General features: G+C 42.6%; 2 protein-coding genes across 2 annotated transcripts; both read right to left on the bottom strand.

Moving 5' to 3' along the window:
- Positions 1–39483: 39483 nt before the first annotated feature.
- On the bottom strand, positions 39484–49183 carry prdm13 (PR domain containing 13). The gene is made up of 4 exons (XM_068028580.1): positions 49043–49183; positions 46857–46988; positions 46621–46741; positions 39484–40964 (listed from the first exon to the last, which is right to left on the bottom strand). Exons 1-4 carry the CDS (start codon positions 49181–49183, stop codon positions 39484–39486), a joined length of 1875 nt encoding a protein of 624 aa, XP_067884681.1.
- Positions 49184–68178: 18995 nt separating this feature from the next.
- Positions 68179–116598, bottom strand: zgc:172323 (uncharacterized protein LOC564165 homolog). Its single transcript, XM_068018726.1, has 11 exons — positions 116313–116598; positions 109672–109822; positions 103561–103710; positions 95138–95257; positions 94630–94725; positions 94198–94332; positions 87623–87733; positions 83570–83680; positions 79912–80036; positions 70949–71092; positions 68179–68421 (listed from the first exon to the last, which is right to left on the bottom strand). The coding sequence occupies exons 1-11, from the start codon at positions 116537–116539 to the stop codon at positions 68328–68330; spliced, it is 1464 nt and encodes a 487-aa protein (XP_067874827.1). The 5' UTR covers positions 116540–116598; the 3' UTR covers positions 68179–68327.
- Between the last annotated feature and the right edge of the window lie 27581 nt (positions 116599–144179).

Genomic DNA, 144179 nt, shown 5'->3' with positions numbered 1-144179 from the left:
GAAGTAGAGACGATAGTTCCACTATGGGAAACCAAAACTAACGGCCATAAATATAAATTAATCAACAATAAATCCAATTGGGAATTCAAGAGAAATTTCTTTACCCAAAGAGTTATAAGAATATAGAACTCGCTAGCACAAGGAGTAGTTGAGATGAATAGCACAGATGCATCTAAGGGATAGCTGGACAAGCTCATAATGGATAAAAGAATAGAAGGATATGGTCATGGGCTTACAGGAAGAGGGATGAGAGAAGGCTCAAGCAAAGCATGAACACTGGCATAGACTGGTTGGACCAAATGGCCAGTTTCTGTGCTATAGACTCTATATAATTGTATGTAAATACAGTTGCATTGTAGCAAAAGAATAATAAACAAAAGAAAGGCTTCCATTTATATAAAAGCAAAATACTGCAGATGCTGGAAATCTGAAATAAAAACAAGAAATGCTGGAACCACTCAGCAGGTCTGGCAGCATCTGTGGAAAGAGAAACAGAGTTAATGTTTCGGGTCAGTGACCCTTCTTCGGAACTTGCAAATATTAGAAATGTCAAAGGTTATAAGCAAGTGAGGCGGGGGTGGGGCAAGAGATAACAAAGGAGAAGGTGTAGATTGAACAAGGCCACATAGCTGACCAAAAGGTCATGGAGCAAAGGCAAACAATATGTTAATGGTGTGTTGAAAGACAAAGCATTAGTACAGATAGGGTGTTAATGGACTGAAGATTGAAAAGCAGCAAGTACAAACATGAAAAAAAAACAGTGGGCAAGCAAACTGAACAAACTAAGATTAAATGAAATAAACCAAAAAAAATGTAAAAAAGAAAAAAATAACCAAAAATAAAAGTAAAATGGGGGGCCCGTCATGCTCTGAAATTATTGAACTCAATGTTCAGTCCGGCAGGCTGTAGTGTGCCTAATTGGTAAATGAGACTGAACGTTGAGTTCAATCATTTCAGAGCATGACGGGCCCCCCATTTTACTTTTATTTTTAGTTATTTTTTCTTTTTTTCTTTTTTACATTTTTTTTGGTTTATTTCATTTCATCTTATTTTGTTCAGTTTGCTTACCCACTATTTTTTTTTCATGTTTCTACTTGCTGCTGTTCAATCTTCAGTCCGTTAACACCCTATCTGTACTCATGCTTTGTCTTTCAACACACCATTAACATATTGTTTGCCTTTGCTCCATGACCTTTTGGTCAGCTATGTGGCCTTGTTCAATGAAAAAAGACAGAGGCGCAAGGGGAGAGCCAACTGTGTAACAGCCCCGACAAACAAATTTCTCTGCAGCACCTGTGGAAGAGCCTGTCACTCTGGAATTGGCCACTCCAGGCGCTGCTTCACAGACCACTGACCACCCCCAGGCGCTTATCCATTGTCTCTCGAGATAAGGAGGCCAAAGAGATGTGGCCTTGTTCAATCTGCACCTTCCCCTTTGTTATCTCTTGCCCCACCCCCACCTCACTTGCTTATAACCTTTGACATTTCTAATATTTGCTAGTTCCGAAGAAGGGTCACTGACCTGAAACGTTACCTCTGCTTCTCTTTCCACAAATGCTGCCAGACCTGCTGAGTGGTTCCAGCATTTCTTGTTTTTACTTCCATTTATATAGTTGCTTTCACAATCACTGGACGTTCTAAAGTACTTCACAGCCAATGAAGTACTTTTGAACTGTCGTAACTGTTGCAATGTAGGAAATAACACAGCCCATTTGCACACAGCAAACTCCCACAAAAAGCAATGTGATAATGACCAGATAATTTATTTTTGTTTTGTTGATTGAGGCATAATTATTGGCCAGAACACTAGGCACCACTCCTCTGCTGCTCTTCAAAAGAATGCCATGGGATCTGTTTAATATCTCACCTGAAAGACTGCACCTCCAACAGTGCAACACTCCCTCACTGGAGTGTCAGTGTTGATTTTAGTCTCAAGTCCTGTAGTAGGACCTATACCTACAATCTTAGGGCTCCGAGAAAAGAGTGTTAGCAACTGTGCCACAGCTAACACTGTAATTAATATATTGTACTTTACCCAGTATGTCACAGGAGATTCAGGAGTACCATTACACAAAAAGTAATTAAATCTGATAGTCACTTCGATACTAAAGTTAAATGTGCTAAGCAATCATAATCCCTATTTTTTCCAGAATTAATCTGCATTATAGCATTCTACTTACATTTTTCCTTTAAAAATATTTAAATTGCATAATAATAATCCTTTATCTTCTTAATATTCTGCTCATCTGTACCTTTATATAGTGATAATTCTGTTCTGTACATGGTACCTTTGCTGTGCATTGTTTAGAATGCAGGCTAATAGCACATTGTGCATAATAAATGTATTCATCTTTCAACATACAGACATTAGCAGTTGGTTAAACACATAGAATGAAACACTTTGATAGGATTAAGCACAGGTCTGATGGCGTCAACATTGTATGGAGAGAAAAAGGAAAGGACTGACATTTCTATAATGTATTTCACAATCTCGGGACATCCAAAGCACTTGACAGCTAATGAAGCACTTTTGAACTATTCTAATTTAGAGAAATGCAGCAACCAAACTGTGCACAGCAAAATTCCACAAAATGCAATCAGATAAAAGAGCAGCTAATTTAGTGAGAGATAAATATTGGCCAGAGCAACTCCTCTGCTCTTCAAATAGCACCAAGGGATCTACATTCAGATGGGAGACAAGGCCCTAGTTTAGTGTCTCATCCGAAAGACAGCACCTCCAACAGAGTGGTACTCCCTCAGCCCACATCATGTGCTTAAGTCCCAAAGTGGGCATGACGTTCTGATTCAAAAATGAGGGAGCTGCAACTGAGCTAAGGCTGACCCCTAAAGATTAGCTAATCATTCAGCTGTAAGTCCCTATATAAATATATCCATTGATCTTTAATACAGTGAAAATATGGCATCTAATCCAGATTTCCTGCCCAACATATCTCAGATGTCACACTTCCTGCATCGCACTTTAGAGCCACTTCCAAATTTCTGTGTGAAAATTTTATCTGATTGATTGGAATCTCATACCATTAAAACAGCAATACATCAGAGCTCATTAAGTAGAAATGTCCCAATGAAATCTAGCAATTAAGAAGCAGTTCTTTTGGGCCTCCTTATCTCGAGAGACAATGGATACGCGCCTGGAGGTGGTCAGTGGTTTGTGAAGCAGCGCCTGGAGTGGCTATAAAGGCCAATTCTGGAGTGACAGGCTTTTCCACAGGTGCTGCAGAGAAATTTGTTTGTTGGGGCTGTTGCACAGTTGGCTCTCCCCTTGCGCCTCTGTCTTTTTTCCTGCCAACTACTAAGTCTCTTCGACTCGCCACAATTTAGCCCTGTCTTTATGGCTGCCCGCCAGCTCTGGCGAATGCTGGCAACTGACTCCCACGACTTGTGATCAATGTCACACGATTTCATGTCGCGTTTGCAGACGTCTTTATAGCGGAGACATGGACGGCCGGTGGGTCTGATACCAGTGGCGAGCTCGCTGTACAATGTGTCTTTGGGGATCCTGCCATCTTCCATGCGACTCACATGGCCAATCCATCTCAAGCGCCGCTGACTCAGTAGTGTGTATAAGCTGGGGGTGTTGGCCGCTTCAAGGACTTCTGTGTTGGAGATATAGTCCTGCCACCTGATGCCAAGTATTCTCCGAAGGCAGCGAAGATGGAATGAATTGAGACGTCGCTCCTGGCTGGCATACGTTGTCCAGGCCTCGCTGCCGTAGAGCAAGGTACTGAGGACACAGGCCTGATACACTCGGACTTTTGTGTTCCGTGTCAGTGCGTCAATGAAGAAGCAGTATGCACATATAAAGCAATGAATCAAGAATGAGCAGCAAAGAAAAACTCCCAATAAAGCAAACAGGAAGCTGAACCACTCAAACTAGAAAAGAATCTGCATAAAATGCTTATCCTTACTCATAGAACTACTAGTGCAGTTTAATTCATTTATGGACAAGGTTTTCTTGGAGAACTCTACTCCTAATGTTGTCATCCTGATACTTTGCCTTTGCTCCATGACCTCCTGGTCACTTATTCTCTGTGACCTTGTCCTATCAACACCTCCTCTTTTGTTATCTCATGCCCCACCCCCACTTTACTTGCTTAAAATCTATTACATTTCTAATATTTGTCAGTTCTGATGAAGGGTCACTGACCTGAAACGTTAACTCTGCTTCTCTCTCCACAGATGCTGCCAGACCTGCTGAGTATTTCCAGCATTTCTTGTTTTTATTCTGATGCTTATTTGGACTAGAACTTGAACGATTGTGTTGGGCTTTGCTGCCCATTTTTTCTGCAAATGCATTGATTATTCCTTATTGGCTTCTGTTGATGTTAATCACAACAAATCTTGCTTCCTTTTGTCCCAAGAAAGCAGTTAGGAGCATCAGAATTTGCTGTTTGTCACCTCAATTCCCTGGAAAAAGCCTGAAACCCCATGAGACAACTGAATTGTTTGTATTCAAAATTGGAAAAATAATAAAATTCTGGACTTTTCCTGAGGCAAATAACATTGCACAAGAGACTCTTTGGTTATAGAATTTATGTTTACGAAAGCAGCCATTTTTGGTATTTTCTATTGACCATTCAAATACCGTTGCCTTCGCTGACACTTGCCTGATTTCTTACAAGCTCCATTCCAAATTCTTTCACTGCAGATGTGCGCATCTCCCCACTTCGAAATCACATCAGCCCTCCCCTGAGAAATGAGTAGCCCTAACTCACTTTATACAATATATATATCATTGGAGATCTTCTTTGGCCTCCTTATCTCGAGAGACAATGGGGAAGTGCCTGGAGGTGGTCAGTGGTGTGTGGAGCAGCGCCTGGAGTGGCTATAAAGGCCAATTCTAGAGTGACAGGCTCTTCCACAGGTGCTGCAGAAAAATTTGTTTGTCGGGGCTCTTACACAGTTGGCTCTCCCCTTGCGCCTCTGTCTTTTTTCCTGCCAACTGCTAAGTCCCTTCGACTCTCCACACTTTAGCCCCGCCTTTATGGCTGTCCACCAGCTCTGGCGAGCGCTGGCAACTGACTCCCACGACTTGTGATCAATGTCACAGGATTTCATGTCGCGTTTGCAGACGTCTTTAAAGCGGATACATGGATGGGTCTGATACTAGTGGCGAGCTCGCTGTACAATGTGTCTTTGGGGATCCTGCCATCTTCCATGCGGCTCACATGGCCAAGCCATCTCAAGCGCCGCTGACTCAGTACTGTGTATAAGCTGGGGATGTTGGCCGTCTCGAGGACTTCTGTGTTGGAAATGTGGTCCTGCCACCTGATGCCAAGGATTCTCCGGAGGCAGCGAAGATGGAATAAATTGAGACGTCGCTCTTGGCTGACATACGTTATCCAGGCCTCGTTGCCATAGAGCAAGGCACTGAGGACACAGGCTTGATACACTCGGACTTTTGTGTTCCGTGTCAGTGCGCCATTTTCCCACACTCTCTTGGCCAGTCTGGACATAGCAGTGGAAGCCTTTCCCATGCGCTTGTTGATTTCTGCATCGAGAGACAGGTTACTGGTGATAGTTGAGCCTAGGTAGGTGAACTCTTGAACCACTTCCAGAGCGTAGTCGCCAATATTGATGGATGGAGCATTTCTGACGTCCTGTCCCATGATGTTCGTTTTCTTGAGGCTGATGGTTAGGCCAAATTCATTGCAGGCAGCCGCAAACCTGTCGATGAGACTCTGCAGGCATCCTTCAGTGTGAGATGTTAAAGCAGCATCGTCAGCAAAGAGGAGTTCCCTGATGAGGATTTTCTGTACTTTGGACTTCACTCTTAGACGGGCAAGGTTGAACAACCTGCCCCCTGATCTTGTGTGGAGGAAAATTCCTTCTTCCGAGGACTTGAACGCATGTGAAAGCAGTAGGGAGAAGAAAATCCCAAAAAGTGTGGGTGCAAGAACACAACCCTGTTTCATGCCACTCAGGATAGGAAAGGGGTCTGATGAGGAGCCACCATGTTGAATTGTGCCTTTCATATTGTCATGGAATGAGGTGATGATACTTAGTATCTTTGGTGGGCATCCAATCTTTTCTAGTAGTCTGAAGAGACCACGTCTGCTGACGAGGTCAAAGGCTTTGGTGAGATCAATGAAAGCAATGTAGAGGGGCATCTGTTGTTCGTGGCATTTCTCCTGTAGCTGACGAAGGGAGAACAGCATGTCAACGGTCGATCTCTCTGCACGAAAGCCACACTGTGCCTCAGGGTAGCTCGGCCAGCTTCTGGAGCCTGTTAGAGCGACTCGAGCAAAGACTTTCCCCACTATGCTGAGCAGGGACATTCCATGGTAGTTGTTGCAGTCACCTCGGTCACCTTTGTTTTTATAGAGGGTGCTGATATTGGCATCGCGCATGTCCTGAGGTACTGCTCCCTCATCCCAGCACAGGCATAGCAGTTCATGTAGTGCTGAGAGTATAGCAGGCTTGACACTCTTGATTATTTCAGGGGTAATGCTGTCCTTCCCAGGGGCTTTTCCGCTGGCTAGAGAATCAATGGCATCACTGAGTTCCGATTTTGTTGGCTGTATTTCCAGCTCATCCATGACTGGCAGAGGCTGGGCTGCATTGAGGGCAGTCTCAGTGACAACATTCTCCCTGGAGTACAGTTCTAGGTAGTGCTCAAACCAGCGGTCCATTTGTTTGCGTTGGTCAGTGATTATGTCCCCTGATTTAGATTTGAGGGGGGCGATCTTCTTGATGGTTGGCCCAAGAGCTCTCTTAATGCCATCATCCATTCCTCTGATGTTTCCGGTGTCTGAGGCCAGCTGAATATGACTGCATAGGTGTTGCCAGTAGTCGTTTGCGCAGCGCCTGGCTGTTCTTTGTGCAGTGCTTCTGGCTGCTTTAAGTGTTGCGGATGTTAACTCGCTGGGGGCTTTCTTGTAGTTCAACAGTGCAATGCGTTTAGCGGCTATGACAGGTTCCAGCTCTTCAATATGAGATTGAAACCAGACTGCATTTCTCCTCGCACTTTTGCCGTAGGTGGTCATGGCTGACTCATAGATGGCGTCTCTGATGTGGGCCCACTTGGTCTCAGCATCCCCTGTGGGAGTGTTTTGAAGGGCTGACACAAGGGAATTTAGAAATTTTTGTAACAGCTGTGGGTGAGAAATTCTGCTCGTGTTGATGCGCGGGTGGCCCTTCTGCTTGGAATGATGCAACTTCTTTGTTCTGAGTCTAACCTTGCTGCACACCAGGGAGTGGTCGGTGTCGCAGTCTGCACTGTGGAAGCTGCGTGTGATTTGAACACTGTTTATGGCAGCTCGCCTTGTGACAATTAGGTCTAGCTGGTGCCAACGACGCGATCTTGGATGGCTCCATGAAACCTGGTGACAGGGTTTAGTGTGAAAGAACGAGTTGGTGATGCAGAGGTTATGATAGGTCCACAACTCAAGCAGCCTCTGCCCGTTCTCATTCATCCTTCCAACTCCATAGCGCCCAAGGCAGGAGGGCCATGAGTCATGGTCGGCCCCAACCCTGGCATTAAAGTCCCCCAGCAGGAACAGGTGTTCGGTGTTGGGGATGCTGCTAATGATGTTATGGAGTTCCTCGTAGAACTGATCTTTAGCTTCAGGTGGGGAGCAGAGTGTTGGAGCATAGATGCTGAGTAGGTGTACTGGACCAGAGGTGGTGAGCAGTCGGATGGACAGTATGCATTCCGAGCCATTTGAGGGAGGCTCTATCATGCTGAGCAAGGAGTCTCTGATGGTAAAGCCCACTCCATGCTGTCTTGGTTCTTCAGGATCCCTGCCCTGCCAGAAGAAGGTGTAGTCTTGCTCTGCTGGAGATCCACTCACGGGAGGCGTGTCTCCTGAGGTGCTGCAATGTCTACATTGAGTCTGCTGAGCTCGTTGTTAATGATGGCGGTCTTCCGAGAATCGTTGATTTGTGTAAGGTCTTCCGACAGGCCAGGACACATAGTTCTGACGTTCCAGCTTGCAAAGCGAAGGGCTGGTACCTTCTTTCCTTTTTTCGTGTTGTTTGGTGCGGTGTTTCAGTCCACCTTTCGGGCAATGACCCTGAGCTCCAAGCACCCATTGAAGCAGGTAGACTGTGGCGGGACAGAACCTTATTGACCGGGGGCTGCCCGGTTTGAGGCGGGCGGTAGCTGTCCAGTGAGGTGTGATGACCTCTCCCACTGACAAAGGCAACCCGTGGCACCAGTTTCTACGCCAATTTATCTGGACTAAAACCCGTAACTGCTGCCTTCCGTGTTGTTTCAGTCGCTGTGAGGCAACTATGGAGTGACCTCTCCATGGCGCATGCCATGCCGTCAGAACTATGTGTCCTGGCCTGTCGGAAGACCTTACACAAATCAACGATTCTCGGAAGACCGCCATAATTAACAACGAGCTCAGTAGACTCAATGTAGACATTGCAGCACTTCAGGAGACTCGCCTCCCTGCAAGTGGATCTCTAGCAGAGCAAGACTACACCTTCTTCTGGCAGGGCAGGGATCCTGAAGAACCAAGACAGTGTGGAGTGGGCTTCGCCATCAGAAACTCCTTGCTCAGCATGATAGATATATATATCATTGGAGAGCTGTGAGTGTATATATCTAAAAATTTTAAACATTGCAGAGGGGCAATTTTCAAGTTTTCTTCCCTGAAAAATGGGCAACAAGCAAGTGAACATTGCAGGGGCTGGTGTAAGGAGAGAGACAGAGAGAGTGAGACTCACACCTCGGCCACCCCATTTGTGCCCAAGTCACACCAAATGCAATTTTCAGGCAGGCCTGTAAGTTGGCAAGCAGCACGCCACCTGAAACAGGCACAAGGTTGTTTAACCTCAAAATCAGAGTCCGACACCAGTTCGAAGAGCCCAATTACAATGATCAGGTACAAATGGGTGGAACCGCGCACATTAACAACTGTTAAAAGTCCCAAGCAGTTGTACTCAAATGGGCTTCTAGCGACTGCACAAAAAAAAAACTTTTTTTGGTGTGCCCAGATGGAACACGCCTTCTCCTCCTGGGCCTCCAAAAAAATACTTTGCCAGCCCATTTGAATATCCCCCTAGTCCTAGTATCATCTTACCCGCTGTAACCCCTGCCACACACCCCCAACACCAGGCCCAACCTGTGGGCTGGCTCAGCATGGGAACTAGCTGATTCCCAGCACCCCTACAACTAGCAAGTTGCAGTATAGTGCACACTTGGTGCCCGAAGCATGCTAATGAGGTACGGATCTCAAAGTAACTTCGGCCTCATGCCAACACCTATGGACAGGTGGCACTTCCACTCTGTTGACTTTGCGTCATTTCTCACGGAAGATGGACCCCACCACCATCACCCCCACCCCCAACCCTCATCCTACCACCAGATATCACACTTTGGCCAGAGTTTAACAAGGAGGCAGTGGCCCTGCCCACCTACCGGAAAGCTGGGGGCAAGCCTGCCTCCATGGCCCAGAAAGCCAATCTGCTATTTTGCATGGCTCAGGCAATTAATTGTCTGAGGCCCTGGCTTCCATCTCTCTGAGGCAGGATGTCCCACCTCCAAGAGCTGCCGGCCAATCAGAGGGCTGGCAGCTCTTCAGTCCAACAGCATCACTGGGAGTGGTGGCCACTGCTGTGACTGCAGCAGTCCCCAGAGCAGCAGCCATCGTGGAGGCTTGGGAGTGCAAGTAAGTGGGGTTGGGGATAGTCGAGGCCAATCAGCTAGGTTGATCCCGAAGGTGGTGGTCTTCCAGAAGGGGCAGCCTGTGCCATTGGGGAGACATTCTGTGGAGTACAGGGTGTCCAATCAGGAGAAACCTCCCAGGCCCGCAGGGAAGCCACTCGGTTTTACTGGATGGCCTCCCACAGGATGGCGAAGTGCCCATCCACCGCTGGTAAAACGCCTGTGGTGGCAGGAAGAGACCCTTAAGTGGCTACCCACCACCTCTCCCTCTGCTGGTAAAATACTAGCAGAGGCAGGTAGGCAACAGGCCAGTACCCACCCACCTCGCAACCAATTTTATGCCCCAGACCCCCTCATCTTCCATCCCGCTTCTGGATGGGGAGTAAAATTCTGGCCTTTGTAGCACTAACTATAAAAAATTCATTATATAACAGAAATCAGTCATTTCCTCTGGTTCCTTTTGGCCTCTAATTGACCTTAGAAAAGCAGAACAATAACTTGTGGTTTTTCAAAGAAAGACTTGGATTTATGTAATGTCTTATCAGATATGTCACACCATCCCAAGATCCTTCACAAGCAATTATTTATCTTAAAGAGTAGTTATAGTGCGTTCTAGGTGAATGCAGTATCCCTTTTATGCACAGCAAGGTCCTACCGGCAGCAATAAGATGAATGATCAGTTAAATCTGTTTTTGGTGGAAATCATTGAAAGGAAACAGGTGGACAAGCCGTGCTGGGTTACACACAGCTGTACCTCAGCAACTAACTAGTACATTGTGTTTACATGATAGAATGCACCCGTCAGGGATCCTCTGGTTTTCTGTGAACAGCGATACTGAAGATGCATTCGTTTTTACAGTATGATTAGCAGAATTGATATGCTACGTGCTTCTTATGTTCTATGCTTTCTATTATGGAGCTTTTGTTTCTCAACTTTACAAATTCCTGATTAAAGCAAAATCTCTTTTTTAAGTTTTTCAAATTGTGACCAGCTTCATTAGAAAACTAGTAGCTAAGTAGCCAGCAACTAAACATATAATGATGCAAACATATCTTGCACCTTCCATCTAGAATAGGACTGTTCTTCCAATTCAATATTAATTTTCTTCACTGTAGGTTTAGGAATCAAGATTTTGATAAATCCAAGGAAAACCAATGCAGAAAAACATTTCTTCTTGTCCCGGCTTTTAATGTTTTCTGTAATGTTACCATATGGCAAAAACTGCTGATTAATTACTAAGGCAACTATTATTACTATCTTTCTTGTAATCTTTTATGAAATTGATAATTCATAAAACAGTTAAGATGTACTGCTAATTACCAAAATTCTCAAGAGTATATTCTCAAGTATGAATTGCTTTATAAACCTTATATTTATTCAGGCAAATAACTTCAGTAACTTCTTTACTGAAGTTGGAGTGAAGAGCTAAACAGTTTATTTTAGAATCAGTAATTTTAATATTTACTTGATGAAAATATTTGTTCTTATTTCTTCATATTGATGGAATAATTTTTTAATTCATTTTTAGAATATTACTCTGTAATTTCACTCTTTTCAGTCGATTTTTAACTATTGTTTTCTTCAATCCAAATGTTCATCAAATCAACCAATGTTTTACTGTCTTCAGAATAAAGAAATCTGAGGGTCAGATATTTACTGAAATAAATAAGATGCAAAAATCTGTAGCTTTGAAAAGAAGAATAAGAATAATGTTATGGAGACAGATTGATTTAATAGATTGTCCTCCAGAGTATTTGTTTTACGCAACGTTTTAATTTTGGTGGAATTTTGACCTTAGATAAGCTTGAACCTGACCATGAAATGTTGTTGTTTACTTAAAGACAATGATCCAGGAAGCAACTCCTCAGTCAAGTTTAAGACAATAATGTCTGTCACTTTGACAAAGCAAGAAGTTAAAATGATCCTTGACCCTCACCCAACCCTCACCTCTCTCTGACACCCCTGCTAGCTGCTGCTTTGCAAAGACAGAAAAAAAACAACATAGAAATAAGCCATTCAACCCAATCAGTCATCGTAGCACTTAAAACAGCCAGAAGCGCTGCACAAAGAACAGCCAGGCGCTGCGCAAATGACTACTGGCAACACCTATACAGTCATATTCAGCTGGCCTCAGACACCAGAAACATCAGAGGAATGTATGATGGCATTAAGAGAGCTTTTGGGCCAACCATCAAGAAGATCGCCCCCCTCAAATCTAAGTCAGGGGACACAATCACTGACCAACGCAAGCAAATGGACCGCTGGGTTGAGCACTACCTAGAACTGTACTCCAGGGAGAATGTTGTCACTGAGACCACCCTCAATGCAGCCCAGTCTCTGCCAGCCATGGATGAGCTGGACGTACAGCCAACAAAATCGGAACTCAGTAATGCCATTGATTCTCTAGCCAGCGGAAAAGCCCCTGGGAAGGACGGCATTACCCCTGAAATAATCAAGAGTGCTAAGCTTGTCATACTCTCAGCACTCTACGAACTGCTTTGCCTGTGCTGGGACGAGGGAGCAGTACCACAGGACATGCGCGATGCCAATATCATCACCCTCTATAAAAACAAAGGTGACCACGGTGAATGCAACAACTACCGTGGCATCTCCTTTCTCAGCATAGGGGTGAAAGTCTTCGCTCGAGTCGCTTTAAACAGGCTCCAGAAGCTGGCCGAGCGTGTCTACCCTGAAAGTGTGCCTTTCGAGCCGAGAGATCGACCATTGACATGCTGTTCTCCCTTTGTCAGTTACAGGAGAAATGCCACGAACAACAGATGCCCCTCTACGTTGCTTTCATTGATCTCACCAAAGCCTTTGACCTCGTCAGCAAACGTGGTCTCTTCAGACTACTAGAAAAGATTGGATGTCCACCAAAGCTACTAAGTATCATCACACATTCCATGACAATATGAAAGGCACAATTCAGCATAGCGGTGCATCATCAGACCCCTTTCCTATCCTGAGTAGCGTGAAACAGGGCTGTGTTCTCGCACCTACACTGTTTAGGATTTTCTTCTCCCTGCTGCTCTCACACACGTTCGAGTCTTCAGAAGAAGGAATTTTCTTCCACACAAGATCAGGTGGCAGGTTGTTCAACCTTGCCCATCTTAGAGCAAAGACCAAAGTACGGAAAGTCCTCATCAGGGAACTCCTCTTTGCTGACGATGCTGCATTAACATCTCACACTGAAGAGTGTCTGCAGAGTCTCATCGACAGGATTGCAGCTGCCTGCAACGAATTTGGCCTAACCATCAGCCTCAAGAAAATGAACATCATGGGACAGGACGTCAGAAATGCTCCATCCATCAATATCGGCGACCACGCTCTGGAAGTGGTTCAAGAGTTCACCTACCTAGGCTCAACTATCACCAGTAACCTGTCTCTCGATGCAGAAATCAACAAGCACATGGGAAAGGCTTCCACTGCTATGTCCAGACTGGCCAAGAGAGTGTGGGAAAATGGCGCACTGACACGGAACACAAAAGTCCGAGTGTATCAAGCCTGTGTCCTCAGTACCTTGCTCTATGGCAGCGAGGCCTGGACAACGTATGTCAGCCAAGAGCGACGTCTCAATTCATTCCATCTTCGCTGCCTCTGGAGAATCCTTGGCATCAGGTGGCAGGACCACATTTCCAACACAGAAGTCCTCGGGACGGCCAACATCCCCAGCTTATACACAGTACTGACTCAGCGGCGCTTGAGATGGCTTGGCCATGTGAGCCGCATGGAAGATGGCAGGATCCCCAAAGACACATTGTACAGCGAGCTCGCCACTGGTATCAGACCCATCGGCCGTCCATGTCTCCGCTTTAAAGACGTCTGCAAACGCGACATGAAGTCCTGTAACATTGATCACAAGTCGTGGGAATCAGTTGCCAACGATCGTCAGAGCTGGCGGGCAACCATAAAGGCGGGGCTAAAGTGTGGTGAGTCGAAGAGATTTAGCAATTGGCAGGAAAAAAGACAGAAGCGCAAGGGGAGAGCCAACTGTGTAACAGCCCCGACAGCCAATTTTTTCTGCAGCACCTGTGGAAGAGTCTGTCACTCTAGTATTGGCCTTTATAGCCACTCCAAGCACTGCTCCACAAACCACTGACCACCTCCAGGAGCTTACCCATTGTCTCCCCAGACAAGGAGGCCAAAGAAGAAGACGTTCATGGTCAGTTGGTGTTTCTCCTCTATACTAGAAAGACTTAATTCCATTATTTTCATTTTCGCAACTGGCACTAGGCAAAACACCTTTATATGCATACTACAATAATGTTAGATAAGAAGCATGCAAATAGACAGTTACAGAAACAATGACAGCTCGCCTGTGAAGCTGAGCATCAGTCATTCCTTAGAGCAGACTTTATACATGAACTGTGTTTAAAGGGTCAACCTTGGGAGGAAAAGAAAAACATATTTTACTGTGATCACTAACAAAATATCATAGATAAATGATGTAAATAAGGACACTACATGGGCTGAGTTGTGTGCAGCTCCCGACATCGGGCTCCATGGCGGGAGTGGCCAGAAGATTGCAGCGGCAGCGGCCCACCATGAAGCCCAACGCAGCGATTGTTGAACCCGATCTTCCCGGCGGCGGCGAGGCTCTGTGGGGAACCTGCTGCCACTCGGCCATGGGATCCAACTTTATATTGATATAAAGGACAAGAATAAATTAACATACCTTTCACTGTGATCTTAACAGCTGTCTGCAACCTTCTGTGCAACTGGCAGCACTCACGTGCCTTCACTTTCCTGTCCAAGGAAAGCTGGCGCCACCGAGGTGGGGAAGGGGGGGTTAGGACTTTTAGTGTAGTCTGGTGGGGTAACGGGGTCAACTCTGCATTTCTAGTGTGGGAGGGGAGAAAGGGGTGACCTCTGCACTTTGTGCAGTTGTGGGGGGAGCGGTCAACTATTCAATTTAAGTGTTTTGGGGGGGGTGGAACGGGACTACGAATTATTTTCTGTGCATGGTGGGGGTGGAACGGGTCACACCTTTATGTACAGTGTAGTGGGGGGGAAGGTTCCGGGGTTGAACTTTGTACTCTCTGTGCAGGTCTGGCAGTCCTTTAAAAATGGCACCAGCGCCTGCACAGAGGTAGCTAATGCAGTTACCGGCGTCGCAGAGCCCGCCCCCGCCATGTGATTGATGGGGGCAGGCCGACCTGCATATGGAAGTGAGCCATCGCGTGCTAGATCGCAACGGCATGGTGGGCTGCCATATTTTTCACCCCCTGCCTCTCCCGGCGGTGAGAGAATAAAATTCAACCCATGTGTAACTAGAGTTGTTATTACTATAGTTTGACTGAATAGATTCTATATAGAAATCGCTTAAATATATCTGTGCAGTTATTACTCGTCTACTGTTGCAATGCATTCCTCACTGCTATTAATGCATACCTGCTGATACTTTCAATTTTTCAGTGGTGCTACTGCTAGACTTCTGATCCACTCTATTTCTCAGTGCTACTGTTGCCAGCCTAATGTCACATTGTGTTTCTTTGCAGGTAGTCTGTAAATGATAAAGGACTAAATATGGGTCTACACACAGTTTTGGGTACAGAGGTTGTGATTCACAATTGGCCCGCGCCCGTTCGCCTTGAGGCAGGTAGCATGCAAATGTCGTGCTGCCTTATCATTTAAGTGATTTCAGAGCCAGCCCAGCGTGACCCATGCTGCTGGCTGGCTCCAAATACAACAGGAGGCCTAATAACATGTTAGGCCAGTACGCTTTTTAGCTGGCTTCCATCTCTTAAAGACATTCTGTCCCTTAAAGGGAAGCAGCAGTTATTTCACAGAAGGCTGCTGTTGAATAGCACTGATATAACTGCAACCAAAGGAGATGAACCATCGGGGCAGAGAGAGAGCTGCACAGTTCACAGATGCAGCGCTGGAGGCCCTAGTCATGGAGGGGGACAGTCGGAAGGAGGCTATATTTCTATGGGGTCAGGAGGCCCTTAAAGTCCACCCTCTGAAGGGAATCGGAGCAGGTGGCCAAGGAGGTCAATTCCCAGAGTCTGGCTTTACGGACTTGACAGCAGTGCGCAAGACGTTTACTGACCTCACACAAGTAGTAAAGATCAGTGAATGCATCTTCAAAAGACATATCATACCCACCACACTAAAATTGGAGGTGGTGACATAGTGGTAATGTCACTGGACTAGTAACCCAGAGACCCAGGCTACTGCTCCGGGGACATGAATTCGAATCCCACCATGGCAGATGGTGAAATTTGAATTCAATTAATCTGGGAATTAAAAAAGGTAATCTAATGGTGATCAGGAGGTCAATTCCCTGAGAGGATGTTGTAAAAATCCATCTGGTTCACTAATGTCCTTTAGGGAAGGAAATCTACTGTCCTACATGTGACTCCAGACCCACAACAATGTGGTTGACTCTTAAAGTGCCCTCTGAAATGGCCTAGCAAGTCACTCAGTTCGAGGGCAATAAATGCTGGCCTAGCCAGCGACACCCACATCCCACAAATTAATTTTTAAAAACACCATCAACCCCTCACACTGCTCAATGCAAAGCAGTCCCATCACTCACCCAGCATCAGTTCCTAACTGAAACTTAACACCTGCGTATCCGGCTCGCAATCAAAAGCACGAATGGTTTGCCTGCGCATAGATATCTGTCCAATCAGAGCAGAGGAGGCAGGACTTGCTGGGAAGACTGGAGCCGCCAATCAGCTGCTCCCTGCCCGTGTCTGAACAGACAGGATAGCACACAGGAACAAATGATAGAACTGGAAAGGCAAGGCTTCTTTGGTTTCTCTCAGAGTGCGTGACTGACGCTGAGCAGCAATGAGTTTCTGCTCCTGGTGCATGGAGAGTGGTTAAGAGAGGGGGGAAAGCAGGGGGTGAGGGAGGGGCCAGAGGTGGGGGGGGAAGGAGGAGGGACACGGGGAGAGTAGGAGAGAGAGGGGAGGGAGAGAGAGGGATGGAGAGAGAGAGAGAGATCACTCCTGACAGATAGACATCTGTACGGATTCTCCGCATTTCTACATGTGGACAGACATTGACTACTTGTGCAAACAAGAACAATACCAGGTATCTCACTAAATGGGGAGAAATGTGTTTTAAATTGGATTGTGTTTTGATGGCATTAGGTTGACTATACACTTTATATACAGATCAATTGCACCCATGTCCGTGGCTGTCAATAATTTTGTCAATAATTTTGTGCAACATGTTGGTGCCTATCCCTGGGTGGCAGTAGGAGGTAGGAGAAGTGCTTCCAAAAATCCTGTGGTGTGTAGGACCTTCAGTGGAGAACCCGTCTCCTCCTCTCTCTTTGCAGAGCTTCCCCTCTCTGCAGCCTTCACTCCATGTCATGGTCATGTTGCAGAGCAAGAGGCACTGCACTCACAGCCTCCATTCCTTGGTCACCAAATCTTGTGCCCACCCTGATTTTAACCACCAGCCCTCCAAAACACCTCCAACAGTATTTCCACAAACTCTGCCTAAGCAACTATAAATCAAAAGCACCTCACCTGCAAGTTAATGTCTGCCCTTTTAAAATAACGTTGTTTAGGGTGGGCCCTCATGCTGCTGAATGTCTGATCAGCTGGGAGTGATCAGCACAGCTGTCATTGTGCATGCACAAAAAGTAATGTCAAATTAGCCAGAATGGCCAGTCGACGTCATGATAGCTCCACTCCTGACTCTTCTGACACAAGCACGGCACACCCGTGCTAGTGCCTTTCTCTGCATGGGGTGCAGAGTGGGCCACGCCAGAAGTGGACTGGATGGGTAGGTGACGCAATTTTCTTACTTCAGAATTTCCTCAGCACTGGCACCAGTGGAGCTACAAAACCCAAATTTTTGCCGAAAGAATGCCAGGATGCATTTGAAAAAAAATAGCTAATTGATGGTTTCATTTTTACAGTTAAGAAATGCTGGTTGATGAGCTATGGGACTAGATCCCTCAAATGATACTTCACAGTTACTATGGGGATACTCACTTTAATCACAGGTGAAGTAGTTAGTGGCCCCAAGTTTCAAACAAAAAAACATTCCAATGGCTCTGCAGTGTTGTGAATGTCTACATCCTGGATCAACATGGTTAATGGTTTTACAGAAATTTCTGGACTGATTGACTGTTTCAATAACAACATTCAACCCATTCTGGATTCTTACCATGTTTATGTCCAGCGCACCTGGTTGCTGCCAGATTGCATGTAGGCATGAACATTGTCCATGGCATGTTTCAGCAGGTGCATAATGCATTTAGCAAGGCTCTGGGCTGTTGAGAAATAGGGTGTAACGCGGTTACATTCTGACGCTGGTGGCGGGATCAATGGTGACTGTCCATTGATTGTCAGTACAGACCCTCCTGAAAATATGCCCTATGGGCAAGATCAATGAATCAATAGATGACTGTTGGCTTCTCTACTTGATTGAATATTGTTTGGTGTCTGCAGAGAACAACTTTTCCTCATCAGAAACATACTGTCTCCTCTCATATAGTAAGAGCCTACACATTGGATGCAGGTGAACAGGCAGAAACTCAACTGCAACCATGTATGAAGACAAAAAGGACAATATGCCAACTATCAATTCGACTTAGTAGTTGGCAGGAAAAAAGACAGAGGCGCAAGGGGAGAGCCAACTGTGCAACAGCCCCAACAAACAAATTTCTCTGCAGCACCTGTGGAAGAGCCTGTCACTCCAGAATTGGCCTTTATAGCCACTCCAGGCGCTGCTTCACAAACCACTGACCACCTCCAGGCGCGTATCCATTGTCTCTCGAGATAAGGACGCCCAAAAGAAGAAAGAAATTAAATGCATTGTATAATTGGAGACAGCGTTGGACAAGAGATTTATATGTGCAAGTGAGATGCAACTGTGAACTTATATAAAGGATTTTCTGTGTATATATTCAAGATTTTGTTACTGGTTTGCTGTTTAAGCTATATTTATGCACAGTGTTTTTTTCAATTGATTTTTACAATTCTGTGAGATTGCATGGAAGGAGAAACTGCACGTTAAAGCTCTGGAGCATTTGGGTAGATGTTTTGGCCTGAGGAATAATTTTGGAGATCTTTGCAATCTTTCCCTCCAGCCAAGTTCAACATTTGTTGAGTGGATTACTACCTTGATGGTGTCCTTTGAGAATTAATTACCTTTCAGCAATACACTCCTGATTGTTTTTTTACAAATCCTTTCAGCTCACTGATTCTTATCTGACAATCTTGCACTGTTCAAAGAAGCTTGAGGACTTTGTTAATTTTTTTAGCTGTCATTGTGCAATTGTATATGCTTCCTTTGGGTGTTGATAGTTTTATGTTTATCTAAAGAACACATTTTGATGTTTGGCAAACTGATGAGAATAAATAGCACAAATTGGAGAGATCTGGTTGCCTTTCCCCTTCTGATTTTTGTTTTGCGCATTAGCAACTTCATTGAATAATATCACATTCATTTATATCCCTTACTGTATACTACTGTATATAAAGGGGCTCACAGGGTAGATTTGAATACCAACAACAACTTATATTTGTATAGCACCTTTAACATAATAAAATGTCCCGAGGTGCTTCACAGGAGCCTTATAAAACAAAATATGACACCAAACCACATAAGGTGATATTAGATCAGATGGCCAAATGTTTGGTCAAAGTGGTAAGTTTTCTCCTTAAAGGAGAAAAGCAAGGTAGAGAGGTGTAGGGAGGATATTCCAGAGCCTAGGGACTAGGCTAATGAAGGCACATCCACCAATGCTGGAGCAATTAAAATTGGGGATGCTGAAGAGGAGCGCAGATATCTCGACTGGGTTTCAATTTACCAGTAATAATTATTTATATTGCAGTTTATGAGAATATTTGCTTTATTGTTAAATGAGAATGAAGTCTGTTCTGTTACTGCCGGATGTTAGCTGAAGCCTTTTAGCAACTGTACAGTCTGATACCAGGACTTATCTGCATAACCTAGGTTGGCACTCCAGTGCAACACTAAGGGAGAGTGCATTGTCAGTGGTGCTTGTGTCTTTATTTCATGCAGTTTTGAAATAGCTACAAGTTAAAATAAAACCTGTCTTATTTTATCAAATTTCAAAATTAAGGATGGAAAATGAGTTGTCTTTCAGAAAAAAGTCAGGATACAGGGACTTTGCTAAAGATGTAAATTGAATTATATGTGTTCTAAACTTTAAAGGTACTTGAACTTAGACCATGGGCTGAATTTTATGAATGAGTCGCAGTTTGTGGCACTCTGATGATGGTGTGCATCCCGTGCGGATGCGCCATCCCTGAGCCCCCGCGATATTACACGTGGGAGCTCATTTAAATAGAGGGTACGGAATGAGGGATGACATAGAGGGGGCGGTCGCCATGTCCCTGGCAATGGCGTCCGGCGCCGCTACGCAGGCGTCGGCACCATTTTTAAAGGGCTTTAAGCCCTTAGCAAAGATTTAAAGTTATAAAGGAACATTAGTATAGATCTTTATTAAATAAACACTTATGTTATGGAGGCCCTTCCCCAACCTCCCCCTCCCCCACCCCCCCCCCCCTGCTGCCCAATGGTCTTTTAATTGGCCCTCATTGACAAAATACACTTTATTCCCTACCCGCACTTCCCCCCAGCAACCTTCAATCATTTGCCCTTCAACCCCTTCCCACCATACACACAACCAATAAAAATTGATTTCTACGTTCGCCCACCCCTCCCACCCTGAAAATGTTATTCCTCCCCCCTCCCCACCAGGTTCTCACCCGAAACTCTGCATGGAGTTCCAAAGGCACGCAAAACACCAGCGGTGGCTGTAAAATCGGTGTGGGATAGCCGCTGCCTGCAGGTAATGTTCCGAAGAAGGGTCACTGACCAGAAACGTTAACTCTGCTTCTCTTTTCACAGATGCTGCCAGACCTGCTGAGTGGTTCCAGCATTTCTTGTTTTTATTTCAGATTTCCAGCATCCGCAGTATTTTGCTTTTATTTAAGTTTATTTACATGTTATCAATGGTAATTCAAATATGCAGATGAAGGGCCCGCCGCCAGGCGGAGGGGGCCGCACCGAGGTCGCCCTGCCACCGGTAATATTCATCGGGCCCTTCTTGACGTCACAAGTCGAGGCGGGCCTCTCCCCGCAGAATTTTACCGGCCCCCACGCCACAACCCACGGCATTGATGGGCCAGTAAAATTCAGGACCATGTGTGAGAATCTGCTAATTGCCATTCTATGCATAATTACTACTATTGTGTCTTTGATCATGGATAATTGACAGCTCTTACTTCAAAGGTCTAAAAAGTACTTGTGGATGCTTGCTTGGTTGAACTAAGATTGCATCATTCATGTATAACAATGCACCTGGAAGATCTACCAAGATCTACTTGACTAATTTAGCCAAAGTCCTGTTGCTTATCATATATAATATACATGTTTTAAAAAAGGTATTTTAATCCCTTATGAACTCATCCTAATTTAATTGCTTTTAAATATTATGTTGATTCAGCATCTTGTATCATTTGGCTACTGTAATTAATGTATAAATAAATCTGAATGAATAGTTTTAGCTTGTGTACATTAAACCACTGACGTAGTATTTTCTGACTTTTGGTACAGACAGGAGAACGTAGAAGACATCCCATGTGATTTCCAGTGAACAATATACCCAAATTAGGGGTTAATTAGCAAACCCATGCATTGCAAGGACAAGAGCACTAGTTTTAGTTCAGAGGGAGCTCAATCTGCTTACGTGAACTGTCTTTGACTGTAAACACAAGACAACCATAATAGTGCTGTCCTTCAAATCGAATGTTAAATAGAAGTACCATCTGTCTGTCCATGTGGAAATAAAGATTCCATTGAACTATTCAAAGGGCAGGAAATTATCAAAGTATGAGAAACTTCAGCACAGAATTAGGCTATTTGGCTCATTGTGCCTGATCCAGTGCTAGCATTAGAAATAAAGACTTGCATTTATATAGTGCCTTTCACAACCTCAGGGTGTCTCAAAAGCACTTTATAGTCAATTAAGTACTTTTTTTTGAAATGCAGTCACTGACAATGCCTTCTCCCTAGTGTTACACTGGAGTGCCAACCTAGGCTTTGCAGCCAAGTCCTGGTATTGGTCTGAATAGGTGTTAGCGTGCTTTAGATAACATCCCACAGAAACAGAACACACTTCATGCTCAAGTAACAATGTCGAAACTGCAGCTAAATTGCACACAGCAAGATCCCACAAATTGAAATATTCCACATCAATGTGATAGTAACCAGATAATCTGTTTTAGTGATGTTGGTTGAGGGATAAATATTGGATAGGGCACCGGGGAGAATGCCCTCGCTCTTCTTTGAGTAGTGTCATGGGTTCCTTTACATCCACCTGAGGGAGCATACAGGGCCTTGATTTATCATCTCATCAGAAAGACAGCATCTCAAACACTGAAGTGCTCACTCAGTACTGTAGAGCAATCATTGAGCCAAGGCTAACTCTACAGAGCTATCAGTCCTTTGCCTGTATCCTTCACTATTTTTCATTCAGTAGTTATATAATTTCTTCTAAAATATAATTATAAAACACTGGTTTAACATCAACCAAGTATTGAGTCCAATTCTGGACATCGGTCTTTAAGAAAGATGTGAAGGCTTCACAGAGAGTGCAGAACAGCTTTATGAGAATGGTTCCAGGGGTGACGGACTTCAGATACATGGATAGATTGGAAAAGCTGGGGTTGTTCTCCTTAGAGAAGGCAAGGTTAAGAGGAGATTTGATAGAGATGTTCAAAATCATGAGGACTCTAGACAAAGTAGCTGAAGACAAACTTTTCCCAATGGTGGAAGGGTCCAGAACTAGAAGATACCGATTTAAGGTGATTGGCAAAAGAACCAAAGTCGACATGGAGAAAATCTCTTTTACACAGTGAGTGGTTACAATCTGAGATGCACTCCCTGTAAGAGTGGTGGAGGCAGATTCAATCGTGGCTTTCAAAAGGGAATTGGATAAGCAACTAAAGGCAAAGAATTGGCAGGGTTACAGGGAGTGGAACTAGCTAAATTGTTCTTCCAGAGAGCCTGCATTGGCCTTCTGTGCTGTAACCATTCTATGATTTCATGATTTACTCAGTTTCAATAGCACCCACTTAACAGCAGTTTTTTTTTAATTTGTTCATAGGATGTGGACATCACTGGCTAGGTCAGCATTTTTTGCCCATCTCTAACTGCCTTGAGAAGGTGGTGATGAGCTGCCTTCATGAACTGCTGCAGTCCATGTGCTGTAGGTACACCCACAGTGCTGCTAGGAAGGGAGTCTCAGGATTTTGACCCAGTAGTGCATCTACATTCGAATAATGCATTCCAGAAAAAATATTTCTTCTTACCTCTCACACTTACGCTTCTAATACTAACCTTAAATGTATTCTCTGTTTTGGCTAACTTGTCACTTTTTCAAAAATTTGACTAATTCCATTAGATCTCCCTTTTTATCAAGTCTCTCATCATAACCATGTTTTCTTATTTCTGGTATGATTCTAGTGAACCTACGTTGCACCTACACCATAGTTCCAATAGCTTTTTTACAATGAAGTCCTCGGAACATTGTTTACTGATCAGAGAGAGTACTCGCCCTCATTTAATGCTGTAGACCCACTGAAAACTACTGCAAGGGACATCAGAGCACAAATGATCACTGCAGTGTTCTCTTCTGTTTAACACAGTCTACCTTTGTCACCATTGCCTTGAATATTTGTTAGCCCACCTTCAAATGAAGGACCAAACCTTCAATTTGGTGCCATCCTGGAACATATATGACTATCCCAAAAATAATGACCTGATTGAATAAATCAGCATAAAACGAGTGCATCCTTTCCTGTAAGGCCCTAATCTCCATGAATATCAAAGCATGACATAATACTCATTCTCCTTTAGCACAATAAACACCCAAATGAACAGAACTGTTTCCTATTCTTTCCTAACATAGTGCATCTCCTGGATGTCTTAGCAGGCCTTTTATTTTCCTACTTTAATTCAAACCTTAGGTGCAACCCAAGAGCCAATATCATGAAAGATGATTGGCTATTCCTTTGTTACAAAATGTTAATGGAACAGAGGCTCCTCTCATAGAGTCATAGAGTTATACAGCATAGAAACAGGCCCTTCAGTCCATCATGTCTGTGCTGCCCATCAAGTACTATTCTAATCCGATTTTCCAGCACTTGGCCCATAGCCTTGTATGCTACAAAATGCACTGCAGCAATTCACCGAGGTGCATCTAAATACTTCTTAAATGTTGTGAGGGTTCCTGCCTCTACCACCTCTTCAGGCAGTGCGTTCCAGATTCCTGGGGGAAAACATTTTTCCTCAAATCCCCTCTAAACCTACTGCCCCTTACTTGAAATCTATGCCCCCTAGTTATTGATCCCTCCGCTAAGGGAAAAAGTTTCTTCCTATCTAACCTATCAATGCCCCTCATAATTTTGCTTACTGTCTCTAATTCTCTCTTCTAATGACAGCTGTAGTTGCTGCTGGCTGCATCTTTTAATCTTGTGCCTGGGTTGCCTGGTGTTGCCTCCCGAATGCCACTGGTTAAGTGCTCTGAAGAGGTAGGACAGATGCCTGGCATGTACTGCGGTCCTGAGGTCCAGCTGGATCAGGTCTAATTCAGCCATCGCCATGCCAATGGGTTCACTGATCAATGGGATGGCTGGTCTAATTGTAGCTATCAGATCCTGATATTTCAGATATAGAAGCCTTTATCCTAGCCCCAAGGTCTGGAAGCTAGTATGCACGGTACTATCTATTCTCTACCCTCCTGCCACAAGAGCTGCAGTCTATGCTTCCCTGGAGGAGGAAGAGACAGCACTGGGTCCTGGCCGAATCTGACATGGGGCGGGGTGAACACTGCTGCAAGTTCCAATGCCTTATGCTCCATTGATATCTACAATGCAGCAAAAGCTTCCCTCTTGTTGTTGTAAGTGAGAGCTGTAGATTGCAGTCACTCCTGTTAGTGGCTGCACAACCTCAGACACTGACCTCAGAACCTCCAAAAAAGTATATTTTTTATTCATTTGGGGGATGTGAGTGTCACTGGCTAGGCCAGCATTTATTGCCCATCCCTAATTGCCCTTGGGAAAGTGGTGGTGAGCTGCCTTCTTGAAATGCTGCAGTCCTTGGGGTATAGGTAAACCCACAGTGCTGTTAGGAAGGGAGTTCCAGGATTTTGACCCAGTGACAGAGAAGGAACGGCAATATAGTTTCAAGTCAGGATTGTGTGTGGCGTGGAGGGGAACTTGTAGGTGATGCTGTTCCCATGCACCTGCTGCCCTTGCCTTTCTAGCTAGGAGAGGTCGCGGGTTTGGAAGATGCTGTCGAAGGAGGCTCGGTGAGTTGCTGCAGTGCATTTTGTAGATGGTACACACTGCTGCCACAGTGCATTGGTGGTGGAGAGAGTGAATGTATAAGATGCTGGATGGAGTGCCAATCAAGCAGGCTGCATTGTCCTGGATTGTGTTGAGCTTTTTGAGTGTTGATGGAGCTGCAGCCATCCAGGCAAGTGGAGAGTATTCCATCACAATCCTCATGTGTGCCTTGTAGATGGTAGATAGGCAGTGGGGAAACAGGAGGTGAGTTGCTCGCCGCAGAATTCCCAGCCTCAGACCTGCTCTTGTAGCCACAGCATTCAGGTGGCTGCTCCTATTTCTGGTCAATGGTCACCCCCAGGATGTTAACTGTAGGGGATTCAGTGAAGGTAATGCCATTGAACGTTAAGGGGAGATGGTTAGATTCCCTCTTGTTTGAGCTGGTCATTGCCTGGCACTTGTGTGGCACTAATGTTACTTGCAACTTATCAGCCCATGCCTGGTTGTTGTCCAGGTCTTGCTGCATATGGACATGGACTGCTTCAGTATCTGAGGAGTCACAAATGGAACTGAACATTGTGCAATCATCAGCAAACATCCCCACTTCTGATCTTATGATGGAGGGAAGGTCATTGATGAAGCAGCTGAAGATGGTTGGGTCTAGACACTATCCTAAGGAACTCCTGCAGTGATGTCCTGGAACTGAGAAGATTGACCTCCAACAACCACAACCATCTTCCTTTGCGCTGGGTATGACTCCAGCAGGAGAGTTTCCCCCTGATTCCTATTGACTCCAGTTTTGCTAGATGCCATGCTCGGTCAAATGCTGCCTTGATGTCAAGGGCAGTCACTCTCGCCTCACCTCTGGAGTTCAGCTCTTTTGTCCATGTTTGAACCAAGGCTGTAATGAGGTCAGGAGCTGAGTGACCCTGGTGGAACCCAAACTCAGCGTCACTGAGCAGGTTATTGCTGAGCAAGTGCCATTTGATGGCACCGTTGATGACACCTTCCATCACTTTGCTGATAATCGGGAGTAGACCGATAGGGAGGTAATTGACTGGGTTGGATTTGTCCTGTTTTTTGAGCACAGGAGATACCTAGGCAATTTTCCACATTGCCGGGTAGATGCCAGTGTTGTAGCTGTACTTGGACAGCTTGGCTAGGGGCACAAGTCTTCAGTACTATTGCCAGAATGTTGTCAGGGTCTTGTCTTTTGCACTGATATGTTGGGTTCCCCCATCATTGAGGAGGGGAATATTTGTGGAGCCTCCTCCTCCTGTCAGTTGTCAAATTGTCCACCACCATTCACAACTGGATGTGGCAGGAGGCGTGACATGGTGGTAATGTCACTGGAGTAGTAATCCAGATGCCTAGTCTACACAAAATATTTTTAATCAAATTTTCTGAGGGTAATTATATTTCATAAATAATATCTGCTTTGTAATGAGCTCTGTGGTAGACAAATGTAGGAAGACAAAGGTCTAAATTTCCTATTATTTTTGCATGCTCTCTCCTTAGCTTTCCCCTCTCCCCTTCCTCCCAGCCCCTCAAAATGTGTGTTTTGCAATTTTGATCATTGGGCTTGAATTCCACCATGGCAGATGGTAAAATTTGAATTCAATTAATAAAAAGAAATCTGGAATTAAAAGCTAGTCTAATGGTGACCATGAAACCATTGTCCATTGTTGCAAAAACTCATCTGGTTCATTAATGCGCTATTCAGGAAGGCAATCTGCTGTCCTTACCTGGTCTGGCCTACATGTAATTCCAGACCCACAAAAATGTGTTAGCAAGTCATTCAGATGTATTAAACTGCTACAAAGCCTAAGAAAGGGAATGAAACCGGACATCGAATTAGGCACTGGAAGCAACAATGGCAAAAGCAGCCCTGTCAACCCTACAAAGTCCTCCTTATTAACATCTGGGGACTTGTGCCAAAATTGGGAGAGCTGTCCCACAGACTAGTCAAGCAACAGCCTGACATAGTCATGCTCGGAACCACACCTTGCAGACAATGTCCCAAACACCACCATCACATTTCTTGGGTATGTCCTGTCCCATCAGAGGTGGTGGCACAGTGGTATACAGTTGGGAGGGAGTTGTCCTGGGACTCCTCAACATTGACTCTGGACCCCATGACGTCTCATGCCATCAGGTCAAACATGGACAAGGAAATCTCCTGCTGATTACCTTACTGCCCTCCCCCTCCCCCTCCACCTCAGCTGATGAATCAGTGCTTTTCCATGTCCAACACCAATTGGAAGAAACACTGAGGGTAGCAAGGGCTACTCTGGGTGGGGAACCTCAATGTCCATCACCAAGATTGGCTCAGTAGCAGTACTACTGACCAAACTGGCCAAATCTTAAAGGATATAGCTGTTAGATTGGGTCTACGGCAGGTAGGGAACCAACAAGAGGGAAAAACCTACTTCACCTCGTCCTCAACAATCTAACTGTTGCAGATGCATCTGTCCATGACAGTATTGGTAAGTGTGACCACCGCACAATCCTTGTGGAGACAAAGTCCTGTCTTCACATGGAGGGTGCCCACCATCATGTTGTTTGGCACTACCACCATCCTAAATGGGATAGATTTCGAACATATCTATCAACTCAAACCTGGACATCCATGAGGCACTGTGGGCCATCAGCAGCAGCAGAATTGTATTCAACCACAATCTGTAACTGCACGGCCCGGCATATCCCCCACTCTACCATTACCATCAAGCCGGGGGACCAACCCTGGTTCAATGAACAGTACAGGAGACCATGCCAGGAGCAGCACCAGGCATACCTAAAAATGAGGTATCAGCCTGGTGAAGTTACAACCCAGGACTACTTGCATGCCAAACAACGGAAGCAGCATGCGATAGATAGGGCTAAGCAATCCCACAACTAACGGATCAGTTAAAAGCTCTGCAGTCCTGCCACATCCAGCCGTGGTATGATGGTCCATGAATATCCTTCTGGTTTGGCCCAACCAGTCTGCCAATAGTCACCCAACCCTACATGTAGAAAAGTTTTTCTCAGCTTTCTGTCCTAAATTTCTTACATTTACTCTTGTACCTATGTCTCACCATTTTAAATCTCTTGCTCACTGGAAACAAGGTATTGTATTGAAGAATTTGATGAGAAATGTTGATTTCAAAGGTAATATGTTTGGAGAGTAGTAATACAGTTAATGCAATTTACAGCAGCTACCATTGAACCTATAGCCACTTGTTCCACTCCCATCATTTAAATTCATATTTTGATTATCATTTTCCATATCATTTACTTTCTTAGTTACCTGTATAAGATCATCTCTCAGATACCTCATAGCTGAGCTGAAAAGCCCAACTCATTTCTGTTTTTCATCATAACACAGATCCCTAACATTCGGGATCCCTGTGGTTTTTCTCTGCAATGTTTACAGGGCTTGACTGTCTCCCTTGTTTCTCAGTACCCAGCAATGGCTGCAATACTCAAGCTGCAATCTGATCAGAGCACTGTACAGTTAGATCGCGACTTCCTCTGATTTATATTTTACTGTTCTGGCTATGTAGCTGGATGTTTTATTGGCTTTGTAGATTCCTTATCTTCATTGGTTGGGCACAGAGGGGGGAAAAGTTCATTCACATAGTGCCAAAGTTGCACTACGCAGACTTACGTTGATTCCCCCGTGGTTTACCAATGCTGCAAAATGCCACCTGTGCGCTCATGCGGTGTTCCTCAATTATAGTAATGAGGAAACCCACATTGATCACACAGGTAGCATCCTGCAGCTCTGTCTGCCCTCAGGGAATCTGAATAGCCTGCGTAGCACCGCTTGAAGTGGTGCTAGTGGTGATTTTTTCCCCTGGTGTCTTTCAACTTCATCTTTAGCTATTTTAGCATCATTCTTGAAGTTTCCCAACCTTCCTTCTTATGTGCAATACTTTACACTTGTCTGCATTAAATTTAACCTACCATTAATCAGCCCACTCACATAGTTTGCTTAACCATTCTGTGATTTCTGGGCAGCATCCTTCAGTTTCCATTTCCATTGTCCTTACGTATTTGGTACCATCTGCAAACTTGACCAATTTGCGCTGCGTTTTTTAATCCAATCCAATTATGTAAATTAGAAGCAGTGCTGGTCCCAACATTAAGCTATGGAGCACTCCCCTCAGCCCTTCACCTTCCATCAACATTAACATAACATATATAACCAGAGCCCTTTATATTCTGGAAATGCTCAGAAGATCTGGCAGCATCTGTGGAGAGAGAAACAGGATTAACATTTCAGGTCAAGGATCTTACATCAGAAAGATCTGCTGAGCATTTCCAGCATTTTTTGTTTTTATTTCAGATTTCCAGCATCTGCAGTATTTTGCTCTCGCACCCTTTATTTTCTACTTTTCTACTTTCTTATTTATTCGCAACTTTTGCACTGAATCCCCACAGCATTGAGCTTAATTAGTGTGGAAATTGATCAAATGTCTTTTGGAACTTTCATAAACAATATTATAGAGTTTATCAGTCAACTTTGATTTTCATTTCATTAACTAATCAAGAAACTTAGTCAGATAGCATATTCTCCCATCTAAAACTACGACTGCTGTTTACTTGGTTTTTGTTGTACAGATAATCCTCAAGTTTATTCCTGATAATTGAATCCATTATTTTACACAGAAGTGAAGACTATTAGGTCTTTTTTTTTAGAATATTACAGCGCAGTACAGGCCCTTCGGCCCTCGATGTTGCGCCGACCTGTGAAACCATCTGACCTACACTATTCCATTTTCATCCATATGTCTATCCAATGACCACTTAAATACCCTTAAAGTTGGTGAGTCTACTACTGTTGCAGGCAGGGCGTTCCATGCCCCTACTACTCTCTGAGTAAAGAAACTACCTCTGACATCTGTCCTATATCTATCACCTCTCAACTTAAAGCTATGTCCCCTCGTGTTTGCCATCACCATCCGAGGAAAAAGACTCTCACTATCCACCCTATCTAACCCTCTGATTATCTTATATGTCTCTATTAAGTCACCTCTCCTCCTCCTTCTCTCCAACGAAAACAACCTCAAGTCCCTCAGCCTTTCCTCGTAAGACCTTCCCTCCATACCAGGCAACATCCTAGTAAATCTCCTCTGCACCCTTTCCAAAGCTTCCACATCCTTCCCATAATGCGGTGACCAGAACTGCACGCAATACTCCAGGTGCGGCCTCACCAGAGTTTTGTACAGCTGCAGCATGACCTCGTTGTGTCTATTTTGTTATCATTTTTGAAGATGGCACTATTAACCTATTTCCAATCTAGTGGTAGCTCTTCAGAGTTCATTTATTCCCTCATATTGATTGTCAATGCCTTGCTAGTCTCTCTCAACACTTTGGATAATTAGCACTGTAACAGAGTGAGAGACAAACAATATGTAAGCCATAGGATTTTGGAAGCTCTGTATCCAAGATAGGGATGCAACTTTAAGAATTTATATAAAAAGTGGTATAGTTTTCAAAAATCATAATACATACCACAATCTTGTTCATCGCTGCAAGTAAAGACACCACATAGGTGAATAAACCTCACTTATTTTAAGAACTAGTCTGTGTGTCTATTTGAACACTGGGTCCTGAGCCTTCATCAGCTTGGTCCAACCATCTAACTTTAAGAATTTAATTGTTTTCAATGCTTTCAGCTTGTCTAGGTCTTTCATCTCATTTATATAGCTGATCTAAATTTTACCTTGACTTCCCTTGAAAATACTTCAAGTAAGTAGTGAATTAGAATTTTATTATCTAGCGCTTATCCTTAATTTCAAGGCTATTTGCATCTTTTAATGTTTTTGCATCTCAGTTGACAGGCCTTTAGCTGAAAGGCCTCATACTATTGTGCTACTGAAATAATTGTTACGATTATGTTTTGCCTCAGGATCTATGTTTTATTCTAGATCCCTCTTTTCCCCTCTGATCAATCTTTCAATGTATTTGTGCATTATCCTATATTCATCCCAATGAATCTCCTCCCTTTTTTCCTTGTAAGATTTAGAGAGGTCATTTTTCTTTAATTTCACTCTTAAAATTTTTCTTAATCCATTTAAGATCATGTTTGTTGAGTCTGGCTTTCATGATCTTCGATACGTAATTGTCCCGCCCCACCCCTGAAAGAAATTCTTTGATATTCTCGCAAAAGAATGTACTTTAAATCATTTGATTTTTAAATTCTTAAAGTGCAAGAAAGAAAATGTTCTTTCTTGCACTTCTAAATGTTCACCAGAATATTGCAGTGAATAGTAGCTCAGTTATTGTTAGACTAGTGATGCATAATTGGTGCTTCGACTTCATGCTTTAGAGTTTTGGTCTGACAAAGCTGCTTATATTTTACATTTGTTTTAATTGTTAGATTAATTGAAGTAATAATGTTTCTATTTGAACCTTATTGTGAAATTCTTTTTGAAAGAATGAACTTTTGGAATAATTTTGTTTGGTCTGGAAATTCATATACAGATGCCACTTTCACCCACCCCTTCCTCAAAAACTCTGTCTCCATCACTGATATTCAGTATTATTCTTCTAAATGTATTCTATTTCTGTTCTACAAAGAAGGACAAATATTCCCCTTTAATCAATTTGTCTTAACTATTCTCTCATTTCTTTGAGTTAAGTCCTATCAAAGTTCCTACTCTCCCAGCTTCCAGTCTCTGGTATAATTGAATCCCAATCCTCTCCTTTCCCAAATAGTGGGAGTACACCAAAGCATGTTACATCCTCTAACATTAGGTTTTAAATCCTCATGCAGAACTCCTATTTTATTTCTCCCTATTTAATTCATCCCTAGATGAACTACATGCATTGTCCCTATATAATACACTTGTGCTTCATTACTTGTGAATTATCAAGTCAGCCCACTTGTAAAATGTAGCTATATGTTAGGTCTCTTCATCAGACATCTATATAAACCTTTCTAACAACAAAAGGAATCATTGTAATGATAAAAAATATTTTCTTTTTGAAGAAAAGCTTGACATTTTTCGACCTGTTAGTTAAAATTTCCAACCCACCCAACCAATGTGTATTGAAAGGATTTTTGTTAGGCATAGCTTTCCAGTCCTTTAAACTTGAAAAGTTTATAAGAGCTACCTTGAAATGTCTTTGTGTGCATGTGTTACATAAATCTCAGTTAAAAAATCTCCAGAAAGTGATTAAGAGAATACTAAACTGTATAGAAGTGAAAGGCTTTGCTTTCCATTAAACTCTATTTGTAAGATAGATATAGATATTGTCAGGCAAACCGCACCTGCCAAGACTGAGGCACACATTATTTTGCCACATGAACATTAAAACTTTAAAAATTGCAATCTCTGACTGGAAGGACATTTGCATAGTACCAGACAATGTGGAAACAAAGGGAGCCAATCCCTGTTCCTCCAATACACAGAAGTTGTCAGACCAGTTTTAGCCACATGACTGACGGGTTGTTGCAGAGTTTTTGAACACCCAAAAAAAGGGTTTTGAGGACAGAGAATGCCATGTGTTCATGGACTGAGAAGATCCTCTCTGCCTGCTTGTCTCCTGTCTGCCTGCCTTCATCTCTTCCCATTCAATCTTGTGACCCCCGTGAAACTCAAAGGGAGAAAGGTTTGCCATGTGAACAAAGTTTTAAGAAGATTACTGGGCCCCAATGAAATGCAAGACTATATCTTCAATCAAGGACTACAGCGAGCTCAAGAAACAGTAACAAGATATTGCCTCAAAATGTACTACTTGTCTTTTCTTCTGCTCTGTTCTGTCCCTATTTTGCATGTTTATATCACGTGTGCATGCTAATGTGAGTGCACTGTATATCCGTAGGTGTCAACCGTATTAGAGTTTAGGTTTAATAAATTAATCTTTCTGCTTTAAACCAAAGAAAACCTGTTTGTGCTCAGTTCTTTGCCTTATGATTGGAAACTGTGAACAAGGATTCACACAAAGGGGAGCTCAAAACACAGTGTGTTTAAAAAATTAACCCCTGTTACAATAAGACCAGGTAAAGACAGCAAAAGACCCCAAGACATTGCTCACCTGGTCATAACAATATATATTCTTCAACCTGTTCTCTGAAAATAATACACATGCAAACAACTTTGTTGCAGATTACATGTAGATATATATTTTATTTCATCTGGGATCAGGCACCTGTTTTCTGTTGTCTTCCACCTCGCAGACATAATGCTTCTCACTAGGGAGTTCTTCCCTCCCCAAAAGATTAATAGGCATTTTTTGCAAGTGTCATGCAGGCCCCCACCTGCCAAGAATGAGGCACATGTTATTTCACCACATGGACATTAAAAATTTTAAAATGTTGATGGGAAGAAAAGAGGGCCTATCACAATGAATTGCCAGGCCCCTCACCGGAAAGATCTTTTTTGCATGCTAGCAGACAGTGTTGGAACAAAGGATCCAGTCCCTGCTTCTCCAATACACAGAAGACCTGGTCAGACCAGTTTAGTCACATGACTAACTGGCTGTTTGAATTTGAACTTGCCACACAGAAAGCTCTTTTCTCTTTTGTTGAAACACTGAGAACACCTCTCTCCTGTCTGCTACCGCCTCTTTCTCATGGAACTGAAGACCCATAGAAGACACTTGCACCCCAAGAGAGAAAAGTCTCCTACAGTGAACAAGGTTTAAGAAGAATACTGGACCCCAATGAAAAGTAAGACTAACTACAAATGGACTACAGTGAGCTCGAAGCACAGTAAACTCGAAACTCTTCTGATATTGCCTCAATCCTCTCTACTTTATTTTTCTTCTGCTCTCTTCTGTCCCTATTTGCATGTGCGTATCACGTATGCATGTTAGCATGGGGCTCAGCGTGTATCCGTAGGCATTTACCAAATTAGAGTTTAAGTTTAATTTTGAATAAACTTTTCTTCTTTAAACCTATGAAAGCCTGTTTATGCTCATTTCTTTGCCTTTAAATTGGAATGTGGTGAACAAGCATTCACCAAGGGGGAGATGAAAGCACAGTGAGTTTAAAAAATCAAACCCTGTTACAATAAGACTAGGTGAAGATAGTAAAAGACCCCTAGACACCTTTCTCACCTGGTTATAACAGAAATTTGGGTGCTAGCATCTGGAATTGTACCCACAGACAAACGAGAGAAATTGGAAGCGGGACGCCAAATTGTTCCCAAGCAAAAAAGAGCAAGATTAATAGAGGTTTTCTTGCAGTTATGTGTGATTGAATACTAACATGTCTGCAACTGAAGTGAGTAGCTCTCCAAGCCAGGGAAAATAAACTTGGGATAAGTTAAAAGCACTGTCTATGGAGGGGTTGAGAAACATGGCTGAACAGTGTGGGATCACTGTATGTGGCAAGGCTAGGAAGTCTGAACTGCTAAGGCGAGTGGCCAATCATTTTACCCTTGAATCTGAAGATACAGAAGCAGTGTTAGAAGTAGACCCAGACAGGGTACTGCTAGCAAAGTTACAATTGGAATAAAGAAAACTTGAATGAGAGGAAAAGAGAGAGGCAGGAGAGGGAGAAAGAGAGAGCCTTCCAGAAGGAATGGGATGAGAAAGAGAAAGCTTTCCAAAAGGAACGTGAAGAGAGTAAAAAGCAGGCGAGACGGAGAGAGAAAATGAATATTCCAGAAAGAATCTGAAGAGAGAGAGCTGAAGCAGCTTGAGTTAGCTAGGGGGTGACAGAGTAACCCCAATGAAAGCATGGCCAATATGAAGGAGCAGAATTCAGAGTTGGATACAAAATTGCTAAAACTCATTCAATTAATTCCAAAATTCAATGAGGACGATGTGGAAGTGTTTTTGTGTCTTTTGAGAAACTGGCAAGGCAGCTAAAATGGCCAGCTGAGACCTGCTCTCTCTTATGGCAAAGCAAACTAACCGAAAAAGCCCATGAGGTTTATTCCTTGTTGCCAGATGAGAGTTCATCAAATTGTGAGCTGACCAAAAATGCAATCCTCGGGGCAGATGATTTAGTACCTGAAGTCTACCACCAAAAGTTTAGAACCCTCAAAAAACAAGCAAATCAAACTTATCTGGAGTTTGAAAGGTGTAAGCAACTGGCTTTTTACCAGTGGCTGAGGGCTCTTAAAATGCAGCTCAGCTATGAGACTCTCAGAGCAGTAATTCTGTTCCAGGAATTTAAAAAGTCTCTCCCACTCTCAATAACGACCCATGTAGAAGAGCAACAGGTTCAGGGAGCCTGGCAAGTCCCTGTTCTGGCGAATATATTTGCTTTAATTTATAAGTCAGTTTCCCAGGGGAAAACCTTTCCTAAACACTCCCAAAAATCCAAAAAGGACAAAGGGTGGGAAGGTGATATCCACCTAGGCAGTCCTGGAAAGCAAGAGACACAGGGGGTCCTCCTCCAGCCAAAAAGGAAGGTGCCATGAGCAAGTGTGAGACCCAGAAACCTGTGTGCTTCCATTGTAATAAGGCAGGGCATTCAACAGCTGACTGCTGGAAACTAAAAGGAAAACCGGTAGGATTAATTAGGGCACACCCATTCAGTGAAACAGACTCTGATGGAAAACGCAGAGCAAGCTGTGGCTTTAACTGCAGTAAGACTGCAACTAAGGAAACTTACTAAGGCTAGCGCAGGAAAAGTTAATAGGATTCCTCAAGGTTATCAGGGTTTTGTGTCTGAAGGGAAAATAACCCCATACCCCCCAAGTGGGGCAAGCAAGCCCATAGTGATTCTCAGGGACACAGGGGCGACTAGATCCCTTTTACTGGGAAAAGGCCTGACCTTTCCTCCAGAGAGTGCAGTGAACAACAAAATGGTGGTGAATGGTATTGGAGGACAGTGCATGCCTGTACCTGTACACCGGGCACACCTGGAGTGTGACCTAGTTTTGGGACCGGTGACCGTAGAGATTGTCCCTATTTTGCCTGCGGACTGGCTTGACCTGCTCCTAGGTAATGATCTGACGGCAGTGAAGGTGGTAACCCCCCCCCCCCACCCCAAGAAAGACTGCAGGAGGTCAGAGAGACAGGGCAGTGGCAGGAGACAGTCCTCTGCAGAGTCCCTGAATGTGTAGTAGGTCAGGCCATGATAAAGCCAGTTCCCCCAGCGGAGACTGAATTGGCACTGCAGGCAGATGACCATGAGGTCTGCCTGTCCGAGACTTTCTGCGGAAAGTTAGGAGATCCAGGGAATGAATTGAATGGATTTTCCCTAGCTGAGGCTCAGCGAGCTGACCCAGTATTGCAAGAGTTAGCACAGGCTGGCCAGTCTGAAAGTGAAGCAGATTGAAGCAGAAAGTGAAGAGATCCTGATTGCTACTATTTGAAAAATGAGGAACTGATGAGGAAATGGAGTTCTCCTCACAGACCTGAGGGCATAGAGTGGACAGTAGTTCACCAGTTAGGGATGCCCCAGAGGTACCGGGGAGAAATATTAAGAAGGGCCCACAAGACGACAGTGGCTGTACAGGCCAGTATACGAAAGACCAAAGCCAGCATAAGACAGCAGTTTGACTGGGCAACATTCCACATGGATGTGGTAGAGTACTACAGGAGTGGCCACATGTGCCAGATTGAGGTGAAACCCCAACCTACAGTGAAACCTGCACCCCTAAGTCCTGTCCCGGTGTTAAGAGGACCCTCCAGCCGAGGGCTGGTGAACTGTAAGGGACCCCCACTGAGAACAAAAGGGGACAGGCAGGCACATGGCTGGCAGAAGTTTGGAAAGACAAGGGGAAAAAGTGACCAAGAGGTCAGGTTAAAGGAGGTCCGGGAGGACCTAAGAAAACCTGTTTATGCTCATTTATTTGTCTTATAATTGGAAAGTGGTGAACAGAGATTCATCAAAGGTGAGCTCAAAACACTGTGTGTTTCAAAAATCAAATTTCTGTTACGACCGGGTGAGAAAGTTGTCTAGCGGTCTTTTATTGTCTTCACCTAGTCTTATTGTAACAAGGTTTGATTTTTTTTAAACAGACTGTGTTTTGAGCTCACCTTTGATGAATCTTTGTTCACCGCTTGTTTTTAGTTCCGTGAGAAAGAGACGGGAGCAGACAGGACAGAGGTGTTCTCAGTCCAGGAGAAAAGAGATTTCTCCCTTTCAGACACTCTGTGGCAAGTTCATATTCAAACAGCCAGTTAGTCATGCGACTAAACTGTTCTGACCTGGTCTTCTGTGTATTGGAGAAGTAGGGACTGGGTCCTTTGTTCCAACACTATCTACTAGCATACAAAAAAAGGTCTTTCTGGCGAGGGGCCTGGCAATTCCTTGTGATAGGCTCTCTTTTCTGCCCAGCAACATTTTTAAGTTTTTAATGTCCATGTGGCAAAATAATGTGTGCCTCATTCTTAGCAGGTGGGGGCCTGCATGACACAAGCAAGAAACAAATGGCTAAAAACGCACTTTTATCTATGGTATACAAAGGCAAAAACTATGGGTGAAGAGAGTCCCTGCTAGTATGGGGATAATTGGACTTCATCACTCATGAACCATACTGTCCGAAAAAAACTTCAGGCTGTTTACACCCCTATAATAATTCACCCGTTCTTCAAGGAACAATGGCTCACCAAACATACACTGGCCTTCACAAGCATTCAATCTGTGATTAATCACGCCCTATTTCAGCGCCTTTCCCCTGGATTTATCTCACTTCACTAAATTATAATAAAAGGCCGGGTTATATTGAAAAGGATGTAAGTTTTTCCAATCTACTTGACTGCATACCGGGGCTGATCGGGGGTGGCATTCGGAAGCTGCGCTTTATTCCCATGGAGGCGTTCTGACCAGCCATCCAAACTATTCTCGCTCCCTCTTGTAACACATAGAATCCAACCCGCGAAAACCCGCCGAGTGACGGAGCACATGACATCTGACAAATTCTAGTATTGAATATTAATGAGGACCAGAAGCTGTAGATAAAACTGCAACTCTTGAACGCTTAAAATAAAACAACTGCAGACGCTGGTAATCTAAACAAGAACAAAAAATTGCTGGAAACGCACAGCATATCAGCCAGTATCTGTGGGCCGTTAATTAGTTAACATTTATGGTGTAGTGGGACCAATTGGTCAGACTATTTAACACATTCTCTGGTGAAATTGTTATCCCATCATATGATTGTAAATATACACATAGTGTTCCATACTCCAAATGTTAAAACACTTGCTTGTTGTACAAATTCAGTAACATTTTATGTTTTTCAAAAAGTTTGTTTTTATTATTATGAAGGGTTTTTTAAAAAAAGAAAGAAATTCGAAACTAAACGGAAACGCAATGGTTGGTCCACGGTATCAGTAATCCAATGTTGAAGTCTGTCCCCTTTGAATTTTTTTTTTTGATCAACCGGCAAAATAATTCGTTTAATGGTTATACTTGCAATGTAAAATTATTATCTAACCAAAACAAATTTCAATGGCGACATTCTTAATTGCAGCATTAATTTATACACGAATCTGTCACTGTTGTCACACTTCCGACACCCCGGTCCTGTTTGGCAGGAGAGTTACTTATGGTGTGTGTTATAGCTTTAACATGAGCTTAGAAAACTGAAACACATGAAAGGGGAAACGATTTTGTTTAATTATGCCCAGAAAATTGATAATATCCGAAAATATTTCCAAATGCTATTTCGAACTCATTGAGCTTATTTTAGGTTTTAAAACCATACAACAGAAAATTTGAACAAACCCACCCATAAGCAAGATTGACCCAAACAAATCTTCAAAATTTTAAGTAAGTTTATTCGAAAATTCTCGCACAATGCATTGCAACGAAAAGGCGAATATCAAGTGCACTGTACATCATTCAATATAAAAACCAAAATACACAACATATTGTTCTACTTCACAAAAAATTATATTTTCTTTGAAATTATATATAGCATTATCACGTACTTTCAGATTCATGCTCCTAATATGTTTCCAGAAAACATAGGTACATAAAGATGATCAAAACAATCAAGGATGCCCTATTTTAAATAGTTTAACTACTGATCTATCAACAAAGGTCCCTCTGTCATGTTTTGCGCGCGTCTTATAGTGCTTTAAATGCTTGTCCCTTTAAAGACGCGAGTTCACACAAAATTGAATAATTGCTCCCAGCTCTACATCATAGGTCACTTTTAGCTTTGTCTGATAATAAAGTAAGTTGACCTTCACACATTTGCTTAAATGATTGATATTCACTCTGGACCTGTCGACTTATTAATCATCATGATTTCCAGATGAGGGTCATTCCATTTATTGAAATGTGTCGGTGATATTAATGTTTACGTTATGACAATATTACATCGACGGCTAAAAACTGAAAGGAAGTGCATTGATGATTTGTTTTAATCACGTTCGTGTTATTCAATTTGTTCAGTTTTTTTTACAGACGCTTTGAGCTCATTTGTAATTTCATACTAATTTATTAAACGGCCATCACTTGGCATTCATAAATTGCATTAGCCGGAACTATGAATATTGCTCAGCCCTAATAAATACCCTTTACGAAAACAGTCACCGAAAGGCACAATTCCTATCATCTTATGTACAAAATAAGCAGGCATTTTTAGATGCTTCAAGCATTTTCGTTTTTGGCAATTCGGTGTTTATTCGCGTCAGTTCTTCAAAGCTATTCATTGATCGTTGTTCTTTCCTGAATCTTGATCGCTCTGATCATCTGTAAAACAGACGTCCACGTCGCTCTCGTTACTATGGTCACTTTTCTGCTCAGTCTTGTCGAAGGAAGTTTCCGTTTTGCTCTCTGTTTTGTGCACACTTTGCCCTGGGTGTCTCGATTTAACGTGCCTCTCCAGGTCTCTGCGACGCACAAGTACCTTGCCACAGAATTCACACCTGTAAGGCGTGTTACCCTCCGCGTGCAAACGGATATGTTTGTTTAGGTTGCTGGGATCTCCAAAGGGTCGAAGGCAGACTTTGCATTTTAAAGGTTTGTACCCTGTATGTGTCCGCATGTGTATTTTCAGTCCGTATTTCCGGGAGTAGAGTTTCCCGCAGTACAAGCAGAGGTGGCCTTTTTTGGGCTTGCCGCTGGATGTGGTGGCGCTCGACATGCACTCCAATCTGGATCGACTCTTTTCTGCAGCAATAGTCGATAGTTGTTGGGTGTGCATGGCAATCTCTCTGTCAATATTGGTGATGGAACCAAGTTCTGGGTTGAGAGATGGAGCTCCAAAGTAGGTGACAGATTCTGGGTATTTGATTAAGTTACTGAAGTGGAATTTTAAGGGGTAATAGGGAGGGCTGTAGAGAAGTTCACCATTATAAACTGTTAAGGGCATTATGGGAATGTTGCATTCCCCGGAGAAAGGTTTAACTCCTTCAAATGGCGGAATGGAGAACCGCTCAAAATGAACGCCCGTTGGAAGCGGAGTGTAACGGTTAGGAGACAAACTGGCGTGAAGGCCCCTTTCGACATGTTTGAATGCAGACGTCTCTTCAAAATTCGGAAATAAAGGAAAGCCTCTGGTGGTATTGCTGCATGGCAGTGCAGGGAGTGAGGGCTCTATGGAATGGACACATTTGGCAGAGTGATTTCCCCCTGTGCTCTCACTGGTAGAACGTGGTGATTTCATACTGCTTAAAAGTTTATTGAAACCCAATCCGTTTGTTTTCGTACTGCTGTCTCCGCTTGGATCAGACGATATTAACTTTGATAATCCCGTAGGTTTAAAAGCGGATCTAATCCCGGGATGAAAGCCCATCGCATTGACAATTGAAGAGGTCCCACTGATCGTCGTCAGAGGTCCATGGCTTCTGGCTGAATTAACGCTCATGTCCAAGGCCCTGTCCTGCTCATCCTCATGTCCCACCATTTTCTTGTTGATAACCATTTTGGCCAAAACTGGCGACGCTGATCGTTTAACCCCCTCTGTGGAGCCAGAGGAGATTTGATGGCCATTCCTCAGAGGTGTTGATGAACTAGATATGTCGGCTACCTTCGGAGATTTGGTGAAAGTCTCCGAAATTCTGCATTGATCGCTGTTGATGAAACCCCTGCCGTTGCTCAGAGCACAGTGGAAGTGGATATGAGCGATTAAAGTGTTCGGATATTTGAATGTTCTCCAGCAGTACCAACAAATATACCGCTCCTCCCCTAAAGCAAAGAGCGAGAAGATGATTAAGTTTTGGGGTAAAGTTATCAAAATTTCCACATAAATAACTAGAATTATGCCCAAAGGCTACTGAATAATATAAATAGGTGACAGCGTTTCAAATTATTACCCACATTTCAGCAGTTATGGATGCAGCAGCGCCCACATCCCATGAACGAAGAAAAAAGCTATAGATTGCTAACAAGTCATGTACTGATTAAAATGATCCTTTTATGATGGGACAATGATGATACACTGTCACCGTTTTAGAATACTCTCCCACTTCGCCAGCCCAGTTTCTGCGACCCAAACCGACAACTTTACAAATTAAATGATAATAATTGTCAAAGGAAGTCAATGAGGCAAATCATTTGGTCAAATAATTTATATGTAATTCTTAGTCCTGTTACTTAATTATTCTGTTCTCCAAGGAGGAAACGCAAGCCTGGCCAGACATATACAATCTAGACAGTTAATGTTTGGCCTTTACAGGCCTTGGAGGTGATAACAGCTGTTCCTTGAAATCATGGGGCGCTTGAAACAATGCAGTTGGCCCATCTGTTGATGCTGAAGAAAGGAGGCGTATGGCAAGGACTTGAACAAACTGGCCAAAGAACAATCTATATATCATAAGCTTCGCATTAAAATCAGAACAATGCCTAGGATATTAACGTTGCTATTTTAAGAGTAACAGTTCCTTGAGGTGCCCTCATTTGTAGATGCTGCAACGAAAGGATGGCATCAAACTGTTCATTTTACAATTGCATCTTTGGCAATCATTTTTTAACCTTTATCTTTCCTTTTTATCTGATTTTTTTGGTCTCCTTTTATAAACGTGTAAATGCATTTCTTCAATGTTTCAATTTATTTACGTTAATTTTTCTTTCTTCCTTTCTTTCAGTCTTTTTGTTTAGCTTTGCCTCCTCTTCGTTTATTTCCCCCTCCAGTTTCTTTGCTTTCTCTTCCTTTCCTTTTCGAAAACATATTTTCCCTGACTAATGTTGTTCCGTACGATTAACCATTATATTTTGCTCCTCGTCTATTCCTACATTCATGCTAATATCAATTTTATTTTATAGCCCGCAAAACAATATTGCATGTATAATTAAAATTAAATTGACCGTTTTCCGCATTGGCCTTAACAATGTAGATTATCGTGAAGAGTTGGAATAATTAAATCAAACTTGTTCCGGGGCCTTTCAATTGCAAAAATCTCTAAAGGATCAGAATATATTAGTCCTCCGGTTATTTGCTGAAAATTAATGGGGATTAAATGCATTTAATCTGCTTAATTTACTGATAATTTTGTTCTGATTCAACCTCATGGAGCACAATTAGCAAAAGTGCACATTAGACACCTTTCATTCTTCTGGATAAATTGTTCTTGCTGTTTGTAGTTAAGATTCCTGATATTATTTCATTCGGTATCTTGAAATTGATTATATTGCTTGTTATATCGAAATCACACCAGAAGGCCAAGTATTTATTTACAAGTATAAAGCGCCTAATCAATTAAAAATATAATGGGAACTTTAGGTTGTTTCCATTTCTAATACCTAATTCCAAACTCCTACCAGTATGGCAATTAACATATGATCCTCAGTGTTTCAAGTAAACTGCATTTAAAAAACGATTACGAACTGTTAGGTTTACACAGATGATGTATTACTTAAACATATGTGAAGCTTTAGAGAACATGATCTGCAGCTTATCTGACCGTTGTGTAAAGTGTTTTGTATCCTAAACAAATATATAGTGCGAATAGGAAATCCCGTGAGATCGGCGCTAAAACACTGAGGGTTTATATTATAAAACAACTTTTAACAATGATTTACTTGTTTAAACACATTATTGGGTCTAACATCATTTTTTACACGTTGACTATTGTGAAAGAATGCAAATCAGTCAGGTAGGATAGTGCCAAACATATTTTAAATTGTAAGGAAGCCAATCGATTCAGAAATGTTCACTGTATTGTTCACACAATTTGAACTGCAAAACAACTAATGTTAAGGAACATAAATTCCAGGTGCAGGCATATGATTCAGGATGTACAGTGCCTGATCCAGTAATCTATTTGATATTTCAATTCAATCACCTGAATTCAAAATCAGCAAGGATCTGAGTGTTGTAGCACCACGCTGAAAGTGAAATGATTTAGGAGGAAGTGATGGAACCAAGTCATTAAAGAAAACAGCTGATTGTATATATCTATATATTTATGACTTCAATATCACCACAGGCCTATAAATATTATCCAAAATATCTACGAACATTTCACTGGCATGGGTCATGCTGGATTGTTTTAACTACACCTGCTTGGTTAACGCTTATTGAAATGTATAACTGTACATAATATAGCTAAACACTTATCCCCTTTACAACACGTTGAACTATTTGTCGTCAAGTGATTGCATGATACCACAAAACGAAGGGAAAATAGCAGTTGTTCGGCTATGTTCTGTATTTTGTGTACTATTATTCAGGGTCTCTCATGCACAATCTATCCATGCTGCATTATAGTAGGTGGTCTTTGCAGGGACAGACTGGAAGCCTCAAGCAGAGGGTCTGCATACTGTTTGTTGATTTTTGGGAGTGTCTGCAAACCTTACTTTAAATTGCTAAGGAGCTGTGAGCTACTGTGGCTGAAGAAACGACTTACTTTGCACTTTAGCTACAACTTAGAGAAAACAGAAGACTACAGAAGAGACAATATAAAATAAAGGGTGCAATTCTAAAGGAGATGCAGGAGCAGAGGAACCCGGGTATATATGTGTATACATTATTGACGGTGGCAGGACAGATTGAGAGAGCGGTTAATAAAGCATACAGTATCCTAGGCTTCATTATTAGGGGCATTGAATGCAAAGAGTAATACAAAGAGTAAGTTCTTATGTTAAACCTGTATAGAACACACGAGTTCAGCCTCAACTGGAATATTGTGTCTGGGCACCACACTGTAGGAAAGATGTGAAGGCATTGAGGAGAGTGCAGAAAAGGTTCACAAAAATGGTTCCAGGGATGAGGACCTTCGGCGAGGTGGATAGATTGAAGAATTTGGGACTGTTTGCCTTGGAGAAGAGAAGGCTGAGAGGTGATTTGACAGAGGTGTTCAAAATCATGAGGGGTCTGCACAGAGTCTGGACAGGGAAAAAACTGTTCCCATTGGTGGAGGGATTGAGAACGAGAGGGCACAGATTTAAGGTAATTGCCAAATGAAGCAATAGCGACATGAGGAAAATCTTTTTCAGGCAGCCAGTGGTTAAGGTCTGGAATGCACTGCCTGAGAGTGTGGTGGAGGTAGGTTCAATTGAGGCTTTCAAGAAGGAATTGGATTGTTATCTGAAAAAGAGGACTAGGGGGAGAAGGCAGGGAGCGGCACGAGGTCAACTACTTTTCGGAGAGCCAGCACAGTCACGATGGGCCGAATGACCTGCTTCTGTGCAGTAACAATTCTGTGATTCTGTGAAGCATGATACCACAAAACGAAGGGAAAATAGCAGTCCCCTCCACCATCTGAGACCACCAGTACTCCACTCCTTTGAAAAATGAGATTCAATAGCTGAATTCACTACTGGATCTCTCGTTATTAATCCTTTTAGGAATACAATATTGTATCCGTGCACAGTTTGGAGCCAATTTTCCTCTCCGTTTTCCCCCTGGAATCTGGTGTAAATAGTTGCCTCCTAATTCTCTTGCAGTAGTCGATTGCATTACAATCTACCTTAAACGCAAAATAATAGAATGTCAACAAATCCACTTTTGAACGGTTCAATCACAAAAACACTACAAGTTTTGAACAATTATTCCTCTACCAAGCATGGCTAAAATTTAAACAGATTAATAAACATGAATCAAAATAGCCAACAACAAAAATTCCAAAGTTCATCAAAACGGACATACTGTATATTCCATTTTATTGTCACTTTAATCTTACCTTATTACTAAAATATGGCTTACATATGTACGGAAGTAAACTGCAATCATGCAAACATGGATGATGGTGTTAAATTTATAAAAACGTGGATATTTGTTATTGCTATATGGATGCATGCATTTCAATATTTTCGATACAAAAATCAGTGATTTATGCATGCGATCAGTAAACACAAACTTATCTTAAAAGAAATGTGCGTGATAGAATGGTGAGCTGGTAGCAATTTCAGGGATGCTTTTCTCTAATGAGCCTTTGTCAAGTTTTGTTAAGTCCATCAAACATTGAACTCCTGAGTACTCGTTTCCCCATACCTCTACAGATTATTAGAATTCCATCCGATTGAAGTAATACGTCAAACATGATACATTATCTTGATTTTTAATGTCAAAATTTTCAATCGTATTCCTAAATTCAGTCCTGAGCAGCTAACTAGGAGGCGATTCCAATATATTTCCTCCTTGTACTTTAAGGTCAATAGAACCAAGGATTATCTCCTCAGTGTAGGTCCTCGGATGACTGATATCAAGACTATGCCAGCATGCCTACGAATTGTTTCTGAAGATGGCAGAGAAACTTCCATGATTCGCAACACCGCTACGCAGTGATACAGATTAAAATCTCGGATCTAAGGGGTGAGGCTGAAAGAATTGGAACCTACAAAGAAGCAAAGTACTATCGAAAATCCAATTATTGCAGATGCAAGTTAACTGTGCTGTTTAATGAAGGAACGTTGGATTATCCCAAGTATTTACCGAATTCAAATTATTTCCTTGAACACATTGTGCCACCATATTGATTCCCGTATAGCAACAGAAGCATAAAATAAGTAAATATCTGTAATTTACTGCTGCTTGCAGTCCGGCAAAAAAATTAATTTGCCTCCTAATTCTATTGACAACCTATTGCAATCAATATAAAATATTCAATTTCATCACACATTCCTTCGCCTATCAAAATTGCAGGAGTTAAATTCGGCCAGGCAGAGACTGCGAGCCATTTTACCAAACAGTTTCTGCTATGTGCACATGGAATGTGGCTTTGGGGGCACGTTCACTTCGTACAGCCAAAAGGATGGATGCTATGATTGCATCTAAACTGAAAACAGGTGACGAATTCCCCACCCCCCCCCCCCCAAAAAATTGGGTTTTTTTTGGAATTTTGTTTCCTGTTTAGGTAGAACGTGGCTATTCCGTTGAAACATATCTTGCGTACCCACTGAAAACATTAAGGTCACACATTGTATATTTGCATTAGTCCCTGGTTGATTACAATTATCCCAACAATTTTAGGATTGGGGATACAAAGAAAATTGTCCATCTGAGGTAACTTTATGCAAATAATATATTTTGTTATGAGTTAAGGTAAAATTCAATATTTCTTAATCATATGCGTTTCGGTACATCCCCGCACACAGCTGAAGTGCTGTAACAAACCTGGGTGTAAATAAATGCTGATGGGACGCCCATGTACGTTTACACATAAATTATATCCAGGTTCACAGGCACATTGTAGTTACATGCATTCGGTGTATATACTTTCTATGCATGCAGTAATTTGTATATCCGCAATTACTCTTATATGCGCATAAACATCTCCACGAAAAACCTTTTTACTGAGCTACCTAGAAATGTTGTTTAATTAAATGCATACTTTTCAAACGAAAGATATTTTAAGCCACCCCCATTACTCTTATCCAGTGAGACTGAGTTGATTGCCCCTACCTTTCTCATCGTGTGTCGGTGTGGCTGTGATTGGTATATTGAACCACTGAGCCAGAGCGCTGGAGTACCAGGCTGCTAACTCCTCCCCGGGCTGGATATCCCTCAGTGTTCTGTAAAAGATCTGTGGAAGGGAACAGATGCACAAATCTAAGGATTATATGTGATTTAATCTTTTGAGGTATTCTTTGTTGGATTGATAAAATCCATAACTATGCCAGAAATGTAATATGATGTACCTGTCCCCCTGGAAGGTCAGTGATCGCTTCCAGATTCTGCTCTTGTATGTGTCTGGCAGCTCGGATTAACTCTATCCACTCCGGGCCGGAGTCGCCAGCTTCATCAACCAGATCTCCTCTGACAAAGCGTACCTGTAATACATCCCCAGCACCACAGTTTAGGAAAGGAAATTCTAAGATTCCTGCATTATCCCTACAAAGATCTTTTAATTCGCATGCACTTCTTTCACTTTGTTCGTCTATTCGCAACATACGCAAACCGCCTCACGTCATTTAAAGTCATATTCAAAAGCTCCACATAAACACATGATTAAAACTCAAATTAAAGTGTATTATACACATCATTTTCCAAAACGTCTGATTTATAATTATATTTTTGGTTTAGCAATCATTTATATGCAAGGTTCTTTAGATAGCTGAAAATTATATTTAAAATCGTCGAGTGAAGACTCCAGGCAGGAATGGTATGTTAAAGGAAATGTGATTTGAAGATACCTATGGTCACCTGACCCTAAACTAGTTAAAAATTATAAAGACTGGGGGAAAGCTAGGGATATATAGCCTTGCTTAAGCCAAAACAATATTAGAAAAGTTGCATCTAACACACAAATAGTTACAGTTTGTTTAACGTCGCAGGAAATAAGAAGAATTCGCACTGTTTATTTGTTATAGTCAGATGCTTCTCCAGCATCTTCGGTTCTATTAAAATTCAGCATATGTAGGTATTTAGAATTCAGTATAAATGATTATGAATTAAAATTATCCACGGAAGAACACAAATGGAAAAAGCTGCCTTGTTCATCGCTAAGTAGTCAATTACAAATTCGAGCTTCAATAGTTGAGTTTTACAAAAGCAAGTTCATGCTAACTTGATTGAAACCTTCAAATGTATTTATATCACGCTGTAGTGCAGAAATAACTTCCATCACCGCATGTTTTAGTGACACCTGTTCACTGTTGGCAGTTGACCGATGTTTATAATTGAATTGCGAGGTGCATCCGTGCTTATCTCCTCACTTATATTACACCTTTCATGTATTTAAATTATTTTCGCTAATATCCTGACGTACAAACAGAGAAGTCCAACTAGCAGATGTTTAATTATTCGCTATAAAATATTGGGATTAGGTGGAGTATGTGGGGCCATTTAGAGTGGGAAAAGTTGGCTATAATTAGGCAAAACGGTTCTTCGGAGGAAACAAAATCGAAAGAAACGAGAAATAAATAACATAGTTTGTCAGACCGTTTAAAAGGGGGTTAACAGATTAAAACCTTGACATACGATACGGCATCTGCACCTGTTTAAGGAAGCCCATGGCAATATGTGGGCATTGGACACTGGAAACAATCAAACCTGAATAACTTCCTCTGTCTGCATGATTCTGTGTGTATTACTCATCTATATATATATATACATATATAATATCAGTAACTGAGCTGCATCAATTTCGATTGATTGTGCTTTGCAATGCAGTTCAGCCAAAGATAACTAACTACGGCTTTATGGAGCAAGCAGTGTCTAGTTAATAACAACTGTTCTTCTAAATTTCATTGCCATGTGTGTAAACTAAAATGATCCAATTACTTAACATTAGATTATTTTTTTTCAAGGTATAAAAAGACCTGGATAATCAAGGACATATGATTAACTTTGCGACGTAGCTACTAAAATTCCAGCCACGAAGATAAATAATAAATCATTTACAATAAACATTTTCGATCTTGATTATGGATTTCGACAAGAGTAAAATAATAAATTAATTGACGTCTACCCGTACGGTTAATTGCAGACCATAAAATTGAACCCTTTAGCCGCACACGAGAGCAGAAATTAGATCCAATTAAAGCGGCCTGTCAATAACTTTAACAGAAGTTAACACAGTATGGTAATTTGCAGGAAAATACAATTAACTAACAATTAGCAAGCAAGCGATGAATTTGGATCCATGGCATTAGACAACTTAAAGCAGTACCCGCAGAACTCAAAGGTTACGTATTTGTTTTTTTCATAAAGAATTGACTTGGGATATTGTTTTGCTTGGTTTTGTGTGAGAAAAATAAACTCTGATTATTTTTCGTAGCTGCTACGAAGCTACTGAGTTCTCTCTCCCCCAGTCCAGAGAAATTATAAAGCGAAAGGAAAATTGCATTTCAAATATTTGTGGCAATGCAACGAAAACTGTTACCTTTTTCTTGTTGCAATATTCCTTGCGATCGGACATATATTTTCCCAGCCTAAAAATGCCCTGCACGGGACCCAAGCGCAGCCCGGCTGGGATGATGCTTTCCGCGGTCACGGTGATCGCCGAGCTCCGGGGGGTTTGCATGGCTCCGGGGATGCAGGGGGGGAAAGAAGGATCGAAGGAAAAGGGATGGATTGATGGCGAGATGAGACAGATGAGAGAGAGAGATGGGCACAGACTGGTCTCCGCCTGCAAAATGACGCGATGGAGTCCGTGCGCTGCGCTTTTTCTATCCAAAGGGGGGAACGTTGCGTTTGAGCAGAGCGCACAGAGTGCCTCAGTTTGGTGAGAGAGTTTTGGTGCGATCACAGCTGCGAGCTACAGCCAAGAGGGTCAGAGAGACACACATGGAGACTTTCCCTACCCAACTGAATAATAAAGTGCTCGAAATGGCCAGGAACAATGGCCCAGGCGACCTTCCCATTCCTAAAATCCAATTTGTCAAGGGCGCAAAAAAGGCGATTGTGAATCAAAGGTCTGGCGGGACCATTAATCGTCAGCTTGTGTTATTGTCCAGCAGACAGTTACGATATTTTAAGTGACAAATTCACTGTATAATTTCTCCATAAATTTTGCCTTCTTTTATTGCAACCAACAAAACTTTGGGAAAATAAGTGACTAAAGTTAAGTCTACTTGGCTGATTCTTTTCAGGTTAAATATACTTCAAAGATTTTTCTCTCCCCCTCGGTTTTTTTTTATTTTCTCAGCGCAGTGGATCTCAGTTAAACAAAGAGAGCAGGAATGTTTGGAGGACTTGTTAACTTCTATTGATTCGGCGTGTGCCGCATAGAAACAGGGCAGGTACTTGATGGTAAAACACCAGAAGAAAAGTCGCTACCGTCTCAAGATAACCACCATCTACATTTGTCCAGCTCTTCCGTTGAACCCCGGTCCATACAATTGAGAAAATTATTTTAACCCAGTTATTCCATGTAACCTTTGACAATATTGGGCTATTTCAAAGACTATTTTGGGACTGTGGGAAGTTCAGACTGGTCCACGTTCTTAAAACAAACAGCGACAGCGTCGATTCAGCTTTCCTTGTTCAGTTTTCCTAGAAAGACAAATGCAATAGCTCGGATTTCAACCGCTCTTCGTTTTAATAAAACACCGCACTCCTTCAAAATTGGAAATCTCTAGGTAATATCTTATACTTCTGAAAAACTATTTTTAAAAAAACAGATCTTTTTCCACAACGTTTTTTGGGCGATTGTAGTTATTACATATCTCTTAGGGTATGAATTGTTTCGAATCTAACCATTTTACACGTGAAATAAAATGCCCTTATTTTAAATATTTTGCATCTGTTTTCCACTTGGAGGTTAAAAAAGATAGCTTGAGGTCAATGGAAAGATTCTCGTCCTTTGATCGCCAGGGAGTTAAACGTTTACTAAAGTGAAATAAATCGTTTAGCTGTTAATCCTTCTACTGAAGATAAAAGAGTTTCTATCATTTGGAACGTGTATTAAACATTACCGTATTTCTATTTCAAACTAAGATACACGCTCCTTTTCCTATTTGTAGTCATGAGCAATACCCATAGAATTAGCTGTGTTGCAATTCAAATAATCCCAACTTTTTAAATTAAGGATGTGTTCGTTATATTTTATGTAAATCAGGTAAGCTTTTTATTGTTTTAAGGCCAGCATTTAATATCGTGTCAAAGGTACATTAGTGAGAAAATATATTAAATTGTAACAATAACTTTAAGGTGGATTGCGATTCAACAGCACTGAAAGGCATTGGTAGTGATCCTTTGATTTACTCGATACCATTCAGGTAGCCCAGTAGCTGTAAGTAAATTTAAACCTATTATATAAAATAGTTAAATCGAAAAATAGTTTATTTCATACATTTGGTAAAAATGTAAATGATCTGTGCTGAATACCCAGTTCTTGATCATGCAATTAGAGTGCAGAAAATTTGATAAGTTTAAATAGTAATATTATTAATATTAAAATTGTTAATTTTATATTGTAATGTTTCCAAATGTTGCCACTAGGTGCATGTATTTTATTGTGAAGTAATACCAGAACGGTCAACAATCCTTTGTGAAACTGTGAAATCAGGGGGAGACCATGTAGAGACTATCCTGCCTGCTGCAACAAAAAAAATTCTTCGGGTATGTTATTTTACAAAGGGATTTGTAAACAGCTATAATCGTATTTGTCGTCGATTATAAAGAGGATATTAGTTTGACAGAATCAACAGGCGCTTGATTATCAGTATAGATTTCTTCCAGCCATGGTTAAATCATATATATGTAATTATCAAGGGTACATCAATACATATGATACAGAAAGGTATGACGTCTATATTTCTGAAGATTTCGCCAGTATCGAAAAAATTAATGGAAATCACATACGATTGCATATATCTACATTAATACAAATTATTTTTTGAAAGCAGTTCTTCGTTTCTTTTATATAATGTATTTATTGTTATATAATTATGTTTATTTAAAATATCGAATTATAACATTTGGCTCTGTTCTGGCTGTGTGGAGCAGGGATTTTAAAAAAAAGCAGGGTCTGACCTCTTTGATAAGTCTTCATTGGTATTTCTCTGAATGGCGGAAAAAAGAAACAAGAAGTTCGGGGCAATAAATTTAAGCCATGAACATGTCCCTGTAACCTCTGGCCTGGCGACTTTAGGATGACACCAAGTTAAATTGGCCAAGCAGAGGTAGATGGCTTTGGACTGCAAGGTACCCCACTGCTTCATTTGTGGAGCCTTTCCATACTTTATTTAATGATCTCAAAGCGTGAACGACACGCGAACAATTTTATCAATAGGACCATGTAAAATCTGACTGGGAGGAAAGTTATTTATTAATGTACGCCAATTGTGACTGGTTCCCAGCCACAAAAATAAAAAGCCCTGCTCTGAAATCATTCACACCAGCCCGGCATATTTTTCCACTGTGGCTCAAAGATGCACTATTCCAAGTGAAATAAATTGGCCAGAGGAGAGGGAAGAAACACGTTTTCTTTTATATCTCTCCTTGAAAAAAAAATAAAAAAGCAAGGGTGAAACCAATCTAATGTGTCCACTGGAGCAGGAGCCAGAATGAAAGCTAGGGTGTTAAAAGTAAAAGCAGTGTTCGAAGCAAATGGGATGGAAAATTAAATGAAATTAAATAGCTTGAACGACTGTATTGTGTCTTATAAAAGGACACATTAATTACATGGTTTCAGCTTTATTCCAGGACAATGTTGTGGACTGGGAGATCATCAAAACATTCCAGGGCTTGCTGTCACAGACTTTTAACTGGCGACAAAACAATATTTTGCAAGCATCAACGAAAGATGATCGGGTGTACATAAAATATAGTTTGATAAGAGATCCTGTATCAGCTTGAGCTCTTTTGCGCGTGCCGTTGAACTGTCATTGCCATCAAGTAACATTTTTGGCATAATGTTCTTTTTGATTTAACAGGTTGCCCGATAATCAGCCATGAATGTTGCAGAACAACAGACGTCCAGAGCCACAGCAGCCTGGGCCAATGTCCCACCAGGGAGCTCCATTCAACACATCAAAATGCTTCTGGCTAGAGAAGGTTCAACATTACATTCAAACCAGCGTGAATGCCTGTATATAGAGCCAACTTAATTATAGGCAAACAGTGGAATAAATCAGAAGTTCTTGCAAACTCCTGTGCATAAGGGAATATTTCTTAAATTGACCCTTCTGAAATTTTTGGTTCTGTCCGACTCCTCAGTTTTGAAAGGTTTTAAGGTTGTTTATTAATCATATTAAACATTAGGTATTTTTGATTTCACAGACTACTATTACTGTATTTTTGATCGAAGGGAATTGCCGTAACCTACAAAGGTATTCAATATGGTAAGAAGCGAGAAAGAATATCAAATATATGGGAAATGTCTCCCCATTGTAGCCTAATGTAAAGCTAGAGGAGAAATATCCACCATGAACGGATGTTAGAGTTTGTGTTTTGTTTTTATTTTATACTAAATGCAGCAGAGTAATATGAGTTGACCGAAACAACAGCACACTTAGGTGATTGCCTGACATTTATTAAGCTTATGTCAAAACTACATTTATTTGCGGATCCCGCCATATGACCTACTTACAATTTAGACACTATAATCAATATAACATTTCACGTCTGTTAAAGTAAACAAGTATGGGCTGTACTTATTCGTCCTATGCAAGCTAAGTGGATCTAAAATTAAGATTTTACAACCCCTACCTAAGGTTGAAGATATCTTTAAGCTACGATTTCAGTATGCAAGAAGTCAACTGTCTTTTTAACAGAATTCTCTAACTTTTACTTCGTTTTCGGTTGACGTAGTGAAGATAAAAGGCCAGAGACTTGTGGCTGAATTGAAATGTTTCGGTGTACCTTATAAATTCATACCTTTTCTCACTCGATCGCATTAGAATGAATTCTCCACTCAATTCGATTTTCCTTGCTGTTGGGCACATTTAGGAGAGACTCTATTTATGAAGTTCATTTCTAGGCAAATGAATTCAGAGCCTGAGCCCTATGAATAGGACCGTGTGTCAGCCGCCCCTAATTGGGATTAAAGCACTCGGGACCATATGCACAGAGTGACAGAAATTCTCAGGTTTCATTGTATAACACGACAAGATCAGTAACCAGCCAATTTCCAGCCATCCTTCTGAATAACATAGCTGCTTACAATCCAGTCTAAGGCTTATTTGTTGGCGTACCTAGGCTGTTTTTCAACTCTATGAAAAAATCTAAAATAAAACTACATTTTCAATAAAAGAAATAGCGTTTTCTTGTTCCCATTGTAACTCTATATAGCCAAAATTGCACGCGAAAAGTACATAATTATTTCAATATAGTCGTCTTAAGATACTGCCAAATTAATCCATGTGTACAGAAGCCTTTCTCTAAAATTATATGGAGATTTAACAAATTTGCTCCAAATGGTTTGAAGGGACGGTTGAAAAATGAAGAACTTTATTCAGTTTCCGTTCGAAATGTTAATTGGTGTAGTTTTTAAATGAACCAACTGGATGGAGACATGAATTACGTTATTTGATGTTATTGCCATTTACAAAGTTTACAGAGTTGGGAAAACTGCTCAGAACAGAACGACTTGCTTTCGGAGCCTTGCTTTGAGTAGCACATGTCTGAGAAGCGAACAAAAGGAACCGCAGCCTTTTAAATGTGAGTACGCTGTAGCCCAATAAACAAACCTAATTATGCCCTGCAACTTGAATGACATGTAAGCACCGTAAATGGGTCTTGCTAATTCTGCCAGAAAGCAACTTGAAAAACTGCAAAGTTTGACACAGATTTCTATTCTATATGTGTGCTGAGACCACATTGTATAATCAGATGTCAGCATTGGCCAATAACTTTATTTGATCTATAATAATTACAATATGAAAATGTTTTGAAATATAGTCGCGCGTCCCTAAAATGCATCAGGGTAATTATATACATTTTTTATTTACCCTTATTTTAAGCAATTATGTGATCCGGTTCGGCGGTTTCTTTAACCATCTCATGTGTTCACAAACTGGATAGCAACATTCGGGGAAGTTTCGCACCTATCTGATTCCCCTGCCCGCTCCCCCACCCCCAAACCCCACCCCTACGCTACCCTCACTACTCCGCACCCCCCACCCCATCCCTATTTCAAACAGCGTTGTCATTCAATTGAAGACATAATATTAGTGGGCACTACTAATGTACTGGACTTGTGAATTTCATGAACCCATGGTTGGTTAGAGATGCATGTTCTGTTAGGTATTGATCCAAGTATTTGAACAATTGGTCCCCGCATTCGGATTCATCCATGCCATATGAAAATGCATCGATTTCAAAAGAGAGGGAAAGCAAATGACCCAGGCGTGCCTGATCGAGGCACGCCGAGACAGTCATGTCAATTTCTTGTCAGGAACTATGAAAAGAATCAGATTTAAATAGTTATTTCTCATGTATTGATGACAACTATAAATTGGTGTAGATTGCAAGTACAATGGATTTTGCATTGTGTATTAAAACATAGTTATCAACTAATTAACTAATTAATTAAGATAACTTCAATGTGTTTTAAAGATAATTGACAATATTAGCCTTGTCAGCGTTGCAATCAGGGCTAGTCTCCATTAATATATTCAGAATACACGCAGGGAGTTCATGTATGATTATATGGATATATATGTAATTATTGCATATGCATGACTACAGGACTACACTATTCTTCATACACTACAATTGAATCCTAATAAAGGCATAACTAGTGTGCCAAGAAATGTTATGCTTGGGCCAGAATTTCCATAAACTGCAGACAGAAAATAGGGAGTTGTCAAAGCTTTGTACCACCGTTATTTTAATAATCAATTCAACAATTTAACCCAAAGAAAAACAACAAATCGCTTAACAAAAAAAAAACTACATTTTACACGGACGGAATTACATTTCTGAAATGTCCTGCTGGCTGCGAGTAATATTTGGCGGCGAATTGAACATTTTCAATGCGCTGAGCATAACCTATTAATTGGATAACCAGGATAATTGGAGGAAATTTTATGCTTGGATAAGGATTTTGTATTTAACAATTATGCTTGGATCAGGAATTTTATACAATATGAGTGAATGGGAAGTGGTTTGGTACTTCAGAATGCCATGCTTGAATCAGAATTAGGCGCAGATCAGCTATGATTTTATTTGGCGGGTTTTGTTTGCATTTTATCTTATTTAATTACATAGCTAGAGATGCTATTTTGTGCATTACTAGAAATCTATTATAATAGTTGATTTGAACTTCTACAATATATACATTTCAGCAATTTGGTGCAGATTATACATTATATTTTGCATTATTTTGCAATTTCATCATATCAGAAGCACTGATTTTCATCTCTTCCTTATCCATTACATACAAAGGCCTCCGCGTTTCTATATGTTGATGGTAAATTCTTAGTTGTGTTATATTATAAAACTTACATGGTGTCGAACTGCGTGCGGGGAAAAATATAATTGTAGTTCTATTAATCGTGTTCATCTCATTACGGCTTTACATAAGTAAAATGGTATTTTTGCTTGTTGCATGGGAAACTGAATGAAGATCGTGAATTATTTACTGTCACACCATTGTTTTCTGAGTAATTCTTGAAATAAACTTACGAATACAGTTAAGTGGAGAATGGATCCAGCGGTTAAGTAACACGATGACGATGTACACATTTAAATAGCCACATTTCTGTGACCCAGTAAGTTGGGTTGCTGGAGCAAAGTAGATCCAGTTTTATCTCCTCGGTGTCGGGCACAACATTGTTGTTTAAGTCCTTTCTGAGTAACCACAAAAGAAAGTTTATAAAACCTTTAGTTAGATCAATTTATTTCCAGAGTTCCTTTCCTTATCATTCAGATTGAAGATCTTGTAGTCGATTATGTTTATGAACATTGTTTTACCTGTATTTTGTTCATATATAATGTATATGAAAATTAAAGTGTAAACGTACATGGGGTAAAATAAGGTTCCGGAGATTTTATATGGGCCGCGAATCTTAGCGAATAAGTAGATGCGGGGAGGCCAGGAGCCAAGCCAAGGAGGCTGGATGCTCAGGGGGAGCGGCGTGTCGTCCAGGTCCGGGAACTCCAGGGCGTCCTCGGGGAAGTCGGTCGGGGAAGGATGGGTCGGGAGTCGGGGCCAGGGCTGGGGTCGGACGACCGCAACTCAAAGTCGGGCGCTTTTAGAATGGTGGCAGAGAATGATAGTCGCCCATGTTTTACCAATCCTCTGACCAGTTCAACCTCTTCAAAAACAGATTAAAAAGACGTTCGCAAAATGGCGATAAAATGTTTATTGCTTGTTGAGGTTAATAATGGGCAAATTATAATCCATTCTAAAAGTGAGAATTTCACTCCGGGTCAGACGTGACCTTCACTTTAGTGAACAGGGACAATCTGAAGTGTCACCAAGGCAGCAATCGGGTTCGTCTAGTTTGAGTTCCTCTATTTCAGGCCCAGTGACTGATCAATTAATTTCCACCGGGAGCCCAGACTCCCTGGGCAATGCAAAGCCCAGTGCCTGTCACTGTATTTGCAAATGTGTTCATTAGTATAATATTTGGGAGATTTAAAAAAAAGTAAAAATGACTTAAGGGAAAGTATACGGGGAGTTTGTTTTCTGTTCAAACTACTCGGCCGTTGTATATAGAATTAAATAATAGTCTGAGCAGAAATTGTTGTAAGATTTTAGTATTAATGTCAGTTTTTTTAGTGATCAGGAGCCCATGAAGGAGAGATTTCCCTCTCCAAATGGTACTTCATGGGCCACAGGACCCCGGGAATTGAGCAAGACCCCAGCATTCAAACAACTACTTTCCTAAAAAGGGTGAAACTACTCCCTGAATTTTCACCCTTTGGATTACCTGCCTTCATAAACCAAACATTATTTCTTAAAATTATAATAACAGTGCACAGAGACAAAAGCACGTGTAAGCGGTATTGTAAAGGTTGTAAAACATTGTTTTCATGCTGAATATGGTGATTAAGTACAGGATGTCAATAGAGCAAGTACATTAATATAAAACATGAAAGATAAAGGAAATCAACTGGATTTGTGAAGTGAGATTTCATCCTCTCTCTCCCTCTCTACTGCGTTATGAATTGTAACTGATTTAAGAGCGCATTCACACTCCATCAATGAACTCGGTGGCTATCGCAAACTCTCAAACCTGCTTCAGGTTTGGAAATCCCATTCACACCGGCAGCTCCAAAATTTGATCTGATGGGGATTCCTTTGGTCGTATCATTGGAACGCACATATAAAACTAAGTAAACCTTAGAGACAGTGAAATTATTTTCTACTTTACCCCAGAAAGGGCAACGGATGGAGCAGTGATGTCAAATATCAGTAGCAATTTCTCCTAGTAAAATGTTGCCCTTCGGGAAGACGGACACCAAGGTTTGAGATCTGCATTATGGATCTGAAACCGCCAGATGCGGTGATATTTAAGAGCGGAGTCTGGCGATGACTTTGGCCCATCAGTGACCCTGTTTACACCACTGGTGCGGAGTTTCCGCTTGGGCTGCAATTGGCGAAATGCATCCGAAATGTGCGAAACACTGCATTGGTTTTGGTTCAAGTTACCGCTCAAATTCATTAGCATAAACCCCAACATAAAATCCCCCCATGAATTAGCGCAATCAAGAAGCGTAATGGATCATTATTAATTGATGCCTGATACAGGGTATTCTCGGGCATCATAAAGAGGAGTGGGATTGTCAGAAAATGAGCCATTCTTCAATTAAGCAAAGTTTAAGGCAAAATACTGCGGATGTTGGAAATCTAAACAAAAACAGAAAATGCTGGAAATACTCAGCAGGTCAGGCAGCATCTGTGGAGAGAAATTTTCCAGCATCCACAGTATTTTGCTTTTATTTTAGTGTGAAATTACATTGGTGCATCCTGCTTTGCTGTAACTGACTGAATTTGACCAATGTAAACTGAATTTGAAGTAATTGGAGGAGCAGCAGGAGAAAAAGACCCTGGTCAGGCTTCAACTGACTGCTGGTCACTGCAGGTACCGATAATTAACATTGGATTCATGTGACCACAGGTACACGTGCACCTGAGAGTCTGGGCAGAATATAATGTACACCAACAAATGGGCACAATCAGCAGAAACTCGACCTGGGGCATGGCCTGTTTTGTGGGCAGTGATTTCTTTGGGCCAATTGAACCATAGTAAAAGATCACGGATACTCCAGTGTAAAATGGCACAAATCACTCACATTAGAAGTTCTGCAATCTTTAGTGCTATTTTATTCTGTCATGCCCAGTACAGGCATGTCCTATGCATAACTTTAAACATGGGCTATCTTCAGTATAGCATCTTCTGTAGCTGAATTTTCCCTTTGTTGTAAATGAACCATAATGGACATTAAAAGTGGACATGGGCTGCAATGATAACCACCGAAGGTCAGCTGACATTCAGCTTGTGTATTCTGTGTAACCAACTGTGTAACCAACTGTTGCCAACTGTGTAACAGCCCCGACAATCAAATTTTTCTGCAGCACCTGTGGAAGAGCCTGTCACTCTAAAATTGGCCTTTATCGCCACTCCAGGCGCTGCTCCACACACAACTGACCACCTCCAGGCGCTTATCCATTGTCTCTCGAGATAAGGAGACCAAAGAAGGATTCGAGGACTCACTGGCTGAAAGGACCAAAGAATACCTTCCAGACTAAGAGGTGTCATCAATGCCCATCCTGAAATCATAGGGAGACATTCCTGAATTGAATGGTTTTCTCCTGAAACAAAGAGGTGATTGTCTTAACACTCCTCAGGATGAATGTCTTAGAACAATAAACAGGATGAGGCCTAAATCCCCCCATATTTGGAAAAGGAACGGTGAAATGTCACATGGTGGGGCAACCATGTTGGGCTTCTTATAAAAATCTTTAAAATACAGACTGCAGAAAAAGTAGGAAACAGACCCGGCAGTACCATCGTGCCTTAAAAGAACTGGAGACTGTAACATCTTTAAAGTCTCTGAATCTGTTCCTTTTCACCTCCACCAGTACAGAAAACTAAGCTCCTACTAATAAGTCTACAAGCAACTAACTTCGTCACCTGCTGAAAATCCACCTCTTCAAGAGAATCCTGCAATTACTTCGATATACAACTCCAGCTATCGAATCCACCTAACTATGTTTCAGGAGTGAAAATGCCATCTTCACTGGGCCCGCAACACATGCCTTTTTCCCAAGTTGAGCCAAATCACATGACTTATGAACTATTCCTTTGCTTGGAATTTGTGAACGTGCACTATCCTTTTTAATGGCTTTCTTTCTTCAGTGTGTGTGAGTGGTGAGTGAGTGACATAGCATTAGACTTTCGGGGTGAACGTGTGAATAAAAATAATCCTCTATATTTAAACCCGCGAAAGGCGTGCTGTTGGTCATTCTCAGAGCTTAAGAAACACAAACATATTTCTTTTCAAAAAACAAGACACTGATTATGGACCGAAAAGGGGAAATGAACTTGGGTTTCAGTTCTCTCTCAATTTTGTCCACAACAGATTCAATTACACCCAAATTACACTGATATCTGGGCTGCAATCATGCAGAAACTCCAGGCTACCAACTTTAACACCTTTGTGAAGCGGGAAGCACACTGCAGTGTGCTTAAAGATGGTTTATGAATGCATACTTATCACAGAATGTTCATGATTTGAAAACAGTATGCTCAACAGTTGTTATGTAACAATTTTAACCTAGCACTGAACACTCGTTAGTATAATAGTTATTAAATGAATATGGAAAGTATGAAAGCTGAAGACACATGATATGTTAAAGTATATTCCATTTCACATCAATCCTAATCAGTAAAGTTTTGACAATTTGAAATCTAATCACCACATTAGGGCATCATGTGGTGGAAGTTTACTGTGAATGAAGTAAAGCAAATAGTTATGAGCTCTCATTTACCAAGTAGAATAACAGTAAATGAACATTTTTTTCTTGGGAAAGGTATAAGACTGCAGATGCCAGAAATCTGCAACAAAAATAGAAATTACTGGAAATACTCAGCAGGTCAGGCAGCATCCAAGGAGAGAGAAGCAGAGTTAACGTTTCAGATCGATAACCTTTAATTCTGAAGACGAAAGTGTTGTCAAATAGGTTAGCCACCAGCCAGATGTGGGTAAATATGAATACAGATTTTTTTATTCTTTCGTGGGATATGAGCACCATTGGCAAGTCTAACATTTTTTGCCCATCCATAATTGCCCTTGAGAAGGTGGTGATGAGCTGCCTTCTTGAACCGCTGCAGTCCTTGTGGGGTAGGTACACCCACAGTGCTGTTAGGAAGGGAGTTCCAGGATTTTGACCCAGCGTGAAGAAATGGCGATATAGGTCCAAGTTAGGATGATGTGTCGCTTGGAGGGGAACTTGCAGGTGGTGGTGTTCCCATGCATCTGCTGCCCTTGTCCTTCTAGGTGGTAGAGGTTGTGAGTTTGGAAGGTGCTGTCGAAGAAGCCTTGATGAGTTGCTGCAGTGCTTTTTGTATATGGTACACACTGCTGCCACTGTGCGGCAGTGGTGGAGAGAGTGAATATTTAATGTGGTGGATGGGGTTGTTGATCAATTCGGCTGCTTTGTCCTGGATGATGTTGAGTGTCCTGAGTGTTGTTGGAGTTGCACTCATCCAGCCAAGTGGAGAGTATTCCATCTCCAGAATTGCCACTTATCAGCCCAAGCCTGAATGTTGTCCAAGTCTTGCTGCATGCAGGCACAGACTGCTTCAGTATTTGAGGAGTTACCAATGGTACTGAACACAGTGCAATCATCAGCAAACATTCCCACTTCTCTCCTTCTGATGGAGGGAAGATCATTGATGAAGCAGCTGAAAATGGTTGGGCCTAGGACACTACCCTGAGGAACTCCTGCAGTAATGTCCTGAGGCCGAGATGTTTGGCCTCCAACAACCACAACCATCTTATCTTTTACTAGTATGATTCTAACATCAGTGAAGAGTTTTCCACCTGATTCCCATTGACTTCAATTTTGCTAGGGCTCTTTGATGCCACACTCGGTCAAATACTGCCTTGGTGTCAAGGGCAGTCACTCTTCACTCACCTCTGGAACTGAGCTGTTTTGTCCACAATTGGACCAAGACCATATCCGGAGCTGAGTGCGCTGGCGGAAACCAGTGAGCAGGTTGTTTCCATAAACCTATATCGTTCACCTTTTCTGTTGTCCATCACTAGCATAGTTTTATGGAAATAGGTCTGGATCCCAGTATTTATGTATCCTGGTTGATGGTTCTCTTTATTTGTGTTCTTGGTGTTGCATTAAAGTTGGATTTTAACTGTAATTCTCTTCCTTCTTACTCTGCGATCACTGTGCCACAAGGAAATGGTCCACAGAATTAGTTCAGACTTCTTTTGTAGGCCAATGAAAGTCACCATAACCTTTGAAGTAGAAGACTTGCATTTATTTCATTCCTTTCATGACCACTGGATGTCTCAAAGTGCTTTACATCCAATTACATACTTTGAAGTGTAGCAACTGTTGTAATATAGGAAACACAGCAGCCAATATGCACACAGCAAAATCCCACAAACAGCAATGTAATAATGACCAAATAATCTGATGTTGATTGAGCGATAAATATTGGCCAGGGTACCAGGCACAACTCCCCTACTCTTCTTCAAAATAGTGCCATGGGATCTTTTATGCCCACCTGTAAGGGCAGATGGGGCCATAGTTTAAGGTCTCATCTGAAAGATGGCATGTCTGACAGTACAGCACTCCCTCAATACCACACTGGAGTGTCAGTCTTGATTTTTGTGCTCAAGTCCTGGAGTGGGATGTAAACCCACAACCTTTGGACTCAGAGGCGAAAGTGCTGCCAACTTTCCCACAGCTGACAAGGAGTCAGAGGTCATGTGCTTGGTGGGTATAGCCTTCCGGCTTTATTGTCTTAGAGTGAGGGAGTAAGTGTGCAAGCTGTGATCTGATGGTGGAGGGAGGTATAGGCTCAATCCTTCCCACAAGTCACAATTCTTCAGTGCACACCAGCCACAATAATTTTTGGCACCATGACTGGCGTATACTACAGGACACACCCTGACCCATCCAGGCACCTGAAGCAGCCTTTCAGAACTTCAAAGGTACTCTCCACCACCTGCTTGGCCGTTACATGGGCACATTTGCAATGCTCACTCCGACTGATGTCAGCATCCATGGTGTCAGGCACTGGGCCGTCTCCCCGAGGATCAAACTGTTGATTTACCAATCCTCACCAAACAACTGGGAGATGATTGAAAGATGAAGGATAAAGGTGATAAGACAGCTCCCTGCAAGCTGATATACAATTTCTGTTCCTGGGGATCACAGACAATCTGTATCTTAAGTGAAAGGTTGCCTTTTCTATTGATATTAGTCATAAGATTCTGTTTTGGTGTTTCTGCACCCATGTGGATTCTGTTGGTCACCCCTTGCATCCTGGAGAAGTCAATAAGCCTAGAACTGAATGGCCTGTCTCTTTGCTCTGTTCTGCACATGCCTAGGAGATTAATTCTGGTGCCTTGTGAAAAAGGGCATTTGTCACCTGCTGAATGCATCACTTACGTACATCCCCTGTAGTTGAATGGAAGGATCCAGAGCTGAAGAAGTGCGGATTGTAGTGACCTTCATCTCAATGGTTAACATCCTGCAGGAAGTAAACTGAAGCCATCATGTTAATGGCTTCCTTTGTGAAGCAAAGAGTTCTGAAGCACTGCCCCTCCGACAGGTCCTGGAATGACATCCACTGCCTGTACCCTATCTGGGTAGAATTATAGTGAGTGGGGCACTGTCTCCCACCATGGTGCGGCACTCTTCAGGAGTTTTTCCTCTGTTACTGCTCTCCAGCTTCCATGCTCATGCTGGACAGGGGAGGAAGGCCATTGCAGTGGTTTGATCCTGCTAGGAAGTGGACGACTGTAGCGTTCTAAAAACTCACTGGCCAGGATTTTATTCTGCCGATAGGGGTCTCGATGTCCACAAAAAACGACGCCGAGATCCCCACGTCACCTCTTCTCTGGAAGGACCGCCAAATCTAGTACAATCAGGCAGTTAAGTGGACAGCGGCAGGCCTTCCACAGGCTCAAGGACCTCATCGGCAGAAGTCCCGCCCTTGGAGAGCTTCCAGTCAATCAGAAGCCAGCAGCTGCAGCGCCACCGCGGAGTTGGTGGCTGCTGCTGGAGGAGTACCTACCAGAGGCAAGGAGCGTCACTGGATCCAGGCTACAGGTAGGTCAGGATGGGAGGGATCTCGCGGGTGGTGGTCGCAGAGGAAATGGCTAGGGGGTCGGTGGCAAGGGCAAGGGGTGGCTCCCAGCGGACCCTCCCCTTCCTGATGCTGGGTTCCTCATTCAGGCACTAAGTGCCTTTTATCGAGGGACCCTGCACCCGGAACCTCCATGCTTCCCGTGCAGCAACAGGGCCACCTGCTGCACGGCTAATTGCGGCTGCAACGGGAAGAGGCCTTCAATTGCCCAGTTAAGGGCCTCAATTGGCGGTGGGGCAGGAAGGACATTGACAGGCCTTCCCGCCCCGGAATAAATTTTGGAGGATGCGGGTTGGTGGCGGGGTCCCTCCACCATCATCCCTCTGTTACTCTCTCCATCTTCCACGCTCGTCCTGGACAAGTGGGGGGAAGGCCATTGCAGCGGCTTGATCCTGCCGGCAAGTGGAGCACTGTAGCGTTCTAAAAACCATCCCAGCCACCTCCAAACCCACCGCGGGGGAGAGCATAAAGTTCTCCCCTCAGCTTCAGAGACTGGCTGCACTTTGGGTAAGTCTAGTGAAGGTCTTAGTGATACAAAAAAATTGGGAGAAAAATTGATTCAGTACTGCATAAATAAAGCTGAAAGAGTTTGGGGCCTCTTCCAAGGCTAAATTACATGCAATTACACCAATGTCGGGTGACTGCAGTCCCGCTGTCCTTCATTTCTGGGCATTAATCGACGAGAGAAAAATTCAGCCCTAAAGATCCTATGATAATATTCAAAGAAAAGCAGACTCTCTAATCTTTTCCAAATTGGATCTGAGTCCACGAAAAGATCAGCCATGATCTTATTGAATGGCGGAGCAGGCTCGAGGGGCCGGACGGCCTACTCCTGCTCCTAGTTCTTATGATCTTATGATCTAATAAAACCAAAACAAAACAGAACTGAGAAAGAATTTCCTTTATAATAGCTCATTAATTGGATATTTTTCTTATCTGTTATTTCTTGGATCTTGCTGTGCACAAAATGCCTGCTGTATTTTCCTACTTACCTACTGTCACTGCTCGGCAATGAAATTCATCCTACATGAAGTATTTAAGACATTTCTGAGGGTCTTGATAAGGCACTATTAGGCTGATTTTGTAATCCTGCCAAAATGGAGCATGGAATGGTTAGTTGCCAGAGCAAAGCTAGCCAAAACACACTGAGTGGACTGCTGACAGATTTGTGGAGTCAACTTACTTGAATAATAAGCATAAACTCCAACATAACTTTGGCCATGTGCTAGCCTAATGAAGGATGTGGAAAATCTGGCTTACACCTCAAACTGAAACGAGATGTGCCTTATTAAAGCCAGTGACTGGATGTGGGGGTGAATAATGGAATACTGTTTCAGCTTTTATAAAGTCTTTACATTGAACCAAAATACTTGTCAGCCTTTACCATTGTGATGGTGTGGTGGGGTGGACCATGGAAGGGTAACAGGTGAATAATTACTAAGCAATAGTGAAGTAAAGAAAACACTGTGCTAAAAATTGGTCCACCCTGCTTTTTGGCACAGTGGCTGCTAATTGTGACTTGCCCACACCCATTGCCACAAAAACGTGGTGCTGCCTCCTCAATTACCTGGTCGTACTGTTGATCAGAATGGGGCTCGTGCTGCTGGCTGCCTGAGCACTCAGCAGATGACCATGCAGCATTAACAGAAAGCATGTGGTGCAGCCAATCTGCCCCTCTTAAAGGGAGTCACAGGAAGCTGCTGCTGATTGCTGCTGCTGCAATTCTAAACAAGGAAAATGGAACACCCAGGACAGAGAGAGGGCTCCCAGTTCACAGATGCGGCATTGGAGGCCCTAGTGGTGGAGGTGGATAGGAGAGAGGCTATGTTTGTGCGGGAGCCAGAGGCTGTCAAGGACTACCTTTCAGACAGGAATAAGACCATAGGTCAATGCCAGGGGCCTGACTCAGAGGACCCGACAGTGTGCCACAAGAAGTGTAATGAATTCACACGGGGGGGTCAAGGTCAGTGAATGCACCTTCACATGGCATCTCCTACCCACTGCTCCACCAACCTTACACACTACTCAATGCACCACACCCCCATTACTCACCCATCAAGGAACCCTGGCACAGGATTCATGCCTAACATCCATTTACTTCACCTGACCCTCACACACATTTCACACCCAGCTCCCACTGCTTCCACATACCTCCAGCTATTCAGCTATGGCAGGCACATCACAGAAACACAGTGCAACAAATCACTAACATTCATCCCCCTCTCTATCAGGATAAGGTAACCCCTAACAGGAGGGAGCAAAGCAGAACCGGTGGGGAACAAGGACACCTGCATCTCCTGACCCCTAGGGACAGCCCGATTCCCCACATCATGGAACTGGCTGAGACAGACACCGCGGCATCTGGCATTGCTGAAAACATCAAGTATGTTCCGGCCTTATGCCCTTTCTTTCAACTCTCCGTCTGGCATGATGAGCAAGCTGCAGATGGTGTGACCATAGATCTCTTGCTTTCCACCACACCTCCCTCCCTCACCCACCCTTCGCCTTTATCATTTCTTGCTCTCAAATGCTCAAGAACTGTCGCCTGTCCAGCCACAGCAGCCCCAGGAGGAAGAGAGAGACAAACACTACACCACTGATGAAGAGGCCCAAAGACTTGATCTGTCACTCACAGCCTCCAACTCAGATGCTAGCACTGCATATACCTTAGAGGCTAGTATAGAGTTAGGATCGGCAAGTGGTGAGTCAGTGGGCAGACGTGGGCTGCAGCCAGGGCGGGGGAAAGGATGGTTCGTGTGCCAGCTCACCAGAGGGCAAAGTCACCGATGAGTCCTGCTACAGGGGATTCAGATAAGAACTTCAATGGGGCAGCATACAGAAAAATGCTGATGAGGATGCACATAAGAAATGCTGGGTACATTGGTTGGCCTGCAAGACTGTCAAGGAGTCCAGCTCCAACTTTGCAGAAGGCATCAAGCAGAGCTTACCCTCTTCACAAGCTCTGCTCCAGCTCTCTGTCATGTTGCAGGCTCAGAGGCACTGCAAATGCAGTCCTCATACCTTAGCCTTTGTGTGGACAGATTACCCAATCTTCTATCCTCTCTATGAGGATGCAGCAACTCCCTGCCAATCCAAGAACTCACCACAACTATTCCAAAAACACTCCACAGTAATTCCAGAAACTTTGCAATAGCAGAAGTTATTATAAATTCCCTTAGCTGCAAGATGGATGCTTGACCTTTTAAATAACACTATTGCTGGACTCCTTTTGCAGCTGAACATGTTCTTTGGTGAGTGACAAGCAAATGCCTTGAATGGGCCTGTGTGGTCTAAGGTTTTAAATAGACCATCAAATCCACTGGTAGAGCTGTTTGACATCATGACAGCACCAGTTTGGAGGCTTCTGGCGCACACAGGGACTGCCTGCAGGAGCACCCTTCCCATCATGGAGCACCATGCAGGCCACATCAGACGCAGCTGGAGGCACTGCCCATCCTACTCACAGAGGTCCAGCTTCTGTAGCGCTGTCTTCAGTCGTGTTTCAGATCCAAATTTTGCACCCTCAATGTGCTGACAAGAAATTTTGTCTGTGGGCAGGTGACAGAGTAGCTCAGCATTCAACACCCTTTACAGGGTGCGAGAAAGTTTGTCTTGTTTGACACTCTGAGATATTTCCCCACATACCAGTAGTACACTATCTTTGCCAAGATCTGACAGCCAAACTCTACAATCTGCAGAATACATGGATGCCACCTACAATGCTCTGCACTGCTGGAAACACTGTCACGTAGGAAAGATTCTGTTCTCTATTGAGCTGGAGTGCTCTTCTGAGCTCCACAGCACTGCTGAGGACAGGTGCTGACCTATGCTACTTCCCCTCACATTCTCCTCCCACCATGAAAGGATCGAGAACGAGAGGGCACAGATTTAAAGTAATTGGTAAAAGAAGCAAAAGCGACATGAGGAAAAACATTTTCACACAGCGAATGGTTAAGATCTGGAGTGTGCTGCCTGCGAGTGTGGTGGAGGCAGGTTCAACTGAAGCATTCAAAAGGGAATTAGACAGTTATATGAAAAGGAAGAATGTGCAGGGTTATGGGGAGATGGTGGGGGAATGGCACTAGGTGAAATGCTCAATCGGAGAGCTGATGCAGACAGGATGGGCTGAATGGCCTCCTTCTGCACTGTAACAATTCTGTAATTCTGTGAAGTGCAACAGAATTTTGTTTAAATAATTGCATTGTTTGATACAGTAAACATAACAACTCCAAAGTACAATGATCTAATGCCTGTAATTTTATTTGTTTAAAGAAGCAGCATCAGAGTCTCACCACAGCATTCAAAGCAATGTTCTTGACTTTCTATACTTTAAATTTTTAATGGCACATTTGTTAAGGAACTCAAAGCATTATAATTTAAATGTTTGCAGCATTTTTAAAATCTATTTGACAATCAGCATTGTTTCCAAGATTTTTATTCTTCATCGCTTAAATCTGCAGCACCAGAGATTGTAATGGTTCTCTCTTGCATGTCTTTTTGCAATGTGTCTTCATCTGTTTTAATTGTTCTAAGATTAAAAGAAAAGATTATAGCATTAGCAGTTTCACAGTGAAGTGGATAGAAGATCAGGCAGGCACCGTTATTGTTGTGGCATTTTTATGAGGCTGTGCCCAGGTGATCCAATGCCTGTAGTTACAGGAACAGCAAAATCTGTCCCCATAGTATTCAAGTGGAAATAGGAGCAATGAAGGAACATTATCTGTATACCTTTAATAATTCATCAGTACCCAGCTGAAGACAGTATCTGTTAAATCATTGTGATACAACACAATATCAGGAAAGAATTCAGGTGGTTTTCCTCAGCTTAATGCCTATCCACCCATTTCCTGGGCATTAGATAGAGGAAAAAAGGAAAAAGGCACATAACTCCAGGACGCACAAGTAAAGTAGAAAAAAAAACTTACCTATTTGGGCTTTCTCTGGCCCTGATCATCTTCCCTACAGTCTTCACTCGGCTGTAGCTTTCAGCTCAGGCCATCCATTTAAAGTCACAGTCAGGTGCCTATGATGTCATCTGCATATGTAAAAATGGACGCTGCCAACATTGGCAGGTGTCCTTGTAACCTGTTTAGTACAGCAGGTTAACTGTCACCTCCTGGGTCTGGAAACTTTCCAGCCCTTTGGGAATGGGTGGGGAGGTGGGAAAGCTGGCAAAAATGCACAGGAAAGCATCAGGTGGTGTGCACATCATCTTCCCACCATCATGCCTTCTTGCCAGCAGCAGGAAAGGAGCAGATGGCCCGCCTGCCTGGAGCCCAATTGAGCCACTTAAATAGCCAATTAAGGGCCTTTTCACGCATCCACTGGCATTTTGCCAGCACTGGGTGGCCCTCTGCCATGTGGGGAAACTGCCTCCTGGCAGGCTCCAGGGGGGATGGGGGGGCTCCTTCTCACACACTCTTTGGCCCATGGAGGGGCCTTCCAGGAGCAATGGCTGCCCCTGCCAATGGTTGCCCTCACTGACCACAACGCACCCCCATCATCGGGGCCTGCCTGACTGGTGCATTTAGTGTACCTAGTCCCCACTTACCTGCCATTGATGCACCCTCATCCTGCAGGTGTAGCCCCAACTGTGGCTACCACTAGCAGTGGCATTGCTGAGGCTGCTGAGCAGCCGACCCTCTGATTGGGTGGCAGCTCTTGGAGGGCAGCTGCCCCAGCGGCAACCACTTAACTGGTTGCTGCCGGCAAGATGTGGTTCCAGGTCCCGCTTCCTGCTAAAGCAGGTTCACAAAACCCACTCCCCCCACCCAACTTCCACCATCAGCCTTGGTGTTTCCAGAGAAGGTAAACAACCTGAGTGATTTTAAATGCATTTACCCACCCAATTTCTACAGGTGTGGAGAGTTACAATTGTCCCCACTATAATGCAATTGCAACTATCAAATATGAACAAACCCTAATATTTTCTTCTCTGCTGTAGTTTTAATCATTTTTAAGGCACCAATATAAGCAATGGGTTTTTTTATTCATTAAAATAAACACACAGAGGGAAAATATTGACATAACTTCAACATCTTACAATTTTGTGGATGTTATTAACTTCTATGTCAAACCTTTTTCCTGAATTTTCAGGATTTGCCAGCTCGTTGGTTTATGGGATGGAGCAATAAATAGATAAATGGTTGGAGCACAGCCACACTAAACCTGGAACACTGTCCAGGTCTGGGTTATAGACCAAGCTGATGCGGTTCTAGTCCTAATGAATTTTGGAACATTTCAGGGATAATCTTATGAGCTTGTGCTCCTGGTGCATTTACCCACCCAATTTCCACAGGTGTGGAGAGTTACAATTGTCCCCTCTATAATGCAATTGCAACTATCAAATATGAACAAACCCTAATAGTTTCTTCTCTGTCCAATATTTTTCTTCTCTTCACGCCTTGCCTGTGAGAAAATGGATAGAAAATCCTGGAGAGATGTGCCTGAATTCCCAATATGTGCTCCCAGCAGTGAGGCTCTACTCCAGTATCAAAAACTCATTAAAGTACCTCCTTTGTGTTTGAAATGGGAGCTAGATTGAATAAAATAACATTTTAAATCAAAAACAAAACATTTGTTTGCCACATTAAGCACCACATAAGGATCAATTGTGTTATTGTTCAGTGCATTGCATATTTATTCATTGAGATTGAAATGATGATTGAAATTACCATTATAAAATAGATATGAACATCTGAGGATGTCTCAATTGAAATGAAATACTGTGCATCATTTTAAGTATTTTTTTTAACATGTTTTCCTGATTTTCTCTCTTTCACCAAAGGGGGGAAAAGAAAGCACACAAGTCTGATACCAAAATTACTCAAGAAATGTATTTACAATTAGAATTAAAATTATGCAAGTTTTTCATAAGTAAAAGACAAATATTTTTATAATTTTCTTTAACTATCTTACCATTTATTGTACAGTCATCAATAAGTGAAAAATATTCTTCTGCTGCTAAGCACAGGTGTGTTACAATACCTAAAGAGATTACCAATTTATAATTTTCTCCATCCTCTTCAGGCACTGGAGGAGTGAATTACTTTTACCTGATCAGTACAGTTTTTCTTTCGGTCACCTCCACAGCCTGTTCCTTGGAAATGCTCTCAACAGCATTGAGGTTCCCTTGCCCCATCACACAGAATCCACCCATCACTGTTGACAGACGAGAATCCTCTCCTTCAATCAACTTCCTGTAAGATTGGTAAAAAAAAAAGGTTTGCTTTAACAGTTTTCTAACTGACACTCCTGAAAGAATGTACTCAAGGTCAGAAAAAAGAAGGGCAAAGCTTCCTTTTATTTTTTTCAGAATAGTAGCAGAAATTAATGGATCTATTAGAGTAACAACTTACATGTATTTAACACCTTTCATGCCCTTAGGACATCCCAAAACAATTTAAAGCCAATGAATTATTTTTTCAGTGTATTTATTGTTGGCATGGAGACAAAAACAGCAATCAATATTCACTCAGCAAAATCCCACAAACAGGAAAGGAGATAAACAACCAGTTATCCTGTTTTTAGTTATGTAACTAACCAGGACAGTGGGAGGAATGTCCTGTCTCCTTCGAATAGTCCAATGGGATCTTTTACATCTACCTGAAGAGGCAGGCAGGATCTTGGTTTAATGTCTCATTCCAAAGATGGCATCTTGGCCAATATATTACTCCCTCAGCACTAGACAGAACTATCAGACTAAATTACAAGCTGAAGTCCTACAGTCAGCTTAATCCCACAAGTTTCTGCTTCAGAGGCAAAAATGCTACCAATTGGGCCAAGCTTAAAAGTTAAATCAGAGAGAATAACAAAGCGTAAAACATCATCCTAAATATGGGTACATTTTCATGCCTAAAATTTCCCTTTATAGAATCATAGGGTGAAATTTTCCTGGTCCCGCCAAGGCAGGCTTGAAGGCGGGATCGGGAGGAAAGTTGAAAGGGGAGGCGTTGGGTCAGCTGCCCAACGCATTGCCGCCTCAGCTGATCTAGCTGGAGGCGGGGTGAAACCAGCAAGGGCAAGCAACAGATAGCCAATTTGAATAATTAATTGCCCATTTATTAGCAGATTAGGTTCACCACCAGGATCTTCCTGCTGATGGATGGGTTCCCCCTCTGGGGCCAAAGCCCAACAGGTGGCTGGAGGTGACATGCTGGCAGCTGGCTGGGGCGAGCCCATGCGGCTTCTTTTAGTTCCCCACCCCATTTTCCCCTTGTGGTCCCCATCCTACAATGACATCGCCCATTTCTGCCAGTTGGGCCTGCAGCCTTAGGAACCCACCCACTGTCCTTAATTAGGTGGCGGTTGCAAAGGCGGCCAATTAGGAGGCCATCTCCTACAGATCGCGTGAACAGGTGCGTTGCCAGCAAGTGCGGGTTTGGGATCTGGAAATGGTCCCGTCCCAAGATTATTTTTAAAGGGGAAAAGATTCCACTCAAGGGTCAATTTTTGTGGGGATACATTAGTATAGTGTTTATGTTACTGGACTAGTAATCCAGAGACTTGGAATAATGATCTGGAGACATGAGTTTAAATCCCACCATGGCAGCTAAGGAACTAAAATTCAGTTAATTAAATAAAATCTGGAATAAAAAGCTATTATCAGTAATGGTGACCACAGATTGCCATAAAACCCAATCTAATTCACTGGTGTCCTTTGGGGAAGGAAATCTGCCGTTCTTACCGGGTCTGGCCTATATGTAACTCCAGACTCACAGAAATGTGGTTGATTCTTAACTGTCAACAACAACAACTTATATTTATATAGTGCCTTCAACGTAATAAAATGTTCCAAGGCGCTTAACAGAAGCAATACAAAACAAAATATGACATTGAGCCACATAAGGAGATATTAGGTCAGGTGACCAAACGCTTGGTCAAAGAGGTAGGTTTAAAGGAGTGTCTTAAAGATGTAAAGCTCGGTAGAGAGGCAGAGAGATGTAGGTAGGGAATTCCAGGGTTAGGGGCGAGGCAAATGAAGGCACAGCCGCCAGTGGTGCAGCAACTGAATTTGGGGATGCACAAGAGGCAGAATTAGCTGATTGCCCATATCTCGGAGGGTTGTGGGGCTGGAGGAGATTACAGAGATAGGGAAGGGATTATGGAAATAGGGAGATAGTCCTCTGAAAAGACCTAACAAGCCATTATATTCAAGGAGGTTGCTCACCACCACCTTCTCAAGATCAATTAGAGACAGGCAATAAAGCCTGGCCTTGTCAGTGACACCAACATCCCATGAATTAATATAAAAAATTGCATCCGTAAGTCCCGATTTTGGGTGCAAACAGATAATTTGAGCCCTGTTTCATTTTCAAGGCAAGCCCAAGGAGACTTTTGAAGCTACAGTCAGAAGCAGCCCCAAGCACTTTATTAGCTTATTTGGGAGGGGGCAGTGAAGGATGCCACTCCATTTTCTGGCATGCAGACATGTTGGCTACCGACCTCCAGCACACTCAGGTAACTTAGCAGAAAGGACATATTTAGGCAGAAGAACATTTGAAAAACCTACAGGAAGGTAGATGTTTTAGGCTTGTTATGGCCCAGTCTTGTAAAAAAAAAATCCAGCATTTAGGCTTTCATGAATCTTTGTGCCAGTTGTCATTAATTATTTATGTTTGCTCTACTCTCCCTTTACTGGCACCAATAGATTTTCTACTGGGGATGCTCCAAGTTATGTCTAGATGAAGAGAAGGACCTGGAGAGGAGAACCAGGCAGATCAGACTGCCAGAGACGTGCTCTATGCACTGCCGCTGACACTCACACACCAGCATTGTTAGAGAAGGTGAACCTACCTCACTTCAGCAGATGTGCTGATGTAGGCTGCTCTGACTAAAAGAGGCTACGATAACACCCCCCCGAGGAAACAGTATGAGATGTGAATGCCTTACCAACTCTTATCAACTTGTTGCTGGAAGATCCTTCAACAGCGTCCAAGTCACAGAATGACAATTCTATTTTATTGGTCATTTCCGCCAAGTTGCCACCTACCATTTCTGCAGACCCGGACACATCTAGCTGAGAATGATACTCAAATCTGGCTTCTCAGGGTCTGGACAACAGAAGGTCAGATGCAGAACTCTGCCATGGGCTGTCAGGACACCTGTATCAATCATCCAGCAGATGGTTGGCCTCATGAAAGAACAGTAACTTGCCGGCCTGCTGCAGTGCTGATGTACAGGGATGGAGCTGTGGAGCAGCACAGATTCTAACCCTCCTTGGAAGCACCACAGGCACCTTGACCAACAGCATAAACAGTGGAGAGGTGCTGGACTGTTCTTCTTTTGTCTGTACCCAAGGTCCTCCTTTCCTTCATTTTTGTCTTACATTTCTTAATCCCTGTATCTTCACCCTTGTCAAAGGTTGCTGATTGGTGCCTCTTAAGGCTCTCCAAGTGCAGGGTAACTTTCTGCCCACTCCCACTGTGAAACTTCCCTTTAATCATCCCTTAACTCTTTAAATTTCATTTGCACATCATTTCCCTCTCTTACCACGATGGCTTGATTTCAAAGTTGGATACTTATGGCACAAAATGGCACTGGCCAACATTTATTCCGAGTTGGGAAATCGCAATACCTGATTTATGTTCACTTCAATTAATGAATGAAAAATCAAGCACTGTGGGCTTGTGATTTCTCAGCAAATATTCTCTGCTTGCCATTCTGTGCTAAAAGGACACAACTTTGGAATTAGCCTGCTAGTTCAATTAATAATTTTAAACCTGAGATTGAGAGGTTTTTGCTAGACAATGGTGTTAAAAGAATACAGGCCTAAGACAGATGGATGGAGTTAAGAGATTTTTTTCCATTCATTTACAGGCTCTGGGCATCGCTGGCAAGATCAGTGTTTATTGCCCATCCTAAATACCCTTGAGATGGTGGTGTTGAGCCACCTTCTTGACAACTAAATGGCTCGCTAGGCCATTTCAAAGGACAGTTAAAAGTCAACCACCTTGCTGTGGGTGTTTGAGACACATATCAGCCAGGCTGAGTAAGGAAGGCAGATTTCCTTTCCGAAAGGACATTGGTGAACCAGATGGGTATTTACGATGATCCTTTAGTTTCATGGTCACCATTACTGATACTAGTTTATTAGTTCCAGATTTATTTAATTAATTGAATGTAAGTTCCTCAGCCACTGTGGTGGGATTTCAACTCATCACTTCAGATCATTAGTCCAGTCTTCTGGATTATTAGTCCAGTAACAAAACCAGTATTCTACCATACTCCTATTTTCCTGTCTCAAAATTGGACATTTTTCGAATTCATTCATGGGATGTAGGCGTCGTTGGCTAGGCCAGCATTTATTGCTCATCCCTAATTGCCCTCCAGAAGAAGGTGGTGAGCTGCATTATTAAACTGCTGCAGTCCTTGGGATGTAGGTACACCCACAGTGCTGTTAGAAAGGGAGTTCCAGGATTTTAACCCAACGACCGTGAAGGAACGGCGATATAGTTCCAAGTCAGGATGGTGAGTGGCTTGGAGGGGAGCTTGCAGGTGGTGGTGTTCCCAAGCATTTGCTGCCCTTGTCCTTCTAGGTGATAGAGGTTGTGGGTTTGGAAGGTGCTGTCGAAGGAGTCTTGGTGAGTTGCTGCAGTGCATCTTGTAGATGGTACACACTGCTGCCACTGTGCGTTGGTGGTAAAGGGGTGAATGCTTAAGCTTGTGGATGGGGTGCCAATGAAGCAGGCTGCTTTGTCCTGGCTGGTGTCGAGCTTCTTGAGTGTTGTTGGAGCTGCACCCATCCAGGCAAATGGAGAGTATTCCATCACACTCCTGACTTGTGCCTTGTAGATGGTGGACAGGCATTGGGAGTCAGGTGGTGAGTTACTTGCCACAGAATTCCCAGCCACAGTTCAGTTTCTGGTCAATGGAAATCCCCAGGATGTTAATAGTGGGGGATTCAGCGATGGTAATGCCTTTGAACATCAAAGGGAAATGGTTAGATTCTCCCTTGTTGGAGATGGTCATTGCCTGGCACTTGTGTGGCATGAATGTTACTTGCCATTTATCAGCCCAAGCCTGGATGTTGGCTGGGTCTTGCTGCATCTGAACAAGGGGTGCTTCAGTAGCTGAGGAGTTGCAAATGGTGCTGAACATTGTACAATCATCCCCACTTCTGACCTTATGATGGAGGGAAGGTCATTGATGAAGCAGCTGAAGATAGTTGGGCCTAGGACACTACCCTGAGGAACTCCTGCAGTGATGACCCGGGACTGAGATGATTGACCTCCAACAACCACAACCATATTTCTTTGTGCTATGTTTGACTCCAACCAGTGGAGAGCTTCCCCCTGATTTCCATTGACTCCAGTTTTGCTAGGGCTCCTTGATGCCACACTCGGTCAAATGCTGCCTTGATGTCAAGGACAGTCACTCTCACCTTACCTCTGGAGTTCAGCTCTTTTGTCCATGTTTGGATCAAGGCTGAAATGAGGTCAGGAACTGAGTGGCCCTGGCAGAACCCAAACTGAGCGTCAATGACCAGGTTATTGCCGAGCAAGTGCCATTTTATAGCACTGTCCATGACCCCTTCCATAACTTTGCTGATGATTGGGAGTAGACTGCTAGGGCAGTAATTGGCCAGATTGAATTTGTTCTGTTTTTTTGTGTACAGGACATACCTGGGCAGTTTTCTACATTGCCAAAAAGATGCCAGTGCTGTAGCTGTACTGGAACAGCTTGCCTAGGGGCGCAGCTAGTTCTGGAGCACATCTTCGGTACTATTGTCAGAACATTGTCAGGGCCCATAGCCTTTGCAGTATCCAGTGCCAAAGAACAAAGAACAGTACAGCACAGGAACAGGCCATTCGGCCCGCCAAGCCTGCTCCGATCTTGATGCCTGCCGAAACTAACACCTTCTGTACTTCCGGGGCCCATATCCCTCTATTCCCTTCCTATACATATATTTGTCAAGATGTCTCTTAAACGTCGCTATCGTATCTGCTTCCACCACCTCCCCTGGCAGCAAGTTCCAGGCACTCACCACCCTCTGTGTAAAAGACTTGCCTCGCACATCCCCTCTAAACTTTGCCCCTCGCACCTTAAACCTATGTCCCCTAGTAACTGACTCTTCCACCCTGGGAAAAAGCTTCTGACTATCCACTCTGTCCATGCCGCTCATAACTTTGTAAACCTCTATCATGTCGCCCCTCCACCTCCGTCGTTGCAGTGAAAACAATCCGAGTTTTTCCAACCTCTCCTCATAGCTAATGCCCTCCAGACCAGGCAACATCCTGGTAAACCTCCTCTGTACCCTCTCCAAAGCCTCCACGTCCATTTCTTGATATATCATGGAATGAATCGGATTGGCTGAAGATTAGTATCTGTGATGCTGGAGACCTCAGGCAGAGGCCAAAATGAATCATCCATTCGGCACTTCCGGCTGAAGATTGTTGCAAATGCTTCAGCCCTGACTTTTGCACTGATGTGCTGGGCTCCCCCATCATTGAGGATGGGGATAGTTGTGGAGCCTCCTCCTCCTGTTAGTTGTTTAATTGTCCACCACCATTCATGACTGAATGTGGCAGGACTGCAGGGTTTAGATTTGATCTGTTGGTTGTGGGATTGCTTAGCCCTGTCTATCACATGCTGCTTCCACTGTTTAGCATGCAAGTAGTCTTGGTACCTCATTTTTAGGTATGCCTGGTTCTGCTACTGGCATGCTCTCCTGCACTCTTCATTGAACCAGGGTTGGTACCCTGGCTTGATGGTAATGGTAGAGTAGGGGATATGGTGGGCCATGAGGTTATAGATTGTGGTTGAATACAATTCTGTTGCTGCTGATAGCCTACAGCAACTCATGAATGCCCGGTTTTGAGTTGCTAGATCTGTATTCTATCCCATTTAGCACAGTGGTAGTACCACACAACATGGGAACACCAGCACCTGCAAGTTCTTCTCCAAGCCACAGACAATCCTCTCTTGGAACTGCCATTTCTTCACTGTCACTGGGTCAAAATCCTGGAACTCCTTCTGAACAGCACTGTTGGTGTACCTACACCCCAAGGACTGCAGCAGTTCAAGAAGGCAGCTCACCACCACCTTCTCATGGGCAATTAGGGATAATAAATGCTGACATAGCCAACGATGCCCACATCCCCTGAATGAATAAATAAAGCAGGGGGCTTCGTCTCCACAAGGACTCTGTCGTGGTCACTCCTACTAATCCTGTCATGGACAGATGCATCTGCGACAGGTAGATTGGTCAGGATGAGGTCAAGTAGGTTTTTACGTCATTTGTTCCTTCACCACCTGCCGCAGACCCAGTCTAGCAGCTATGTCCTTTAGGAATCAGTGCTACCGAGCCACATTCTGTGCCCTTGCTACTTCTTCCAATTGGTGTACAAGATGGAGTAGCACTGATTCATCAGTTGAGAGGGAGGATGTGGGTAGGTGGGAATCAGCATGTTTTCCCATGTTTGACCTGATGCCATGACACTTCACGGAGCCAATGTTGAGGGCTCGCAGGGCAACTCCCTACTGACTGTATACCACTGTGCAGCCACCTCTGGTGGATCTATCCTGCCAGTGGTACAGGACATACCCAGGGATGCTGATGTCAGGGACATTGTTTGTCAGGCATGATTCTGTGAGTATGACTATGTCAGGCTGTTGCTTGGGACAGCTCTCCCACTTCTGTTCACAAAGCCCCCAGATGTTAGTAAGGAGAACTTTGCAGGGTTGACAGGGCTGGGTTTGCTGTTATCATTTCCAGTGTCTGGGTCGACTGTCTGGTTTCATTCCTTTTCTTACAGTCTGTAGCAATTTAATACAACTGAATGCTTGCTAGGCCATTTCAGAGGGCATTTAAAGAGCCTGGAGTCACATGTAGGCCTGACCAGGTAAGGACGGCAGATTTCCTTCCCTAAAGGACATTAGTGAACCAGATGGGTTTTTACAACAAATGACAATGGCTTCACAGATATCATTCGACCAGCTTTTAATTCCAGATTTATTAATTGAATTCAAATTTCACCACCTGCCGTGGTGGGATTCAAACCCACATCCCCAGAGCATTAACCTAGGCATCTGGATTATTAGTCTAGTGACATTATCACTATGCAACCACCTCCCCCATAAGCATATAGCATAAATGGTGCTGGCCAACTTGTGGAATAGGCTCGAGGAGCTGAATGGTCTTTGCCTGTTCCTATACTCCTAATGTCTTAAACAGATACATTTAAGTTTGTACCTGGAGTTGAGGCTAATTATTTAATTTAGCTTAGATTGGAGTAGTATTTGAATTTAAAATTCAGGTTGGATTAGGACCAGTTTTAAACTATTTAGAACTGACAGATCTGTAAATGAAAATCGTACCTTGCCATAAATTTATTGCATAGAAGGCCATTGAGCCTAACTTACCTATGCTGGTACTAGCTGTTGTACTGGAGTTGACTCATTTCTCTGCCCTTTACCTGTATCCTTTTATATTCTTACCTCTCAAACACATACCCAATTTCCTTTTAATTATGTTATAGTTTGTGCCTCAACAGACACGTTTGATAATAAACCAGGTTCTAATATACTGCTGTGTTGAAAAAATTCTTCCTTTGTTCCTCCACTGACAGTCTAGAATCTATGGGATGAATTTAGCCAGTAGTTCTGCTGCTTTTCCTCTGTAACATCAGAGGGAGAGCAGCAAAAACAAGGTTTGCTTTGGCACTTATTTAATTGCTGTTTTCCTCTAACTAATTTCAAAGTAAATTAAACTACAGTAAATCCACCAGCCTGTGAAAAGATAAATGGTAAGCTAACACTTCAGCCAAATGGTTGGAAATTCATCCTTCATTCCAAGATGCACCTGAGGTAGGTGAAACTCTTCACTCAGAGCGCAAAGTTGGAAAATTACCTCTGCTTTGACATAACTGTTGAACGAGCACTACCTGAAATATTAGCATATAGGAGCATAGGATGTGCTTTATATAATTTTTCTTTTAAGTATGTTTCTGTGTATACTTTTAAGTATGTTTCCAGCATTTTATGTTTTTATTTTTCATCTCTATGACATTCCCCTTACCTGTATGTAGTAATTTCAACCTCCAGTGCCATCTTAATGTTGAACAGATCTTGATATTCACGTAAATGCAGAGCTATCTTTTCTTTGATGGTACTCAGTTGTTGTTGCAAGCTCTCAATTTTACTCTGCAGGGGTAGCATTATAATATTACTTTGCTGTTGTCTGATAAAATATAAATGATAATTTGCCAAGAGAATTTTTTTTTTATTCAAAGCCACCAGCGCTCTCATTGCTGCTCCAGATCAAGTGCCAAATCAGCATTACAGGCTGTTTGATGTCACAATCCGCCCACTATACATGTTTCCAGTGCTTACACTGGCATGTCATGCCAGAAGCATGCCATCTGACATTTTTGCAGTTTCAGGCTTCCGTAGCATCGGCACCAGTGGCATTACGGAGCCCAATTTTGTGGCCTGCGAGTCTCAGTGACGATTCTTCATTATGATCGGTTGAGGACCCACATTGTTGTCACATGCAGCCCAGCACAAAACAAACAGTTGACTGACTTCACACTCGACAGGGAACCCAGCAGTGTTTGTGGTTAGTACAACGCATAACTAGCCTGGACCTCTTAAAGGCATCCTGCCCCTCTTACAGGGGAGCTGCACTCATGCAACAGGAGCTGCTGAAACAATTTCAGAAAGGCTTAGCTGGAAGGTAAAGGACGTGGAGTAACAGGCCAGAGAGAGGGCTCTCAGGTTTGCAGATGTGGCACTAGAGGCCTTACTGAAAAGGCCCTACTGGAAAGGAGGAGAGACACCATTTTTTCCACAGGGGACCGGGAGGTCCATAAAGCACACCCTGAGAAGGAAATGGCAGCAGGTGGCCAGGGAAGTCAATTCCTATAGTCTGGCCCAGAGGACCTGGCTGCAGTGCGGGAAAAGTTCATTGACCTCACTCATGTGTTTAATCACAGTGAATGCATCTTCAAAGGACATCTCCAACCCACTGCACCATCAATCTTTCATGCCATTCAATGCACCACAGCTCCATCACTCACCCATCAACAGTCAGGACACATGCCTAACATTCAGATCATCCACTTCACCCTCATAATCTTACTAATGCTGCCAGCCTCATACCCACTGCATGCTAATTCCATATACCACCAGCTATTCAGCTATGGCAGGCACATTACCCAAACATATTGTAACATATTTATTGATATTCTTCCCTCTCTCTTGCAGGACAAAGTGACCCACATTCGCTGGGAGCAGCACAGAACCAGCAGGGGACAGACAAGCCTACATCTTCTGACCTCTTTGGAGGAAATGGTGCTCGGTATCATGGGGCTGGCTATGACTGAAGCTGTTGCACCAGCATTGCCAAGAACATTCAGGATAATGGTATGTTCCTGCCGAATGGCCCTTCTCAAATCCCACCTTACCCTCATCCTGCTATCTGGCATGAGGTGCAAGCTGCAGATTGTGTGACCATGAATCTCTTGCTTTCCCGCCTCACCCATCTTCCCTCAGCCCAACCCTCCACTTCTGCATTTCTGCTTTCAGATGCCCAAGAACTGCTGCCTGGCCAGTCAGTGCAGCCTCATCATGAAGGGTAAGAGCTACACCAGGCATCTGACGAAGATGCACCATCACTTGATTTGACACTCACAGCAGACAAGCCAAATATTGGCACTTCACGAACTTTAGAAGGTAGTATAGAGTTCAGATAAGCACGTGGTGAGTTACTGGGCATGAGTGGGCTGCAGCTACGTTGGGGAAAGGATAGTTCATGTGCCAGCCCCTCGGAGAGCAAGATCACAGACAATAATATAAAAGCAAAATACTGCAGATGCTGGAAAACTGAAATAAAAACGAGAAGTGCTGGAAATACTCAGCAGGTCTGGGAGCATCTGTGGAGAGAGAAACAGAGTTAACATTTCAGGTCAGTGACCCTTCATCACAGATAAGTTCTTCTGCAGGGGACATCTGAGTCCCTGAGGACTTCAGTGGGGTGGCACACAGGGGAAAGCTGATGACAGTGCACACCAAGATGCTTGCTGCATTGGCAGGCCAGCCACAGAGCCTCTTGTCACTGTCAAGGAGCATGGAGGAGTCATGCTTCAACTTGGCTCATGGCTTCATGCACAGCTTGGAGTCCATTTTTTCCAGCATGGAAGTCCTGATCAACTCCATGACAGCACTCACAGACCCAACTGTGTGCAGTGTCTGGTGGCTGATGTCTCAGCTTCCATTGCAGCACAGGCAAAAGCCTCCCAATGTCTCAGTGCTGCAGTGAAAGCTCCGACTGAGGACATGAGAACCATGCTTATTGCCATGCAAGCCCAGAGTGCTGCCATCATGGCAACATATACAGTGCCCAAAGGGGCATACAGGCTCTTACAGCAATCCAGATTACTAGGTTTATTAGGATTGCTGAAGCGTCATTGCTGGGGAGTGGCAGTGGCTCAGTGGTGCACAAGCCTGCTGTCCTCTCTGAAGATGACAACATTCTTGCTCATACCACTGCCATTCTACCAATGCCCTTGTCATTGTCTTTCAGCTAGACATACTACAGCTACCCATGCTGAGGTGGAGCAATCCAAAGCCAGGCCCACAAGGCCCAGAGCTGCTCAAGGTCATCCTGTAAAGCCATCTACAGTCTCCACCGTGAAAGTCAGCAGCCTTCCACCAGCCACGCAGCCTTCCACACAGCAGCCACTGGGGTAGAACTGTGCAGGAACACTAGGGAAGGCAAAGGCCTCTGCAAGATTGAGGGGAGATTTAATAGAGGTGTACAAGATTATGACAGGCATAGATGAGTTAGACAGGGAAAACTGGTCTCATTAACTAATGGTACAAGGATTAGGGAATACAAATTAAAAGTTTTGAGCATGAGATGCAGGTGGATGTGAGGAAGAACTTTTTTATGCTGCGAGTGGTAATGACCTGTAACTCGCTGCCCACAAGGGTGGTAGAAGTGGAGACAATTAATGATTTCAAAAGGAAATTGGATAGGCACTTGATGAAAATAAGATAGGCACTAAGAGAATTCACAGGGAAGAGTTGTTCATTTCTGCCTGTATAATTGAATGTGTTGTTGGATAAAGATCTTAATGAATGCATGTTCAGTTGGGAGTAGGCATTAACTTGATCCGCATGGCCCAAAGTGGCTGATCAAGCAACAAATCAGCATTACAGGCTGTTTGATGTCACAATCCGCCCATTATATATGTTTCCGGTGCACACACAGCACTCTTGCATACTATGCCAGAAGCATCCTGGCCGACATTTTTGCAGTTTCGGGTTTGCATAGCGTTGGCTCCAGTGGCATTACGGAGACCAAGTTCATAGCCTGCATGTCTCAGTGAGGATTCTTCAAGATGATTGGTTGATTGCCCTCCTTGCAGACCCCTGCGGAGGGTGCTCCACTGGGTAAGACACCCAATGACAGTAAGCTTTCACTCAAAAACCCTCAAAAAGTCTTTGGGCAGCTGTCAGCACAATGAACGGTGAGCACCATTCCTTTGCCGTTAACCAAAAATTCTGGACCAATATAGACTTGCTGCAAAATAGCGAATTAATCCTTAATCAGAATGTTAATTAGCTGTTCTTTAACTTTCAAGACCAATGATTAGAACTGTTTCTAAATTGTGTACCTGGATTGTATTTTCAGCCCCAAAGTAAAGTAAAGCAAAGTATCCCATCATGAATACCTGGTATTCTTCAATCTCTTTTTTATACTTATTTGCTGCCTCTTTATTCTGAGCCTCCAGCACTGTCCTACGGGCTTTCAGAGCATCCAGTTCCATCTGACTGCTTTTAAGCTGAGAAAGGTAGAAAAATTGTGAATTAAAAAAAAAAATTAAGCAAGGTAAAAGAATGCATATGTATATTTTGCAAAATCACGATATAATTTTGAGAATACACTGACACATTGGTATGGTTGAGTTTACACTGGGAACAACTGGCCTTTGGTAGGGGTGGGAGTGGGGGTGGGGGGGTGGAATGAACCAGCAACAAAAAACAGAAGATAATCATTTCTAGCATTTTTTGATTTTGTTTTTAAAGAAAATCTTTGTTGACCTGTAGTCATGTTCTGAGTTGATCTAATCTTACTTTCTTCGGGGAAGCCAGGACATGTATTGGGTCTTATAGACTTTCAGGAAATGCCTCCAGACTGACTTACACAATCAGAATTCTAGGTAAAGTCCATTAAATATCCACTCTAATTGGTTTAAATCCGACAAATATTTCACTTACTTATTTGCTTTGCAAGGGTTGCACCTTATTGTTGGGGAAAATGCATTTTTTCACAGCTAATATTAGCAGTTACACCAAACAACATGTTTCTATGGGGATTAATTTCCAATGCGCAGCTTCAATAGGCATTTGTCAGAAAAAATTTTGAGGCCCATCATATCTGATGCAGCTTCTTTGGCTGTTGGGTGAGAGACAGGTCTTCTATTTTGGAATTGTTCAGCTTGTGTCCCAAGAGCTGGCCAAACTCTTGTTTTTTGAAGATTTTGAGGAGATGGAAGGGGAATGCTGGATAACTAAGGCCATCTGTGAACCCAGTAGATATAGGGTTGGCTGTGTCACTCAGGATCGTTTGTCTGAGTGCAGCGAGGATGAATGGTCAGAGAATGAGAGAGAGAGAGAGATCCTTTTGAGTGGGAAAAAAAAGAGAGGGGGGATGATGCCTGTGATGAAGTGGGTAAACTGTCGAGCATGGTAAAAGTGAGCAGTAAATGCTTGTCACAGGTGAGGGACAGTTATTGCTGCAGCCTTTCCTCAATGGTAGCATGCTGACTTCTGTCAGAAAGTCATGGGTTCAAGCCCCACTCCAGAGACTTGAGCACATAATCTAGGCTGACACGAATCAGTGCTGAGAGAGTGCTGCACTGTCAAAGGTGCCATCTTTTGGATGACACATTAAATTGAAACCCAGTCTTCCCTTGCAAGTGGACAAAAAATATCACATGATACTATTTCAAGAAGAGGAGTAAAGGATTTTTACTGATGTCCTGGTTACATTTCATCCCTCAACCAATATCACTAGGGGTACAGCAGCATAGTGGCTATGTTACTTGATCAGTAATCCAGCAGACTGGACTAACAATCAAGAGACATGAGTTTGAATCCCACCACTTCAGCTGGGGAGTTTTAATTCAGTGAATTAAATTTTTAAAAATCTGTAATCAAATAAAAACTAGTATCAGTAATATTGACCATGTAGATACAGTGTTGTTGTAATAATCAATCTGGTTCACTAATATCCTTGAGGGAAGGAAATCTGCCATCCTTACCCAGTTTGGCCTGAATGTGACTCTGAACTGCCCTCTGAAATGGCGTAGCAAGCCATTTAGTTATACCAAACCACTACAAAAAAGTCACTGTGGGAGGACCTTCACCACAAGGCAGTTCAAAGAAAACGGCTCACCACCATGACCTTATCAAGGGTAATTCGGGATGGGCAATAAAAAGTGCTGTAAATGAATGTTTTTTTTAAAACTTTTTATTTATCTCATTGTCATTTGTAGGGCCTTGATGTGTGCAAGTTTGCTCTATTTTGGTCTGTATTGTCATCCTATTTGATCCTGAACTGAGCTTCTAACCCCACATCCTCTACATTACCAAGACCATCTAATCCCATATCTGTAGCATCGTCCATCTCTGCCCCTGTCTCTTTTGTACTTCTGAAACCCTGATCCATGCCTTTGTTACCTCTAAACTCGAGAATTCCACTGCTCTTCTGGCTGGCTTTCCACCTTCCATAAACTTGAGCTCATTCAATGCGATCTAACTCAAATCAAATCCTCTTCACCTTCATCCCTCTGCTCACTGATCCAAATTGGATCTCAGTCTGGCAACGCACTGATTTTAAAATGTTCATTCTCATTTTCAAATTGTTTCATGTCTCAGCCTTCTCTATCTCTGTAACCTCCTCCAGCCCTTCAGCTCTCTGAGATTTCTGTGTTCCTCCAATACTGAGCTCTTGTGCATCCCGATATTCATCGCTCCACCATTAGCAATTGTGCCTTCAGCAGCCTCGGCCATAAAGTGCTGGAATTTCCTCTCTAAGCATCTCTGCCCCTCTACCTCGCCCTCCTCCTTTAACAGCTCCTTAAAATGTACCTCTTTGACCAAACTTTTGGGCACATGTCCCAATATGTGACTGCATGCCAAACTTGTGTTTGATAGTGCCCCTGTGAAGCATATTGGGTCATTTTACTTTGTTAAGGCTGTTGTATAAATGAAAGTTATTGGTGCATAGTGTTACGACCAGGTTGGAAGGGGTCTAGGGGTTCCCTCTCAGCCTTTGCCTGGTTTAACCATAACAGGGTTTAATTTGAAAACACCATGTTTTAGTGAATCCTTGTTCATTGCTACAATTGTAAGACAAAGAAATCAAACAGGTTTCCTTAGATTTAAACAAGGTAGAAGTTTATTAATCTTAAACTCTAATACAGTTAACAACAACAAATATGTGATGTGACCACATAGCATGCATATGTGATAAACACGCATGCAGATAGAGACAGAAAAAGTGGAAGGAAGAAAGGGAAAAGTCTGAGGCAATATCTGGTAGTTACAGACCTTTAAGCTTAATGTGGAGCCTTTGGTTGTCGGTAAGTCTTGCAATTCGTTGGGGTCCAGTTCACGCTTCAACTTGTTCTGATGTAGGAGTCTTTTCTCTTGATATTTACATGTCTTCTGTTGGTCCGGTGGTTGGGAGAAAGTGAGCGAGAGAGAGAGAGAGAGAGAGAGAGAGAGAGAGACTTCCTTGTTCCAGCCTCAGTTGCACACTGCCTTCCGAATTCGAACTATCTTGTGGCCAGTTCAAAAAACCTGGACCAGCCAGTTAGTCATGTGACCAGCTGGTTTAACCAGTCCTGGCTCTGTGGATTGTATCATCTTAGCACGGAATGTGCTTCCTTACACTTTCAATGTCTGGTGATCAAAATCCATTTGGGTTAATTGGAGCAGGAAATAGCCCTTTGTCTCCACAAGCAGCGTCTGTTAGTATGCAAATATCCTTCCAGCCCAGTGTCTGGTGATCTTCAAACAAGTCATTTCTTCACTCCAGCAACAGTTTAAAATCGATGTTCATATGGCAAAATTAATATGCCTCATTCTCGGCAGGCGGGAAGTCTGCATGACATGTAATATAAAAGCAGCTACACTTCAAAAGTACTTAATTGGTTGCAAAGTGCTTTTAGGATGTCCTGAAGACATGAAAGATGCTATATAACAGCAAGTTCTTTTTTTTAATAAACACCATATTATGAACATCTCTATAGGAGGTCCAATAGTATTTCAGACTTTTGTTGTAAGTAGCTGATTTTTGTTTTACTTTCTCTTTTTCTTAGTCTCTCAGGGCAATATATTACCAGCTAACAAAAAGAGCAGATAGGAGACTAGCTCCCACATCTTTATCAAATCCTCTCTGTAGTTGTTTGGAGGAGGTTCTTGGGACGTATCCGCAGGTGACTTATCTTGTGATTTTCCTTCCCTTCCATAGAGCAAGAGCTAAAATTATGTGTGGGTGAATCATGGCCATGAGCTTGAATATTACCACTCCATAAGCTCCAACACATTAGATCATCATGCAATGATATTATCTAATAATAATTCTTTTTTGTCTAACTGAGTAATCATTTGGATATATTTGATGAGTTCAAAGTGTATTTTTCAAGCAACAAGACTTTGTTTTAATTTGTCAATAAAGGGAAAGATAGCAACCTGCTTGGCTGATGACTACTTACGTTCCGCTTACACTCTGCAAGTTGTTCTTTTGTGCTTCGCATATTTTCTATGCGTTTGGTTGATGTTTGATTCAGATCGACAAATTTACTTTTGTACCATTCATCCATTTCCTGGGAGAAGCAGAAGTAAATATTTATAATAAAGGATAGTTTGTAAATTAAGGTATTCAAAGCAATATAATATAAATATATTAGTCGCCAAAGTTCTTGCATAGTTTTTAGTCAAAATCAATGACCAAACATTTTATGGCAATTTCTAGTCACAAACTAGAAAATAGCCTGATGATAAACATTACACTACACCAAAGCGATGAGCAGCCTGTCACCTGACAGCATGGCCATCTCATCAAAAAGATATTCTATTGCTTTTTTTGTTAAAAAAGAATGTTTTCACAATTTTACTTCACACTTTTTATCTTTACTCCAATCAACATACACAATAGCATGGCACACCACCTAGAAAGACCTTGAGCGTGGATCGAACAAATGCAATACAAAGATATATTCAAACTCTCTGTCAGTAGCCTGACAAGTAACTGTACTCGCATGAATAGAACCAGATGGTTTATTGTGTTACACAAGGTCAGGGATGACAGTGCTGAAGAATGGAACATTCTCCACTTTGCACCTCCTGATGGTATAAAACAACATCTTGGTCAGGTATAGCAAGAGATTGATTCGAAGTATAAGCTCCCCTCAGATTGCTCTGACTAACTGTAAAAGATTGAAATGGACAGAGGTTGCTTCCTTCCTCAAACTTTTCATTTCTTACATTTCATTTACCAGATTATTAATAATACTTAATAATACTTTTCTGTATTCCAATTTATGTTTCAAGAAACACATTTTTTGAGGAGAGCAAGAATAGCAAGCAAATTATTTGGGACATGATCACTCAGCTGTCCATATAAATATGGATTTATTAAAGCTGTGACATTATTTGTGTTGAATGCTGTGTTAGTAAAAAAAAGGTTAACATATAGATAAAGCTTATATTTTGAAATGATATACCTTTATGTTTTTTCACATTTTGGTGTCTGCCTCAATCACAATGAGGGAAATTGTATTAGAACTTCTTGTAACACCTTCAACCAAAGAACAGCAGAGATGTACTGCTGCTGTGCAGTATGCCCATTCCATACATGTGTCTAACCCAGGTTCTGGAATACATCCATTAAATTGGTAGTATCGGTACATTACCAGCACCACTTGTGTAGCAATGTAACCAGAAGCTATTCAGTTCTAATGGTTGCTTATTATGTGCTCTGCAGGGAATGGGGGTGAGGATTACAGAGCTCTACTCATCCACATTTAATCACACGTTCAGAGAATTAACCAGTCCCCTTTGCTGCACTGGCACTGTATTTACTTCTGAAGGAAAAGAGCTGATTTTTTTAATCAACGTGTTTCAATTGGGAAAAAAGCATTGCAATATAAAAGGTCATCTGACTTTTAATTTAAAAAAGCAAAATAAACTAGAAGACTTGCATTTATACAGCCCCTTATCACATTTCCTGAAATGTATCAGTGCTTCATATAGAATAAATTACTAGGAGCTATGGTGCCTGTTCTTTTGTAGGCCAATCTGGCAGTCAATTTGCACACAGCAAGATCCAATATATAGCAATGAGATGAAGGACTGTTTGATCTATTCAGGTGCTGTTAGTTTAGAGAGAAATGTTGGCAATGACACTGGAGGATCTCCCTGTATTTCTGCAAATAATACCATGGAATTCATTATATCCACCTGAATAAAAAAAAACTGAATTGCAGTTTAACACCTTATCTAAAGGATGGCACCTCCCACAATACTGCACCACCTCAGTATTACTTGAAAAAGAAAAACCATTAAACAGCGTGGGGAATAGGACCAAATGAGCTGACACAGGCATGATAAGCAATATGGCAGCTTTCTGGGCTATAAAATTATATGATTCAAAGTATTAAAGTGAGATTTCAACAAAAACTGTAGAGACAAGCTGCCTTTATAAGCACTGCAGGGTTTGTCACTAGGGATTGTCTGAACTAAAGGAAGAGGAAGCGCTACGGAGGGATGCTAGGCAAGTCAGGAAGGCAGAGTACTGCTCCGTGCCATCCCGCTGTCACCTGTACCTCTACATCTGTAGACGGAGGTTGTATACCGATTCCTTTTCCTAAAGGACCAACAGGCCCCTGGTGGCATTACAATGTGATGTGAATAACTGGCTAGCCATTCTGTTGGAAAGTTCTTCAGAATCACCCGAATCACAGCATATTATGGATTTAAAAAAACAGCCAGTGTGATCAGGAGTCATAGAATCGTAGAGTAGTTACAGCACAGAAGGAGGCCATTTGGCCCTTGGTGTCCATGCCAGCTCTCTGCAAGAGCAACTCATCTAGTCCCACGCGTCCCTCCACTTTTCCCATGGCCCTGCAATTTTTTTCTTTTAAGATAATTATTCAATTCCCTTTTGAAAGCTACAGTTGAATCCACCACAGACTCAGGCAGTGCATTCCAGATCTTAATCACTCACTGCATAAACAGGTTTTTCCTCATGTCACCTTTAGTTCTTTTGCCTTTCACCTTAAATCAGTGTCCTCCGGTTCTTGACCCTTCTGCCAATGGGAACAGTTTCTCTCGATCTAATCTATCCAGACCCCTCATGACTTTTAACACCTTGATCAAATCTCCTCTCCACTTTGTTTTCTCTAAGGAGAACAGCCCCAGTTTCTCAAACCTATCCATGTAACTGAAGTCCCTTATCCCTGGAACCATTTTCGTCAACCATTCTGCACCCTTTCCAATGTCTTCACATCCTTCTTAACAGGCAGTGCCGAGAAATGGACACAATACCCCAGTTGTAGCTGAACCAGTGATTTACAAAGGTTCACCACAACTTCTTTACTTTTGTACTCTATGACTGGGATTTTATCTGGGTAACTGGTCTCAATGTCTGGAAAAAGCAACGCTGAGAACCCCACGTTGCCTCTTCTGTGGGATCCCCGTCATATCTAGTGTAAATCAGGCACTTAACTGGACAACGGCAGGCCTTCCATGGGATCAAAGATCCTGACGATGGAAGTCCCACCCGCTGAGAGCTGCCGGCCAATCAGAGGCCAGCAGCTCTTTAACAGAGCAGCGCCACCGCGGAGGTGGTGGCTGCTGCTGGTGGAGCACCTACCTGAGACCCAGAAATGGCACTGGACCCAGCCCACAATTCCGGCTAATTGTGGCAGTGGCGAATTGAGGCCCTTAATTGGGCATTAATTGCACCACCATATCACCCGATTATATGTTCTCCCTGCCTCCAAACCCACTGTGAAGAGAGCGTAAAATTCCCCCCATATCTCTATTTATAAAGCCCAGGATACTGTATGCCTTATTAATCACTTCCTCAACCTGCCCTGCAACCTTCAACAATCTGTGCACATATACCCCCAGGTCCCTCAGACCCTGCACTCCTTTTAGAATTGTATCCTTTATTTAATATTGCCTGCCCTCATTCTTCCTACCACAATGAATCACTTCACACTTCTCTGCATCTGCCACGTGTCCAACCATAACACCCGTCTGTCTGTGCCCTCTTGAAGTCTATCACTATCCTTCTCACAGTTCACAATACTTCCAAGTTTGGTGCCATCAGCATATTCTGAAATTGTGCGCTGCACACCCAAGTCTGTCATTAATATAGATCGTGAAAAGCAGTGGTCCTAGTACCAACCCCTGGGGAACCCCAGTGTGTAACTTCCTCCAGTCCAAAAAGCAACCATTCACTACTACTCGCCATTTCCTGTCACTCAGCCAACTTTGTATCCATGCTGCCACTGTCCCTCTTATTCCATGCGTTTTGACATTGCTGACAAGCCTGTTACATGGCACTTTATTAAACGCCTTTTGTAAGTCCATGTACCCACATCAACTGCATTATCCTCCTCAACCCTCTCTATTACCTCATCAAAAAACTCAATCAAGTTAGTTAAACACTATTTGCCTTTAACAAATCAATGCTGACTTTCCTTAATTAATCCACATTTGTCCAAGTGACTGTTAATTTTGTCCCAGATTATCATTTCTAAAAGCTTTCCCACCCCTGAGGTTAAACTGACTGGCCTGTAGTTGCTGGGTTTATCCATACACCCTTTTTTGAACTAGGGTGTAACATTTTTAATTCATCAGTCCTCTGGCACCCCCCTCCCCCGTATCCAAGGAGAATTGGAAGAATACTGCCAGTGCTTCCACAATTTCTACCCTTACTTCCCTCAGTATCCTCAGATGCATCTCATCCAGTCCTGGTGACTTAACAACTTTAAGTACAGCCAGCCTTTCTAATACCTCCTCTTTATCAATTTTAGCCCATCCAATGTTTCAGCTACCTTCTCTTTCACTGTGACTTTGGCAGCATCTTCTTCCTTGGTAAAGATAAATGCAAAGTACTTATTTAGTACTTCAACCATGTCCTTTGGCTCCAAGCTTAAATCCCCTCTTTTGATCCCTAATTGAGTCAGCATTGCATGTTTGGCCACACTTGCCCAGATGCTACCAACCATTTTTACATTTCCTAGCAAATTTGGGACTGACAAGGGAAGTTGCCTTCATAAGATCGGAATAAGTAGCGGTGTGCCAACTGCTGCAAGGATAACTGTGTTTACAATACAGCATACCACCTGAAATCATCCACACCTTCTTGTAGGAACACTGTAGTTGATGTATGGGATAGTTCTGTAAAATAGCGCAAAGGAAAACCTTCCTTGCAAACTTCTCATGCAGTAACGCTTCAACTTGGCAATCTCCAAAGTGGCAAGTAACATTCGCTCCACACAAGTGCCAGGCAATGACAATCTCCAAAAAGACAGAATCTAAACATCTCCCTTGACTTCAATGGCATTACCATCGCAAGATCCCCCACTATCAACATCCTGGGGGTTACCATTGATCAGAAACTGAACTGGACCAGCCACATAAATACTGTGGCTTGAAAAGCAGGTCAGAGGCTAAGAATTCTGTGACGAGTAACTCACCCCCTGACTCCTCAAAGCCTTTCCATCTATAAGGCACAAGTTAGGAGTGTGATGGAATACTCTCCACTTACCTGGATGAGTGCCGCTCAAACAACACTCAAGAAGCTCAACACCAACCAGGACAAAACAGCCCGCTTGATTGGCACCCCATCCACCACCTTAAACATTCACTCCCTCCACCACCGACACACAGTGACAGCAGTGTGTACTATATGCAAGATGCACTGCAGCAACTCACCATGCCTCCTTCGACAGCACCTTCCAACCTCACAACCTCTTCCAGCTAGAAAGACAAGGGCAGCAGATGTATGGAAACACCACCATCTGCAAGTTCCACTCCAAGCCACACAACATCCTGACTTGGAAATAGATCATTCCTTCTCTGTCGCTGAATCAAAATCCTGGAACTCCCTTCCTTACAGCACTGTGGGTGTACCCGTGCCAGATGAGCTGCAGTGGTTCAAGAAGGCAGCTCACCACCACCTTCTCGAGGGTAAATAGGGAAGGGCAACAATTGCCAGTGATTCTCACGTCCCATGAAATGAATAGAAAATAGGTCAACAGCAATCAAAGAGGAGGCCATGTGCCAGACTCTGCTGTCACTAGTCTGCAGACTCATACCTGCACCATTGGGGTCCCTTTCCCTTCATGCTAACTTTCCACTTCCTTGTGACCAGTTCTTTCAGTCTTGCCTAAGGTTGCTGATAGGTTAAAATGCCTTTTAATGCTCTCCAGATGCTTTCTACATTTCCCCCCCTTCTTTCTAACACTCCCCTTTAGTTGTACCTACTCCTTTAAATTTAGCTTACATGCAATTGTCTTCTCCTGCTAGTTGTGTCATCTCTAGACCCATTTGAGTTTGGACTTGGTGATGTCAGCAATAATTCAAATGATGTCAGATATTGTCAGCCAACGCTCAGTTGGTAGCAGTTTCACCTCAGAGTCACGAAGATTGTGGGTTCAGGTGCCAGTTCAGAGACTTGAGCACAAAATTCTAGGCTAACACTTCAATGCAGTACTGAAGGATTGCTGCAATGTCAGAGATGCTGTCTTTCAGATGAGAGATTAAACTGAGGCCCTTTCTGCTCTCCTAGGTAGATGATCCCGTGGCACAATTTCAAAGAAGAGCAGGGGAGTTATCCCCTGTGTCCTGGCCAATTTTTATCTCTCAGCCAACATCACAAGAACAGATTATCTGGTCATTAACACATTACTGTTTGTGGGAGTTTGCTGTGGGCAACTTGGCTGCCGTGTTTCCGATATTGCAACAGTACTTCCATGGCTGTAAAGCGCTTTGGGATGTCCTGAGGTCATCAAAGGCACCATATAAATTCTAGTGTTCCTTTTTTATTTTTAGAGCAAAGAATTGAGTGTAATTAGTAATTGATATTCAAGCAGGTCTTAAAGCAATGAAAGCCAAATTAGAACCACTTTATAGCTGAAGATGAAAGTCATCCCTGTGTGTTAGAACAGTGTTCCAATGTATGTGTTCACTAAGTCTCATACAAATACTGCATGTAGGACACATAAGATCTATCCAGCGAGTGGACAATAACTCACTTTCTTTACCATCTTACCTGCAGATTCTTTGCTGATATGTCTTCATACTGAAGTTGAATGTCCCTGAGTGCAGCAGCCAGATCTGGAATAGTGTATGTCACATCAACACTGGCACTAACACTGTAGATCTGTTTCATTAGTTCCTCAATTTCCTATTTAAAAGACAAATAATACATATTTAATGATAATTTCACAAAAAAAAGATAATTCAAGTTAATAATTACATGCAGCATAATTAGAATGGTATGAAGAAAAACCACAACTCTGGAAAACTGAACCAGTTGAACTGACCAATATTATTATTGCACATGCTACCCCCTATATAGCTCAATCTCTAGTTTTGTATTTGCTTTTTAGATTCTTCCTCCCTTATAACTAGGAATCACAAAACTGGCATGAATGTGTAATTTATAAATCAGATTTATGTTATGTTGAATATAAAACTATACCTCTTTGTGCACTCTCTGGATGAATTCTAGTTCAACTTCAAGATTCTCCAGCTGCTTTTCAAGGTCCATTCGTGCTGCTGTGGCAGCATCAACATCCTAAAATAATTATAAATCCTGTTACCTTACTGATGAATACAGTAAAAATCAAAGAAGGAAGACAAACTATCAATATGTATGTAGTCATTAAGTTATAGAAAATACAATAGGGGTTAATTTCCATGGAGTTCTCCCATTCATCTGCTGTAACTTTGAGGGAAGTCAAAATGGCATAAAGTGTCTTCACAGCTCTTTCACTGAAGTTATGGCTGACGCATGGGAGAAGTTTCACATAAATTCAGCCCCAATTATTCCATAAACATATTACAGATTGAGATGTGGATATTTTAATACTGAGCCTTTTTGAAGTAAAAAGGTGAACAAACAGTGAAGGTAACAGAGATACAGACATGAGTTAAATACTATAGATTGATAGACAGGTGGTAAGATAGATAGCAAACAGTTTATTTACTGGGCGGGAAGCTTCAATTTCATCTTCTGCCTTCTTCCGATCCACAACGGTTTCTTCATATTTAATCTTCATAGTCTCCAGTTGACCAGTCGTAGCATCCCTTGCAGCAACTGCCATATCCTTGTGAATATAAAATAAGATTTAATGTTACCTCATTATCATTTTTCTTGCTCCTGCAATGATAAATTCCATGGAACCATTGAGACATATGATATTCTACCCTAAAAAACAAATCCTACATATTTAACCACTTTTAGAAAGTGACTACCAAAAAGTGTGATATTTTCTATAGATGAAAACACAAGTATTCATTCAAATAAAGATACAAAATTTATTCTAACTAAGAGAACAGAACACATGGACATTACTTGTTAAGATACACCAACAACTGATTGCAGTACACGTCAACAAGCTGCAGTTTTCTAGACCTTTAACATTATCATACTTTGGGGGTTGGATTTTCCTCAAGCACGGGGTTCCCACCAGAAGTGCCTGTCTGATCCCATATGATCCAGTCCTTTTTTCCTGGGTTGAAAACAATTAAATGCACAAGGAAAGCTCCCAACAGTGTCACTGCTCTGCATAGGAAGTCTACCTCAACTTGAGAGGAAAATTCTCTGCTGCTGCAGCAGTATAAAAGACCAGCATCTTTAAATGGAGCAGCTAAACACAAATATAAATAAATACCAGAAGCCCCATTTCCTTATTTCTACGACTCTTACAGTTCTAGAAAAAGATCAGTCAACTCTATCCCCATATTGTACTTTGAGTACTTTAGATGGGTCAGTTTTTGTCCAGTGTGTGCAGGAGGGTTTTCTGACACAGTATGTAGACAGGCCAACCAGGGGCGATGCCACATTGGATTTGGTACTGGGTAATGAACCCGGCCAGGTGTTAGATTTAGATGTAGGTGAGCACTTTGGTGATAGTGATCACAATTCGGTTAGGTTTACCTTAGCGATGGGCAGGGACAGGTCTATACCGCAGGGCAAAAATTATAGCTGGGGGAAAGGAAATTATGATGTGATTAGGCAAGATTTAGGATGCGTAGGATGGGGAAGGAAACTGCAGGGGATGGGAACAATCGAAATGTGGAGCTTATTCAAGGAGCAGCTACTGCGTGTCCTTGATAAGTATGTACCTGTGAGGCAGGGAGGAAGTTGTCGAGCGAGGGAGCCGTGGTTTACTAAAGAAGTTGAAGCGCTTGTCAAGAGGAAGAAGAAGGCTTATGTTAGGATGAGACGTGAAGGCTGAGTTAGGGCGCTTGAGAGTTACAAGCTAGCCAGGAGATGGCAAATGGAGTTAAATGCGGAAAAGTGTGAGGTGATTCACTTTGGAAGGAGTAACAGCAATGCAGAGTACTGGGCTAATGGGAAGATTCTTGGTAGTGTAGATGAACAGAGAGGTCTTGGTGTCCAGGTGCATAAATCCCTGAAGGTTGCTACCCAGATTAATAGGGCTGTTAAGAAGGCATATGGTGTGTTAGCTTTTATTAGTAGGGGGATCGAGTTTCGGAGCCACGAGGTCATGCTGCAGCTGTACAAAACTCTGGTGAGACCGCACCTGGAGTATTGCGTGCAGTTCTGGTCACCGCATTATAGGAAGGATGTGGAAGCTATGGAAAGGGTGCAGAGGAGATTTACTAGGATGTTGCCTGGTATGGAGGGAAGGTCTTACGAGGAAAGGCTGAGGGACTTGAGGTTGTTTTCGTTGGAGAGAAGGAGGAGGAGAGGTGACTTAATAGAGACATATAAGATAATCAGAGGGTTAGATAGGGTGGATAGTGAGAGTCTTTCTCCTCGGATGGTGATGGCAAACACGAGGGGACATAGCTTTAAGTTGAGGGGTGATAGATATAGGACAGATGTCAGAGGTAGTTTCTTTACTCAGAGAGTAGTAGGGGCGTGGAACGCCCTGCCTACAGCAGTAGTAGACTCACCAACTTTAAGGGCATTTAAGTGGTCATTGGATAGACATATGGATGAAAATGGAATAGTGTAGGTCAGATGGTTTCACAGGTCGGCGCAACATCGAGGGCCGAAGGGCCTGTACTGCGCTGTAATGTTCTAAAAAAAAATTGCCAATCATCTCATGTGCCATGTAAAAGGGAGAGCCCCTTAGAATGGCCTTACTACTGCTGCTGCAGATACCATATTCTTCTTTTATTCCAGTGCTATTACCATCAGGTAAAGCTGGAGCAAAACTGAAGGAAATGACACTGTGAACAATACTCTGACTCTCTCTCTCCAGTGAGCGGGCAACTGCAACTGGCAGCAGAAAGGCTGGAGGAAAATGCAGGCAACCTGCTTCATGCACAGGGATGTGGCAGAAGGCCACCCGTTCCATTTTGCTCCATTCTCCACCCTGGGATTACCTGTTTTCGGGCAGTAATATGGAGGGCAATCTGTCTCATTATCTCAAAACCAATGATGATGCATCTTGCATTCTTTAGCAAATGCCATAATAGGCTATTCCCCATTGAAAAGGAAAAAAGTATGTGTATTTCAACAACACGTCAGGCCAATTAATTACTTCTTAAATATAGCCACAGTGCTTTTGTGAGCAAATGCAGCAGCCAGATTGCACACAGCAAGGTCACAAAAACAGCAATTAGATAATGACCAGATAATCTGTTCCTTTTTAAGCAGAGTTGCTAATTCTGTCATTACAACTTCTTCTTTGAAATAGTTAAGTGCACAAATGATATGAGAATTCAGTTCAGTAACTTAGTGCAAGATCAACTGTGACTATTCTTGTACCAAATTAGAATTTATTTATATTGATCTAAAGGCCCTTAGAATTTAATTTGTGTGGCTAAGGTATTATAATTATTATCTAATATCTTGTATATTACAGTCCAGAGTCTCAGAGGAATGAATTAACTGAGCTGCTTCACATTTTATAACACACAGTAAGTTTTCTTATGAAACAAAAACAAGAAATGCTGGATTCACTCAGCAGGTCTGGCAGCATCTGTGGAAAGAGAAGCAGAGTTAAAGTTTCGGGTCAGTGACCCTTCTTCGGAACTGACAAATATTAGAAAAGTCACAGATTATAAACAAGTGAGGTGGGGATTGGGCAAGAGATAACAAAGGAGAAGGTGCAGATTGGACCAGGCCACATAGCTGACCAAAAGGTCACGGAGCAAAGGCAAACAATATGTTAATGGTGTGTTGAAAGACAAAGCATCAGTACAGATTAGGTGTGAATATACTGAATATTGAACATCAGCAAGTGCAAACCTGAAGAAAAACAACCTGAAAAAAACAGTGGGTAAGCAAACTGAACAAACTAAGATGAAATGAAATAAATGCAAAAAAAGTTTGTAAAAAATGTAAAAAGGAATGCAAAAAAAAAAGGAAGAAAAAATAACTAAAAATGACTAAAAATGAAAGTAAAGTGGGGGGCTGTCATGCTCTGAAATTATTGAACTCAATGTTCAGTCCGGCAGGCTGTAGTGTGCCTAATCGGTAGATGAGATGCTGTTCCTCGAGCTTGCGTTGATGTTCACTGGAACACTGCAGCAATCCCAGGACAGAGATGTGAGCATGAGAGCAGGGGGGAGTGTTGAAATGGCAAGCAACCGGATGCTCAGGGTCCTGCTTGCGGACTGAGCGGAGATGTTCCGCAAAGCGGTCACCCAGTCTGCGCTTGGTCTCCCCAATGTAGAGGAGACCACACTGTGAGCAGCGAATACAGTATACTACATTGAAAGAAGTACAAGTAAATCGCTGCTTCACCTGAAAGGAGTGTTTGGGGCCTGGGATAGTGAGGAGAGAGGAGGTAAATGGGCAGGTATTACACCTCCTGCGATTGCAAGGGAAGGTGCCCTGGGACGGGGACGAGGTGGTGGGGGTAATGGAGGAGTGGACCAGGGTGTCGCGGAGGGAACGATCCCTTCGGAATGCTGACAGGGGAAGGGAGGGGAAGATGCGACTGGTAGTGGCATCACGCTGGAGGTGGCGAAAATGGCGGAGGATGATCCTTTGGATATGGAGGCTGGTGGGATGAAAAGTGAGGACAAGGGGAACCCTGTCACGGTTCTGGGAGGGAGGGGAAGGGGTGAGGGTAGAGGTGCGGGGAATGGGTCGGACACGGTTGAGGGCCCTGTCAACCACAGTGGGGGGAAATCCTCGGTTGAGGAAAAAGGAGGTCATATCAGAAGCACCGTCATGGAAGGTAGCATCATCAGAGCAGATGCGTCGGAGACGGAGAAACTGGGAGAATGGAATGGAGTCCTTACAGGAGGTAGGGTGTGATCTCTTTGTTATCTCTTGCCCAATCCCCACCTCACTTGTTTATAATCTGTGACTTTTCTAATATTTGTCAGTTCCGAAGAAGGGTCACTGACCCGAAACGTTAACTCTGCTTCTCTTTCCACAGATGCTGCCAGACCTGCTGAGTGAATCCAGCATTTCTTGTTTTTGTTTCAGATTTCCAGCATCCGCAGTATTTTGCTTTTATTTAAGTTTTCTTATGAGTTGGCCACAATATGGGAGCCAGATACCCAACACATGCATTGGCTAGCAGTTATGTTTGACCAACACACAAGTGCAGACTACTGATGTCACCGCAAAGATGTCTGTGTGTGATGACATTGGGGGGAATTTTATGCTCTCCCCAATTCCCCAATGGCGGGTTTGGAGGCGGGGAGAGCCTGTAATCTGGAAGGATGGTGGCTGGGGAGGGACCCTGCCACCTTCCCGCCTCCACAGAAAGTAGGTCTGCCACCAATTGAGACCCTTAAGTAGACAATTAATGCCGAATTAAGGGCCCCATCCCACCGCCACCGCAATTAGCCCAATAGCAGGTGGGTCTGTCGCCGCATGGGAAGCACGCCAAGCAAACCTGCGCAGGTTATTTGATGGCTCGGGGGGTGGCGGGGGTGCCCCCATTAAAAGGCACTTAGTGCTTGAACGAGGGACCAGCATCAGGAATGGGGGGAGGGGCCACGAGAGCCAAACCCTTCCCTTGCTGCCAGCCCTACTACACTCCCTCCCCCGTGACCCCCACCCTGCAAAAACCCTCCCGCCCTGACCTACCTGTGGCCTGTGGCCTGAGTCCAGCGCCGCTTTAGGCCTTGAGTGGGTGCTCCACAGGCAGCAGCATCACCTCCGCCGTGGTGTTGCTCAATTAAAGAGCTGCCAGCCTTTGATTGATCAGCAGCTCTCAGAGAGTGGGACTTCAATCGCCAAGGTCCTTGATCTCATCGAAGGCCCGCCGCTGTCCAGTCAAGTCCCTAATTGGCAATTGATTCAGTGGGCCTCCCACAGAAGGGGTGACACGGGGTTCTCAGCGGCGCTTTTGCTGGAGGTCAAGACCCCCATCGCCCAGATAAAATCCCAGAAATTGCGCACAATATGACGTAATTACCAAAACACACCTGTTTGAGCAACAGATTTACAAGCACCAGTAAGGCCCAAAGTAGTCAAGGAGCCCAGGAAAACAGGTTATCTTTCCTGCTTTCGGCACTGCTACTGACACAGCAATACACATACAGATGACTGAGGTACTCTGGTATGTGATTCTTTCAGGCATAGAGAGAAAGGGGTCTTCAAGTGCCACTCCAGAGACTTGAATACAAAAATCTAGGCTGACACTCCAGTGCATTACTGAGGGAGTGCTGCACTGTAATTGGTGCCATCTTTTACATGAGAAGTTAAACTGAGACCCAGTCTGCTCTCTCAAGTAGATATAAAAGATCCCATGGCACTACATCAAAGAAAATCAGGAGAGTTATCACTGGTGTCTTCCCCAATATTTATCCCTCAATCAACGTCAATAAAACAGATTATCTGGTCATTATCACTTTGATGTTTGCAGAACCTTGCTGTGCGCAAATTGGCTCCTGCATTTCCTACATTACAACAGTGAGTACACTTAAAAAGTGTTTCATTGGTTATAAAGTGCTTTGGGATGTCATGAAAGGCACTATAGAAATGCAAGTCTTTCATTCTTTTACAAATCCACCCTGCTAGTTAGTAGAAGCATAGAAAGATCTGATGAAAATGTATTGGGGTACTAACATAACTTGCAGATTTATCAAACTCCAATGTATGTTCCAGCTACCTTGAAACACTAGATTTAAGGTCTGATCCACACAAACTATTCCTTAACTACATTGCTTGGTACCAGTGTCCATTTTTACCTTAATTTAAATATGCTGTTGAACAAAATTATGTAATTGGAGTTTATTCATTGAAAGCAAAATTACTGAAAGATATATGGAATAAGATAGTAATATGGGTTACATAATTTTTTTCATTCTTTCATGGGATGTGGGCGTTTCTGGCTAGGCCAGCATTTATTGCCCATCCCTAATTGCCCTTGAGAAGGTGGTGGTGAGCTGCCTTTATGAACCGCTGCAGTCCATGTGAGGTAGGTACACCCACAGTGCTGTTAGGAAGGGTGTTCCAGGATTTTGACCCTGAATGAAGGAACGGCAATATAGTTCCAAGTCAGGATGGTGTGTGACCTGAAGGGGAACTTGCAGGTGGTGCTGCTCCCATGTATTTACTGCCCTTGTCCTCCTAGTTGGTAGAGGTCGCGGGTTTGGAAGGTGCTGTCTGAGGACCCTTGGTGCGCTGCTGCAGTGCATCTTGTAGATGGTACACACTGCTGCCACTGTGTGTCGGTGGTGGAGGAAGTGAATGTTTGTGGATGGTGTGTCAATCAAGTGGGCTGCTTTGTCCTGGATGGTGTCGAGCTTCTTGAGTGTTGTTGGAGCTGCACCCATCCAGGCAAGTGGAGAGTATTCCATTACACTCCTGCTTTGTAGATGGTGGACAGGCTTTGGGGAGTCAGGAGGTGAGTTGCTTGCCGCAGGATTCCTAGCCTCAGACCTGCTCTTGTAGCCATGGTATTTATATGGCTACTCCAGTTCAGTTTCTGGTCAATGGTTCCCCCTAGGATGTTGCGAGTGGGGGATTCAGCGATCGTAATGCCATTGAATGTCAAGGGGAGATGGTTAAATTCTCTCTTATTGGAGATGGCCATTGCCTGGCACTTGTGTGGCACGAATGTTACTTACCACTTTCAGCCCAAGCCTGGATATTGTCCAGATCTTGCTGCATTTCTACACGGACTGCTTCAGTATTTGAGGAGTTGCGAATTGTGCTGAACATTGTGCAATCATCAGTGAACATCCCGACTTCTGACCTTATGATTGAAGGAAGGTCATTGATGAAGCAGCTGAAGATGGTGGGGCCCAGGACACTACCCTGAGGAACTCCTGCAGTGATGTCCTGGAGCTCAAATGATTGACCTCCAACAACCACAACCATCTTCCTTTGCATTACGTATGACTCCAACCAGCGGAGAGTTTTCCCCTTGATTCCCATTGACTTCAGTTTTGCTAGGGCTCCTTGATGCCATACTCGGTCAAATGCTGTCTTGATGTCAAGGGCAGTCACTCTCACCTCACCTCTTGAGTTCAGCTCTTTTGTCCATGTTTGAACCAAGGTTGTAATGAGGTCAGGAGCTGAGTGGCCCTGGCGGAACCCAAACTGGGTATCACTGAGCAGGTTATTGCTCAGCAAGTGCTGCATGATGGCACTGGTGATGACACCTCCCATCACTTTACTGATGATTGAGAGTAGACTGATGGGGCGGTAATTGGCCGGGTTGGACTTGTCCTGCTTTTTGTGTACAAGACATACCTGGGCAATTTTCCACATTGCCAGGTAGATACCAGTGTTGTAACTGTACTGGAACAGCTTGGCTAGGGGCACGGCAAGTTCTGCAGCACAGGTCTTCAGTACTATTGCCGGAATATTGTCAGGGCCCATAGCCTTTGCAGTATCCAATGGCTTCAGTCATTTCTTGATATCACGCAGAGTGAATCGAATTGGCTGAAGTCTGGCATCTGTGATGCTGGGGACTTCAGGAGGAGGCCTAGATGGATCATCAACTCGGGACTTCTGGCCGAAGATTGTTGCAAATGCTTCTGCCTTATCTTTTGCACTGATGTGCTGAGCTTTCATCTCCTGGGCCTGAGTTCAAATCTAGCTCCTATTGATGCATTGACCTTGCTGAGCGTAAAAAGGAGATTTTCAAAAAGCTTGAAAGAAGCAATAGATGGGGTGAATTTCCTGAGGGGTTCTCCCGCTCATCCAACTTGGCCTTGGTTTAAATGCCACGGAAACCCCAGAATAATTGCATTAACATAGTTTATGCTGTATTTCCAGGGGTTCCATGACTATGGTAGATGACTGGGATTATCCCTCATGGAGGTTCACCTCCTTCACCTCCATTCAATCAGATTAGTGAATTCAAATTTTAATTGTAACACACATTTTGCATCAAAGCAGAACAGAACCCATTTGTTATTAACACAAATTTTGTAGCAGAACAAATTGGTCCAAATGCTGGTTTAAATCATGAAATAATGATGTGCTTGTTTCAAAGAACTGACTGTGTGTTACCCGTTGAATTTTCATTTGATCGGCTGCGTGGCGCAGATCTCGGAGTTGTTCCTCATATAGAACCCTCACACCTTGTGGATGCAGACAGCGACTCTTCAGAGTCTCAACCTCTGCCTCCAGAATTCGGTTTTCCTGTTCCAGATTCCGCACCTGCCACACACACAGTACAAAGCAATCAGTTCAAGAGATCAGTCCAATGCATATCAATATTACAAGGTGTGATTTGGACAGTTGTATTTCCACTTTCACATGGATGCAAAATAGTTTCACAAGCACATCATAAATCTGGTATTACACCTTAGGAATAAAAACAGAAAATTCTGGAAATATTCAACAGTTCAGGCAGCATCTGTGGAGAGAGAAACAGAGTTCATGTTTCAGATCGATGACCTTTCATCAGATATTCTGATGGGAATGAGGTGGATCAAGTGTCAGTAGGAGAACATTTAGGGAACAGTGATCATAGTATCACAAGGTTTAGGTAAGCTATGGAAAAGGACAAGGAGCAATCTAGAGTAAAAATACTTAATTGGAGGAAAGTCAATTTCAGTGGGATGAGAACAGATCCGGCCCAGGTAAATTGAAATCAAAGATTGACAGGCAAAACAGTAACAGAACTGGGCTGCCTTTAAAGAGATTGTTCAGGTACAGTTGAAGTTGTCAAGAAAACATGCCATGTCAAATAAGGATTTTCATTGGTTGGAAACCTACATTAAACTTTTAAAAAGGAAAGCTGGCATCTTACAGTTAAATTATAAAAAGCTGACAGCCAAGATGGCCACCACAATTTGCATCTGAAATGCCTCACATTCCAGGACATCAAATTGGAGACTCATGTCTAACAAGAATCCCATCCAGGACAATGCTTTGGCTAACTGAGTAGATTATCCATATCACCCTCATTAGTGGGACATTCAAAACCATCTTGAGGCATTCATGAGTGGAGAATGCTTCCAGGAGGTAAACACTGACAATACCACCTGAGAGAGGTTTGGGTTTTTGAATTTTGACCTCATTAAAAACAAAGGGGATTGAGGGAATCATGTGATAGTCTCCCCAGGCTGTGTAAAACTGAGAGTTTTGTTACACACAGCAGACAAGCTCCTGAGACTTTGAAGCAGACAGCCTTCGACTGTTAACCAGGCAGAACCCCAGTGGGTCTGTGTGTATGTATATCTCTCTCTCCAGATAACACCGCAAGTTTGAAAACCGTCTGTGACTGTGGACTATCCAAGCCTACAGATTGCTACAGATAGAGACCCCAGGGGAAAAAAGCCACCTACAGTTCTGTTTCTAAGAAAACACTGAGCCAGTTGGGCCAGCCACAAAGTGCACTTGTACCAGCCAAAGACTTCAAGAACACAACTTCAGTTGGAGGTTAATGAGTCATCCAACCCCACAGACTATATATTGATTTTTACTTGTTCTGGACTCTAATCCAAAACAAACTCTGCACTCTGTGTGTGAGATTCTCATGTGTGTGTGTGAATGAAAGTATAACCTAATTATATTATTTTTAGATCAGGTTTAGTTTTATTGCTAAGTACAATAAACACACCTCTTTCTTGTTTAAACTCAAAAAAACCTGTCCAATTGGTTCTTTTACGATCATAACAGGGGTAAGTGAAACATAACTGAAGTGGTAAGCACATCCACGGTTTTAAAAAGGAATAAAACCTGTTGCAGTCAAACAAGAGGAAGGGCAGGAGAGCCTTACGACCTCTCCTCACCTGATCATAGTAAGGTGCATTTGTACGAGGAAAGAAGGTTAGGAAACCAAAGCCAGAGCTCCTTGGATGATGAAAGAGATAGAGAGCAAGATGAAGCAGAAAAAGGTGTGCATAACAGATGTCAGGCTCATTATACAAGGGAGAACCAGGCTGCATATAGGAAGTTCAGAGGGGAAGTGAAAATGTTAATAAGAGAGGTAATGAGAGAGAGTATGAGAAGAGACTGGTAGCTAACATGAAAAGGAAACCAAAAGTCTTCTTCAGGCATTTAATTAGTAAAAGGGTAGTAAGAGGAGGGGTGAGGCTGATTAGGGACCAAAAAGGAGATTTACGCATGGAGGCAAAGGATATGGCTGAGATAATATATGAATACTTTGCATCTGTCTTTACCAAGGAAGAAGATGCTGCCAAAATCAGTGAAAGCGGAAGTAGTTGAGATACTGGATGAGTTCAAAATTAACAAAGAAGAGGCATTAGAAAGGCTGGCTGTACTTAAAGTTGATAAGTCACCAGGACCGGATGGGATGCATCTGAGGATACTGTCACATGGGGAGTTGTGCCAGAGGACTGGAGAATTAAAAATGTTACACTGTTCAAAAAGGGTGTAAGGATAAACCCAGCAACTACAGGCCAGTCAGTTTAACATTGGTAGCGGAAAGCTTTTAGAAACGATAATCTAGGACAAAATTAACAGGTGGATTAATTAAGGAAAGTCAGCATGGATTTTGTTTAAAGGCAAATCAAGTTTAACTAACTTGATTAAGTTCTGAGGTGACAGAGAGCGTTGATCCAGGTAATGCAGTTGAAGTGGTGTACATGGACTTCCAAAAGGTGTTTGATAAAGTACCACAAAACAGGCTTGTCAGCAAAGCAAAAGCCCATAGAATAAAAGGGCTAGTGGCAGCATGGATATGAAGCTAGCTGAGTGACAGGAAACACAGACTAGAGGTGAAGAGTTGCTTTTCAGGACTGGAGGAAGGAATAATCTGGGGTTCCCAGGGATTGGTACTCAGTACTAGGTTTTTTTTAATCTATATTAATGACCTAGACTTGGGTGTGCAGGACACAATTTCATGCTTTTTTGATGACACCAAACTTGGAAATATTGTGAACTATGAGGAGGATAGTGATAAACTTTATAAGAACTTAAGAGCATAAGAAATAGGAGCAGGAGTAGGCCGTTCGGCCCCTGAAGTCTGCCCCACCATTCAATAAGATCATGGCTGATCTGCCCCAGACCTTAACTCCTCTTTCATGCCAGCTCCTCATAGCCCTCAACTCCCTGATATTTCAAAAATCTATCTACCTCCTCTTTAAATACTTTCAGTGATCTAGCCTCCACAACTCTCTTTCATTTCAATTCCAAACATTCACTAACCCCTGAGAGAAGAAATTCCTTTGCATCTCAGTTTTAAATGAGCATCCCCTCATTCTGTAGCTATGTCCCCTAGTTCAAGATTCCCCCACTAGTGGAATCATCTTCTCAACATCTACCCTCTCAAGCCCCCTCAGAATCTTGTACGTTTCAATAAGCTCACCCCTCATTCTTCTAAACTCTAATGAATAAAGGCCTAACCTGTTTAGCCGTTCTTGATAATCAACCCCTTCAGCCCAGGAATCAGCCTAGTGAATCTCTTTTGAACTGCCTCCAATGCCAGTATATCCTTTCTTAAATATGGGGACCAAAACTGTACACAGTACTCCAGGTACGGCCTCACTAACACCCTGTACAGTTGTAACAAGATTTCCCTATCTTTAAACTCCAACCCCCAGCAATAAAGGCCAAAATTCAATTTGCCTTCTTAACTACTTGCTGCACCTGCATGCTAATATTTTGTGTTTCATGCACAAGAACACCCAGATCCCTCTGTGCTGCACTTTTTTGGAGTCTCTCTCCATTTAAATAATAGTCTGCCTTTTGACTCTTCCTACCAAAGTGCACAACCTCTCACTTTCCTACATTAAACTCCATCTGACAAGTTTTTGCCCACTCACACAACCTATCTATATCCCCTTGCAGATTCCTTATGTCCTCATCACAACATGCCATTCCATTTATTTTTGTATCATCAGCAAATTTGGATATATTACACTCCGCCCCCTCCTCCATGTCACTAATATAGATGTAAATAATTGAGGCCCTAGGACTGATCCTTGTGGCACTCCACTAATTACGTCTTTCCAACCTGAAAAAGACCCATTAATCCCGACACTCTGTCTTCTGTGAGTTAACCAATCCTTCTATGCTAATACCATGAGCTCCTATCTTGTGCAACAATCTTTTATGTGGCAACTTATCAAATGCCTTCTGGAAATCCAAATACACTACGTCTACCAGTTGCCCTTTATCAATTCTGCTTGTTATATCCTCAAAGAACACTAACAAATTTATCAAACATGATTTCCCTTTCACAAAACCATGATGCCTCTGTTTGATTGTGTTAAGCTTTTCTAAATGTCCTGCTGTTTCGTCCTTAATAATGGACTCTAGCATTTTCCCAGCGACCGATGTTAAGCTGACTGGCTTATAGTTTCCTACTTATCGTCTCCCTCCTTTCTTGAACATGGGCATCACATTAGTGGTTTTCCAATCCACTAGGACCCTCCCGGAATTCAGTGAATTCTGGAATATTTCGACCAAAGCCTCCACTATTTCTGCAGCCACTTCCTTTAAAACCCTTGGATGTAGGCCATCAGGTCCTGGCGACTTGTCTGCCTTTAGTCCCCTTAATTTGTCAAATACTTTGTCCCTTGTGATAGAGACTGTTACAAGATCTTTCCTCCCATTAGCTCCTTGCTTATCTGATGTGAGATGTTTATAGAGTCCTCCACCGTGAAGACCAATGCCAAATTTTGGTTTAAATTATCTAATTTATCAAGAGGGCATAGTCAGGCTGGTGGAATGGTTGGACTCATGGCAGATGAAATTTAATGCAGAGAAGTGTGAAGTGATTCATTTTGGTAGGAAGAATGAGAAGAGGTAATATAACACACTGGGTACAATTCCAAAGTGGGTGCAGGAGCAGAGGGACATGGAGGTATATGAGCACAAATTGTTGAAGGTGGCAGGGCAGGTTAGGTTGAGAAAGTGATTAATAAGGCATACAGGATCCTGGGCTTTATAATGAGAGGCTTAGAGTAAATTGCAAAGAAGTTATGGCGAACCTTTACCAAACATGGGCTTGGACTCAACTGGAGTATGGTATCCAATTCTGGGCACTACACTTTAGGAAGGATTGGAGTCAGTGCAGAAAAGATTTATGGAAATTGTTCCAGGGATGAGGGATGTCAGTTATATGGATAGATTGGGGATGCTGGGGCTGTTCTCCTTCAAGAGAAGGCTGAGAGGAAATTTGACAGATGTGTTCAAAATCATGAGTGGTGGGACAGAGTAGATAGAAACTGTTCCCATTGGTGGGAGGATCAAGAACCAGAGGACACTGATTTAAGGTGATTGGCAAAAGAACCAAAAGCGACAAGAGGAAAACCTTTTTTATATATACAGTGAGTGGTTAGGATCTGGAATGTACTGCCTGAGAGTCTGGTGGATACACATTCAATTCCGGCTTTCAAAAGGGAATTGGGTAAGCGCCTGAAGAAAAGGAAATTGCGGGGCTTTGGGGAAACTGCGGGGGAGTGGGACTAGCGGAGTTGCTCTTGTAGAGAGCAGGCACATACACGACGGGCCAAATGGCCTCCTTCTGTGCTGTAACCATTCTCTATGTCTATAATAATTCATAATGTTACACGTCTCCCCTTATAAAATAATGCATCTTCTGACGTGAACAACCATTAGTATATTCTACAAAATGTCTAATAAGTCTCATTTCAATGCAACAGGAACAAATCACAGATCAATATTCTGGTCTTGTATTCCAGTTGATAGTGTGTCAAAATTGCTGCAGCGACACAAGAGGTTCCAGTGCCTTCCCTATTTAACGTTTGTCTGGAGCATCGATCCCCTTATCTTCCTTTTAATCCCTTTAGATTTAATTTACTTTTAATTCATGATATTTTCTTTGCAGATTTAAAATATTGTGATGTTTCCAGAACACTCTTTAACCAAACTAAAATATTAATTTTTGTTCCTGCATCTAAATCAGATGATTACTGCCGGATTATGTCAATGAGGCCTGTTTAAATTTTGACTCGATCGCCTTCAGTTTAGTGATACTGATATTTCAAGTTCGAAAAACCATCCCGCTTCAATGCAGAGGAATTCCCCACTTGATCATTTTATTTTAATTTATAACATGTATGATTAGATATTAATAATTGTTCGACATATCAAACTAAATTTAGATGCATTTAGTTATGGATGGAGATGGCTTCTGGGGTTGTGGATTATGTTGCGGATGTTACAGCTTTAAGCATTTCTTACTTTCTCGATGTAAGCAGCCAGCCTGTCGTTGAGAATGATCATCTCTTTCCTTTCGTTGGTTCTAGTGCTTAGGAATTCCTGATTTGCTGCTGACGCGGCATTCAGATCCAGAGCTGGTTCTATCCCCGCTCCTGGGTAAAGTGTACCCATGCTGTCATAGTAAAGAGTTCAGGACGTTAACAGCATTCAAACTACACCTTGTTAACAAGAGGTTCCCAAAAAGATTCATTATCGTTTATGTATATTAGCTATTACATTTCGAAATCGTCTAACCCAGTTATTCGTGAATCTTCGAGAAAAGTAGATTGCAAGTGTAGTTATAAAAACTATTGTACCTGTACTATGTAGACAAGATATTGCAGTGAAGGCTGGAGAAACTGAAAATAACGTGTTAAATAAAGACGATTGCACAATGCTTCGCTGTAATAGTTTTGAGTGTTATAAGAATCACTAATATATAATGCTGCAAACTTAGTTATTAATGACAACATAAATGCGATTGCAATAGCAGCTAAAACGTAAGGCTCAGGCCACTGAAAATAAACGCCTTAAAATCCTTAATAGTGCGTTCTGCGGTCTCAAATCTATTCCTTTAATGCAGCTTTGTATTTAGTGTTTTAGATATATAACATCGTTTGAAAACTGTCGAATGCATTAAGAATATAAATTTTCTTGGGAGACTGGTTATTTGTGAGGGCTGCAATGCACAAAGCAGATCTGGTCTGGACGATTATAAGTACAGTCGGACCACACAGTTCAATGCTGTATTCATACCATAATTTCAATTCATTTACTATAATAACATCACTTAAAAGTGTTCTTTTAACTGCTCACGTAACTGATGAAAAAAATAAAAAGGCTATCATTTTAATGAAAACTAAATATATTTGCAGATGGGAAGATCGCGCCTTACGTGTAGTGTCATACGCAATACGGAAACCCTTTCTGTAATTTGAATATCTTAGATTATTTAAAACGGCGTTTTAAACATAAACCAGTCCTGTAATCTGTGTATGTAAATGCAAAAGATTGCATCTTGCACTATTGATGTTCAGAAATTCCAAACGTAGTCCTTAAAGAACGCACTAATCGCTCTCATTAAATTAACAAATATTTGGCAGTGCACGATTAGTCATTGTTGATAATGCAAATAATTAACTGTTCAGTTCATGACTTGTACGAACTGATGATCCCTTAACATTTCCATCACTTTCACAATAGCAATATGAATAATGAGTAAAATACAGGAAAAAATCAATCAAAAGCTCGTCTTTGTGTCGTAGAAGAGTCAACCATTGCGCATACACGTGTCAGTGCTAACAATGTATTTATTGCACTAGCATTCCTTCAATCCGTACAGATATTTCAAGAGTAGATGTGACATTTAAATTCAATTCTAATTTAATTTGAAGCAGACGGTTGCAAAGATCATACTTGTGTGACGAATGATATAAAATTTTTATGTGAGATTTCGGGTAGCTGTCAGATTCTCGACTGATAACAGGTTTACACCTTTGCCACACATTCACGCCATTCCTTTTGAAGTGTTCGGAAGGTGTCCCACAGAATACAGCAATTTCCCAACAGCCTGTAAGCAAGTACGTCAGCACTTCTTCAAAAACATTTATAAACACATATTTTAGAGGGTAGAGCTAAACGAATTGACATTTCCTGGGTATCCTTGAATAGTTATTCTGGAACAGTTTATGTAAAATATTCATCGTGCAATATTGTGCAATAGTGCCTGACATCGCCTTCTTTTGTATTTATGTGTTTCGTGTTTTATCTGCTCTTGTTACGCTATTCTAAACTGTTACATGTTACTCTGCCGTTAATAATGTATGGTTCAATCCTCTCGATTTATAACAAGTGAAAATACGAGATCGTAATTTAATGCCTACTGACGCGATACTTTCATTGAGTGAATATGTGCGAATCGATTAACCTGTAACTGGCTGAACACACCTCTAACCGCCAGAGTTATTTTGTTTCGCAAAAAGGATGCGTGCTGAAACAAAATAAATTTCCGTTAAAGATTTGTTCTCCGTCCTTTTAATCACCAACCACCCCCACCTCCCGGCTGCCAAGCGCCTACTTACAAATGAGTTGTGGGTATGTACATGATTTTTTTAATGTATTATTTGGTCAAGTTCCTATTCATCAGAAACAACCTGACTGATCAAGAGATCAAGCAGTAATGCATCGTGAAACCAGTGTGGTGAATGTCTATGTACAAATGATGAACTAATTATTATAATAGGTTTCACAATGGTTTCTTTCGGAAATGAGACCGCGAGGTGGATCAATTCTCCTAGTCCTCCCATTCCAAATTAAAGAGCAACTGGATCTTTGCTAAAACAGTCATCATGGCTGAGTCCAGCCGAAGTGTTTGATTGTCATTCATTACTGGTTAAATAAAAGTAAGCTAATGGAGGGCAACTATGGATCAGCAGAAAATCCCAGTTATCCAGTAAATATAGAATGCTTCAGTCGCAAGGAAGCATGAATAATTGTAGTGAATGACGCAAACCTGTCCAGAATGGGGAATTGCAAAATATGGAGCTCATTGAAAGCCTGAACTCACTTTGCGCTCTCATGTTTCTTCCCTGTCCCTACATAAACTGTATTGAATTATTTATCGTAGACTCGGTAAAATGCTCATTTTGAATGGCACAAAGTATAGTTGATTTAGATTAAAACACTATGATAGCATACAGTACCATAGCAAAGTAAACGAGGTTAGTTTATTCTAATACCATCATCGCAGTGGAAAGAAAGGTAGCATTTACTTTAAAACTGAAGCAAATGTCCATCCTCTCTGAACCATTCATTTAAAAGATATTCTTTTCATTGTCACTATTTAGAAATGCCAATAAGTTTCTTTATTGCTATAAAATGGTTTCTATTAAAGAAATTTAAAAAAAAATCTTCTCTCATAAATTCTCAGCTTTTGATGCTGAAGTGAGGGGATTGGTTGGGCTCCAGATTTAGCATTGCGGAGGGAGGAGAATGAACACAATGGCTCAAATCGACAGCCCAAGTGCACACATACCTTGCCGAGCTAACTGTCAACAAAGAGAAAGTAGAACAGACTCGTCATTGAAAATGTGACATTAAAACAGATTAAACTACATTGGAATTCCGATTGAAATGTACATTTCCTTTGAAATTAATATGTATATATATATACTGCTGTTACCTGGAATTGACAAATGAAAAAAACAGTGAACCAACTCAAATCGCTTTACACTGTACCGCCATCCACAGTCAGGATCGTTAGCCACAAAGGGATATTAAAAGACAGAAGTGACGGGATTAAGTTACAATAGCCCTAGTAAAGTGAGATGAGATGGCATAACTCATCGTGGAACTAACTCTTCCAGTCGCTTGCAAATCTCTAAACATATTACGTGCCTAGTTTTTATATCAGTTCTAATTTCTTAACTTCAAGTTATATTAGTGAAATATGTAGAAGCAATATCAACAGAAAATAAATAGCACTTTAAAGGCGGGCAAACACTTTTGCAGGCTTTATAGGTTTAAATTATTCTAGTGGGGTAATATTAATATTAACAACATGTAGGCCACGATAAACTATAATTACTGCATTGGATTTGAAGTAATTGTGCACCATTTTGTGGATACTATATTGTTTCTATTAATAACAGCGGATATCACCGGAAAACTATTGTTATTCGGTCTTTACGCCGATTGGTTTTGTGATATGGCTGGACTAAATGCATACATTAAATCCCTCTGGGATCACATTTGATAAGATCATTTCCTTTTACTAGTTTAGAGGTAACAAACATTCAGCTAAATATACCGCAGTCATACATAAGAGACAACGCCTGTATAAAATATATTTATGCATAACACAGGTAACCATTTTATTTTATTTTATTTCACTCGTACATTCCCTCAGGTTTGGGAAGACTTTATGAAACGATCTTTGCTGTATCTAGAAAAAATGGACTCCACCATCCCATTCAATCCTAATATGATAGAGCGATGAAAGTCTATGAAGTGAACTGGCCCAATGACAAGAGCGCATTACCACCGGGTTGCTTTTAACTCAGGTTGCAGCTTCCAAAAATCATCTCTGTTTTCCTGTTTTCCCTAACGCATATTTAATATCAACTTTTCTTGACCTATTTGATCTGTCAGTCGTCTTCCAATTCGATACCGCAATCATTTTAGGGGTTTCTTAAAGATGTCCCTATTATTCAAATATGGATTTTTCCAATACAAATTCACATCACCTGTAATGTTGAATTATTGTTTCTGACACCTTTAAAAACGTCAAGTTAAATATCTGAATGTGCCATTTTTCACAAGACTGTGCAATATCGTAGGAACAGGAGGAGGCCATTCAGCCCCCGGAGCCTGTTCTGCATTTTAATCAGATAATGACTGATCTGTATCTCAACTTCGCTCCCTGAAAACCCTTAACTGCCAAAACTCTATTGGTCTTAGACTTGAAATTTCAATTGACCCAGCATGCGCAGCTTTTTTGGGGGGGTTGGGGGGGGGGTGGTGGTGAGTTCCAGATTTCTACTCCTCTGTGGGTGAAAAAGTGTTTCCGGATTTCTCAAAAAGAAGGGCTCTATTTTTAAGATTACGTATAATTGTTAATTGTAGTTCAGTGGTGGCATTCACCTGTGAGTCAGAAAGTTCGTGGCTTAAGTTGGCCTCCAGAGATTTGAGTACAAAATCTAGACTGATACTCCAGTGCAGTACTAAGGGAGTGCTGCAATGTCAGAGGTACTGTCTTTTGGATGAGATGTTAAACCAAGACCCCATCTGTCCTGTAGATGGCTGTTAAGGACCCCCCCCCCCCCCCCGCACTATTTTGAAGAACAGTGTAGTTCTCCCCAGTGTGCTGCTCAATATTTATCCCTCAACCAACTTCACTAAAACAGATTATCTAGTTATTATCACATTGCTGTTTGTGGGAGCTTGCTGCCAGATTTCCCTACATTACAACAGTGACTACTTCAAAAGTACTAATTGACTGTAAAGCACTTTGAGACATCATAAGGTGGTGAAATACACTATATAGATGCAAGTCTTTTTTTTCTTGTTTATCTCCCCACCCACCTTTTCCGGTTTATTTGTATATACTCTGTGGAATCGCTTTGTCATTCAAATATTCAGTTAGATCACGCCTCAACCATCTAACCATTTCCACCATAAACTGACTGACTCCCACAGCTATCTTGACTATACTTCCTCCCACCTCGCTTTCTGTAAGGATTCTATTCCATTCTCGCAGTTTCTCTTACTCCATCGTATCTGTTCTGATGATTCCATCTTCCATACCAGTCCTTCTGATATATGTTTTCCTTTTTCCCCAACCAAGGAATCCCTTCCACTGTGGGTGACAGGGTCCTCAATTGTGTCCAAGCCATTTTCCACACTTCTGCTCTGCCACCTCCAGTGGGATGCCACCAAACACATCTTCCCCTCCCCTTTCAGCATTCCGAAGGGACTAATTCCTCTGCAATACCCTGGTCCACTCCTCTATCACTCTCAACACCACGCCCTTTCCCATGGCACCTTCCAATGCAAGCAAAGAAGATACAACACCTGCCCTTTTACCTCCTCCCTTCCCACCTTCCAGGGTCCCAAACAGTCCTTCCAGGTGAAAAAGCAATTTACTTGTACAATTTGGATATTATGTTCACTGCTCATGATGTGGTCTCTGCTACATTGGGGTGTGCAAATGTAGATTGGGTGACCGTTTTGTAGAACACCTCCATTCAGTCTGCAAGTGTGACCTGAGCTTTCAGTTACCTGTCACTTTAATTCTCTGCCCCAATCCCACTCTGGCCTCTCTGCCTTCAACCTCCTACACTGTTCCTGTGAAGTTCAATTGTAGCTCCACGAACAGCACCTCATCTTATGATTAGGCACTTTACATCCTTCTGGACTCAATGTTGAGTTCAACAATTTCTGCCCCCATTTTTGAGATGGTAGCCATTGGTGATGATTCTTCTTTTTCCACTTACACCTTTTCTAGGCCCATCTTTTGTTTCTTTACTTGTCCCACTATCGTTTCCTTTTGCCTTGCCTCATGTCTTATGTCATTTAATCTACCTTCTACCCTATCACAGACCTTCTCTTTTGTTCGTTTCCCTCTCCCCTTGTCTCTGTGCTCATTTAAAACCTGTTACATCTCTAACCTTTTCCAGTTCCGACAAAAAATAATCAACCTAAAACTTTAACACTGTTTCTCTCTCCACAGATGCTACCTGGCCAGCCGAGTATTCCCAACACTTTCTGTTTTTATTTCAGATTTCCACCATCTGCAGTATTTTGCTTTTGTCTAAATTCAAGGCTAGTTCATGCAATCTGTCCTCATAATTTAACCCTTTAAGCCCTAGTATAACTGTGGTGAATCTGCACACTACCTCCTCCTAGGTCAATACTATATGTATTTCCTGAGGTGCAGCAACCAAACCTGAATGTCGCCAGGTCTGTTATGACCAAAGCTCTAAACAACTTGTCTGATCAAATAGTGTTATGCCAAACCATCTTGAAGAGCCTTTTGATATATTTTTGTTTCATATCATCTTTTTCACAATTTGGTTGTTTTATACAAGATTTGAAGAAAAAAAAAGTCAATCCCTGCTTTTTACCTGGTAATGCGAGGCCCATAAACTGCCGAGTAGGTCCTCCTGCCCGTCTGCATGCCACCACCCGCTACCAGCCGGCCAGTGGTGCGGCTATAACTGGCGGAGCGATGCCGTGCTTGGCGGCGAGTTGGGGACGGGCTGGACACCCGCACATGGTATGAGGCGCTACTGGTGCTGCAACCCTCAAAGTGGCGGCGATATGAGGACATCCTGTCCGGGCTGCGGCTCATCTTGCTGACTGGCTGGCTGTTGACTGATCTTCCGTCAGTGCGGGCTGATCCTTTGCAACTTCCCCAAGCAGCAGATTTTATACACTCCCTGTAATGCCAGATCAGCGCATGAGACTGAAATATGTTTTACCTAAGTTCAATTTGTAGGCGGGCCTTCTCCCTCAATATTTGTCAAAGTCGTGTTAAGCGGCACAAAAGAATGCACAATCTTAAAATAGAGCGTTTAAGCAATTAGACACCACGTTGATGTAATCCTTGTGGATGGGGTTGAAGCATGGAAAGTGGAGCACATGCACTTTACAGCATAGATGCATTTAATTAGCTCCAATCAAAAATCGCCTCAATACTTTCCCCTTGCTGAAGACTTTGTGTAAAAAGTTGGCTAGTTATTTCGAAAGACATTTATTTGTAATCTGCTTTCAGAGAATATATAACATTTTCTGCCGGAAAGACATTCTTAACGTGATGTAATCAAATTAACGAGATCTTAGTGGACACCAAATTATATTGCAAGATTTTGTTGCATTATACGGTTTAGCAAAAGGTCATTTACTTACTTCTGAATATGTAGGTCAGAATAAGATTATATTTTACATATATTAATCATTACTGATCATTTCATATTTTACACTGAATTAATAACATGCCTTTATCTAAACATAAGATCTTTTATAACCCGTACTTTCGTTTCGCATTGTGTTAAATAATAAATAACTGAGGGACACAAATTACTACATCGTCTTTGAAAGAACATTGAACCCAAGCGATAATTGCATATGATCAGGTTGAAAGGTCACTAAACAGCGTGGTACTATTTTGCTTCTGTCCTGCTGAATAAAAAGCTGATTGGGTGAATTTAAATGGGTCTTTTTTATTTATTCGTTCCTGGGATGTGGGTGTCGCTGGCGAGGCCAGCATTTATTGCCCATCCCTAATTGCCCTTGAGAAGGTGGTAGTGAGCTGCCTTTTTGAAGCGCTGCAGTCCATTTGGGGTAGCTACACCCACAGTGTTGTTAAGAGGGGAGTTCCAGGATTTTGACCCAGCAACAGTGAAGGAATGGCAATATAGTTCCAAGCCAGGATGGTGTGTGGCTTGGAGGGGTGCTTGCAGGTGGTGGTGTTTCCATGCATCTGCTGCCCTTGACCTTCTAGGTGTCATAGAGTCATAGAGTTATACAGCACAAAAACAGGCACTTCGGCCCATCATGTCTGTGCTGGCCATCAAGCACCTAACTATTCAAATCCCATTTTCCAGCACTTGGCCCGTAGCCTTGTATGCTATGGCATTTCAAGTGCTCATCTAAATACTTCTTAAATGTTGTGAGGGTTCCTGCCTCTACTGCCGCTTCAGGCATTGTGTTCCAAATTACAACCACCCTCTGGGTGAAATTTGTTTCCCTCAAATCCCCTCTAAATCTCCTGGTAGAGGTCATGGGTTTGGAAGATGCTGTCTAAGGAGCCTTGGTACGTTGCTGCAGTGCATGTTGTATATAGTACACACTGTTGCCACTGTGCTTCAGTGGTGGAGGGAGTGAATGTTTGTAGATAGGGTATCAATCAAGTGAGCTGCGTTGTCCTGGATGGTGTCGAGCTTCTTGAGTGTTGTTGGAGCTGCACCCATCCAGGCAAGTGAAGAGTATTCCATCACATTCCTGACTTATGCCTTGTAGATGGTGAACAGGCTTTGGGGAGTCAGGAGGTGAGTTACTTGCCACAGGATCCCTAGGCTCTGACCTGCTCTTGTGGCCATGGTATTTATATGGCTACATATGGCTATATGTTCAGTTTCCGGTCAATGAGCTTACAGGGTAAGTTAAAGCAGAAAAAGAAAGCTTATGACCATCACAAAAATATTAATACTTTAGAAAGCGTAGTGGAGTATAGAAAGTGCCGGGGTGAAGTAAAAAAGGAAATTAGAAAAGCAAAGAGAGGACATGAAAAATTATTAACAGGTAAAATCAAGGAAAACCCAAAGATGTTTTATCAGTACATTAAGAGCAAGAGGATAACTAAGGAAAGGGTAGGGCCTATCAGAGATGTACCAGGGAACTTATGCATGGATGCAGAAAATGTGGGCAGGGTTCTTAATGAGTTTTTTTGTCTCTGTCTTCACAAAGGAGAGGGTTGATGTAGACATTGTAGTTAAAGAGGAGGAGTGTGAAATATTAGATACAATAAGCCTAAGGAGAGAGGAAGTACTAGAGGGTCTGACATCCTTGAAAGTGGATAAATCACCAGGGCCGGATAGATTGCATCCCAGGTTGTTAAAGGAAGCCTGGGAGGAAATAACGGATGGGCTGAGGATCATCTTCAAATCCTCACTAGATACTGGAGAAGTACCAGGTGATTGGAGGTCTGCGAACATTGTACCACTGTTTAAAATGAGTGAGAGGAATAGGCCAAATAATTATAGGCTGGTCAGTCTGACCTCGGTGGTGGGTAAATTATTAGAATCTATTCTGAGGGACAGGATAAACTGCCACTTAGAAAGGCATGGATTAATCAGGAATAGTCAGCATGGATTTGTTAAGGGAAGGTCATGTCTTACTACCTTAATTGAGTTTTTTGAGGAAGTAACAAGAAGGATTGATGAGCGTAATGCAGTGGATCTGGTCTATATGGATTTTAGTAAGGCATTTGACAAGGTCCCATATGGCAGACTGGTCAGTAAAATGAAAGCCCATGGGATACAGGGGAATGTGGCAGGTTGGATCCAGAATTGGCTCAGGGCCAGAAAACAAAGGGTTGTAGTCAACAGATATTTTTCTGAATGGAAAACAGTTCCCAGTGGTGTTCCATAGGGCTCAGTGTTGGGTCCCTTGCTGTTTGTGGTATATATTAATGATTTGGACTTAAATGTGGGAGGCATGATTGGGAAATTTGCTGATGGTACAAAAATTGGCCGTGTAGTTGATAGTGAAGAGGATAGCCGTAGACTCCAGAAAGATATCAATGGTTTGGTTGAGTGGGTGGAAAAATGGCAAATGGAATTCAATCCAGATAAGTGTGAGGTAATGCATTTGGGGAGGGCAAATAAAGTGAGAGTATATACAATAAACGGGAGGATATTGAGAGGGGTAGAAGAAGTGCGAGAGCTTGGAGTGCATGTCCACAGGTCCCTGAAGGTGGCAGGACAGGTTTATTGGCCGAGGTATAGAATTCAAAAGCAGGGTGTAATGCTGGAACTGTATAAAACACTGGTTAAGCCATAATTGGAGTATTGCATACAGTTCTGGTCACGACATTATAGAAAGGACATAATTTCTCTGGAGAGAGTACAGAGGAGATTTACAAGAATGTTGCCGGGGCTCGAAAGTTGCAGCTATGACGAAATATTGGATTGGCTAGGGTTGTTTTCCTTAGAACAGAGGAGGCTGAGGGGTGAATTAATAGACATGTACATAATTATGAAGGGCCAAGATAGAGTAGACAGGAAGGGCCTGTTTCCCCTAGCGGAGAGGTCAATTACCAGGGGACACAGATTTAAGGTGATTGGGACATGAGGAAAAACGTTTTCACTCAGAGGGTGGTGAGTGTCTGGAATTCACTGCCAGGAATGGAAGGTGGAATTAGATTGGGCGGCTAGTTTTTTCAGCTGGCATGGACACGACGGGCTGAATGGCCTCATTCTGTGCCATAATTTTTCTATGGTGCTAATGTAACCCCTAGGATGTTGATAGTGTGGGATTCAACGATGGTAATGTCATTGAATGTCAAGGGGAGATGGTTAGATTCTCTCTTGCTGGATATGGTCATTGCCTGGCACTTGTGTGCATTGGAACATAGGAAGATAGGAAGGTAGGAACAGGAGTAGGCCATTCAGCCCCTCGAGCCTGTCCCGCCATTCGATGAGATCATGGCTGATCCGTGGCCTAACTCCATATACCTGCCTTTGGCCCATATCCCTTAATATCTTTGCTTAACAAAAATCTATCTATCTCAGATTTAAAATTAACAACTGTTCTAGCTTCAACTGCTAGAAGTTCCAAACCTCCACCACCCTTTGCGTGAAGAAGTGCTTCCTAACATTTCTCCTGAATGGTCTGGTCCCAATTTTTAGACTATGCCCCCTAGTTTTAGAATCTCCAACCAGTGGAAATAGTTTATCTTTATCTAGCCTGTCTCTTCCTGTTAATATCTTGAAGACTTCGATCAGATCACCCCTTAACCTTCTAAATTCTAGCAAAAACCAGCCTAATTTGTGTAATCTCTCCTCGTAACTTAACCTCTATAGTCCAGGTATCATTCTTGTAAACCTACGTTGCACTCCCTCCAAGGCCAATAAATCCTTCCTAAGGTGTGGTGCCCAGAGCTGCTCACAGTACTCCAAGTGGGGTCTAACCAGGGTTTTGTACAGCTGCAGCATAACCTCTGTGTCTTTACACTCCAATCCTCTAGATATAAAGGCTAGCATTCCATTAGCCTTTATGATTATTTTCTACACTTGCTCGTGGCATTTTAAAGATCTATGCACCTGAACCCCCAAGTCTCTTTGGACATCCACTGTACTTAACCTCTTCCCATTTAGAAAGTACCCTGCTCTATCCTTTTTTGGTCCAAAATAGATGACCTCACACTTGCCTGCATTGAAATCCATCTGCCACAGTTTTGCCCACTCACCTAGTCTGTCAATATCTCTTTGCAATTTTATGCTATCATCTAGACTGTCTACAATGCCGCCTAACTTTGTAGCATCAGCAAATTTGGATATATGACTTACTATGCCATCATCCAAGTCATTAATGAATAATGTGAATAATTGAGACCCCAACACAGATCCCTGCGGGACACCACTAGTTACATCCTGCCAATCGGAGTACTTACCCATTATCCCCACTCTCTGTCGCCTACCACTCAACCGACTTTCTAACCATGTCAATAATTTGCCCTCAACTCTATGGGCTTCTACTTTAGTTAACAGTCTCTTATGTGGGACTTTATCAAAAGCCTTCTGGAAGTCCATATAAATAACATCCATAGACACTCCCCTGTCCACTACCTTAGTCACCTCTTCAAAAAATTCAATGAGATTTGTCATGCATGACCTTCCCATCATGAATCCATGCTGGCTGTCCCTGATTAACTGAAATTTTTCGAGGTGTTCAGTTACCCTATCCTTGATTATAGACTCCAGCAACTTGCCCACCACAGATGTCAGGCTAACTGGTCTGTAATTTCCTTGGTTCCCCCTTTCACCCTGCTTAAAAAGTGGAGTGACATGTGCAACTTTCCAATCCAGAGGGACCACTCCTGAATCCAGGGAACTCTGAAAGACTATAGTCAGGGCATCTACAATGTGCTCCCCTACTTCCTTTAACATCCTGGGATGGAAACCGTCAGGTCCTGGGGATTTCTCACTCTTTAGTTCCATTAATTTCCTTGTTACTGATGATTTACTTACGTTAATTGTATTAAGTCCCTGTCCCCTATCGGCTATTAATTTTTTCGGGACTTCTGACAAGTTATCCTCCTTTTCAACTGTAACTATTGAGGCAAAGTAATTGTTCAACATGTCTGCTATTTCCCCATTATCAATGACAATGTCTCCATTTTCAGCTTTTAGTGGGCCTACATTGCTCTTGAAAATTGCCATTTTCCCTTTATGTAACTATAACATTTCTTCTTATTGATTTTGATGTCCTTTGCAAGTTTCCTTTCATAATCTCTTTTCGTAACTCTTATAAGCTGCTTTGTGACCAATTGCTGGTCTTTGTATCGATCCCATTCGGCTGGATCTGTGCTGCGTTTTGCATTTTTGTAAGCCATTTCTTTTTGTTTTATGCTATCCCTAATCTCTTTAGTTGTCCATGGCTGTTTTTTCTGTGAAGTGGAGCTTTTTCCTCTCAGGGGTCTATACTCGCTCTGTATTTCGTTAAATGTTTCTTTAAATATTCTCCACTGTTCTTCAGTCGTTTGACCCATTAACAGATCTACCCAATTTACCGTGGACAGTCTTTGTCTTACCCCGGTAAAGTCAGCCTTACCCAAGTCTAAAATTCTAGTAGCTGATTCGTGCTTTTCACTTTCAAACGCTACCTTGAATTCGATCATGTTGTGATCACTATTTGATAAATGTGTGGCGTGAATGTATCTTGTCATTTATCAACCTAAGCCTGGATATTGTCCAGGTCTTGCTGCATTTCTACACGGACTGCTTCAGTATCTGAGGAGTCGCGAATGGTGCTGAAAATTATGTAATCGTCAGCGAACATCCCCACTTCTGACCTTATGATTGAAGGAAGGTCGTTGATGAAGCAGCTGAAGGTCGTCGAGCCCAAGACACTCCCCAGAGGAATTCCTGCAGTGCTGTCCTTGAGCTGAGATGATTGACCTCCAACAATCACAATCATCTTCCTTTGCGCTAGGTACAACTCCAACCAGTGGAGAGTTTTCCCCCGATTCCCATTGAATCTAGTTTTGCTAGGGCTCCTTGATGCCATACTTGGTCAAATGCTGCCTTGATGTCAAGGGCAGTCACTCTCACCTCACCACTTGAGTTCAGCTCTTTTGTCCATGTTTGAACCAAGGTTGTAATGAGGTCAGGAGCTGAGTGGCCCTGGCGGAACTGAAACTAAGCATCACTGAGCAGGTTATTGCTGAGCAAGTGCTACTTGATAGCTTCCATCACTTTACTGATTGACGGAAAATTGATGGGGCGGTAATTGGCCAGGTTGGACATGTCCTGCTTTTTGTGTACAGGACATACCTGGGCAATTGTCCATAATCTCTGAACGTGCGGTTGGTGTTAAACACACTAAGAAGTTCATCTTGGTGAATGCCTGCTATCCCGGCAGCACTCATGATGCATTTATCCTGTACCAGTCCACAATACCTACTGTCTTTGGGCCTCCAAGATGCGCAGGGGATGACTGCTTAGTGACAAGGGCTAATGTCTCTTCACGTCACCAAGCAAAGTCAGAGAACCTTCATTGAGAGCCATGGAGCAACCCGCAACACAGTGGAGCAAACCATTGGTTTCCTCAAGCAATAGTTTCACTGCCTAGTTTGCATGGGGCGATGTATTTTCCTTGAAAATTTTTGAAGTAAGGTTTCTAGATATATCAGCAAAAAATGTTAATTATGCAATATTAATTAATGGTACTCATAAAAAACTTAAATAATGATTTATCTTTATTTATAATGAAGTGGTTCTATATTTTTGTATTTTCATGGAAACATTTTTCCTATATTGCTCATCTTATTTGTCTCTGTTACATGAAGAGAATTATGACAGAACTTCAAATACTGCTGTTGTGCTGCGATGGTCCTTTGAATGGTGTGCTGATGTAGTACAACAGTAATTTCCAACACAGCTGGGTCCCAAACTCAGCTTTGCTTTCAAGCAGACATCAAGCATTGATTAGGTTTGTTTTCCTACAGAGAGAGAGAGAAAACTGTTCTTCAGATTTCATTGTCAGTGTGTGACAGCAAATTATTTTTTTGTCTATGGTTTGTGCTTAGATTAGAGTTTAACAAGTAGTTTTAAACAACTTCATTAAACTCAGCATAGTTACTTGGAGAAGTCTGACTTATTGCTGCAGTACCTCTTTGAAAACGACAAAGTATTTTGACATGTTCAAACAAAAAGCAAAAAATTGAAGGTGCAGGAACTCTGAAAGAAAAAGAAAAATTGCTGAAAACATGGAACAAATCAGGAAGCATCTGTCGAATGTGTGGCAATATGATATAGTGCCAATAACGTGCTTTAAAAATGGTGAGGACAGGGTGCATAATATTCATGGATACTAAGAGTTCAGAAAAGATAGGGAAAGGAAAAAAGGGAAGTGGGGTGGCAGTACTGATTGGGGAAGACGGGTGGTCAGGGAAAGGCGGGTGTGACTATGAGTGAGGCAGGAAGAGGGATCCAGGAGGTAGTGTTGCAGGAGCCTCAGCCCTTGTCCTTGTCCAACAGGTTCGAGATTCTTGCTCCCTGTGTGGACGAGAGCAAGGTCTGTAGGGTGGATGAGCAAACTGACCATAGCACCGCGGTACAGGGAGCCATTCAAGTGGGGGGAGAAAAGAGAAATGTAGTCGTAATCGGGGATAGTATAGTTAGGAGCATAGACACTGTTCTCTGTGGCCAGGATCGAGAGTCCTGAAGGCTGTGTTGCCTACCTGGTGCCAAGGTTCAGGATATCTCAATTGGGCTGCAGAGGAACTTGGAGTGGAAGGGGAAAGATCCAGTTGTCATGGTCCACGTAGGCACCAACGATATAGGTAGAATGAGGTGAGAGGTTCTGCTGAGGGAATATGAGCAGCTAGGGGCTAAATTAAAAAGCAGAACCAAAAAGGTAATAATCTCCAGATTACTACCTGAGCCACGAGCTAATTGGCACATGGTCAATAAGATTAAGGAGTAAATGCGTGGCTCAAAGATTTGTTTTGGAGAAATGGGGTCGAATTCATGGGGCATTGGCACCAGTATTGGGGAAGGAGGGAGCAGTTCCGATGGGACAGGGTCCACCTGAATCATGCTGGGACCAGAGTCCTGGCGAATCGCATAACTAGGGCTGTAGATAGGGCTTTAAACTAAATAGTTGGGGCGGGGGGAGGGTTCAATTGCATGGAAAATCAGGAAGTCAAAGTTAAAGGAGAAGGTAGGAGTGCAGGTTAATGATGAGGCTAATTGTTGCCAGAAAATAAAAGGTAGGGACAGAACCTGTGAACGTCATATTGCACCAAGGAATCATACAAGAGTAGGGAAATTTGACTATAGAACCAACTTAAAAGCTTTGTATCTGAATGCACGAAGCACTCAGAATAAAATTCATGAGTTAACAGCGCAAATAGAGACGAATGGGTATGATTTAGTGACAATTACTGAGATGTGGTTGCAGGGTACTCAGTATTTCAAAAGGATAGGCAGGAAGGAAAAGGAGGTGGTAAAGAAAGAGATCAGTGCTGTAGTGAGAAATGATTTAGGCACTGGAGATCAAGACATAGATTCAGTCTGGGTAGAAATAAGAAATAGCAAGGGAAAGAAGTCCCTGGTGGGAGTAATCTATAGGTCCCCAAACAGTAGTTCCGCAGTGGGACACAGTATAAACCAGGAAATACTGGGGGCTTGTAAGAAAGGTACGGCAATAATCATGGGTGATTTTAATATGCATATGGACTGGATTAATCAAATTGGCAAGGGTAGCCTCGAGGAAGAGTTCATTGAATGTATTAGAGATTGTTTTTTGGAGCAATATGTTGTGCAATCAACCAGGGAGCAGGCTATTCTAGATTTGGTATTATGTAATGAGACGGGATTAATGAATGATCTCATAGTTAAGGATCCTCTAGGGAAGAGTGATCATAGCATGCTAGAATTTCAAATTCAGTTTGAGGGCGAGAAACTGGAGTCCCACACTAGCGTTCTGGAGTTAAACAAACGTAATTACACAGGCATGAGGACAGATTTGTCCCTAGTGGAATGGGCAGGAAGACTCAAAGGTAGGACAGTTGATGAGCAGTAGCAGATGTTTAAGGAGATATTTAATTCCTCCCAACTAAAATATGTTCCAGAGAGGAAGAAAGATTGCAAGAGGGAAGGAAGTTAAGGATAACATAAAGACAAAAACTAAGGCATACCATATTGCAAAGGCCAGTGGCAGGCTGGAAGATTGGGAAACTTTTAAAGATCAACAAAGGGTTACCAAGAAAGTAATAAAAAGAGCAAAGGTAAATTATGAAAGAAAACTAGCGCAAAATATAAAAACGGATAGCAAAGGCTTCTATAAGTACATAAAAGGGAAGAGAGTAGCTAAAGTGAATGTTGGTCCCTTGGAGGATGTGACTGGGGAGCTAATAGTGGGGAACACAGAAATGGCGGAGACACTAAATCAGTATTTTGCCTCAGTTTTCACGGCAGAGGACACTAGTATCATCCCAATAGTAACAGGTAATGCAGAGGTTATAGAAAGGGAGGAACTTAGAACAATCATCATCACTAGGGAAAAAGTACTGAGCAAACTATTGGGATTGAAGTCCCCAGGGCCTGATGGCCTACATCCGAGGATCTTAAAGGAAGTGGCAGTGAAGATAATGGATCCATTGGTTATAATATTCCAAAATTCCCTGGATGCGGGGAAGGTTCCACTGGATTGGAAAAATGCTAATACAACACCCTTATTCAAAAAGGGAGGGAGACAGAAAGTAGGAAACTATAGACCAGTTAGTTTAACATCTGTCATTGGGAAATTGTTAGAATCCATTATTAAGAAAGTAATAACAGGACATTTAGAAAGTCAAAACACAATCCATCAGAGTCAGCATGGTTTTATGAAGGGTAAATCGTGTTTGACTAATTTGCTAGAGTTCTTCAAAGATGTAACAAGTAAAGTGGATAATAGGGATCCTGTAGATGTAGTATATCTGGACTTCCAGAAGGCATTTGATAAGGGACTGCACAAAAGGTTAATACACAAGGTAAGATCACATGGGGTTAGGGGCAATTTATTAGCTTGGATAGAGGATTGGCTAACCAACAGTAAACAGAGAATCGGGATAAATGGGTCCTTTTCTGGTTGGCAAGATGTAACTTGTGGGGTGCCACAGGGTTCGGTCCTCAGGCCCCAACTATTTACAATCTATATTAATGACTTGGATGCAGGGATAGAAGGTACTATAGCCAAATTTGCAGGAAACACTAAAATAGGTGGAATAGTAAGTTGCAATAAAGAAATAAGAAATTTACAAATGAATATGGATAGGTTAAGTGAATGGGCCAAAATTTGGCAGAAGGAGTTTAACGTGGATAAGTGTGAGGTTATCCATTTTGCTCAGAAGAATAGAAAGACAAATTATTATCTAAATGGAGAGAAACTTCAGGGTGCTTCGGTGCAGAGGGATCTGGGTGTTGAAATATTATGGACTGTCTGGTCCACACTGTAGGAAAAAAAAAGTCAGCCTTTTAAGAGAAAGACAGCTTAAAACATCTGATGAAGTCAGACATGAACAGCAGCAGCCACGAGGAATCAAACATAAAATAAGTTCAACACAGTTGACATTCTTTACCTACGTTCTTGCACTTGACCAACCGACATGCCCTTTTTATATTACAATGCAAATTCTACACCACATTTATCATGAATCGCAGAAAACTAGTATGCAGGTGCAGCAGGTAATAAGGAAAGCAAGTGGAATTTTGGAATTTATTGCTAAAGGAATAGAGTATAAAAGTAGGGAAGTGTTGCTGCAACTGTACAAAGCATTAGTGAGACCGCACCTGGAGTATTGCGTACAGTTTTGGTCCCCTTACTTGAGGAGGGATGTAGTTGCATTGGAGGCAATTCAGAGGAGGTTCACTAGATTTATTCCAGAGATGAGGGGTTTGTCTTATGAAGAGAGATTGAGCAGTTTAGGCCTTTACACTCTAGAGTTTAGAAGAATGAGAGGAGATGTAATTGAGGTATATAAGATGATTTAGGGGATTGACGAAGTAGACGTAGAGAGGATGTTTCCTCTGGTGGGGCAATCTAGAACGAGAGGTCATAGTTTTAGGATAAGGGGTAGCAGATTTAAAACAGAGATGAGGAGAAATTTCTTCTCTCAAAAGGTCGCGAGTCTGTGGAATTCACTACCCCAGAGTGCGGTAGATGCCAGGACATTGAGTAAATTTAAAGAGGAGACAGACAGATTTTTAATTAGTAATGAGTTGAAGGGTTATGGAGAACGGGCAGGAAAGTGGAGTTGAGGCCGAGATGAGATCAGCCATGATCGTATTGAATGGTGGAGCAGGCTCGAGGGGCTGAATTGCCTACTCCTGCTCCTAGTTCTTATGTTCTTATGAAAGGATGTCCTTGATGGGGCAAGGACAGAATCTATTTGGTTAGAGTTGAGAAGTAGAAAGGTTATGATCACACTACTGGGGGTATCCTATAGGCTTCCAAATAGTGAGAGATAGAGGAGCAAATCTGCAAGGAAATCACATAGATGTGCAAGAACTATAGAGTGGTGATACTGGGGACTTTAATTACCCAAATGTCAGTTGGGATAATGTTAGAGTATAGGGAAGAGATGGGGAGGAATTTATGAAATATGTTCAGGAGAATTTCCTTGATCAGTATGTTCTCGGTCCAACTAGGAAGGAGTGTTACGACTGAGGCTGGAGGAGTGCATTGTCTTTCTCTAGTTCCACTTCTCCAAGGGTCACAACATATATTTAAATGTTATACCCATATGGCCAATTATATACTTTATCTATGTACTTCCAGCATTTCTTGTTTTCATTTCAGATTTCCAGCCTCTACAGTACTTTGCTTTTATTTATGTACTTTATCTACTTTAGTTTCAGAATAAAATCTACCAATCAGGTTTCTTTAGTAAACAACAAAATTATTAATTTATTATAAAACAAGATGTATTCTTGTTTTAAGATATAAAGATGCAAAGCTTTAACACAAAGGTTGAAATATGAAAGTTCCCTTCTAAATTAACCCAACACACAGACAAACACCGGTGAAAGAAAAGATAAAGAAGATTTCTCTGCAGAGATCATTTTCCAAAAAAGACAAAAACCAAAATACTTTGGCCAAATTCTTGTTAATTCTTGAAGAGAAAAGGATATGATATGGAATGATCTCAGCTGTCCCTTTTAGTCTGGTGTCCCGATACACATAGACAGCTGTCACTGGGATCGATTGCAGCAGTTCTCTTCAGGCGACGTTAAGGTTTAGTCTGGAAGGCTTTCCAGGAGAAATCACTGCATCAGTGTTTCAGCTATCACACTGGATACTCAGGGTTTCTCAAGAGGTGGAAAAAAGATCAGCTGGTGGCTTCTCTCTTAGCAGGCTTACTCCCAACTGAACCAAAACAATATCCAAAATGAAACCAAATCTTGACCACCATAAATCTTGACATGTCACTTCTCTGCAAACAGCTCCTCTCGTCAGAAGGCTCCTGCTGTTTATTTAGCTGAAGACGTGACTTCCAGTATGTGTTTTGAAACTAAGTCACAAAGTCCTTCCAGTGATTTTTTTTTTTGAAACAACAATGTCCAGCATCTATAGAATCTCTTCATTCTTTCAAATGAATCAATTTCCACAATTTCTAAATACGAGTCCGCAAAATATATATTTTTTAAATGGAAGCACTTTTGTAACACCTCCATTCTTGGAGGAATGAAACGTCATTTTTAAATGCATTTCATTGCAAAGAGTGGAAAAAACAGAAGATGAAAAAAAATAGTAAAACACATTTACACTCTCATTTTCATTCACTCTTTACCTGTAACTAGTACAGTTATGCGCTGTAACATCTTTGCACTCAGGTAACTCAAAGCAAGATTAAATCTAGACAGAGCATCAGCAATTACATTGTTTTTCCTCATAATATGGATAATCTTGAAGTGATAGGGCTGCATTGGTAAACTCAATTGAAATAGTCTGGCATTCTGGTTTTTGAATTTTTCCACAAAGGTTATGATCAGTGTATACCAGTGTCTTTCTGTAGTCGTGGCGTACATATACTTCAAAATGTTTAAGAGTTAGTAGTAAGCCCAGGGTTTCTTTTTCCACTGTAGAGTATCTCTTTTGGTGTTGTTTTAGCTTTTCAGAAAAGTATCCCACTGGCCTTTCTATGCCCGACTCATCTTATAACAGGACTGCACTGACCCCCAGGTCACTCGCATCAATTACTACCTTGAAGGACTTAGTGAAATTTGGGACAGCCCAACACTGGTTCATTGATCAAAATTGCTTTCAGCCTCTCAAAAGCTGCTTGGCACTCTCCTGACCACACTACCTTGGCTTTCTTTTTTGTAGAAAATCCAACAGTGGAGCCGCTATAGTGCTGAAATTTGGTACAAACTTGTGGTAGAAACCACTCACCCCCAAAACCCTTATGATTTCCCATTTAGTCTTAGGGGCAGGGAACTCCATCAATGCTTGTACTTTTGTTGTTCTTGGCAACACTTGTCCTTGCCCTGCTATATGCCCTAGGTAGGTTACCCACGCTTTTGCAAATTCACTTTTGGTAAGGTTTATCACCAAATCAGCCAACTGTAATTTTCTAAACAGAGCTTTTAGTTGCTCCAAGTGGTCCATTCAAGTGTCACTGTATTCAAGCACATCATCAAGATAAGCCACACAGTTAGGAGCACTGGCTATCACTTGGTTCATTGGTCTCTAGAAAGTTGCTGGGGCTTTTTTTTAGCCTGAATGGCATCACTCGGCATTGGAAAAGACCGTCTGGTGTGTCAAAGGCTGGTATTTCTTTTGCTCGGGGTGTTAAAGGAACCTGCCAGTATCCCTTTAACAAATCTATTTTGGTAGGAAATATGGCACTGCCAACTCTGTCAATACAGTCTTCCAAGTGAGGAATGGGGTTTGTCTTTTTTACTGCATTAACCTTTCTGTAGTCTATGCAGAATCTAGTTGAACTGTTAGGCTTGGGTGCTAACACGACTGGGGAACTCCAGTTGCGTTGACAGGGTTCAATTAGGTGGTTTTCCAACATATATTGGATTTCTGCTTTCACCTGGGCCTGTTTATCTGGACTTAAGCATTAAGGATACTGTTTTATAGGAGCAGATTCTCCTACATCCACATCATGTATGGTAAGGTTGTACATCCTGGTTTGTCCTTACAGACTCCTTTAAATGCTGTTTTACGACCCGGTGAGAAAGCTGTCTAGGGGTCCCTGTCAGCCTTCACCTGGTCTTATCGTAACAGGGTTTAATTTTAAACACACCATGTTTTTAGCTCCCCCTTGGTGAAACCTTGTTCACCACTTTCCAATTATAAGGCAAAGAAACCAGCACAAACGGGTTTTCTTAAGTTTAAAGAAGAAAAGTTGAAATTTATTAAACTTAAACTCTAATTTGGTTGATGCCTATGGATACACGACACGCCCATGCTAGCATGCATACGTGATACACACATGCAAATAGAGACAGAAAAGAGCAGAGGAAAAAATAAAGTGGAAGGTTTGAGGCAATATCTGAAGAGTTTTTGGTACGGTTCTTCAAGCTCATGTAGAGTCCTTGATTGTAGGTATTTCTGGCTTTTTGTCGGGGCCAAGTATTCTTCTTAAACCTTGTTCGCTGTAGGAAACTTTTCTCTCTTGGGGTTCATGTGTCTTCAGTGAATTCAGAGGCTTGTGAGAAAGAGATGGGAGCAAACAGGAGCGATCTTCTCAGTTCAGGAGCAAACAGACACTCTCTGAGTTCAAACTGTTTGTACAATTCAGAAAGACCGCAATTGTTGACAACACGATCGGTAGGTGGCGCTGTTTTGGCACATGCGCAAATACAGCATGTGCCACGAAAACGTCACAGCTTGCGACTGTAGCAGCTGCCAGGACTAAAGATGGCGCTGCTCAAAGAATCACAGAGATGAAACCTAACAAACACGTGGCAGAATACAATGGCCGGAGTGAGAGAGTGGAGCGGGCCGGGGAGAGCAGCGCGGGGGGCGGGGAGAGCAGCGCGGGGGGTGGGGAGAGCAGCGCGGGGGGCGGGGAGAGCAGCGCGGGGGGACCAGCGGTAGCGGTGACGGGGGGGGGGAAGAGGGAGGGGGGTTGGGGGAAAGAGGGAGGGGGGGAAAGAGGGAGAGGGAGGGGGGAAAGAGGGAGAGGGGGGAAAGAGGGAGAGGGGGGAAATAGGGAGAGGGGGAAAGAGGGAGGGGGGGAAAGAGGGAGAGGGGGGAAGAGGGAGGGGGGAAAGAGGGAGGGGGGGAAGAGGGAGAGGGGGGGAAAGAGGGTGGGGGGAAGAGGGAGGGGGGAAAGAGGGAGAGGGGGGGAAAGAGGGAGAGGGGGGAAAGAGGGAGAGGGGGGGAAAGAGGGAGAGGGAGAGGGGGGAAGAGAGGGAGAGGGAGGGGGGGAAGAGGGAGGGGGGAGGGAGGAGGGGAGGGAGAGGGAGGAAGGGGAGAGAGTGGGGGGGGAGCAGCGGAACGGAAGAGGAGTGCCTTTTTCTGTGCATGCGCCATAAACACAACAGCAAAAGACTTACTGGCCAGTCCCTGGACCCGGTGACACCAAGGTCTTCGCACGCTCGCTCCCCGCGGCTCTCTACGGCCTCTCGCTTCCGGCCCTCTCCATTCAGCCGTTCCCTCCAGCTGCGGATGCCCAATCCAGTTGCTTTCTCCCCTACCCAGTTGCTTTCTCTACTTCTCCACAGTACTTCAGGCATTGCAACTGTCTGGTCCCTGCATTTTGCATGCTCCCTCTCCCCACCCCTCCCCGCTCTCCCCACCCCTCCCCCTCTTCACCCACCCCTCCCTCCCCCTCTTCACCCACCCCTCTATCCCCCTCTTCACCCACCCCCCCTCTACCCCCCTACCTCCACCCCTCCACCACAGTTGAATATCTGAAGTGCAGTTGCAAAGTCGGGGAAATAGCATGCAAAACAAAACCTCAACAATTCTGGGTTTAATTATTGAAAAGTTTTATTAAGTTCATTAAGTATCCGAGGAACTGCTGTGCATGGATACATGAGTGTTGTGTTTCCAGCATTCCCATTAGACAGTCAGGCCGAGTCTCTGCTATGCACAGCTAAAGAGATTGTTCCTGGAGAGCCTTGTGGTGAATAAACGCTTGGCTCTCTATTCCACTACTGTATTGTCCATGTGAAGAAGGCAAAGTCACAAGAGTCTGAGCTCAGTCTATTCTTGGTGAATGTTCCCCAAGCGCATCCCAATGTGCACTCCCAATTCATCCATAAATGCAATGTTCCTTTCCACATCGTGATGAGCTCCGCAGCATGATCCAGTTGCCTTCGTTGCTTGAATGCTGACCGTAAGTCTCGAGGATTGTTTTCTCGACGGCATGTTTTACATGAAAAGAAGAAAAGCAAATCAGAGTCAGAGCTTGCCTCCCTCCATCCACTGAAATTACTGTTGCACACACCTTTTTAAGTTCTGCAGTGAAGGCACCAATTGATAACGTCGCCAATGAAGCACTTATTACCCACTTCAGATGCAGGAATCAGCACATCCTTGCGTCATCTCCTGCACTGCCTCCTTTGCTGGAATGCCGTCCTTAAGTGTCAAGGATTGTTTTCTCAAGGGCACGTTTTACATGAAAGGAAATAATGAAAGAACATCAGTGTCAGAGCTTCCCTCCCTCCAATGAAATTACTGTTGCGCATGCTTTGTGTTCTGCAGTATAGGCCAATGAATCACTTAGTAACCACCTCAGCTGTAGGAATCAGGATGATGTAACTGCCCCTATCTCATGATGGTTCAATGCTGCTCTCAGGGAAAACATGAATGATGTGAGGGTGCTGGAAAAAGAAGCACATTTCTTTTGGACTATGAACATAAAGCAGGCCATTTAGCCCACCTGTTCCCTGCTAGTGGTTATGCTACTCGTGCGTCTTCCCATCCATTCCCATTTAATCCTGCCTACTACTATCAGCATCATCTTCCATTTCTTTCACTCTTATCTACCTTTTCCTTAAAGCAACACTGAGGATGGAGAATGGTGTGGCTGCACTCCCACCTCACCAGTTGTGTACGCAGCAAGAGCATTCACATTTGTGCTACCACTGGACACGGCATGCTTGTTTCTTTTAGTGCTCAGGCTCTTCTTGCTGAATGTTCCCCAAGTGCTTGACCCCTTTGGATGCCTTCTCTGCTTGACAGGCAGCAGCTGGCAATTGCGGAGTCTCACAAGGCTCTGCATGGTTGTTTCAAGGGCGGATGGGGAAACATGTGGCTGTGTGTCCACGTGCACTGCTCGGATGGGTGCAGGAACAGGTGACTGTGTAACTGAACAGCAAGGAGAGGGTACCGCAGTGGGGGAAGTGGAGCTTTGAACAGGCAGGCGTATGTATGGTCCATCAGATCATTAGGCCAGGGGGTGAAACGCTCAGGATCCATGGATTGGGGCACGCGACTGATGTCCAGCGCATGGCCACCTCCATCCGAAGATGCTTCCGGGCAATTGTTGGGCAAATTAATTGGCTCCATCTCATCAGCCAGTCCTTGTGTTTATGGCGCATGCACAGAAAAAGGCACTCCCCTTCCGCTCCGCTGCTGCCCCTTCCCCCCTCCCTTCCTCCTTCCCTCCCTCCCTTCCTTCCCTCCTCCCTTCCCTCCCCTCCCTCCCCTCCCTCCTTTCCCTTCTTCCCTCCCTCCTTTGCCTCCTCCCTTCCCTCCTTTCCCCCCTCCTTTCCCTCCTTCCCTCCCTCCTTTCCCTCCTTCCCTCCCTTGAAATGTTTTCAGACCAACTTAACAGGGACTGGAGCACATGCGGTGCCCCAGACAATGTAAATATTTTCAGAGCAACTTGCCTTGGAACAATCTCCTCTGTCTAATAAAAATGAAGCAAATGTCCAAAATGACTAAATAATTGAGATAAAATGCCCGACGAAACCTCTCCTCCTTCCATTTTCAAAAACTCGTGCCGAAGCTTTCGGAAGATTGACGCACATGCGCACACGGGCTGCGGCCATCTGCGCATGTGCTGCGGTCCGGTTTGCAAGGACCAGTTTGCGCATGCGCAGAGGCCAACCTGGCGTGTTCCCCGAGGAAGATGACGTTACGCGATGATGTCATCTGCGCATGCGCAAACTGGTCCTGACAAGCCGGACCGCAGCGCATGCGCAGAGGGCCTGAGACCGTGTGCGCATGTGCGCACCGCGGCGCATCCTGATGACGTAGCGTTGTCATCAATCACTTTGATTCAGAAAACCCCAGGTTGCCAAGCAGATTAGTCATGTGACTAACTGGCCTGACCACGTCTTGGATTGTATCACCTTATCAGTCTCTGAAATGCTCCTCTTACACACAATACCTGGTGATCAAGGTCCATTGTGGATTGAATGTGTCAGGGAATGGTCCTATGTCCTTCCAATCACCATCTGTTAATATGCAAATATCTTTTCTAGCCACGGCAGATCTGTTTAACAAGTCCTTTCTTCACTACAGTAACAGTTTAAAATCAATGTCCATGACAAAATTAATGTGCCACATTCTTGGCAAGTGGGGGCCTAGCATGACAGCTGTGAGTAGCCTTGTTAGATCTTCTCATTTTTCTGCAGCTAAATATAAAAGCATAGAGTCTAATCTCCCTAACAATTCAGTATAAGCTAACCAGGTAGTAGGAGGTTCAATTTGGGAATTGTTTAGGCTTCCTTCTGTGTCATCCTCACTGTCCCTTTCATCCTTCACTGTCCCTACTACCTGACATACTTGTTCTTGCTTCTTCTCCTCCCGGCGGTGATATTGTTTCAACATATTGATGTGACACAGCTGTTTCTTTCTCCAGAGATCTGGGGTATCAATCAAATCATTTACTTTATCAATCCTTTTGATACTCTATACGTTCCACTGAACCATGCTTTCATCAGTTCACCCTGTAAAGGCAGTAATACCAACACTTTATCCCCTGGTTGAAATGTTTGGGTTTTGGCATGCTTGTCTGCCCATTTCTTCAAGGTTGTTTGGGAAGCTTTTAGGTGTTCCTGAGCCACTTTGAAAACTCTCATGAGCTGCTCCCGAAACACGGATACATAATGTAACATGGACGATTCATCCCTCTGTTCTAGAAACTTGTCTTTGATTAGTTTTAGAGGACCTTTTATCTCATGTCCATAAACTAATTCAAAAGGACTAAAACCTGTAGATGCATTAGATGAATCCCTGGTGGCAAACAAAAGAAATTCCAGCCCTGTATCCCAATCATGGGGATATTCATGACAATATGCCCTGATCATCGTTTTCAGGGTCTGAAGGTACCGTTCTAAAGCCCCTTTTGTCTGTGGGTGGTAAGCTGAGGACTTTAACTGTGTTATACCCATATTACTGATAACTTCCTGAAAACGTTTAGACATAAATCTTGATCTGACTGGATCCCAATCAGTAATACAGGTTGCGTGAAGAACTGGGTTAACTTCCCTACCACTACCTTAGCAGAAATTGTTCTCAAGGGAATGGCCTCTGGGAACCGAGTAGCCATATTCATTATAGTGAGTATATATTGATGTCCCACTTTTGTTTTTGGTAAAGGTCCCACACAGTCTATCAACACCCAACTAAATGGTTCCCCTAAAACTGGTATGGGAATTAGAAGTGCCGGTTTTATGGCAGGTTGCGGTTTTCCCACAATCTGGCACCTATGGCACGTTTTACAAAACTGCACCACGTCCTTGTAAAGATCTGGCCAGTAAAAATGTCGACTTATACGTGCTTGGGTTTTCTGGATCCCTACATGTCCCGCTATAGGAATTTCATGGGCTATCCTTAATATTTCCCGGCAATACTTGGGCGGTACCACTATCTGGTGAACTACTGTCGATTCTTGGTCTGCAGGTCTGTGAAGAGGTCTCCACTTCCTCATCAGAATCCCATTTTCAATATAGTGGACTTTTGGAACTCGCTTTAGCTCAGTTTCAGTTAGAACTTCAGTTAAGTTTCACTTAACTCTGGATTAGCTTGCTGAGCCTTAATCAGAGAAGACTTACGATCATTTCCTTTGGATTATCCAAATCCCCAAAGAAAGTTTCAGATATTTGGCTATCTGTCTGTGGTGTCGATTTTACCTCTGACAATGGAACTTGTTTAGCCATTGCTCGGATCTCTACGCATGATGGAAAAATTCCTGGAAACTTTTCCTGCAACTGTTCTGTCTCTTTGACTTCACTTGGTCTTTCCGTGACTACTGGAGAAGCTATACCTTCATTCTGGCCAAATCATTCCCCAGGAGTAGGTCAACTCCATCTGCAGGCCAACTATGGACAACGCCAACGGTTACCTTCCCAGACATTAGGTCACAGTCCAGGTGCACCTGATACAAAGGTACGGGTATATACGCTGATACCATTCACTAAAACCTTGGCATTCAGTGTGCTCTCTGGTGGAAAAGCTATGCCTTTCCCCAGCAAAAGAGTTTGGGTGTTTCCTTTATCCCTTAGTATAACTATAGGTTTACCTGGCTCACCTGAGGGATAAGGAGTTACTTTTTCTTTTGACACGAATTCCCTATAACTCTCAGGTATCTTGTCCATGTCCCCGCACTCACAGCGATTTTTGTACTTGGCCTTACAGCTGCAGTCAGAGCTACAGCCTGATCTGTCATACTCTTGGTCAGGGTCTCTTTCTCTGCATTGGTCTTGTGTACCTCAATAAGTCCCATGGGTTTGCCCTGCAATTTCTAGCATTCTGCATGAAGGCGTCCTAACTTGTGGCAATAGAAAGTCTTACGCATTCGTATCTCACTGCCACCCTCAGCGCCTTTCTTTCTGGCCTGAGGAGGCAATCTCAGGGTGTCCCCAGCTACTTGCTTTCCTTTGACCCTCCCACTTTCTATCCTTCTCAGGTTTGTGGGGGTGACGGAAAAAGGGTTTGGGCTTGTAAATAAGCTCATAATCATCAGCGATTTATGCTGCCTGTCTGGCTGTTGAAACATTCTGGTTCTCTATTTGTGTTCTTATTAACGGAGTGAGTGAATTGTTAAATTCTTCCAGAATTATTGCCCCAAGGATCTCATTAATGGCCTCTACCTTTAGTGCCCATATCCAACGATCAAAGTTAATATGTTTTACCCTTTGTCACAAAAGTTTTGTTTATTTTATTTGAAAGCTTGGAGTTCTGTGTGTTTTGAAAACTGAGAAAAAGGGTTTTTCTCTGTGAACATTGAATGCTGAAACTTGGTGTTTGAACTGAGTGGGACAGACTGCAAGACACCTGTTTCAAACAACAGCAAGGGAAATAAATGATAGGTCACATGACTTGATTGTTAGAGTTTCAGTTTCTCTTTTGCATTGTGGAGACCAGTGAACTGAACAGGCAGGAGGCAGAACAAACTGGCTGTGACCTGTTTTTTGCAGACCAGATAAAAAGTACTCTCCCTGAGAAATAAGGCTTGCCTCTCTTGTAAAAAAGAAATTGTACATTTGAGGTGCCAGCTGTGGTCTGCCTGGAGAGAGAAAAAAGACCCCTGGAAAGGAAAAGTCCTAGAAAAAGAGTAGTTGCTCTCTGTGGAGAAAGGCTCCTTTGCTGAGAGGAAGCCCTGTATTTTTTCAAGGTAGCAGATTCCTATTCCCTCCAGTCTCTGAAAAATCTCTGCCTCAGGAGTGAATCCTGTTGCCTCTTATGTTTTGGGAGATCCTGAATGCTCAAGAAAGCTTCTATTGCTAGACTGCTATTTCAAAACCCAAGTAGACCTGTTGCTACACCTTTGTTAAAAGATCTGCATGATGCCTGCTGCAGAAGAAGTGCTGTGAATGCCTACCCATCACAGACTGTTCATCAACCTCACCTGGAGAGGCTTTGAGTGGCATCCGGCTATACAACTCTGGGACACCTCACAGACCTGGAAATATCCTACCAGAACATGACAACCTAATTATTTTATTATTCCTAAGAAACAACTGTAATCCAAAACATCCTTTTAAAACCAGTTAACGTTTTTAAAAAATGTATGTTTGTGTGCATGACAGTTAGGAAAAATAAGAAGTTTGAAAAGAATCCTTTCACATATAGTGTTATCTAATTATTGTTTTAGACTTAGTTTATTAATAAATAGTTAATGTTGTTGTTGCTTAAAGAAACCTGGTTTGGTGTGCTTTATTCTGGGGGACAAATACAGTGTTTAATTTGGCTATTTTCTGGTAGGTGGGAAACTTTACTAATATGCTATGACCTGTGGAGTCATGGGACTGAATTAGCAGTGGATTACTCCTGCCTTGGTCTATATAAGTCTGCCCAGGCTGTTTCCAGAGGTTCCAAAATTTTTGCCTGTATGCTTCAGCGACTAACTCATAAGCAGCGAGAATAGCCTTTTTTGCCTTCTCATAATATGCAGAAGTCTCCTCAGAAAGCATAGTATAAACTTCATGAGCTCTGCCAATCAACCTGCTTTGCATGAGCAGTGTCCAATTTTCTTTCAGCCACCTCAACTGTTTAGCTATCTTTTCAAAAGAAATGAAAAATGCACCTATTTCCCTTTCCTCAAACTTCAGGAGGACTTGCACAAATTTAAACAGCTCTCCACTGGGTCCCGGGTTGGAGTCAGGTTTTCATCGGGGTCAAGGGCATCGTTTTTTCTCATTTCAGCTTTCTAATCTGGTATTCCTTTTCTCTCTCCTTTTCCTCTCTTTCTCTTGCCCTTTCTCTCTCCTGTCACTTTGCTTGCTCCCTTTGAAATGCTCTCTCTTTTTCCTTTTCCTCTCTTTCTTTTGCCTTTTCTCTCTCCTGCCACACTGCTTGTTCACTTAAAAATATCCTTTTCTTTTCCTTTTCCCTTGCCTGAAATTCTAGTTCTAATGTCTTCCTGTCCAGTGCCAGTGTTACCTTTTCTTCTTCTGATTCTACTTGCCCCTCTGGCTCTTTCACTTCAATCTCCAGCTGTCTGGCCACTAGTCCCTGAATTTCAGCCCGCCTAGCTTTCAGTCGAATGTCTAACTTCAAGGACTCCACCACACTTGACAGCTCATCAGTGGACAATGCCTTTAAATACTCAACATCTCTACCTGACTGCTGCACAAATGCACTTGCATCAAAAGTAGCCATTCCAGTAGTGTAAACTTTACTCTAATGTACAAGAAACCTGGCGTTTTTCTTTTCCTCTTTTCAATTATTATTACCCAGCTTACAATTGCACTTCTTCAGTGTTGGGTTATCCTGCACCTAGCCCCCAATTATATGTTATGACCGAGGCTGGAGGAGCGCACTGACTTTCTCTAGTTCCACTTCTCCAAGGGTCACAACATATATTTAAATGTTTTACCCAGTTACTGACATGACCAATTATATACTGTATCTACTTTAGTTTCAGAATAAAATCCACCAACCAGATTTCTTTAATAAACAACAACATTATTAATTTATTATAAAACAAGGCTTATTCTCTAAATTTGCAAAGCTTATTAACACACAGGTTAAAATATGAAAGCTCCTTTCTAAACTAACCCAACACACACCGGTTAAAGAAAAAATAAAGAACTTTTCTCTGCAGCAATCTCTTTACAAAAAGACAAAAAAAAATACTTTTGCCTAATACTTGTTAATTCTTGAAGAAAAAAAGGATAATATGGAATGACCTCAGTTGTCCCTTTTAGTCTGGTGTCCCGATACACATAGACAGCTGTCACTGGGATCTTTTGCAGCAGTTCTCTTCAGGTGACGTCAAGGATTAGTTTGGCAGGCTTTCCAGGAGAAATCACTGCATCAGGGTTTCAGCTATCACACTGGATTCTCAGGATTTCTCAAGAGGTGGAAAAGGATCAGCTGGTGGCTTCGCTTACCCCCAACTGAACCAAAACAATATCCAAAATGAAATCAATTCTTGACCACCGTAAATCTTGACATGTCACTTCTCTGTAAACAACTCCCCTAGTCAGAAGGCTCCTGCTGTTTATTTAGCTGAAGACGTGACTTCCAGTATGTGTTTTGAAACTAAGTCACAAAGTCCTTCCAGTGATTTTTATATTAAAAAAAAGTTCAGCATCTATGGAATCTCTTCAGTCTTTCACATGAATCAATTTCCACAATTTTTAAACATGAATCTTCAAAACATATTTTAAAAATGGAAACACTCTCATAACAGGAGGCATTGCTGAATCTGGTGCTAGGAAATGAGGTGGGCCAAGTGGTCCAGGTATCTGTGGGGGAACACTTGGGAAAGAGTGATCATTGTGCCTTAAGTATTAAATTAGTAATGGACAAGATCAAGGAGCAATCTAAAGTAGAAATTCTGAGTTGGAAGAGGGCTAATATCAATGCAATGAGAATAGATATAACCAGGGTAAAATGGAACCAAAGACTGACTGGAAAAATGTAATGAAACAATGGGCGATATTTAAGGAGGAGATGTTTCAGGAACACGTAAGGTACATTCCAACAACAGGGAAAAGCAGGGGAACAAAGCCAAGGCTCCTTGGATGACAAGGGAGATACAGAATATGATGAAACAAAAAAAAGGGTATATGATGCATATCAGGTGAATACTTCAAGCGAGAACCAGGCCAAATACAGTAAGTTGAGAGGGGAGGTGAAGAGGAAAATAAGACTGGCAAAGAGTGAATATGAGAATAGAATGGCATTTAACACAAAAGGGAAACCAAAAATCTTCTACCGGCATGTAAATAGTATGCGGGATTAAGAGGCAGCGTTGGGCCTATTAGGGACAAAGAGGGTGATAGAGGCACAGATAACACTAGAATACTTAATGAGTACTTTCTAATGGTGTATACTAAGGAAGAGGATGGTGACAAAATATCAGTAGAAGCAAGAATGGTAGAGGTAATGGATGGGGTGAAAATGGACAGGCTGGATGTACTTGAAAGGATGGCTGCGCTTAGAGTGGATAAGTCACCTGGTCCAGATGGCTTGCATTCCAGGTTGCTAAAGGAAGTGGGGATGGAGATAGCAGAAGAGCTTGCCATAATCTTCCAATCTTCCTGAGATACGGGGGAGGTGCCAGAGGATTGGAAAGTGGCAAATGTGACATCCTTATTCAAGAAAGTGTGTAAGGGCATTCCTAGCTACTACAGACCAGTCAGTTTAACATTAGTGGTGGGTAAGGTTTTAGAAACAATAATTAGGGAGAAACTTAACAGGTACTTGGAGAGATTTGAGTTAATTAATGATAGCCAAAACATATTTGTGCCCGACTAATCTAATTGAATTTTTTGATGAAGTAACAGAGAAGGTTGATGAAGGGAATGCAGTGGATGTTGTTTATATGGATTTTAAGAAAGCTTTTGACGAGGTGTCACATAAAAGATTGGTTAACAAATTTGAGGCTCATGGAATAGGAGGGTCAGTATAAAATAATTGGCTTAAGGACAGAAAAAAGCGAGTCACAGTAAATGGCTGCTTTTCAGACTGGAGGATGGTAGACAGTGGTGTTCCCCAAGGTTCAGTGCTAAGACCACTGCTGGAATACAGAATAAAATGTCAAAATTTGTCGATGATGCCAACTTGGAGGTGTGGCAAACAATGAGGATGATACCAATCAACAGCAACAGGACATAGATAGGCTAGCAGAATGAGCAGACAGATGGCAGATGGAATTTAATTTAAGTGTGAGGTGATGCATTTTGGTGAAAGGGATAGTGAGAGGCAATATATACTTAATGGCACAGTTCTAAAGTGTGTGCAAGGATAGAGGGGACCTGTGAGTTCATGTGCGTAGATCTTTAAAGGTGGCAAGACATGTTGAGAGAATTGTTATCAAAGCATATGAGATCTTGAGCTTCATAAATTGAGTACAAAAGCAGAGAGGTTATACTAAACCTTTATAAAGATCTCGTTAGGTCACAACTGGAGTATTGTGTCCAGTTCTGGTCACTGCATTTTAGGGAGGATGTGAAGATCCTTGAGAGGGTGCAGAGGAAATTTACCAGAATGGATCTCGGGATGAGGGATGGTTAGGTTGGAGAAGCTGGGATTGTTCTCCTTGGAGCAAAGCAGATTGAGGTTAAATTTGGTAGAGGTGTACAAAATTATGACAGGTTTAGAAAAGGTAGACAAAGAAAAGTTGCTTCCATTAGCTGATGGTGCAAGAACAAGGGGACACAGATTTAAGGTTTTGGGCAAGAGATACGGGGGCGGGGGGGGGGGGGGGGGGGGTGCGGCGGGGGAAGGTGAGGAAGAACTTTTTTATGCAGCAAGTGGTAATGACCTGGAACTCACTGCCTATAAGGGTGGTGGAAGCAGAGATGATCAATGATTTCAAGAGAAAATTGATTGGGCTATTGAGGGAAATAAACTTGCAGGACTACGAGGATAAAGCAAGAGAATGGACTGCACTGCTCCACAGAGAGCAAGCATGAACTTGATGGGCTGAAAGGACTCCTTTTGTTCCATAAATGACTCTATGACCCTATTGCAGCGAGAACCTGAGAAGCTGAGCACAAGATTGAAAAACAAGACTTCAGGAGTGGTAATCTCTGGACCATTCATTGACTTGAAATGCAAATTTTTTCTTCTCTCCATAACATTTTCCATTTTCTGTTTTTGTTTTAGATTTCTAGATTTCAGATTTCTAGCATCTGTAGGAAATTAAGGATGCCGTATAGCATCACTTAGAGACCCTACCGGTTGGGTCTACACAGTTGAGAGAACCAGAAACAAGAAAACAAAAAGAAAAGACAAGGAAGAGAGAGGTACAAAGAGGAAAGAAGTTTGAAGACTAAAAGCTGCAAGGGAAGATGTACACTCCCCATCCAGGACCAAAGCAGGAAGTATATAGCCCATGTTAGACTGTAAATCACTGCCTGAGTTTATTGCCATAGTTTGCATGAAACTTCATAAACTTGTTCTGACTCTGTCTCAATAAGTAGCTTCACAACTGAACTTTTGTCATGTCCGATCCCCTTGTGAGTAAGGGGTTAAATGCTCACAGATTGACTCCTGATTACACATGTGTAGCATTATGCTTTTGTATATGTCCCAATTCACTTCATATAGATGTAATAAAAAATGGATGTTGAACCAAAGAAGGAGATATTAGCTCTGTTGAACAGAAATACCAAAGAGGTGGTATTTAACAAGGTTCTGCAAGACAGGGAGGGAGGTGGTGAGATGGAGGGTTTGGCTCAAATTAACAGGGCATAAAACTTAGCAGAGATCAAGAGATCAGTGATAGAAATCTTCAAATATGAGATAGATAGAGAATTGAATATATTCTCTGGTAAGGTTAAACAAAGAGATGCATCAAAACATTTCCATGGATCAGTCAAGAAATAAAAATCAAATTGAAACTTAAA

This window comes from Heterodontus francisci, chromosome 3 (assembly GCF_036365525.1).
Source record: "Heterodontus francisci isolate sHetFra1 chromosome 3, sHetFra1.hap1, whole genome shotgun sequence".
In the NCBI taxonomy this organism is placed as follows: Eukaryota; Metazoa; Chordata; class Chondrichthyes; order Heterodontiformes; family Heterodontidae; genus Heterodontus; species Heterodontus francisci.
Note: the sequence above shows the minus strand (reverse complement) of the source record. Positions and strands in the feature narration are given on the sequence as shown.

Coding starts and splice junctions, on each gene's coding strand:
- prdm13 (XM_068028580.1), bottom strand. CDS start 49,183: ATGCAAACCCCCCGGAGCTCGGCGATCACCGTGACCGCGGAAAGCATC. Junction 46,989..49,042: donor AATATTGCAACAAGAAAAAG/GTAACAGTTTTC, acceptor GATGTATTACAG/GTACGCTTTGTCAGAGGAGA. Junction 40,965..46,620: donor ACCGACACACGATGAGAAAG/GTAGGGGCAATC, acceptor TCTTTGCTTTAG/GGGAGGAGCGGTATATTTGT.
- zgc:172323 (XM_068018726.1), bottom strand. CDS start 116,539: ATGAGCCGCAGCCCGGACAGGATGTCCTCATATCGCCGCCACTTTGAG. Junction 83,681..87,622: donor TTGCAGAGTGTAAGCGGAAC/GTAAGTAGTCAT, acceptor TACCTTTCTCAG/CTTAAAAGCAGTCAGATGGA. Junction 80,037..83,569: donor AAGAGATTGAAGAATACCAG/GTATTCATGATG, acceptor CTACCCCTGCAG/AGTAAAATTGAGAGCTTGCA.